Genomic DNA, 143,253 nt, shown 5'->3' with positions numbered 1-143,253 from the left:
AGTTCATTCTAACACTGCTATAAAGAAATACCCAAGACTGGGTAATTTATAAAAGAAAGAGGTTTAATTGACTCACAGTTCTGACTGGCTGTGGAGGCCTCTGGAAACTTACAATAATGGCGGAAGGCGAAGGAGAAGCAAGTACCTTCTTCTCATGGTGCAGGAAAGAGAACAAGAGCAAAGTGGGAAGAGCCCATTAGAAAACCATCAGATCTCTTAAGAACTTACTCACCATAACAAGAACAGCAGGGGGGAACTGCCCCCATGATCCAATCACCTCCCACCAGGTGTCTCCCTCAACACGTGGGGATTACAAATTGAGATGAGATTTGGGTGGAGACACAGAGTCAAACCATCTCAAGCGTCAAGCCCAGAAATTCTACTGCAGGCACTGGATGTCTTGATTCTTTGCCCAATAATTGATTGGAAAACACAAAATCAAATTTCCTTCTTTTCCATGGTCTAACCAAAATCTTGGTATGACCCAAACTACAGAACTAGTGTTTCTTGAGACTCATACTATTAGAATGCCCTAATAGGCTATCTAATTTTACTTTACAGTGAGGGCAGGAACCTGAGAATGATACATCTATCTGGTTGGAATACCTCTTGTAATAGGAAGCTCACTCCGAAGTGTCAGCCCGTTCCACTGTGGAGTTCTTCCACGTGCCAGAAAGCTCTTCTTCATCATGGGCTGAAATCTGCTTCCTGGGAACATTTACCCAGTTGATTTGGCACCACACACCACATGAAGTGAGTCCTGATTCCTCTTCCTTATGAAAGCTGTTAAACTGTCTAAAGACGGCCATTCTGTCCCTTTGAGTCACTTCATCTGACACAGAGCTCCAGTTTCTCTACCTGTTCATTCCCAGGCAAAGCTTCCAGCACTCAGCACTTCACTGGCTAGGCTTTCATGTTTGCAAAGGCGCTGACGCATCTCATCTTTCTATGTCCATGAAAGAAAATAGACAGTTCAGAGCGGACCTGCAGTTACAAAGAGGAACGAGGCCTGTTAGCGGTGGATATGATTGTACGGCCAGGACAGGCAGCCAGGACCTGGAAGAAAAGCAAACAAAATGAGTTTTTCAAAAAGTTAGATGACAGTGGAACAATGCAGAGATCAAAAACAGTGCAACAGGTAACTAGGAAAGCAGAAAACAGAAATAGTGTAATTTTAGAACATTAACAGGGGTAACATGACATTAGTGACATTTCACAGGGGATATTGGTCAGTGCCTGCAGCAAAATGTTTGAATGCCTTTTAATTGCAAAATTAATGCTTGCATAAGTTTTCTTTGTTAAAAAATGAAAACAATTCAGTTAAGTCTAAAATGTCCCTAGTCCCTACTGTCCTTCCTTCCCTACCCAATTCGAGAAGTGTGTGTGTACGTGCAAGTGCATGGGTGAGCATTTGTGTGTGTGTATGTGTGTGTGTGTGTATATATATGTGTGTGCATATATATACACATATATATGTGTCTATATACATGATGTACACATATGGTAAGGAATATGTGTGTATACATAGATTTATGTATGTATATGTACAAGTATATATCTCTCTATATGTATACACATGTATACAGGTGTATAGACACGTATATACACGTGTATATATACACCTATATACATATATACATATATGTGTAGATATGCATATATGTGTACATAAATATATGTATGTATACATATCTACATATACATATCTCTATATATGTATGTATACATACACAGACATATATAAAGAGACAGACAGAGAAAGAAAGAGAGAGAATAGAGAGAGATTTATTGTAAGGAATTGGTAAGTAATATGTGTGTATACATAAATTTGTGTATGTATACATACATGTATATATCTATATATATTTGTGTGTGTGTGTGTGTATATATAGAGAGAGAGAGAAAGAGAGAGAAGGACAGAAAGAGAGAGAAGAGAGAGAGATTTATCGTAAGGAATTGGGTCACACAATTGTGGAAGCTGGCAAGTCCAAAATATGCAGACAGGGTAGCTCCCCCCATCAGTGTGGAGACCCAGGGAAGAAGTGATGTTGCACCTTGAGTCCAAAGAAAGCCTGAAGGCATAATTCCTCATTCCTTGGGGGAGGTCAACCTTATTTCTTTTAAGGCCTTCAGCTAATTAAGTGAGGCCCACCCCAGTATGGAAAATAACCTGTTTTACTCAAAGTACACTGATCTAAATGTTAGTCTCAACTAAATAATGCCTTTACAGCAACATGTAAGATAGTATTCAGCCATGGCCTAGCCATGTGATATTTAAAATTAACTGTTGCAATATGGAATGCATATAAACATTCCTATATAATTAACATATGCTATATTTCATGTGCATTATTTAAATGTTATTATAGCATAGAACCTGCTTTTATCACTCTACATTATGATTAGAGTTATTTCTTTAATAGGAAATAAAGGAATACCTCATTCTTTCTCAATGTTATGCTTAGAGGTATTTCCTTAAGAATAAATAAAGGAATACTTCATTCTTTCTCGCTTTCTACATAGTATTCTGTTCTATGGCTATATCCTGATTTATATACCCATTACTCCAAAAATTGGCATTATATTATTCCCAGCTGGTGAGCTGCTTGATCATGAATTCAAGCACACTTCTTGAATTCTTTTAAAATAACAGTCAATATTCTGTTCCTGGGCAGGTGTGATGGCTCATGCCTGTAATCCCAGCACTTTGGGAGGCCAAGGTGTAAGGATCACTTTAGGCCAGGGGTTTGAGACTGGACTAGGCAACGTGGTGAAATCCTGTTTCTACAAAAAATACAAAAATTAGCTGGGCGTGGTGGCATGAACCTGTAGTCCCTGATACTGGGAGGCTGAGGTTGGAGGATTGCTTGAGCTCAGGAGGTCAAGGCTGCAGTGAGCCATGTTCACTGCACTGCACTCCAGTCTGGACACTGGAGTGAGACCTTGAAAAAAAAAAAGGAAAGAAGGAAGGAAGGAAGGAGGAAGGAAGGAAGGAAAGAAGGAAGGAAGGAAGGAAGGAAGGAAGGAAGGAAGGAAGGAAGGAAGGAAGGAAGGAAGGAAGGAAGGAAGGAAAGGAAAGGAAAGGAAGGGAGGGAGGGAGGGAGGAAGGAAGAAGGAAGGAAGGAAGGGAGGAAGGAGAGAGAGAAAGAGAAAGAAAAGGAAGGAAGAAAGAAAGAAAGAAGAAAGAAAGACAGACAGACAGAAAGAAAGACAGAAAGAAAGAAAAAGAAAGATTGATTGATTTTGTCTCAGGAAGAGGGCTGGCCTGATGTAGGCCAGTAAACTGACACAGGCCAAAGTGTGCATGTTACAAAGAAGAAGATTGGGAGGGTGTCAGGACTTTCAAAAATCCTGGAGCAGATTCTGGACGCCCACCTGTTGCCAGTGATGTGGCAGATCCCAGCATATCAGGAGCACAGGAGAGATGATCTTCTTCTGGCTCTGAGAGTCCATAATGCTTTGAGGAAGATTTAGCAACAGGTACGTTCTCACATTTATTCAATCTTTAACACCCCTACTGCCTAGGTATTCTTAACTGCATATCACGAATGAAGGACCCAAGGCCAGAGAACTAAAGGCTATGCCTGGCCTAATACCTTTTCCACTACAGTGCTCCCTGATGGTGGACTTTCATATCAACAAAGCACAAGTAGTATAAGCAGTAGCAGTAATAGAAGTAAAAATGATGGCAATAGGCCGGGCGCGGTGGCTCACACTTGTAATCCCAGCACTTTGGGAGGCCAAGACGGGCAGATCACAAGGTCAGGAGATCGAGACCATCCTGGCTAACAAGGTGAAACACCATCTCTAGTAAAAGTACAAAAATTATCCAGGCGTGGTGGCGGGTGCCTGTAGTTCCAGCTATTTGGGAGACTGAGGCAGGAGAATGGCATGAACCTGGGAGGCGGAGCTTGCAGCGAGTGGAGACTGCACCACTGCACTTCAGCCTGGGCAACAGAGCAAGACTCCATCTCAAAAAAAAAAAAAAAAGATGACAATAATGCCATGCAATAAAATGCTTATTATATGCCCAGCTGGGTTCTCAGTGATTTGCGTATAGCAACTCAATGAATTTCTGCAACAGCCTCATCAAGTAAGTACTATTATTAATTCCATCTTGCAGATTAAGAAACTAAGTGTGGCTGAGAATATAGATGGCGGGCATTTCCTTCAGATCTTACAACTTATAAGGACTCTGGATAATTTACAATAGCTAGTACCTGTGTCTCTTTTCCTGGGGGCCTTTACTGATGCCAGGAGGGTTGCTCTACCAGGCAAAGAGAAGTATTACTATTCCCTGTGAATAACCTCAGGCAGTGTCCAATGTGAGTTAGATATATTTCCAACTTCCTTGCCTCTTGGGAGAGAAAGCTTTTTTTTTCTTTTTTTCTTGAGATGGAGTTTCACTCTTGCTGCCCAGGCTGGAGTGCAATGACACGATCTCAGTTCATGGAAACCTCTGCCTCCTGGGTTCAAGGGATTCTCCTGCATCAGCCTCCCGAGTAGCTGGGATTACAGGCATGCGCCACCATGCCCGGCTAATTTTGTGTTTTTAGTAGAGACGGGGTTTCTCCATGTTGGTCAGCTAGGTCTCGAACTCCCGACCTCAGATGTTCTCCCCGTCGTGGCCTCCTGAAGTGCTGGGATTACGGGCATCAGCCACCGCACCAGGCCTGGGAGAGAAAGCATTTAAGTGAACTTGCATTATCCATTCTCACACTGCTATAAAAACATTACTGAGTCTGGGTAATTTGTAAAGAAAAGAGGTTTAATTGGCTCAAGGTTCCCAACTGAAGACATTAAGGCTTACAGGCTTCTGCTTCTGGAGAGGCCTCAGAAAATTTACAATCATGGCAGAAGGTGAAGGGGAAGGAGGGATATCTTCACATGGCCAGCAGGAGGGAAAGAGAGTGAAGGGGGAGGTGCTACACACTTTCAAACAACCAGATCTCGTGAGAACTCTATCACGAGAACAGCAAGGAGAAAAGTCTGCCCCCATGATTCAATCACCTCCCTCCAGGTCCTTCCTCCCACACCAGAGGTACAGTTAGACATGAGATTTGGGTGGGGACACAGAGAATTCTATATCAGAATTTCTCCACCATTACCCAGCACTCCCTGGTAGGCTCCACAGTGGTAAGTGGCTTTATTAGTATACTTTCCTTCTCTGCCCAGTCTTCTACTGGTGTTTCCTGTATTTTTCTGTGCTAAAATACTTGTCTCCGAGTCTACTTCTGGGAGAACTCAACAGAAGACATTAAGGCATAGAGAAGCTAAATAAATTGTGCAAGTCACCCTGATGTAAATGGAGACACCTCATAACTTTGAGTTACATTGTAACTTTACTTACAATGCTGCCTTCTACTCAACCCCAGCCTGAGACTACCCTCAGGGTACTTTGTCTAAGGGGACATTTATCCTCTGGCTGAACATAAAGCAGTAAGACAATGTTAGGCCTTGCTGTCTGTTTCTATGCTCACCTCAGGCTGGGCCTGTGGGAATTCTCTACCGAAGGATGTTTGCAAAGCTGCTTCTGTTCAGTCCTGAACATCAGTATAGAGGCATGAGGGGAATATGGGAAAACACAAAATTCTGCACGACAGGAAATCATGTTAGAAAACTGTGAAAATCATGTATCCTTTTGAGGCATAATGGTTTTAATTTTCTTAGGCCCTGATCTTGCTGGCAACAATTTAGAAGTGCGTAAGCATTCATGAATCAGAGTGGGGCACGTCTGCATATTTAATTTCATGTCACTGGGTGGAAACTTTCCTTTTGATCTTAGCATTTAAGGGGATTTACACTTTAACAATTACATTTTTTTTTCCTCCTCAAAAGTCAGTGTGAGTTATTGAATAGTGTCAGCATACTTGGGGGTAGGGGAAGGATGCTGAGAAAGCCAAGAGGATTTCGCTTCTGTCTTGGATGTAGTGTCACACTGTCTACATGCTCCTATTCTTGAGAAAGGGGGAAGCTGTGAGGGTCTCACCAAGCAGGCCCCTTACCCACTCTGGAAGAGGTTGGGCCAGTAAACACCAGGACTTAGATAGAAGACAGGCTGCAGTTTCTTTACCTTGTTCAACAGTGAGCCCTGATGATCCTCCAAGCCTTTGCGTAGACAGATTAATGCTACATTCGGAATGAGTATCAGTGGTTGTCAGAGACAAATGGAAGATTCTCTACCCTCAATAGAATTTGAATTGCTTTTCCTTCCTTTTCTAAACCTTCTCTTTTCTCCTTTCCTTCACCTCCACGTCTTCCATCTTCTCCCCCTATTATCAGAAAGGGGTCTCGATCCAGACCCCCGGAGAGAATTATTGGATCTCACATGAGAAAGAATTCAGGGTGAGTCCACAGAGTAAAGGGAAAGCAAGTTTATTAAGAAAGTAAAGGAATAGGCCGGGTGCGGTGGCTCACGCCTGTAATTCCAAGACTTTGGGAGGCCGAGGCGGGTGGATCACAAGGTCAGGAGATTAAGACCAGCTTGGATAACACGGTGAGACCCTGTTTCTACTAAAAATACGAAAAAATAGCCAGGCATGGTGGCGGGCGCCTGTAGTCCCAGCTACTCGGGAGGCTGAGGCAGGAGAATAGTGTGAACCCAGGAGCCAGAGCTTGCAGTGAGCTGAGATGGTGCCACTGCACTCCAGACTGGGCAAAGGAGCAATACTCCGTAAAAAAAAAAAACAAACCTGAAGGAATAAAAGAATGGCTGCTCCACAGACAGAGCAGGACATTCCCAAAAGCAAAAGGAAGAACGCGCCCACCTTAGTTACAATGTTTGCTCAAATATAAGATAAAAATGTCAAAAACTCACGGGGTGGTGTGCTCTACTACAAGGTGCTGGGATAAAGGTTTCTCGTCTTTCTGTAACTACTGTTTTCTGCAAGATCTGTATTACTATATTTAAAGCAAAACTCATTCTGTTCTTATTATTATTATTATTTTGAGACAGGGTCTTGCTCTGTCACGCAGGCTGGAGTGCAGTGGTGTGATCAAACTCACTACAGCCTCAACCTCTTGGGCTCAAGCGATCCTCCCATCTCAGCCTCCCAAGTAGTTAGGACTACAAGGTGCACCATCATGCCAGACTAATTTTTTTATTTTTCACAGGGACAGGGTTTCCTAGGCTGGTCTCAAACTACCGGGCTCAAGCAATCCGCCCACCTCTGTCTCCCAAAGTGCTGGGATTGCAGGCCAAGCTGCAAAACTTATTCTTAAACAAATCATGCTTTTGATATCAAGACATCAGGCCATTTCCTGGGTCTGTTAAATCCTCAGTCTGTTTAGCAAACAATATTAACCTGTTCCCTTAACCATAAACATCCTGTGACTAAGAATGCCTAGCCTGCTGGGAATGCAGTCTAGCAGCTCTCAGCCTCATTTTACCCAGCCCCTGTTCAAAATGGAGTCACTCTTGGTTCGAACGCCTGACACTCCACCCCACTTACTTATTTTCTTCCTTCCTCTTTCCCACACATAATGTATTTCAGTGATTTTTCTGAGCCATCCATTAGGGATACATATGTAAAAGACTTGTCAGGAACTCGTAAGGTCCGGATGGCGGAAATGTCTAACCCTTTCCATGAGGAATCATTTGTGTCCAGAAGTATATACCACTGATTCAAGGATTGTTACTATCCATGTTCCTTCCTCATAAGAACTGACCAGACCTGAGCAGTTATTCAGCTCTGTATTCACTCAGACAGGTACTCTTCTATTGAACATTATTTAACACAGTTTTAATGCCAATGTCATAAGGCTGTAAGGCCAGGATATTTGGGTTTTCTCCTGACCCCGCTGTGTACAAATTTTTTGCCTTCACTATGCCTCAGTTTTCTATCTGTAAAATGGGCATGATCAACCCTCAGTGAGTTAAACTGATGATTAAAACAGATAATAGGGTAGGTTCGGTGGCTCACGCCTATAATCCCAGCATTTTGGGAGGCCGAGGCAGGTGGATCATCTGAGGTCAGGAGTTCCAGACCAGCCTGGCCAACATGGCAAAGCCCCATCTCTACTGAATACATAAAAATTAACTGGACGTGGTGGCATATGCCTATGATCCCAGCTACTCGAGAGGCAGAGGCAGGAGAATCGCTTGAACCCAGGAGGTGGAGGTTGTGACAAGCCAAGATCATTCCACTGCATTCCAGCCTGGGAGGCAGAGTGAGATCCATCTCAAAATAGTAATAATAATAATAATAAAACAGATAATAATTTGAAGTACATGGTTTAGTTCCTGGACATAACAAGCCACTCCCACACTTAGTGACTTAAAGCAAGGTTTGCAGGCTTTTTTTGTGAAGAGACAGAGAGTCAATATTTTAAGCTTTGCAGGCCATATGGTGTTCATTGCAACTATTTAGATCTGTTATCATATGAAAGCAACTATAGATAATACATAAAGGAAGGAGTGAGGCTCTGTTCCAACAAAATAATATTGACAAAAACAGGAGACAGGCCAGATGTGGTCCACAGGCCATAGTTTGCCAACTCTTGACTTAAAACAACAACTATTTATTTGCCTTTTGTTGGTTTATAATTTGGATGAGGCTCAGCTAGGCTGGCTTACGTGTCTGAAGTCAGCTGCTGGGCCAGTTGGGCTGGTTGATCTTGGATGACCTCAAGCTGGAAGGACATGGCTCTGCTCCATGTGGGCTTTCATCCTCCAGTAAGCTAGTTGGGGCTTGCTCAAATGGAGACTGCTCAGGGTTCCAGGAAACTGTAGAAATATGCAAGGTTTCAGGGCTGGGTGTGGTGGCTCATGCCTGTAATCCCAGCACTTTGGGAGGCCGAGGCGGGTGGATCACCTGAGGTCAGGAGTTTGAGACCAGCCTGGCCAACACGGTGAAATCCCGTCTCTACTAAAAATATTGAAAACTAGCCAGGCATGGTGGCGGGCGCCTGTAATCTCAGCTACTCAGGAGGCTGAGGAAGGAGAATTTCTTGAACCTGGGAGGCAGGGGTTGCAGTGAACTGAGATAGCACCACCACACTCCAGCCTGGGCAACAAGAGCTTAATTCCATCTAGAAATACAAAAGAAAAGAAAAGAAAAGAAAAGAAAAGAAAAGAAAAGAGAAAAAAAAAGAAAAGTAAAGAAAAGAAATATGCAAGGATTCTTGAGGTCTAGGCATAATGTCTGTCACATGCTCTTGGTCAGACTAAGCCACAAGGCCATCCTAGATGCCATGGTTGGGGAAACTGACTCCATTACTTGGGGAAAATGCTGCAGATTCATACTGCAAAGGAAAATGCATAAAGGGAGGGAAATTAGCACAACTGTGTTTGCAAACCACTTACACATTAGCGCATAAGAAGTGCTCCCTAAATGTTAACTAGCAGCCTGGACCTACTCTGTAGCTTGTAGAAATAGAAGAGATGATAAAGCTATAAAATCTAAGGTTTGAGATGCTTACAGTCCAAAATGTGAAATAAGCTTTGTCCACAAATAACTATAACAAAGAATAAAAATAAGAAATTCTTAATTTCTGAATTCTTCAGTTTGGAATTCAGAGCTTAAGAAATATTAGCAACTACGATGTAGGAGATAAAAAGTTCTGATAAGTTTGCTGAGAGTGGTGGCCTCCAGCTTCATCCATGTCCCTGCAAGGGACATGAACTCAGAAAACCAAACACCGCATGTTCTCACTCGTAAGTGAGAGTTGAACAATGAGAACACATGGACACAGAGAGAGGAACATCACCCATGGGGCCTGTTGGGGCGTGGCAGGCAAGGGGAGGGAGAGCATTAGAACGAATACCTAACGCATGCGGGGCTTAAAACCTAGATGATGGGTTGATAGGAGCAGCAATCCACCATGACACATGTATACCTATGTAACAAACCTGCATGTTCCACACAGGTATCCCAGAACTTAGAGTAAAATAAATTTTAAAAAAGTTCTGGGCCGAGTGCAGTGGCTCATGACTGTAACCCAGCACTTTGGGAGGCCGAGGCGGGCAGATCACAAGGTCATGAGATCAAGATCATCCTGGCCAAAATGATGAAACCTTGTCTCTACTAAAAAAAATAAATTAAAAAAAAAAATCAGCCAGGCGTGGTGGTGGGTGCCTGTAATCCCAGATACTTGGGAAGCTGAGGCAGGAGAATCACTTGAACCCAGGAGGCAGAGACTGCAGTGAGCTGAGATTGCACCACTGCACTCCAGCCTGGCGACAGAATGAGACTCCACCTCAAAAAAAAAAAAAAAAAAAAAAAAAGAAGTTCTGTTAAGTTTATGGGCCACATAGGGACTATGTCTCAAAACTCTTCATGACAAAATAGACTTATATAGTATTCTAGGCCCCAGATGCCTCCATGGATAGTGATATAGCCCTCAATCTCATGATGGCAGACTCCCCACCAGGGTCGCCTTCCACAGTCACCCCTGTTTTATTTCATTTGGCTGTTATACTAAAGTAACATAGACTGGGTGGCTTACAAGCAAGGGAAATTTATTTCTTACAGTGTTGGAAGCTTGAAGTCCAAGATCAAGGTGTCTGGCCTCTCTTCTGATTTATCAAAAGAAATCAAGAATTTTTTTTTGGCATAAGATATCTGTTAATGTAAGTGGTAAGGGTGAGATCTGGTGGTGCTGAGATCTTTGAGGCTGGTGGTGCCACTGGAGATAGGGTAGACTAGGGAAGGAGTTAAGTTTGGGGAAAGAAATCAAGAATTTACTTTTGGCATAAGATACCTGTTAATGTAAGTGGTAAGGTGAGATCTGGTGTCTAGTGAGAGCCAATTCCTGATTTATATTAATAGAAAACTGTATTTTTGCTATGTACTCACATGGCAGAAGGAATGAGAGGATACTTTGCATTAATTTGTGTGGGTACATAATAGGTATATATATTTATGGGGTACATGAGATGTTTTGATGCAGGCATGCAGTGTGTAATAATTACATCATGGAGTGCGGGGTATTCATCCCCTCAAGCATTTTTCTTTTTTATTACTTTTTGAGATAGAGTCTCGCTCTTGTCACCCAGGCAACCTCCACCTCCTGGGTTCAAGTGATTCTCCTGCCTCAGCCTCCTTGGTAGCTGGGATTACAGGCAAGTACCATCACACCTGGCTAATTTTTGTATTTTTAGTAGAGACGGGGTTTCACCATGTTGGCCAGGTTGGTCTCAAACTCCTGACCTCAAGTGATCTGCCCACTTCGGCCTCTCAAAGTTCTGGAATTACAGGCATGAACCACTGCACCTGGCCCCTCAAGCATTTTTGATGAGGGCACTTATCCCACTCACTACAGCTCCGCCTTCATGACCTAATCACTTCCCAAAGGCCCTGCCTCCAAATACTATCCCCTTAGGGATTCAGTTTCTACCTATGAATTTTGCGGAGGCATAAACATAAGTCTTTGGCACCTCCCCATATCTGGAGGAGAGCCCCAGCATTCTCCCTGCCATTAATTTTCTTATCTCTACTACAGCAGAAGGAAGCAAGGGTGTCCAAGGGAGAAAATACTGTTATGGGTTCTTAGTTTCTGTTTCTTGTGGGGTCACTAAAACCCCTTCCTTATCCCTCTTTTCCACTTATCACTAGAGACAGAAACTAAAAATCATGACTTCAGGCTACCAAAAGCCTAAAACAAAACAGAACAACAACAACAACAAAATAATGTGAGTTAGACAAGCTTGGCAAGGAAGCCGTAAGGTGAGAACCATGAAAATGGAAGTGATCACCTGCAACTCAACAGCATTTCAGATGGAGAGGCATTTCAAAGACCTCAAGGTGAACGCACGCTTGGCTTGTCCCAGGAACAATTAAGATATGAGTGCAGCTGGATCGGAGTGAGAGAGTAGGACAGCAGTGACAGACACAGTTAGAGAATAGATGGGACCAGATCATGCAATGAGGGGTTAGACTATGGGAAGACAGACGTAAAAGCAGGAAGATCAATTAAAAGAGGTGATAGGCCAGGTGCGGTGGCTCATACCTGTAACCTCAGCACTTTAGAAGGCTGAGGCAGGCGGATCACGAGGTCAAGAGATCAAGACCATCCCGGCCAACATGGTGAAACCCTGTCTCTTCTAAAAAAGCTGGGCGTGGTGGCACACGCCTATAGTCCCAGCTACTCGGGAAGCTGAGGCAGGAGAATCACTTGAACCTGGGAGGCGGAGGTTGCAGTGAGCCGAGATAGTGCCACTGCACTCCAGTCTGGTGACAGAGTGAGACTCTGTCTCAAAAAAAAAAAAAAAAAAAGAGATGCTGATGGCTTGGTCTAGGATGGTTGAGATGGGATGGGGAGACATTGTTGGATTCTGGATACATTTCACATGTAATAATAGGTAGGATTTGCTCACGCCTTTGTTCTACAGAGTGAGAGAGAAGAATTTAGAACATCTCCAAGGTTGGTCTGAGCAACTTTAAGGCTGGAGGTGCCATTGAAGATAAGTTAGACTAGGGCAGGAGTTAAGTTTGGGGAAAGAAATCAAGAATTTATTTTTGGAATAAGATACCTGTTAATGGGCTGGGTGCAGTGGCTCACGCCTGTAATACCAGCACTTTGGGAGGCCGAGGCAGGCAGGTCACGAAGTCAGGAGTTCGAAACCAGTCTGGCCAACATAGTGAAACCCGATCTCTATTAAAAATACAAAAATGGTATTTGGAATATCAGTAGGTAGTATAGTGTAGTGGTTGAGATCATGGACTTTTGGCCTTAACTGCTGGGGTTCAAATTCTAGCTTTACCACCTATTAGCTGTGAGACCATGGGCACATTCATTAACCCTTATGTGCCCCAGTTTCCTCTTCTGTAAAAGGGGGACAAAACTACACCTCCTCGGGAGGATTAATAAGTAGATTGCTTGGAAAATTGCCTGATGATCACACTTCTGGAGCTATTTGACAGCGAAGACCCTCGGGAATGGGACTACTTTAAAACAGTCTTAACATAGAATTTATGGCAAGTTTCTCAGTCTTAGAGCATTTATCTGAAAACAGATTAACAATATTTTCCTAAGGTTTGTTTATGAAACAGAACACTTCAATGGTGTAGCTGAACTGCTGGAAATACTAGAAAGTATTATCAATGGCTTTGCTTTACCTCTTAAGGCAGAACACAGTTTCCGGTGAAAGTATTGGTCCCCTTACACACTGTCAGGAGCTTCTCACTCTGCCATGCACAGCTGGCATATTGTATAGTGCAGTTTCTGGAGAAAGATCCTTCACTCACAGAACCAGTTATCAGGGGGTTAATGAAGTTTTGGTCTAAAACATGTAGTCAGAAAGGGTCATGTTCCTTAGGGAACTGGAAGAAATACTGGATGTGATTGAACCTTCACAATGTGTTAAAATCCAAGAACCTTTGTTCAAACAAATCACCAAGTGTGGATCCAGCCCTCATTTTCAGGTGGCAGGAAGAGCACTCTAGTATTGGAATAATGAATTCATCATGAGTTTGATAGAAGAAAACTCTAACGTCATCCTTCGCATCATGTTTTCCAGGCTTTACAGGATTTTGAAAGAACGTTAGAATCCGGCTATTGTGGCGTTGGTGTACAATGTGTTGAAGGCATTTATAGAAATGAACAGCACTTGGCCGGGCGCGGTGGCTCAAGCCTGTAATTCCAGCACTTTGGGAGGCCGAGACGGGCGGATCACGAGGTCAGGAGATCGAGACCATCCTGGTTAACACGGTGAAACCCCGTCTCTACTAAAAAATACAAAAAACTAGCCGGGCGAGGTGGCGGGCGCCTGTAGTCCCAGCTACTCGGGAGGCTGAGGCCGGAGAATGGCGTGAACCCGGGAGGCGGAGCTTGCAGTGAGCTGAGATCCGGCCACTGCACTCCAGCCTGGGTGACAGAGCGAGACTCCGTCTCAAAAAAAAAAAAAAAAAAAAAAAAGAAATGAACAGCACCGTGTTTGACGAGCTGACAGCCACATACAAGTCAGATCGTCAGCGTGAGAAAAAGAAAGAAAAGGAGCTGAAGAATTGTGGAAAAAATTGGAAGATCTGGAGTTAAAGAGAGGTCTTAGATGTGACGGAATAATTCCAACTTAACAAAAACAATGACAGTAACATTGCTAATTGGTGGAGTCACACATTTATGTAGCAGAAGATGGAGCAACAGTTTTCTGTATTGTGCAACTTTACAGTAGATTTTGCATTTGTTTCATTATTACAACAGCACTGTATATACCTGTCTCTAAGTAAAGGAAAAAAAATAAGGACTTCAATCCACAGTTTGGACAGCAGATGGACTTCTCAAAACTTTGCAAACATAATCACTGTTCTAACCCTCTTAAAAAAATCGGGCTTCAAAGATTTGTTAATGAAATTGCTATGTTAAAATTCCATTATTGGGAGTTCTTTATCACTCGCAGAGAGTATGATACAATTTTCAAATGTGAACAATCTTAAATTTAGCTTGTCTTTCTGCTAAGCTGTTAAATGTATTTATAGTAAAGGAAGAAAAAAAGACTGTCATTTCCTTATAAGTTTGTGTAACATCCTCCTCTGGATAACTTGACTGTAATTTGACATCTTTTTCTTTTGCACATCTTCCTGAGTTGAATGTCCACGTGGAATGGGGTCATGAATTATAAAGGTCCCTGATAAAAGTTCTGTTTACTGGGGTGAACATCTTTCCAGTAACCAGGTAGTCCTGGTACTCCTTTAGTTTTAAAATTAGGAGTTAAAAGAGAAGAGGTGATAAACATAGTAGGGAAGGGAATTTTGAATTCATGCATCAGTTTATGGTGAATCCAAATCAATGGCTTGAATCCTTTGAAAACAGGCACTGGGACATCACAGATTTCAGTACCTACCAGTATTAGCTGCATGTATCATTGAACACATATACCAGAGATGTTCTAGGGTAGGTAAACTGCTAATAAAACTTGTGTACAGTATGTACTTACCTAATGCAGTTGCATTATTGCATACTGAAAGATATATGTTTGAGTTATTTCCAGGATGCATTTGCTTGTTATGGACATGGCAGCAGTGAGCTGGTAATCCTAAACCATCACTTCCAGCAGTATTCATGGTATAGAGCTGATTCTGTGTTCATGCGTTGAAATACAATATAAATATGGGCTTGTATATTTTCTTCCTTACATTTAAATATAAAGTAGAATGTGAAGTTTTATTGTTTTCAAGAAAAAGGAAAAAAAGCTGCTGACTTTCTCTCCCATAAAGTTTTTCAGGATTATCAGGTCACAGTGTGTACGTGAGAGTCAGCTATTTATGGATATTGTTATCTCAGTAACTTTGTAAAATAAAAAAAACAAAAACAAAAACAAAACTGGCACCGTTAATTCCTTAAAAAAAAAAACCAGCAGTAAAAAAAAAGTCATATGCAACACTAGACACAACATGGTTTAATGGAATTAATAGATTTTTTTTTAAAAAAGAAAATTGATGGGGATTCACTGTAAGGTTGGCAGAGGCTGCCAAAGACAAAACAACTGACTTTAAAAATGCTGGAACAAAGTGATAAAAAATAAATTTGTAACGAATCTTCTTCTTTTTAGTCCTTGTCATTTTAGCCCTTTAGGTTCAACTCCGCGTTATATCTATTTTTGATGGTGTAAACTTTTGTTTGCTGTTAATTCATCTTTTTCGGTAGAAGACATTAAAATCACAGATTTATGAAGAATCTCTGCCCATTGGGAGGAAATGCAGTCATTTGAAATGAGAAAGGCCGGGATCCTTTTTTGCTCCTTACCCTGTCTTCGAGAGTAAAGGTGAACACTTACAGCTCTCCTCCCTGATATCAATTTTGTATGTTGATCATTCCAAACTGAGAAGAATAAAGCCAAATTTTAGACATATTTAAAGAATCAATTAAAGCTATATGTCTAAAATTCATAGGGCAACTTCTGTGAAGGAACATTGTCTTTTTCTTTTTTAATGGAAAGTGACAATGCAACATTAGTCATGTTGTGTGCGGTGACACAGAGTAACTGAGGTAATCTGACTGTTGCACTATGTGACATATTTCAGGACTTACTTGCTGCATTTGCAGCAGCCCTCTCTCTCTGCCCATTCCCACAATTCTGCTGTTGCTGCAACTTGAGTTAATTGTGACAAATGCATCTTTGTGTTATATTTTGTTTGCTTCATAATTTCCAGAACTATATATAAACATAAGTTTTAAAATAGCAAATACTGTAGTTAGCGAGTGATGATCACTCCAACTTTATCCTTACCATATGGGTTTCAGGGATAGGATTAAGAGTGTCTTTGGAAGAGAAAAATACACACAACCCTGTGGTTTAGAAGGATGCTGAGGCCTTAGGCTGTGGGCCTAGAACAATTATGTGAGTGAATTCTCCCATCTCATGCTTTGAATCAAGCATGCATTTCTTTTTCTCATTGTGCAAGTATCCTCAGTTGTTTTCCTTCAGTGTTGAGTTTTTGTCCTTTTGAATTTTATTATATGTTGCTCTCCCTAACATTTGACTGCTTTTTATAAGAGAAAAGAAAAAATAAAAAAATAAGAAATAAATAATACCCTCGATGCCACTGGACACTCACAAGCAGGGTTATGCTCCTTCGTCTTGGGCTTGTTTGCCCAAATGAAAGGGTTTAATTTATTTTGTACCTCCTATGCGTGGGATAGTCCAGGGTGCAGAGCCAGGACTTGCTTGTAATTGCACCTGCTATACTTAAATGTATAGGCTTAGGCTCAATCACACTATGCAAAGAAACAACAAAAAAAGTATATTTAGAGCTTTAAAAGCTTTTTTATTTTTTGTGGGGATGAGGGTGGGATGGGAAAGGGATGTATGGATGTTACTGGCATTTTTAAGTGTTTAGAGTTTTGGGAGGTTTGGGGTGTTTTTTTTTCCCTCGTTTTCCTTTTTTCCTTTTAATTGGATGCACTGACCTGCCCAGGAAATGAAGAGATTCTCTTTTGATGCTATTACCAATGTTATCATAAGGTGACAGTCACCTGTAACAAAACGGTGGCACCAGACATGATCACTGATGTTTTATTTGCACATCAATATTTTTATTTTCGTATTCTGGCTCAGCTGCTTCTCTGAGTGGAGTTAAGAAATGAGCCACAAAGGATTTTTGTAGTAGGTATATTGGCATTGCATTTTATATTCCTCTATATTTAATTTTGAAAATCTAAAAGAAGAATTGTGCATCTTGAGAGAAAGTTGAGCAAATTGTGATCTAGCGGAATGTGAATTTGTGCTGCTTCTTGTGCACGATAGCAGCAATAGTATCTCTCTTGGAAATAAACATCCCATATTATGATGTCTACGAATATAGATTTCCTTTTCTTCCTTCCCTCCCTCCTTTCTTCCCCCACCTTTCTCTTTTTCTCTCTCTCTCTGAGCTTCTCTTTTCCTCCGTCCCTCTTCCCTTCCTCTTTCTTTACTGTTTTTGAACTCACTTATTGTAAATAAATTGTAATCCAAACCTCATGAATCAATGATGAACTTTCTTTTTTTTTTTTTTTTTTTTTTGAGACGGAGTCTCGCTCTGTCACCCAGGCTGGAGTGCAGTGGCCGGATCTCGGCTCACTGCAAGCTCCGCCTCCCGGGTTCACGCCATTCTCCTGCCTCAGCCTCCCGAGTAGCTGGGACTACAGGCACCCGCCATCTCGCCTGGCTAGTTTTTTTGTATTTTTTAGTAGAGACGGGGTTTCACCATGTTCGCCAGGATGGTCTCGATCTCCTGACCTCGTGATCCGCCCGTCTCGGCCTCCCAAAGTGCTGGAATTACAGGCTTGAGCCACCGCGCCCGGCCTGAACTTTCAAATATATATATTACCAATGCATTTTCTGGTTGTTGTCTGATTTTTTACTGAAGTATAATGAGAATGACATGTCTGTTGCTATTGGTTTGAGGACTTCACTTTAGCTTCATAAATCTTTTGGTATTTTAGTATTTCATTGTTTTAGCAGGAAAGGGCAGCGAAAGTTCATTTTCTGTGTTAGTAATGCTGTGGTTCATGATCGGTTTTAAATTTAGCTGTGCGTGTGTGTGTGTGTGTGTGTGTGTGTGTGTTTAAACAGCATCTCTTTGTGAGTAGAGGTAAAAATGAAACATTTATTTATTTATTTATTTATTTTTGAGACAGAGTCTCGCTCTGTTGCCCAGGCTGTAGTGCAGTGATGTGATCTCAGCTCACTGCAAGCTCTGCCTCCCAGGTTAAAAGTGAAACAGTTTTGACATGAAAAATTGCATATGAAAATTATAGACCTGTTCAACCAGACAGTGAAGACTTCTGATCCACATCAAACTTAAGATGTCACAAAACTATCTTCCACCTCTGGCTAAAACATACTACGTCCTTTTCAAACACAACAAAATGCAAGCTGAGTCTTAAACACTTGGAATTTAAAATGTTCTTCTTTGGAAATGATTTGCTTTCTTCAAGGTGGTAACAGAAACAAAAATGAAGGTGCTCCCCAAAAAGAAATGTAACCTTCCCCTTTCACGGATGTGTGAGAAGTTCTGTACTGTGGGTACATCATAATAAAGAAGCAGTGAAGAGTCAAAAAAAAAAAAATACAAGAATTAGCCGGATGTGGTGGTGCGCACCTGTAGTCCCAGATACTTGGGAGGCTGAGGCAGGAGAATTGCCTGAATCTGGAAGGTGGAGGATGCAGTGAGCCGAGATCACACCACTGTACTCCAGCCTGCATGACAGAGTGAGACTTTGCCTCAAAAATAAATAAATAAATAAAATAAAATAAAGCTACCTGTTAATATAAGTGGTAACATTAAGTACTTGCAGTTTTGGGGAGAGGTTGGGTATTAATTTAGAATCCATCAATGAATATATATGACATTGAAAGCCTTAGGGTGTATGAAATCTCCTGTGTGGAAGTGAATATAAAAGAGAGAAGGCAGGTGGGGACTGAGCCCTGGGCACTATGGTGTTGAAAAATCTGAAGAGGCCAGGCAAGGTGGCTCACGCCTGTAATCCTAGCACTTTGGGAGGCTGAGGTGGGTGTATCACTTGGGTTCAGGAGTTTGAGACCATCCTGGACAAGATGGGAAACCCCATTTCTTTTTTTTTTTTTTTTTTTGAGACGGAGTCTCGCTCTGTCGCCCAGGCTGGAGTGCAGTGGCGCGATCTCGGCTCACTGCAAGCTCCGCCTCCCGGGTTCCCGCCATTCTCCTGCCTCAGCCTCCCGAGTAGCTGGGACTACAGGCGCCCACAACCGCGCCCGGCTAATTTTTTGTATTTTTAGTAGAGACGGGGTTTCACCGTGGTCTCGATCTCCTGACCTTGTGATCCGCCCGCCTCGGCCTCCCAAAGTGCTGGGATTACAGGCGTGAGCCACCGCGCCCGGCCCGGGAAACCCCATTTCTACAAAAAATACAAAAATTGGCCTGGTGTGGTGGTGCACGTCTGTAGTCCCAGCTACTTGGGAGGCTTGAGCCTAGGAGGTCGAGGCTGCAGTAAGCCAAGATTGTGCCATGTCACTCTAACTTGGACAACAGAGCAAGCCTCTATCTCAAAAAAAAAAAAAAAAAAAAAAAATCAGGAAGACTACAAGAATGTAACAAAAAGTCTAAGAAGGAGTAGCCTCCGAATTAGGTAGGAGGGGTAGAACTGAGAAAGTGGTATTCTGGAATCCAAGGGAAGAAAGTTAAGAAGGAGAGAGGGATCAGCTGCATCAAGCATTGTTAAGTAAGATGGGAACTGAGACTTCTATTACATTTAGCAACGTGAAGCCACTGTCGACCTTAACAATAGAAGTTTCGGTTCAGTTGTGGAGAAGAAAGTCCACATGGTGGGTCCAAGAGAGAATAATATGGAGACTAATTGGAGGTACACAAAAAGTTACTGAGGATTTTGCTCTGAAGGAAAAGCAGAGAAATTAATTGGCAGCTAAATAAATACGTGAGATCAAGTGAGGAGTTTCCCCAAAGAGGAGATATTGCAGGATGTTTGCATGTTTAGGAGAAAAAAACAAAAGGGCAATTGCAAAAGCACGGTTCTTATCTTGTAGGCAAGAAGGGATAAGACAAATGCACAGGAAGATTGGCCGTGGGTTGGAGCAGAGATCCACCACCATTGTAATAAGGGAGAATGTGGGTGGACATAAAGATAATGTGTACACTTGCGTACGCATAGTAGTAATGCGTAGTAGGAAGATGATGTGGTCCTTTTCAGTTTGTTTCTTATTTCCCAATGAAATGTGAGGTTAGGTTAGTACAGTGGTTCTCAAAGCGTGGTCCTCAGACCAGCAGTATCAGCATCACCTGAGAATTTGTTAGAAATACGAATTCCTGGGCCCCACTGCAGGTCTACCCAACCACAACCACAACCTGGAAAGAGGTTCCAGAATCTGCATTTGAATGAGCCTTCCAAGGCCAGGTGCAGTGGCTCATGCCTGTAATCCCAGCATTTTGGGAGGCCGGGGCAGGAGGATCACCTGAGGACAGGAGTTCAAGACCAGCCTAGCCAAGATTGTGAAACTCCAGGTCTACTAAAAATACAAAATTAGCCAGGTGTGGTGACGAGTGCATATAATCCCAGCTCCCCAGAGGCTGAGACAGGAGAATCGTTTGAACCTGGGAGGCAGAGGTTGACGTGAGCTGATATCCCACCACTGCACTCTAGCCTGGGGAAGACAGAGCAGAGCTCCATCTCAAAAAAAGAAAAAGAAAAAAGAAAAAAAAAAAGAATGAGCCTTCCAAGTGATGATGATGTGTGCTCAAGCTAGAGAACCACTGGATTAGTGTGAAGAGGAAGAAAGTGGGGTGAATCAGAGGTTTGAGAAAATACAAGATGAAATTGTTTCTCCAGATCATGGAGGAGTGGGTTGACTAGGGAATTGTTATGGGATTGCTAAGCAGGGTGGAGGACTCACTTTTGTGGTCATTAATTTTAAAAATGAGACCAACTAGCAAGATTGGTTTTGTTTACTCTTTCTATATTCAGCTTTTCAGGGTCAAGAGTGGAGTATGCAGAGCTGGATTTTCATCAGGCTTGGTGTTTTACTGGACAATTGTGACAAAGGAAAGGAGAAAAAATGGTGGAATACTTGGGCCTAAAAGTTGAGAGTGCATGCAAAAGAGTGTCTCTGGAGATGAGCTAGAGAACACAAGGAGGGTGGTCTGTGTGTGAGGATCAATGGATTGGATGTCTGGGTGGAGTAGAAGGACTCTTAGAGGGTTGGTTTTAGAAAGAATGGGTCAAAAAGGTGGGATGTGGTGGTCAGACCCAGATTTTGGAGAATTACAGTGAGTGACAATGGCATCTTGGCTATCCCTGAGGCTGCAAGTTGCATAGGTGGGTCAAAAGCAACCATCAGAGATGAGAAAACCAAGGAACTGTAAGGTCAAATGATTAGAAGGATCATTTGCATAGTTGCAGAAACAACCAAAAAACGCAATGGGACTATTGGTGGAGAGGAAGGTGTCAATCCAGAAACTAAACTCTTCCAAGAGCGAAGAAGAAGGGAAGCCTGCAGAGCTGTAGATGGACGGAGTCTCGCTCTGTCGCCCAGGCTGGAGTGCAGTGGCGCGATCTCGGCTCACTGCAAGCTCTACCTCCCGGGTTCACGCCATTCTCCCGCCTCAGCCTCCGAGTAGCTGGGACTACAGGCGCCCGCCACCACGCCCGGCTAGTTTTTTGTATTTTTAGTAGAGACGGGGTTTCACCATGTTAGCCAGGATGGTCTCGATCTCCTGACCTCGTGATCCACCCGCCTCGGCCTCCCAAAGTGCTGGGATTACAGGCTTGAGCCACCGCGCCCGGCCAACAGTGTGGTCTTATAGAATAAGCTCCCCAAAAGATGGAGACTTTATGGAGAGGCTGAAAGGAGTAACCTAGAAGCAGTGATCATGATTGGGTACAGCTGGGCACGGTGGCACACGCCTGTAATCCTAGCACTTTGAAAGGCCAAAGTGGGCATATCATTTGAGGTCAAGAGTTCGAGACGAGCCTGGCCAACATGGTGAAATGACGTCTCTACTAAAAGTACAAAAATTAGCTGGGCATGGTGGCATGTGCCTATAATCCCAGCTATCCAGGAGGCTGAGGCAGGAGAATCACTGGGACCTGGGAGGCAGAGGCTGCAGTGAGCTGAGATCGCACCACTGCATTCCAGCCTGGGTGACAGCAAGACTCCGTCTCAAAATAATAATAATAATAATAATTTGGTAGGATGTTGGGTGGGGAGAAAGCATTGTTGTTTGATAGGGTTGCACAGGCATCTCTCAGGCGACGGTTTAAATTTAGTAAGACCAAGAGGCTAAGAAAAACATTGGCAGACAGCTTTAACACGAAGGGGTTTTGGCTGATGCCACATTGTTTCAGAGAAAACAGTGGAAGGATTTGGAAGGTCAGGGGAATGTAGGGGTTTGCATCACATAAAGAGATGAGAGACCGGGTGTGGTGGCTCATGCCTGTAATCCCAGCACTTTGGGAGGCTGAGGTGGGTGGATCACAAGGTCAGGAGATTGAGGCCATCCTTGTTAACATGGTGAAACCCTGTCTCTGCTAAAGATACAAAAAATTAGCCAGGCTTGGTGGCACGTGCCTATAATCCCAGCTACTTGGGAGGCCGAGGCAGGAGAATTGCTTGAACCCAGAAGGCATAGGTTGCAGTGAGCTGAGATTACTCCATAGCACTCCAGGCTGCGCAAGAGAGTGAGATTCCGTCTAAAAAAAAAAAAAAAAAAAGATGAGAGTCCACTGCTGATATTGTCATGCATATCTTTGGTTCTCCTAGTGGCAAAAGTAAACAGAGAAGAAAGACATGATAACATGGACTCTGATGATATTGGTATCTTAGGAATAAAGAATTGATTCTAATATAGCCTCCTTCTTGAGATTAGTTGTATTGCCACATTGTGGGGTTAAGACCACAGTAAGGGCATAGGAGTATGGGCATGGTGGCTTATGCCTGCAACCTCAGCATTTTGGGAGACTGAGGCAGGAGGATCCCTTGATTTCAGGAGTTTGAGACCAGCCTGGCCAACATGGTAAAACCGTGTCTCTAATAAAAGTACAAAAATTAGCCAGGTGTGGTGGTACACTTCTGTAATCCCAGCTACTCGGGAGGCTGAGGAACGAGAATTGCTTGAACCCAGGAGGTGGAGGTTGCAGTGAGCCAAGATCCAAGACTCTGCAGCACTGAAAACCAGCAGCCCCTCCTCTCTTCTGCATCTCGGGGCAGATTCAGGGGTGCCCTAGTCTAAACAGTTCCCCCTGTGCATTTCCTCTGTAGCACTTTCCATAGTGTGTCCTTAAATTTTCAGCTAATTGTTTTCTCTTCTGTCTCTTCCATAGCAAAGTCAACTCCAAGACAACAGGAACCATATTTACTCTTTAATCATTGTATGGTCACTAAATATTTGCTGAACAAGTGAACAAAAAACCTGGTGGTGGGGAAATTAGACTAACTCTTAATGTCACCAGGAGGTGCAGGTAAGTTGAAGGAATAGAATGGACCTAAGAAAAGGGCTGGGTGGTGGCTTATGCCTGTAATTCCAGCACATTGAGAGGCTGAGGTGGGTGGATGATGAGGTCAGGAGATGGAGACCATCCTGACTAACATGGTGAAACCCCTTCTCTACTAAAAAATACAAAAAATCAGCCAGGTGTGGTGGTGGGCACCTGTAGTCCCAACTACTCAGGAGGCTGAGGCAGGAGAATGGCATGAACCCGGGAGGAGGAGCTTGCAGTGAACAGAGATCGCACCACTGCACTGCAGCCTGGGCGACAGAGCAGGATTCCATCTAAAAAAAGAAAAGAATGGACCTAAGAATAATTTGCTAATCATTACACTGGTATAGTCACAGGACTATCTGCCTCCTAGGGAAGGAGCTCTCACTTTGCCACAGTTTTAAACCAGAGCTGTGTGTTCAGGCTGCTGGTCATGTGATTTCCTGCATCAAGCCAAAAGTTGGGTAAGATGAATCATCAAAGGCCTTGACAGTTCTAGAATTCAATGAAATGAAAGCATTCGCATATTACTTGTGAGTGGTGTCATATCTTTATTCTTCATGAAAAAAGTCCAATGAAATACTCATTCCCTGGTGTTACTCACAAGAGCTTGAATTCAATCATTCACCCACCACACATCCATTCATCCATCCTCCTTCATCCATCCATCCACCACTCATCCATTTATCTATCCTCCTTCATTCATTCATACTCTTTTATCCATCTATCTCTCCATTCATCTGTCCATCTATCCATCCATTAAACTATCCATCCATTGATTCATCTATTCATCCATCCATCCATTCATCCATCCAACCATCATCAAACAACATTAATATGTCACTCCTCAAAGCCATGTCCTATGGAACAACAGATAAAACATATGTGGTCTTTGAAGAATTTGCATATCCATGGGGGAGAAATACATGCTAATAGAAATAATAACAATAATATCCAATACCTATATAGTACTTTCTATATGACAGGCACTGTTCTAAGAGTTCTACAAATATTAATTTGTCTGTCTCCAGAAGAATCCTAAGAGGTAGGTACTATTATTGTTGTCAATTCATATGTGAGAAAAGTGTGCTTAGAATTTGCACTCAATTTAGAATTTGGGATGCTATAAAAACAGCCCTGGTTTAGCCTACGCCATGTGGATGTGAAACAAATGCTTTTAAGAATGAACTTGCTGCTGTGGTGGAGGTGGCTGTTTTGAGTGACAATATCCTTTCCAGCCATCATTGTAGAGAGGAAAGAATATTGTTCTAAAATTCAAGAATCTGGATGTTAGTCTTGTTCTGCGGTTAGCTGTGTGGCTTTGAACAACTTGCTTTGCTCTTCTGGGCCTCCCTTTCCTCCTCTGTACATCTCTGTACATCCTCCTCCTAGATCTGTGTGTGAGGAAGGGCAAGGGTAGTAATGACTAGATTCAGCAGAATCCCCGCATACAGTTGTATAAGGTGCGCACTGCACAATCCCAGGGGCCGCCACGTACATAGGCTAAATGTGAATGGAGCCACCTGGAATTGTTCTACATGGTGACCTGTCTCTCATGTGCCTTCTGCCTCTAATGATTTTGCAATTCACTGATGGTTTTCTTTTATCCAGATATGAAACACTATTCTTTGTTTGAAGGATGGAACCACATTTACCTCCCCAATATTTTCTAGCCTATCTGGTTTTGAGTACAACTTAATTGCACCCGGAACTGTCCATGTAAAAATCAATCTTCTCCAAACTCCTCTAGCATCTCCATTTGCTTTCAGCATTTCCCTAGAGAACCCTCCCTGCTGTGTTGATGTCTGTGCATAGGCAGGCAAATCTGAAATTCTGTGTCTTCACAGATGGATAATTTCAAGACAGGTCCAAAGTACATTGCAGAGGAAAGGGGAAGAAATCTACAAGGAAGCCATGTAAGCAGCCTTAAGCAAGAGAAAAGTAGGTGATTCTGATAATGCTACAAGTTCCAGGAACCCAAAAAGAATCAGAATGATTAAAAGTATATATTTAATCAAATTAAGTTTTTCCTATTATAAAAGTCTGATATGCTCATTTTAAAAATAAAAGTTTTAACATAGTGTATTTTACCTCCTTTTGACTTTTCTATTCTTCTTTAATTTTTTTTTTTTTTTTTTTTTGAGATGGAGTCTCACTCTGTTGCCCAGGCTGGAGTGCAGTGGCACAATCTTGGCTCACTGCAACCTCCACCTCCTGGGTTCAAGCAATTCTCCTGCCTCAGCCTCCTGAGTAGCTGGGACTGCAGGTGCCCGCCACCACGTCCAGCTAATTTTTGTATTTTTAGTACAGACATTCACCATTTTGGCCAGGCTGGTCTTGAACTCCTGACCTTGTGATCCTCCCACCTTGGCCTCCCAAAGTGCTGGGATTACAGGCGTGAGCCACCATGTGCAGCATTTGTTTTTTTTATTTTATTTATTTATTTTTTTGAGACAAAGTCTTACTCTGTTGCCCAGGCTGGAGTGCAGTGGCCTGATCTCTGCTCACTGCAACCTCCACCCCCCGGGTTCAAGCTATTCTCTTGCCTCAGCCTCTGGAGTAGCTGGGATTACAGGTGCCTGCCACTGTACCTGGCAAATTTTTGTATTTTGAGTAGAGACAGGGTTTCACCATCTTGGCCAGGCTGGTCTGGAACTCCTGACCTCGTGATCCACCCGCCTCAGCCTCCCAAAGTGCTGGCATTACAGGCTTGAGCCACTACGCCCAGCCTCTTCCTTTAATTTTACGTTTTTGTTGTTGTTGTTGTTGTTGCTGTTGTTTTTGAGATGGAGTTTTGCTCTTGTTGCCTAGGCTGGAGTGCAATGGCACAATCTCGGCTCACTGCAATAACCTCCGCCTCCCAGGTTCAAGCGATTCTCCTGTCTCAGCCTCCCAAGTAGGTGGGATTACAGGCACCTGCCACCATGCCCCAGCTAATTTTTGTATTTTTAGTAGAGACAGGGTTTCAACATTTTGGCCAAGGTAGTCTTGAACTCTTGACCTCAGGTGATTCACCTGCCTCAGCCTCCCAAAGTACTGGGATTACAGGAGTGAGCCACCGTGCCCCAGCCTAATTTTACATTTTATACCCTTTGTATTTTGCTTTATTTGAATCTGTTTAATGTAAGTATAATCATGCTGTAGGTAAATTTCACGAATATTTTAGCGTTTTAAGCTTACGGCTATTTTACAAACAATTTATCTCATACTATCACAACCACTTTTTAAACATAATGTTTAGTTAAGTTTTTTTTGGCCAGGTGCGGTGGCTTATACCTGTAATCCCAGAACTTTGGGAGGTCAACGTGGGCGGATCGCAAGGTCAGGAGATCCAGATCAGCCTGGCTAATATGGTGAAACCCCGTCTCTATTGAAAATACAAAACATTAGCCGGGCGTGGAGGCGGGTGCCTGTAGTCCCAGCTACTGGGGAGACTGAGGCAGGAGAATCACTTCAACCCGGGAGGCGGAGGTTGCAGTGAGCCAAGATGGCGCTATTGCACTCCAGCCTGGGCACAGAACAAGACTCCCTCTCAAAAAAAAGAAAAAAATAAAAGTTTTGTTTTTTGGTTTTTGGGAATTTTTTAGATTTCACTACGTAAAATGTATGTGTATATATATATTTTACAAAGTGTAACACTGGAGCCTAAAACCACTCTCTTTTGTAGAATACATATTGGCATCGAAACAGTTTAAAACAATGAAATGGCTATCTACGAAAGGCTAATTTTGATTGTTGTATTCCCCCCATACTTCATGTGTCTTCACACATAAAGAAAATTTTCAAACATTTTATATTCAGTAATTTTTTAAAAAGTGCACTGTTTTCTACTGCCATGGTCTTTACAAAGGACTTGACTTAAAATTTCAAATAAAAAAGAATTAAGGTTCTAAGATAACTCTGTGTCTTTCAAGGGCATCTTTATACAGAACAATTTGGACCAGCATGCAGGCAACTTCTTTTGTTGCTACATACCTGTATTAGGAAAATTACACCCATTTTACAGAAAAATCCCCAAACTTATACTGCAATAAGCTCAAAACAATGTGAAAAAGACCAGTGTGAATGGCACACTAAAATCGCTTTTTTTTTTTTTTTTTTTTGAGACGGAATCTCGCTCTGTCACCCAGGCAGGAGTGCAATGGCTTGATCTCGGCTCACTGCAAGCTCCGCCTCCCGAGTTCACACCATTCTCCTGCCTCAGCCTCCTGAGTAGCTGGGACTACAGGCACCCACCACCACACCTGGCTAATTTTTTGTATTTTTGGTAGAGATGGGGTTTCACCGTGTTAGTCAGGATGGTCTCGATCTCCTGACCTCATGATCTGCCTGCCTCGGCCTCCCAAAGTGCTGGGATTACAAGTGTGAGCCACCATGCCCAGCCAAAATCACTTCTTTATAAACTAACTGGAATTCCTGATCTTAGTAGGCATAGGGAAATCCAGTCCTTAGGGTTTTGCTTTCTGGAAGAACACCTTTAAGTTATTTTTTAAAACTTTAGCATCAGGCTGCTGAAGTGCTTGACAAAACTCTTGAATTATTTCTGGAGCTACTCGCAAGGAGGGCAGGTATTCTTGTTGAAGATACTGAACACATTCTGGGCCCCATTTTAGATGAATTGTTTTCAGTGTCGCTGCACACTCAGATAAAGACAATACTGTTTGTGCATCTGCCAGGTCAAAGGTTTATTTTAAAGGTGCTAGGAAACATGTGGGGACAATGTGCTTATAAACAAAATCAACAAATCCCACTGGTCCATCTTTATCTCTCCAGAGTTCTACCAACTTTGAGTGGATGATAAAACATGTTTTCTGTGCAATTGGATCTGCATATTCAAGTGCTCCTTGGATAACAGTAACCAGCACTCTTTCTACATTTTCTGCACCTTGATTTGCTATAGCTTCGCTCATCCCACTGCCTGTGACTGTTCGCAGGAAAGCAAAGTAACTCCTTCGCAACATCTGCTTCTCTAAAGCAGCAGACTAGTCATTTTCTTCCGCTGGCCAGAGAAGCACTTCAAACATTGCATGAAGCAGGGGCATAAATATCTGTGGTGAAAACGGGGATACCTGTGTCTTCAATTTGGCCGTAATCTGGGTGGTAAGAGGAATGAACTCCTGGAGGTCTTTTGCTTCACAATCTTTGAGCATATGTTCTGAAGCAGATGGGATGAACGGAAGAACTTCTTCCTCCAGGCAAATAATCATTCAATGCTTCATGGATTTTAATGCTCTGTTCTTTGGTCCATACACATTTGGGATCAGTAAGTCTTCCTTGAGAATTGATCTGTTTACCGTATATAATAATGATATGTCTCTCTTTGTAGTAATTTCCTTTGCTATGAGTCTACTTTAACAGAGAGTACTATAGCCACCCTTGATTTTCTTTTATTATTTCCTGTATATTTTCCATCCTTTTACTTTTGACCTACCTATGTCTGGATTTGATGTGAGTTTCTTGTAAACATCGTATAGTTGTGTCACAATGTTTTTATCTACCCTACCAATGTCTACATTTTGTTGATGTTATGTTAAGGCCACTTTCAGTGAAAGTAATTATTGACTCATTAGTGCTTAAATATATCTTGTTTTCCTGATTGTTCCCTCTGTTTTTCTTTTCTTGTCTTACTTTCCTGAGGACCACTTGAATGTTTTTTTAAATATCCCATCTCAGTTAATTTATAATGTTTTTGACTGTATTTCTTTGTATAGTGTTTTTGTTTGTTTGTTTTGATGGAGTCTCATTCTGTTGCCAGGCTGGAGTGTAGTGGTGCAAGCTCAGCTTACTGCAACCTCTGACTCCCTGGTTCGAGCAATTCTCCTGCCTCAGCCTCCTGAGTAGCTGGGATTATAGGCACACACCACCACGTCTAGCTAATTTTTGTATTTACAGTAGAGATGGGGTTTCACCATGTTGGCGAGGATGGTCTCCATCTCCTGACCTCATGTTCCACTCACTTTGGCCTCCCAAAGTGCTGGGATATGTGAGCCACGGCACTTAGCTGTGTATAGTATTTTAAGTGGTTGCTATGGAAATTAAAATATATATAATGTGACTTATCATGGTCTAAGGGTACCAGAATTTCACTAATTTAAGTGAAGGATGAAAATCTTACTTTCAGTTGGGTCCCTTTACCTTCTCTACCTTTTAACATGTCAGTCCTGAGTATCAGATGGTTTCATGATTTTTGTTGCAGTCATCAAATATAATTTACAAAGCTCATGAGGAAAACAATAGTCTATTGCATATACCCAGATTTGCTCTTTCCATTGTTCTTTTTTCCATCCTGATGTTCTAAGATTTCTTCTTTTACCATTTTCTTTAGTATGAAGAACTTCTTTTAGCCAGTTCTTTAAGTCAGGGACTATTTTAAAAAGTTTTCTTTACTATGAGAATGTTATTTCTCCTTCCTTGCCAAAGAATACTTTTGCGGGATATAGAATTTTTGACTGTTACTTCTATTCTTTCAGCACTCAAAAAATATTCTGCCACTTTTTTCTGGCCTCCAGGGGTTCTGATGTGAAATTCAGTTATTATAGTTGGTATTCCCTTATAGGTAATGTGTTGTTTCTATCAGGCTTTTTTCAAGATATTTTGTCTTTAGTTTGCAGAAGATTATTTATGATGTGTCTTGGCATGATTTTTTTTTTGTGTGTATTTATGCTGTTTGGGGCTTTCTCAGTTCCATGAATCTATAAGTTTTTTCTTTGTGCCAGATTTTGAAAGTTTTTATTCATTGTTTTTGCAAATGGTTCTTTAGTCTTACTGTGTTTTCCCTCTCTTTCTAAGACTCTGATGGTATGAATAACAAATCTTGTGTTAGTGTTCCATAGGTCTCTGAGGCCCTGGCTCTTTTCATTTTTTTCAGTCTGTTTTCTGTATATTGTTCAAACTGAACAAATTTCATTCGCTTATCCTTAAACCCAAATGATTCTATGCTTTGTCCAACTTTCTATGGTTTATCAACTCCTCTATTTTTTTTTTTTTTTTTTTTTTTTTGAGACGGAGTCTCGCTCTGCCGCCCAGGCTGGAGTGCAGTGGCCGGATCTCAGCTCACTGCAGGCTCTGCCTCCCGGGTTCATGCAATTCTCCTGCCTCAGCCTCCCCAGTAGCTGGGACTACAGGCGCCCGCCACCTCGCCCGGCTAGTTTTTTGTATTTTTTAGTAGAGACGGGGTTTCACCGTGTCAGCCAGGATGGTCTCGATCTCCTGACCTCGAGATCCGCCCGCCTCGGCCTCCCAAAGTGCTGGGATTACAGGCTTGAGCCACCGCGCCCGGCCTCAACTCCTCTATTGAGCCCACTGAGCAAATTATTTTCTGTTGTATTTTTAAGTTCTATAATTTCCGTTTGATTCTGATACGGTTTGACTGTGTCCCCACTTAAATCTCATCTTGAATTGTAGCTCCCATAATCCCCATGTGTCATGGGAGGGACCCAGTGGGAAGAAATTGAATCATGGGGGCAGGTTTTTCCCATGCTGTTCTTGTGACAGTAAATAAGTCTCATGAGATCTCATGGTTTTATAAAGGGCAGTTCCCCTGCACACTCTCTCTCGCCTGCTGCCATGTAGGACGTGCCTTTCTCCTCCTTGCCTTCCAACATGATTGTGAGGCCCCCCCAAGCCATGCGGAACTGTGAGTCCATTAAACCTCTTTCCTTTATAAATTACCCAGTCTCAGGTATTTCTTCATAGTAGTATGAAAATGAACTAATACATATTCCTTTTCATAACTTCCATTTCTTTGCTGAGAATTTATATTTCTTCATTTGTTTCAAGAAAATTTGTCACTGGTAACTGAACATTTTTTATGACAACAGCTATAGAATCCTTATCAGATAATTGAAACAGTGGATTCACATCACTATTGTTATCAGTTGACTGTATTTTCTCATTCAGGTTGCATTTTTTCTAATAGTTCTTAATGCAATGAGTGATTTTCTATAATATCCCAGCCAGTTTGTCTGTTATACTGGAAGACTCTGGGGTCTAGCTTTAATCTTTCATTTTAGCAGGATACCACCTTATTGAGGTTTAGACATGGGTCCTGGCCTACTTTTGTGGGCTGTGGTTCCAATGACAGTTTGAGTTTTAGAGCTTTTGTGGTATTATTTTATTCTTTTTGCTTTATCTGGTGCTGCTGAGATCCCTCTTGTTCTTGCCAGTGTTGCCTGAGGGGATGAAAAGGGCTTCCTCAGGATGGACTACTCAGTGTCTCTTGGTAGAAGAGTCTCAGGCCTTGGGCATGAAGAAGCTTCCCTGGCTGAGTACTGCACTGGTGGCATGTCCCCTTCTCATGAGGGTCCAGGAATGCTTCCTGGACCAGAGACACTTCTTGTGGTTAGATTCCTCCTTCTGTTTCCCCACAGTTCCCCAACGTCTCTAAGTGGTGAAGGATAGTCTCACGTCCAGGAGGCAAAAGAGCTTTCTGAGCTGGGTTGTTTATTATGAAGGGTCTCTTCTTCCAGTGCCACTTCTCTGTCCCAATATCTCTCAATGGGGAGGGGGAGTCTCTAGCCCAAGGCAAAAGTCAGTTATTTCCTTGGCCATTTATTAGCAGGTCACTTGATCAGCCCCCCTGCAGTCATGCCATCCTCACCTGGTGTGGCCCGTAGGACTTCAGTTCAATCCCAGGAAAGAATCAGTCTACCCAGGCTGCCATCTGATGTTTGGTTGGAGGTTGAGAAATACAGGTCTAAGTTGCCTTGTACTGGGTTGGGGGACATAAGACACCCTGCTACTGTGATTTACCTTCAGTGCTGGGATACTAAATCAGTTTGCTTTCCTCTTTCCACCTTTTAGAGTTTTTCTTTGGTTGCCTCTTACATTGTTTTCAGAGTTTACAGTTGTACTTAATGGGGAGGAACAGAAAGCTATGAATATGTCATTTGTCCAGACCAGAAATCCTAAAGCATATATATATATATATATATATATATATATATATATATATATATAATATATATATTATATATATTTATATATTTAATATATAAATATATATATTTTTTAATGGCATCATCATAGCTCATTATATGGCTTTAGAATGGGTTTGTGGTACAAATATAGAGAAACTTTTTTTCCCAATATTTTATTGTTAAAAAATCTCTATAAAACAATTTTTTTTCCTGGCCGGGCGCGGTGGCTCAAGCCTGTAATCCCAGCACTTTGGGAGGCCGAGACGGGCGGATCACGAGGTCAGGAGTTCGAGACCATCCTGGCTAACACGGTGAAACCCCGTCTCTACTAAAAAATACAAAAAACTAGCCGGGTGAGGTGGCGGGCGCCTGTAGTCCCGGCTACTCGGGAGGCTGAGGCAGGAGAATGGCGTAAAAACCCGGGAGGCAGAGCTTGCAGTGAGCTGAGATCCGGCCACTGCACTCCAGCCTGGGCGACACAGCGAGACTCCGTCTCAAAAAAAAAAAAAACAAAAACAAAAACAATTTTTTCCAAATTTTGGGTTCTATATTATAGGATGTATGACCAGAACAGAAACAGTGTTCAAAGAGCACAAACATTCTTAAAGTATCTTTAATAGTGCATCTTGATAGTGTGATGATTTCCTACAGCTGTGTCACAAACCACCATACACTTTGTGGCATACAACAGCAGTGATTCTGTTTCATAATCTCCCATGTTGCTGGGCTCAGCTGGGCAGTTTTCACTCAGGGTCTCTCATGGAGTTGTAGTCAAACCATAGCTGAGGCTTCCTTACTCCCATGCCTGATGGGTGATGCTAGTTGTGGTCTGAGCCATGCTTTGGTCAGATCACTGATGAGTTTTTTCTATGTGGCCTGAGATCCAGGATGGTGGCTGGGTTCTGAGAACAAAGATTCCAAATGATTCCAAGCTGATGCTGTATTGTCTTTTATGATTTAGTTCTGAATGTCATGCATCACTTCTGCAATATTTTATTTTTGAGAAGTGATTCATTAAGATCAGCTCATGTTCCGGACCTGATGGCTAGAAACGTCAACGAATTTGGATACCTGTCTTAAGACCACTACATATGAAAAGGAAAAGAGGGATGAATGTCTGGCCAGATATGAGAAACCCATGTCAGCTGGAGCTATTATAAGTTGTCAGTGGCCAACTCTGTATACAAGATAAGAAAAGGAATGATACATCTCATCTACTGCAGGAGAGGGCTTGGCAGGGGAGCTGTGGGAGTAACTCTCTGCCATTTGTACATGACATTCAGGAATTATAAAATCTCTTGACATGAAAAAGTGGCTTATTTCAACCAAATGCAGAATTCTGCATTTCTTTTTAAATAGGCAGACTATGTTTCTCCAGAAATTTGAGGGTATGAGAAAGAAAATATATGGCTACAGTATGTTTTTCTGCACACCAGTGCTTTCACTAGCTATAAAACCGTATTATATTTCTTAAAGAAATCGGCCGGGCGCGGTGGCTCACGCCTGTAATCCCAGCACTTTGGGAGGCCGAGGCGGGCGGATCACAAGGTCAGGAGATCGAGACCACGGTGAAACCCCGTCTCTACTAAAAATACAAAAAATTAGCCGGGCGCGGTGGCGGGCGCCTGTAGTCCCAGCTACTCAGGAGGCTGAGGCAGGAGAATGGGGTAAACCCAGGAGGCGGAGCTTGCAGTGAGCCGAGATCGCGCCACTGCACTCCAGCCTGGGCGACAGAGCGAGACTCCGTCTCAAAAAAAAAAAAAAAAAAAAAAGAAATCAGTGACAGGGTATTGAATGTAACACTCTGAACAGAACATTTCCAGTGTTATGTAACATTATAAGAGTACAACAGGGACATTGTGAGATTGAGACTAAGATGGCCTAAGTGTTAGAATATTTTACCCCTTCAGTGACTCATGAGAATGTTTTTAGGTGGCAGGAAGCAGGCATGACAGTGTGTGCTAACAGTTTTCCCATATGTAAAAACTCAGGCCGGGTGTGGTGGCTCATGCCTGTAATCCCAGCACTTTGGGAGGCTGCCGACTCTAGACATACAGGCCATTCTGACAGAGCTCCTTCTCTGACTGACAGCCAGGTGTGAGACTGCAAGCCCCTTTCTGCAGCTCAGTAACAAGCGAGTCAGATGCCTGGTTCCCTATGGTGTTCCAACCCCCGAGCCACACAGAATACCCCCAGATGGCTTTCTTCTAGCCCCCTCTTTTGCCCTGAGGCTCCCATAGGGAGCGGAGATATGGCATACTAACAAGTCTCTCCAGAGAAATCCTCCATACCCTTCTTAATCCATTCCTATATAAGCAGCCTGTCACAGGACCAGTGCTGGCTGAAGTGGTTTGGCATCTCTTAGCATGTCCTGAGCATGGTCTGGGCCCTTAATTAAGGATGTTTGTGTCTTTGACACATTTCATGCTGTCTTGGCCTTTGTGATCTCTGCCAAAACTCTGAGCACACAATAGCATCTATTTAAGCAAAATTGTTATTTAACACTTCATTTTACTGGCATTTTTTTTTTTTTTTTTTTTTTTTTGAGACAAAGTCTCACTCTTGTCACCCAGGCTGGAGTGCAATGGCGCAGTCTCAGCTTACTGCAACCTCCACCTCCCGGGTTCAAGCGATTTTCCTGCCTCAGCCTCCTGAATAGCTGGGATTACAGGCGCCCGCAACCATACCTGGCTAATTTTTGTACTTTTAGTAGAGACAAAGTTTTGCCATGTTGGCCAGGCTGGTCTTGAACTCCTGACCTCAGGTGATCCGCCTGCCTCAACCTCCCAAAGTGCTGGGATTACAGGCATGAGCCACCATGCCTGGCCTTTACTGTCAATATTAACTAGGAAACTAGAGAAAGATTAAATGTCAGGATGTTAATAAAACCTTACTACCTCTTTCAAGCCTCAGACATATCATTTCATACTATGATCTTTTTGTTTCTTTTTTTGTTTGTTTTTTGAGATGGAGTCTCACTCTGTCGCCCAGGCTGGAGAACAGTGGTGCAATCTGGCCTCCCTGCAAGCTCCTCCTCCAGGGTTCACGCCATTCTTCTGTCTCAGCCTCGTGAGTAGCTGGGACTACAGGCGCCCGCCACCATGCCCAACTAATTTTCTTTTGTATTTTTAGTGGAGACGGGGTTTCACCATGTTAGCCAGGATGGTCTCAATCTCCTGACCTTGTGATCCACCCGTCTCGGCCTCCCAAAGTGCTGGGATTACAGGCGTGAGCCACCACGCCTGGCCTGTTTCTTGGTTTTTGAGATGGAGTCTCGCCCTGTCGCCTAGGCCGAGTGCAGTGGCGCTATCTCGGCTCACTGCAATCGCTGTCTCTGTGGCTCAAGTGATTCTTGTGCCTCAGTCTCCTAAGTAGCCGGGACTACAGGCATGTGCCACCAAGCCTGGCTAATTTTTGTGTTTTTAGTAGATACAGGGTTTCACCATATCAGCCAAACTGATCTCAAACTCCTGACCTCAAGTGATTCAACCACCTTAGCCTCTCAAAGTGTTGGGATTACAGGTATGAGCCACCATGCTCAGCCTGTGCAATGATCTTAAACATCCAAGGAAGTGTGAGCTCATTGCAGAACTCATCTGCCTCCTGAGATCTAGCACTGCAAATGACCAAGAACTGATAGATTCTGCAGCTTTCGTTTGTAGCTAGGACACAGGTAAGGTCTCTGCCACACACGTCAGAGCTGAATCACAATTGCGGTTCCTTTCATTATAAATATTTAAACATGGACATAGAGTGTAGAATGATAGAAAATGGAGACTGAGAAGGGTGAGAGGGTGAGAGGGAGGGCAGATAATGTATACGATGTATGTTATTTGAGTGATGGATACCCAAAAAGCTCTGACCTTACTATGCAATCTATGCATGTAACAAAATCACATTTGTACCCCATGAATCTGTACAAATAAAAAAATTAATAAAAAGTTAAAAAAAAAACCCCACAAATATTAAATAAATTACTTTTACAAGTGTGTATCAAGGACTCTGCTTTCCAGCCAAATGAATTCCAGCTGGGGAAAACTGACATTGACTGTCCCATGGAAATAACTGGAATTTCAAATAACTCCTGGCAGCTCTCTACTAGGATATTATTTTGTAAATGCCTTTAATAAGGAAACTTTCAGAGGCTGCAACCTAGAAACTCAGCCTAGCGTTGGCAACAGGCAGGCACTTAATCAAGTTGTAAAATGCATTCTAATGTAAAAGGAGAAGAATCGGTGGACAGCTGGCAGGGACTCAGTGCCCTGGCCAGGCTCTGGAAGGCCCTGCTGGGCATCTTTAACAGGTTGCAGCCAAGAAACAAAAAATGGGCCAGCGGTTCCTAGGAGAAGTGCTTGGGTAAACAGAATTCTGGTCCTACCCACCTCTTCGTGACATCTTTTCAGCAGATGCAGTTTCAAATGGAGTGATTGATTCTACCTTTTCGTCCCCACTCCACCCACTTCAGGCAGAGCCAGCCAACTAGTTTAGACATTTCTATTAAATTAGGAGCCAGGAAATGAGAAAAATCCTGTCTCACAAGGGAGCTCTTCTCAGGTCACATGGCTGCTTGGCAGAAATGCAGAGAAAGCCAGGCGCGTTGGCTCACGCCTGTAATCTCAGCACTTTGGCAGGCCCAGGCGGGTGGATGGCCTGAGGTCAGGAGTTCGAGAGCAGCCTGGCCAACATGGTGAAACCCTGACTCTACTGAAAACACAAAAAATTAGCTGGAAGTGGTGGTGCGTGCCAGTAATCCCAGCTACTCGGGAGGCTGAGGCAAGAGAATCACTGCAACCTGGGAGGCAGAAATTGCAGTGAGCCAAAATCATGCCACTGTACTCCAGTCTGAGTGACAGAACAAGACTGTCGAAAGAAAGAAAGAAAAGAAAAGGAAGGAAAGAAGGAAGGAAGGAAGGAAGGAAGGAAGGAAGGAAGGAAGGAAGGGAGGGAGGGAGGGAGGGAGGGAGGGAGGGAGGGAGGGAGGGAGGGAGGGAGGGAGGGAGGGAGAATGTTTCATTTGGGGGGCAGGGGACCCAATGACTGACCACTTTTGTAATTTCTCTGTTCCTTCTACCACCTCATAGTCTCTGTCCCCCTTTGCAACGTTTCTATTCCTGCACAGCCATTCTATGCAGTCTGTGAACACTGCAACTTTAGAATCATTCACAGGGGCTGGGCATGGTGGCTCACACCTATGATCTCAGTACTTTGGAAGGCTGAGCTGGGTAGATTACCTGAGGTCAGGAGTTCAAGACCACTTTGGCCAACATTGCAAAACTCCATCTCTACCAAAAAATCCAAAAATTAGCTGGGTATGGTGGCGTGTGCCTGTAATCCCAGCTACTTAGGAGGCTGAGGCAGGAGAATCACTTGAACCCCGGAGGCAGAGGTTACAGTGAGATGTAGCGCCACTGCACTCCAGCCTGGGTATCAGTGATACTCCGTCTCAAAAAAAAAAAAAAGAATCATTTATAGGACCATTAAAGCAAAGAATCTTAGAATCACAGAATGTGACATGCTTGATGTTGTGGAATTGAATTGAGCAGAAAGAAGATATGCTGTTCATTAGCTGCGTGAGTAGGAAAACTGCCTAGCCTCTCAAAGCCCTGGTTTCCTTGTCTGTGAAATGGGAACAATGACCAGAATGATCAAACTGGAGAACATAGCCACAGCATCATATACTATAGTGCTTAGAATATGGTAGGAATTCGACAACCCCAAGCCCCTTTATTTTTTATTTCTATTTTATTTATTTATTTATTTACAGACAGGATCTTGCTTGTTGCCCAGGCTGGGGTGCAGTGGCATGATCATAACTCACTGCAGCCTCCAATCCCTGGGGTCAAGTGATCCTCCTGCTTCAGCCTCCTGAGTAGCTGGGATACAGGTGCACACCACCAGGCCTAGCTATTTTTAAAAAATTTTTGTAGCGATGAGGTCTTGCTATGTGCCCAGGCTGGTCTTGAACTCCTGGGCTCAAGTGATCTTCCAACCTTAGCCCCCCAGAGCACTGGGGTTACAGGTATGAGCCACTATGCCAGGCCCCACATTCCTTTAAGCTATATTTTCACAAACTTGAAATCCTGGAATATTAAAGATTAAAAAACTAGTCACTTGCTAGTTCAATTTCCTATACCATTTATTAATGTCCTCTAAACAATATGTAAGCTGCCTGTGTTCCTTTTAAATATAGTATTTAAATCTGAACTTTTCTGGCCCATGGACAATAAGGCAGGTCTCTACACAACTAAACATCAGAATAAAAAACCTTTGTTGAGCCAGTCAAAACCAATGAGTCAAAGCTGAGTTCCCTGTTTGATATTTGTGCAATTGTTTTTAGAACTAAAGTGAAGAAGTTTGCATTTATATCTACTACATTCCATATCATCAGGCTTGGCCCATGAGCTCAGGCTGGAGGGACACTATTTCATTCCCCTTTATACCCTTCCACATTCAGAGTAGGGGAAGAATCTCAGGGAATTGCATTGCAACCCGCTGACCGGCCACATTTGCTGAAGAAAGTTGCTTTATGTGGCCCGTCTCTTGTTTCTTGGCTGCAACCTGTTAAATGTGCCCAGCAGGGCCTTCCAGAGCACAGCCAGGGCACAGCGTACCTGTCAGCTGTCCACCTATTCTTCTCCTTTTGCATTAGAATGCATTTTACAACTTGATGAAGTGTCTGCCTGTTGCCAACCCTAGGTTGTGTTTCTAGGTTGCAGCCTCTGAATGTCTCCTTATTATTTTTATTTTTTTGAGGTGGAGTCTCACTCTATTGCCCAGGCTAAAGTGCAGTGGTGCATCTTGGCTCACTGCAACCTCCAACTCCCGGGTTCAAGTGATTCTCCTGCCTCAGCCTCCCAAGTAGCTGGGATTACAGACATGCACCACCATGCCCAGCTAATTTTTCTGTATTTTAGTATAGATAGGGTTTCACCATGTTGGCCAAGATGGTCTTGATCTCCTGACCTCGTGATGCGCCCGCCTCGGCTTTCCAAAATGCTGGAATTATAGGTATGAGCCACCGCACCCAGCCAAATTTTTGTATTTTTAGTAGAGACAGGGTTTCACTATGTTGGCCAGGCTGGTCTTGAACTCCTGACCTCAGGTAAGCCACCTGCCTCGGCCTCTCAAAGTGCTTGGACTACAGATATGAGCCACTGCACCTGGCCAGCACTGACAATCTTTTTTTTTTTTTGAGACAGAGTCCCGCTCTGTCGCCCAGGCTAGAGTGCAGTGACACGATCTCATCTCAGCTCACTGTAGCCTCTGCTTCCCAGGTTCAAGAAATTCTCCTGCTTCAGCCTCCCAAGTAGCTGGCACTACAGACGTGCTCCATCATACTTGGCTAATTTTTTTTGTATTTTTAGTAGAGATGGGGTTTCACCATGTTGGCCAGGCTGGTCTTGATCTCCTGACCTCGTGATCCACCCGCCTCGGCCTCCCAAAGTGCTGGCATTACAGGCATGAGCCATTGCGCCCAGCCAGCACTGACAATCTTCATGAATATGTCCTCTGATTCTCCATTGGGACTGGCAGGTATAGGAAATTGGGCTCTAATGTGAAGAAGTTAATACCTAAGAATTTAGGAAAAATGTTTTAACTTGTTCAATAGAGCTTATCCGAGCTCTGAATTGGGGTCTAGGACCTAGGTCCAGCTATTCTTAGTCATGTTGTTTTTGTTTTTTTCTTCTTTTTTTTCTTTTCTTTTTTTTGGCTTTGCCCCTCAAGTGAGGACATCTCCTTCTGAAACTCACCATTGAAGCAGCGTTGTTGTCTGGAGTAAATACCTGCAGTTTGTCGTCTTGCACCAAGAAATTTAGGACGTGGACACACACGAGGAGTTTAGGAGCAGAGGTTTTATAGGAAGAGGAGGCCGGGCATGGTGGCTCATGCCTGTAATCCTAGCACTTTGGGAGACCAAGGCAGGCGGATCACAAGGTCAGGAGATCAAGACCATCCTGGCTAACATGGTGAAACCCCATCTCTACTAAAAATACAAAAAAATTAGCCAGGTGTGGTAGCGGGTGCCTGTAATCCCAGCTACTCAGGAGGCTGAGGCAGGAGAATTGCTTGAACCTCAGAGGTGGAGGTTGCAGTGAGCCCAGATCGCACCACTGCACTCCAGCTGGGTGACAGTGAGACTCCATCTCAAAAAAAAAAAAAAAAAAAAAAAAGATTTTGATGCTGCTTTTCATTAAAAAGGAAAACCTTATCAAGGACTCCTGTACCCTTATTATCTGCCTAAGTAATTTCTTCTTAACTTCTATATCACCATGATGAGTGATTAGGGCATTGGACAAAATTAGAGCATTCTTAGACCCTAAACACACTATCACTATCACATTATCCTGGTATTGGCTGGGTGCAGTGGCTCATGTCAGTAATCCCAGCACTTTGGGAGGCCAAGGTGGGTGGATCACTTGAGGTCAGGAGTTCGGGACCATGCCAGCCCAAACCAACATGGTGAAACCCATCTCTACCAAAAAATACAAAAATTAGCCAGGCATGGTGGCACATGCCTGAAATCCCAGCTACTCAGGAAGCTGAGGCACAAGAATTACTTGAACCCAGGAAAGGGAGGTTGCAGTGAGCCGAGATCACGCCACTGCACTCCAGCCTGCGTGACAGAGTGAGACTCTGTCTCCAAAAAAAAAATGATCTTGGTATTTCAACTCGTTAAGAATGGTCAAAGTCTTTACCAATGGTTGAACAAGGTAGTGTAAGTTTAGTTCCTATAGAATATAGCCAAAGAATGACCCTTTTCCCCTTATAATTATGGAAACTTTGTTTTGGAAGAGACTTTTCCAGAAACTGACCTTTACCTCCCTTGAGTAATATTCTGTTCAGGTGATCATTCACCATCTACTTGGATATGGCTAATTGTAGAAAGCTCACTATTTCGTAGAAATTCCCATAACATCTCACTAATAGCTAAATTCTACTTTAAATAGAAAAAGGGTCCATATTCCCATAATTAGGAGTGTTAGATAATGCCTTCGCTGCACAGAGTCACTTTGCATTTGAACTACTCCCTGCTGTGTAGTAGATGACTTTATTGTGCATAACAGATGCTCAGTAAATATGTGTTTAATCTATAAATTCAGTAGTGTTGAGTATTGCCCAGAAGTCATGGTGAGTAAGATTTATATAATGGGCCAGTCATGTCAGGAGTTTTGAAAGATGTATTAAGTCAACATAAGCAAACTCTTTTTTCTTTTAGTTTTCTGAATGTTAAAAAAAAAAAAACCCTTCCTCCTAGGCATTACAAAATATGCTGGAACAAAGTAAGATTAATAAATGTCCCTTGATGTTGAGGATCCTAAATTCTCAAGGAAAGAGAAGTGATATATACACAGTTAGTTATTTTGACAACATAACTGAGTTATACAGAGCAATGTACCAAGTGTATACACCGCAGGAGAGTGGGAAGCAGAGAAAATTTCAATACCTATGCATAGAACTGACTCAGAACACAGAGGACGAGGACGTTGATATCAACTCAATGTTCCAATAACTATAGCCACGTGTGCTCACTTTACTATCACTCTGTTTCTGTCCTCAACCATTGGTCTAAGTTGGCTCAATGGTTAAAACCATGGAGCACCCTGATCGCCAACTCCTTGTTCTCCTTGGTGTGGGTAGATACAGTGCCCAGGGCTATGGTCAGGAAACCTCAACCTTGTACATTCTGGCCATTAGCAAACATGGGACACCTCCAGTGTTTCAAGCATGAAGCCACAGGGAGAGGTGGGGGGCAAAGGGATGTCATCAACAAAGTCCTTGTCCTCAGAGGACAGAGTCTGGTCCTGAAAACTCACATAGAATTAAACATGTCAGACACAGAGTAATAAAACCAAAGCAGAGACATAATGCCTAAATTTATGTTTTCCCAACTGTCAGTTTAATTATATGAAAAGTATATAGTCGACACTATTTATTACCTCACCTATAGCCAATCCTCACTTTTTTTCCTAATGAAATCTCCATGTTGAGTGCAGGTAGTAGGATCTCATCCTTTGATCTCAAGAAGGAATGTCGCTCATCCACAATGTGGTATGAATCATAATTTGTCTATGCCAGTCATGGTGTGGTAGAGACACAAGCTGCAACCAAACTCTTCTACACATCTATTGCTATAGTTGTAGCAGACCTGTGTCCAGCTTGGGACTGCATTTTCCAGCCCTGTTTCACTAGGCTGACCTGCTGGTGGAACTGGAAACAAAGTAATATGTGCAATTTCTGCCTCATTTACTGAAAAGGAAATTCGGGGGTTTAAACTTCCATACTTTCCATCTTCCCACTGGCAGGAAAGGTGACACTCAGAGTAACTTTTGAGGCCATCAGCCTGAATTCCGGAGCTACTACATGGAGTAAAGCTTCCTGTTACCCTGAAATGCATGCCTGGAAACTTCTACTTTATTTATTTATTTATTTATTTATTTATTTATTTATTTATTTGTTTGTTTATTTGTTTATTTTTGAGATGGAGTTTCGCTCTTGTTGCCCAGGCTGGAGTGCACTGGTGCGATCTCAGCTCACTGCAACCTCTGCCTCCCAGATTCAAGCAATTGTCCTGCCTCAGTCTCCCAAGTAGCTGGGATTACAGGTGTCTATCATCATGTCTGGCTAATTTTTTGTATTTTTAGTAGAGACGGGGTTTCACCATGTTGGCCAGGCTGGTCTCAAACTCCTGACCTCAGGTTATCTACCCACTTCGGCCTCCCAAAGTGTTGAGATTACAGGCGTGAGCCACCACACCAGGCTGAAATCACCTGAGGTCAGGAGTTTTAGACCAGTCTGGCCAACATGGTGAAACCCCGTCTCTACTAAAAATACAAAAAATTAGCTGAGCGTGGTGGCAGGCACCTGTAATCCCAGCAACTCAGGAGGCTGAGGCAGGAGAATTGCTTGAACCCAGGAGGTGGAGGTTGCAGTGAGCCAAGATCACTCCATTGCACTCCAGCCTAAGCAACAAGAGTGAAACTCCATCTCAAAGAAGAAGAGGAAGAGGAATAGGAGGAGGAGGAGGAGGAGGAGGAGGAGGAAGAAGAAGAAGAAGAAGAAGAAGAAGAAGAAGAAGAAGAAGAAGAAGAAGAAGAAGAAGAAGAAGAAGAAGAAGAAGAAGAAATTTATATGTATTTAATAATGAAACTTTTAGATTATTTAGGTTACTTTATGTTGGAGTCCTTTTGATAGCAGCTTGACACAACCAACAAGTATATATAGAACTTCTCTTTGCTAGTGATATGATTTAGCTCTGTGTCTCCACCCAAATCTCATCTTGAATTGTAATCCCCATGTGTAGAAGGGGGGATCTGGTGGGAGGTGATTGGATCATGGAGGTGGTTTCCCCCATCCTATTCTTGTGACAGTGAGTGAGTTCTCACAAGATCTGATAGTTTAAAAGTGGCACTTCCCCTTTCACTCTCTCTTTCTCCTGCCGCCATGTAAGATGTGCGTTGTTTCCCCTTCACTTTCCACCATGACTGTAAGTGTCCTGAGGCCTCCCCAGCCAGGCAGAACTGTGAGTCAATTAAAACTCTTTCCTTTGTAAATTACCCAGTCTCAGGTAGTTCTTTAGAGCAATACGAAGATGGACTAATACAGCTAGATTCTAACTTTCTAACTTTCCCTTGTCACATGGACATGTGACACGAATCTACCAAATGAAGTCAAAAAGGAAAACTTGAAAATGTTTCCTTCTCTGCCTTTCAAGGAAAAGGTGTGTAAAAGGAACCTGCTGAAGAAAATTCAGTTTTGCTTTAGATACTTTCTTTCAGTTTAAGATTCCTGTGTGTGATGTTGATGACTGGAGCTGCAGCAACTGTCTTGTGACTGTGAGGAAAAACCAAGAGAAAGCAGAGAAGTCCTGGTTGTTCCGGAGGCTAAGGCAGGAGGATTGCTTGCAATGCACTGTAGCCTGGGCAGTAGAGCAAGACCAAGGAAGGAAGGAAGGAAGGGAAGGAAGGAAAGGAACAGAAGAAAGGGAGGAGGGGAGGAGGGAAGGAGAGAGGGAGTGAGAGAAGGAGAGAGGGAGGGAGGGAGGGAAAGAGAAAGAGAGAGAGAGGGAGGGAGGGAGAGAGGGAGGGAGGAAGGAAGGAAGGAAGGAAGGAAGGAAGGAAGGAAGGAAGGAAGGAAGGAAAGAAGGAAGGAAGGAAAGAAGGAAGGAAGGAAAGAAGGAAGGAAGGAAGGAACAGAGATGGGGAGGGAGGGAGGAAAGGAAGGAAGAAAGGAAGGATTAAGAAGGAAGAAAGGCCAGCACCCTGATGCCACTGAGCTGATGAACCCACCCTGGAAGAATCTACCTACAACTTTTTGGTATGTGAAAAGTGTAATGGCTTTCTTGCTTTGGCTACCATTAGTTTGATTTCACGTTACATGTAGCCAAAAGCATTATTAAATGATTCCAAAGTCTTAGATGTAAACATAAAATTTCTTTCTGGTCAGATGTGGTGGCTCACGCCTGTAATCCCAGCACTTTGGAAGGCCAAGGCGGGCGGATCACCTGAGGTCAGGAGATTGAGGCCAGTCTGGCCAACATGGTGAAACCCCGTCTCTAGTAAAAATACAAACATTCACTGGGCATGGTGATGGGTGCCTGTAGTCTCAGCTACTCGGGAGGCTGAGGCAGGAGATTTCCTTGAGCCTGGGAGGCAGAGGTGGCAGTCAGCCAAAATCATGCCACTGTACTCCAGCCTGGGTGACAGAGCAAGACTCCATCTTAAAAAAAAAAAAAAATCTTTTTATGTTATCTATTATATTATCTGTTATACAAAATTACATGGAAAAAGTCAAATTTGCTGTACATATAAATAAGAAATGTACATGGTCCCTTTCATCATTCACATCTACAGAGGACAGGAGGCACCATTACACTCCTTTTTTGGAAAATCTCAGCTTGTTCACTTGTTAGTTTTGTAGACTAGATTGACTAAGTCATTATTTCCAGAAATACAGAATTTCTAATATAGTAGCAGTATATAAGAAAATGTAGGTTGAGTGCAGTGACTCATGCCTATAAACCCTACACTTTGGAACCCCAGGGCAGAAGAATTACCTGAGGTCGGAAATTTGAGGCCAGCCTGGGTAACATAATGAGACCCCTCATCTCTACACAAAAAAAAAAAAAAAAAAAGCCATGCATGTGTGGCAGACCTCTAGTCCCAGCTACTTGGGAAGGTGAGGCAGGAGGATTGCTTGAGCCCAGGAGTTCAAGGCTCCAGTGAGCTACCATCACACTACTGCTCTCCTGCCTGAGGGACAGAGTAAGACCCTTGTTGCAAAGAAGGGAAGAAAGAGAAAAAGAGAAAGAGGAAGAGAGAGAGAGCCAGAAGGACAGAGGGAGAAAGAAACAGGGGAAGGAAGGGGGGAAGGAAGGGAGGGAGGAAGGAAGGAAGGAAGGAAGGAAGGAAGGAAGGAAGGAAGGAAGGAAGGAAGGAGAGGAGGAAGAGGAAGAGGAAGAAGAAGGGGAGAGGGAGGGGGAGGCGGGAGGGGGATGGGAGGGGAAGGAGAGGAAGGGGAGAAGGAGGAAGAGGGGGAAGAGAAGAGAAGGGAAGGGAAAGGAAGAGAAGGGAAGAGAGAAAGAAGAAAGAAAGAAAATGTAATTGAGTATAACACTGCCCTGAAACATCCGGATTACAAAGCACATTCTATGTAGAACGTGTGTATTTTGCATTACATGTGTGGTTGTCTAGCTCACCTGCAATGATATATGAATTTCCATGTCAGTGACTGCTCATGGAGAATTCAAATGCCTCCTGCCCCCACCGCACTGCTGAAGCAGCAGTCACAGCATAAAACTTCTGACAGATAACAGACCTTCCTTAAAGAGCACTAGGCAAGTTTGGCCGGGTGCAGTGGCTCACGCCTGTAATCCCAGCACTTTAGAGGCCAAGGCAGGCGGATCACCCGAGGTCCAGAGTTTGAGACCAGCCTGGCCAACATGGCGAACCAAAAATACAAAAATTAGCTGGACTGGGATCCACACCTGTAATCCCAGCTACTCAGGAGGCTGAGGCAGGAGAATCATTTCAACACAAGAGGTGGAGGTTGCAGTGAGCCAAGATTGCACCACTGCACTCCAGCCTGGGTGACAGAGTGACCAAAAAAAAAAAAAAAAAAAAAAAGTGATATAGTGATATGCATCAAGGCAAGCAGTAATAGCTTTCCCGTTACTTAGAATCTCTAGGGGCCAGGCACAGTGGCTCATGCATGTAATCCTAGCACTTTGGGAGGCTGAGGTAGGCAGATCACTTAAGGTCAGAAGTTCGAGACCAGCCTGGCCAACATAGTGAAAACCTGTCTCTACTATAAAACAAACAAACAAAAATTTAGCTAAGCTTGGTGGCTTGTGCCTACAGTGTTTTTAGGATTTTTAGGATCAAAAAGTGTTATGGGCTAGGCGCAGTGGCTCATGCCTGTAATCCCAGCACTTTGGGAGGCCAAGATAGGCAGATCACTTGAGGTCAGGAGTTCAAGACCAGCCTAGCCAACGTGGCAAAATCCTGTCGCTACAAAAAATTCAAAAAATAGCCAGGCGTGGTGGTGTGCACCTGTAATCCCAGCTACTCAGGAGGCTAATACAGGAGGAATGCTTGAGCTCAGGAGTTGGAGGCTGCAGTGAGCTATCATCGTACCACTGCACTCCAGCCTGAATGACAGAGCATCAAAAAAAAAGAGTATCTTATATTGGTGATATTGCCCTCTGTACGCCTTTGTTTCACCATGATTTGAAAGTATTCGTTAGTCCTCTAAGAGCTAGTTTTTCTTAGTGCTATTTAATAGTATGGATTTTTTCATTTACTGGAGTGCAGAAAAGGGATTTACTTTTTTTCCTAAATAAAAAATGCCTCTCTCCATGAATCAAGTGCATTCTTGCTACTTGACAACAGTTTCAGGTGCAAGCCTTCCATCAAGGATTCGCAATAAATTTTGTGACAGGCATAATCATCCGCCCTTGCCAGGAAAGTCCTGAGTAACCCTTTGGAGGAAGCAGCCACTGGTGTTGGAAGTGCTGCCCTTCTGTAGGGTCAGGCGGAGAGAGGTGCCTGCATCAGGCTGCCTGGCACTGACTGGCAGAAGCTGAAATTCTCAGTAAGTGACATCTTGATGTGCTGGAAAGCAGGTTAGCCGTGAGAACACAGGAACCAACAGTGGGGGATTCAGGAGGGCCTTAGAAGACAGCCTTCAGGACTGGGCAAAGTGGCTCATGTCTGTAATCCTAGCACTGTGGGAGGCCGAGGTGGGTGGATCAACTGAGGTCAAGAGTTCGAGCGCAGCCTGGCCAACATGGTGAAACCTTGTCTCTACTGAAAATACAAAAAAAATTAGGGGGACGTGGTGGCAGGTGCCTGTGATCCCAGCTACTTAGGAGGCTGAGGCATGAGAATTGCTTGAACCCAGGAGGTGGGGAGGTTGCAGTGAGCTGAGATAATGCCATTGCATTCCAGCCTGGGCAACAGAGCAAAAACTTCATCTGAAAAAAAAAAAAAAAAAAAAGAAGAAGAAGAGGGAGGAAACAATGAAAGACAACCGAGGCTGGGTTCCAGCCCCAAGGTTCAGCTGTGATGACAATTTCTTGATGCCAGGTTTGCTGGGGCACCTGATAGGGGTAGAGTAAGAAGGTGAAACCTAGGACCAGAATGAGGAGGTGGTGAGCCAGGTCAGATTTAGGAGATCAGCAGGGAACAGCAAAAGATGTTGCAGGAGGGTGAACACTTAATATTTTTATTTTATTTTATTTTATTTTATTTTATTTTATTTTATTTTATTTTATTTTATTTTATTTTTTGAGACAGGGCCTTCCTCTGTCGCCCAGGCTGGTGCACAGTGGTACAAGTGCTACCTGGGAGGCTGAGTGAGGCTGGAGGATGGTTTGAGCCCAGGAGTTCCAGGCTGCATGGCTCACTGCTGGCTCACTACAGCCTGGAATTCCTGGGCTCAAGCCATCCTCCAGCCTCACCCTCCCACGTAACTGTGAATACAGGCATGCACCACCACACCCAGCTAGTATTTTTATTTTTTGTAGACCTGGGGATCTTACTATGTTGCCCCAGCTGGTCTTAAACTCCTGGCCTCAGGCAATCCTCCTGCCTAGGCCTCCCGAAGTGTTGGGATTACAGGTGTGAGCCACTGTGCCCAGCTGAATATTTAATTAAAAAGCCCAAGTCTTAATATACATTGGTAAGGCAGGAATGGGTGGACATTAAATGGCCCAGTTAGAGGCAAGAACAGGATCCAATGGTGGGACATACTGAGGCCTAAATCAAAGTGTGAACGCAGGCATAGGATGACACTATACTAAACAATCAGGTCGACAGGAGAAGGTTATGGAAAGACAGTCTGGCGCAGGAATGCTTGCTCAGCTCAGAACCCAGGCAGCGATCCTCAGCACGTGCTGGGTTGGTCATATCTTCCCTTTATACCTGAGCCAGCCTGCAGAACCATGAGTTCGATTATTATTATTATTATTATTTTTGTAGTGAGTCTTCCTCTGTCTCTCAGACTGGAATGCACTCTCAGTTCACTGCAACGTCTGCCTCAGCTGCTAGTTTATTCCTTTTTTCCTGGATCCTCCAAGTCTTCCTCTGGTGTTGTGTCCCTAGCCTTTGCTATGTAACAAGCCACCCAAACATTAGTGCTTTAAAACAATTACACTTCTATGCATTGGGTGCAAGTTTACTTTACTGATTTTTCCTGGGCTCTTTCATCTGGCTATAATTATTTTTTCTTTTTTAAAATTGTGCTAAAATAAAATATAAAATTTACCATCTAATAGGATTTGGATGTGTGTCTCCTCCAATTTCATGGTGAAATGTGATCTCCATTGTTGGAAGTGAGGTCTGGCAGGAGGTGTTTGGGTCATGTGGGTGGATCCTTTGTGAATGACTTGGTGCCCTCCGCATGGTGATGAGAGAGTTCTCATTCTGTTAGTTCACACAAGAGCTGGGTGTTTCAAGGAGCTGGCACCTCCTTCTCTCTCTCTCTTTCTCTCTCTCTTCCTCCCTCTCTCTCCGTCTCTCTCCATGTGATGTGCCTGCCTGTTCTCTTTTCACCTTCTACCATGAGTAAGTTTCCTGAGGCCTCACCAGAAGCCTAGCAGATGCTAGTGTCATGCATGTAAAATCTGCATGTACAACCTGTAGAACCTTGAGCCAAATAAACCTCTTTTTTTTTTTTTTTTTTTTTTTTTTTGAAGACAAGACCTGGCTCTATCACCCATGCTAGAGTGCTGCAGTGGTGTGATTATAGCTCACTGCAGCCTCAAACTCCCAGGTTCAAGCCATCCTCCCACCTCAGCCTCCCAGGTAGCTGGGACTATAGGCATGCACCATCACACTTGGCTAATATTTGTCTTTTTTGAAAAGACAGGGTTTCACCATGTTGCCAGGCTGGTCTCAAACTCATGAGCTCAAGCAATCCTCCAGCCCCAGTCTCCCAAAGCACTGGGATTACAGGTGTGAGCCTCTTTTCTTTGTAAGTTACCAGCCTCAGGTATTCCTTTACAGCATGGCAAAACAGACTAACTCACCCGTTCTTAAGTGTACATTTTGGTAGCATTAAATACACTTATAATGTACAACCTTTATTACCGCCCACTTCCATAATTCTTTTCATCTTTAGAAACTTAAATTTTATATACATTAAACAAGAATTCCCCATTTTCCTGTCTTCCCTGTCCCTGGAAATTGCCAATCAACTCTCTGTCTATATGATTGCGACTACTCTAAGTACCTCATATAAATGGAATTATACAGTATTTGCCTTTTAGGGGCTGGCTTATTTCACTTAGCATGATGTCCTTAAGTTTCATCCAGGTTATATATAGCATGTGTCAGAATTTTCCTTATTTTTAAAGCTGAATGGTATTTCATTGTGTTAAATGAACATTGTGTTTATTCATTCATGTGCAATGGACACTTGGGTTGTTTCCGTGTATTAGCCATTGTAAATAATTCCACTCTGAATGTGGCTGCACAAGGATCTCTGAGTCCCTGCTTTCAATTTTTTTGGGTATATAACCAGAAGTAGAATTGCTGCATCATATGGTGATTTTTTTTCTTTTTTTTTTTTTTTTTTGATGGAGTCTCTCTCTGTGTCCCAGGTTGGAGTGCAGTGGCATGATCTCAGCTCACTGCAACCTCCGTCTCCCAGGTTCAAGCAATTCTCCTGCCTCAGCCTCCCGAGTAGCTGGGATCACAGGCACCTGCCATTACGCCCAGCTAATTTTTGTATTTTTTAGTAGAGACAGGGTTTCACCATGTTGGCCAGGCTGGTCTTGAACTCCTGACCTCAGGTGATCCGCCCGCCTCAGCCTCTCAAAATGCTGGGATTACAGGCATGAGCCACTGTGCCTGGCCAATTGTACTTCTAATGTTTCGAGGAACCACCACACTGTTTTCCACAATGGCTGTACTGTGTTACATTCCTACCAATATTCACAAGGGCTTCAATATCTCACATGACTGTAATTTATGGGCATATCAATTGCACAAGAAGGTCCAAGCTGGCCTTACTCAAAGGTCCAACAGTTAGTGCTGGCCATTAGCTGGGCACCTACAGTTCCTCAATGGTGCCTGTGTCAATCCTGGTATTCCAAGCAGATGCTAAGTCTGGATTTATTTGAGAAAACTCTAACAAGAGTGTAAGTAATTTATTAGGGAAAGTTCTGCAAGAGAAAATGGGAAGGGAGCCAGCAAAGTCCAGGAGAGTCATCAGACCTCAGTGCATGTCTAGCACCAGTGGAGAAGGGAAAGATGGGAACACAGTGCAGGGCAAGACTTCACACGAGGTTCTGCAGAAGCTTCTGCAAAGCTAATGGGGAGCCCATGACAGGAGTGGTGCATTTCCCAGGAGTGGGCTTGCCTGAGAATCCTGCCATGCTCAATCACTGCCTGGGAGCAGTCAGGAAAGCTTGGCTTCCATGGAAACACGGTGATTGGTAGATTTCTGAGCACAGCAGCTGGGTCAACTCATCCCCTGTGCTCCAACATCTGAGGAAGATAAGTGGGAAAAGGATTGGTATAAAGAACTGCACCTGCTTTGTAACTTCATCCCATTCACAAGAAGGCAGAACAGCTTCTCTTTACATGGAAATTATTGCAGTGTATTGCAGTAGGCCTCTGGCAGGGCCTACTTCAATAGTGATACTTCTTCCCTGGACCTCTGCTGCAGCCTCCAGCACCACTCAAGGTCTCTATTCAAATGCCATCCTCTGCATAGGTTCTTCCCTGATGACCCATTTAAAATCTGAAACACCTCTACCCCAGTCACATTTCTTGCCCTACTTCCCTGCCTTATTTCCTTCTATGGCGGGTGTTGCCTTCTATATATTATGATTCATGTTTGGCTCCTTCACTAGAATATCAGTTCTACAACTGCAGGGTTTGTCGGTTTTATTCAGTGTTATATCCTTAGCATTTACAAGTGGGATGGCCAAAGAATGTGCTCAGTGAAACAGACTTTTACTGAATAAAGAATAGTGGCTCATTCTGTAATCCTAGCACTTTGAGAGACCAAAGCGTGAGGATCACTGGAGGCCAGAAGTTTGAGACCAGCCTGGGCAGCATGGCAAGACGCTGTCTCTACAAAAATTTTTTTTTTTAAATCTAAGCATGATGACAAATACCTGCTTGAGCCCAAGAGTTCCAGGCTGCAATGAACTATGATCACACCAGTGCACTCCAGCTTGGGTGACAAAGTGAGACTTCATCACTAAAAAAGAAAAAACAAAAAAAGAATGAAAAAAGTCTTTGACCTATTATGCATTGTCTTGCAGACTCTATTCATCTATGTATCATCTATCTATCCATCCATCCATCCATCCATCCATCCATTTATCCATCTACGTATCTGTATATCATCTATCCATTCATCCATCCATTTATCCATTCATCCATCCAACTATCCATCAAGCTACCTATTCATTCATCGATTTATTCATTCATCCATCTATCCATCCATCCATCCATCCATTTATCTATCCATCCATTTATCCATCCATTTATCCATCGATCTAGCCATCCATCCATCCATTTATATATAATCTTATACAATTTATATAAAATTTAATCCATTTATATATAATCTTATATAATTTTTCTCTACTTTGTTGTTATCCTTCAGTTACTAAGAGCTAGAACACTCACATAATGTGTATGGGGTCACTCAATTGTGAGTGCTGGACCTTGGATGGGAACCCACGCCTGTCTCCAAATCTACTATATTTCCCAGTAACATGCATGGCCTCATTACAGAGATACAGACAGAGAAAATGAGGAAGGAAGTGAGGGAGGAGGAAGGAAGTGACAACATCCACATATACCTAAACCCTGCTAAATTCAAGTAGAGTATTCCAAGTCCCGTAACTAGAAAACCATCTTGACTGTTTATATTGTTTTGTTTATCCACTGAAATGTCCAACACTTTAGCATAGCTTCAACAAAGTGCTTTTAACGATATGCCTCCATTATAAGGGCAGAGGGAGAATCTTCATGAATTTGAGTGATTTCTGCTTTGGAATCACACATCCGCATCTGGGTGGCTTCTCTGAGCTATAAATAGATGAAAGAACTGCAAGATTCTGCACTTGCTAGTCCACCTGAGGAGAAAGCTTCCCAGCAAATTGAAGCTCTTTAGAATCCTTCTTGAGAAAATGCAGGCAATGGGTTCTCCCAAACATGGAGTCCTGTAGCCCAGGTCTTACCTGAATCAGGTAAGAGGCGGGGAGGAAGGAGTGATCTCCCCGTGCACCCTCGCAGCCCGCTTCAGGACTGGAACTAGCGCTCCTTGGTGGGTGTGGCTCGTGTGCCTGGGCCACACCAGTCCTGGGGGGCAGGATGAGGGAGTGGTGGGTCCAGGTGGGGCTGTTGGCTGTGCCCCTGCTTGCTGTGTACCTGCACATCCCACCCCCTCAGCTCTCCCCTGCCCTTCACTCATGGAAGTCTTCAGGTAAGTTTTTCACTTACAAGGGACTGTGTATCTTCTACCAAGACTCTGTGGGTGTGGTTGGAAGTCCAGAGATAGTTGTGCTTTTACACGGTTTTCCAACATCCAGCTACGATTGGTACAAGATTTGGGAAGGTCTGACCTTGAGGTTTCATCGGGTGATTGCCCTTGATTTCTTAGGCTTTGGCTTCAGTGACAAACCGAGACCACATCACTATTCCATATTTGAGCAGGCCAGCATCGTGGAAGCACTTTTGCGGCATCTGGGGCTCCAGAACCGCAGGATCAACCTTCTTTCTCATGACTATGGAGGTACGGTTGCTCAGGAGCTTCTCTACAGGTACAAGCAGAATCGATCTGGTCGGCTTACCATAAAGAGTCTCTGTCTGTCAAATGGAGGTATCTTTCCTGAGACTCACCGTCCACTCCTTCTCCAAAAGCTACTCAAAGACGGAGGTGTGCTGTCACCCATCCTCACACAACTGATGAACTTCTTCGTGTTCTCTCGAGGTCTCACCCCAGTCTTTGGGCCGTATACTCGGCCCTCTGAGAGTGAGCTGTGGGACATGTGGGCAGGGATCCGCAACAATGACGGGAACTTAGTCATTGACAGTCTCTTACAGTACATCAATCAGCGGAAGAAGTTCAGAAGGCACTGGGTGGGAGCTCTTGCCTCTGTAACTATCCCCATTCATTTTATCTATGGGCCATTGGATCCTGTAAATTCCTATCCAGAGTTTTTGGAGCTGTACAGGAAAATGCTAATGTGGTCCACAGTGTCGATTCTGGATGACCACATTAGCCACTATCCACAGCTAGAGGATCCCATGGGCTTCTTGAATGCATATATGGGCTTCATCAACTCCTTCTGAGCTGGAAAGAGTAGCTTCCCTGTATTACCTCCCCTACTCCCTTATCTGTTGTGTATTCCACTTAGGAAGAAATGCCCAAGAGAGGTCCTGGCCATCAAACATTATTCTCTCACAAAGTCCACTACTCAAATTGGTGAACAGTGTATTGGAAGAAGCCAGCAGGAGCTCTGACTAAGGTTGACATAATAGTCCACCTCCCATTACTTTGACATCTGATCAAATGTATCTTGGCTTTGTTTTTGTGTTATTAGGAAATTCTGATGAGCATTACTATTCACTGATGCAGAAAGACGTTCTTTTGCATAAAATACTTTTTAACACTTTGGATTTCTCTGAAATATTTAGAAGTGCTCATTTCTGGCCCAGCACCAACAGGAATTCTATAGTAAGGAGGAGTCTCCTTGAGTGACTTTATGGGCACATGCCTTTTAAAAGTTCTTTAAGCAACACAGAGCTGAGTCCTCTTTGTCATACCTTTGGATTTAGTTTCATCAGCTGTTTTTAGTTATAAACATTTTGTTAAAATAGATATTGGTTTAAATAATATAGTATTCTAGGTATTTGATTTAAGACTATGATTTACCTATACATTATATATATTTTATAAAGACAGTAAACCAGCATACCCTTACTCTGCTAGAGTAGCGAAGCTAATTAAACATGTTTGATTTCTGAATAAATTGAACTAAATCCAAACTACTTCCTAAAATCACAGGACATTAAGGACCAATAGCATCTGTGCCAGATATTTACTGTTATTAGCTGGGAAGACCAATTCTAACAGCAAATAACAGTCTGAGACTCCTCATACCTCAGAGCTTAGAAGCATGTTTCTCTTGAGCTACTATAGAGGGGAAGGGATTGTTGTGTAGTCCAAGTCACCATGCTGAATGTACACTGATTCCTTTATGATGACTGCTTAACTCCCCATTGCCTGTCCCAGAGAGGCTTTCCAATGGAGCTCAGTAATTCCTATACTTTACAGACAGGAAAGTTCCAGAAACTTTAAGAACAAACTCTGAAAGACCTATGAGCAAATGGTGCTGAACGCTTTTTTTTTTAAGCCATATTTCATTGTCTTAGTCAAAGCAGGATTAAGTGATTATTTAAAATTCATTTTTTATTTTTATTTTTATTATTATTTTTTATTTTTTATTATTATTTTTATTATTTTTTTTTTGGAGACGGAGTCTCACTCTGTTGCCCAGGCTGGAATGCAGTGGCCGGATCTCAGCTCACTGCAAGCTCTGCCTTCCGGGTTTACGCCATTCTCCTGCCTCAGCTTCCCGAGTAGCTGGGACTACAGGCACCCGCCACCTCGCCCGGCTAATTTTTTGTATTTTTTTAGTAGAGACGGGGTTTCACCGTGTTCACCAGGATGGTCTCGATCTCCTGACCTCGTGATCCGCCCGTCTCAGCCTCCCAAAGTGCTGGGATTACAGGCTTGAGCCACCGTGCCCGGCCTTAAAATTCATTTTTTTAAAATTAGCAACTTGAAGTATAACAGCTTTGAAACTGGAATAAGTGTTTATTTTCTATTAATAAAAATGAATTGTGACCAAAAAAAAGAGAACATACATGATTAATGAGCCATGTAGAACATATGCCAGAATCCACATGCTTTCTAAGTGCGTTCTGCATAGAAGCAGGGATTGTTGGTATCCAAGATATAAGGGCCTCTGTACACAGGATTCCTCTTCTTGTTCCAGAAAAGGGAGGAGATGAAAAATGCATCTAAGGCTAAAGAGGCCTGGAAAACAGAGGTTGCTTTGAGAGAAGTATGATGTAACTGTGAAAGGAAAATAAATCTGGGGGCCCCAAATCATTAAGCTAAAGGGAAAAGTCAAGCTGGAAACTGCTTAGGGCAAACCTGCCTCCCATTCTGTCCAAAGTCAGTCCTCTGCTCACTGAGATAGAAGCATATCTGATTGCCTCATTTGAAACAAAGGCTCATCAGGAACTCAAAAAAAACCAACCATTTGTCTCTTACCTACCTATGACCCGAGTCGCCTGGTTTTTGCCTCCAGCCATCCCACCTTTCTGGACTGAACTAATGTACATCTTACACATATTGATTGATGCCTCATGTCTCCCTAAAATGTGTGAAATCAAGCTGTACCCTGACCACCTTGGGCACATGTCGTCGGGACCTCCTGAGGCTGGGTCACGGGTGTGCACTCTCAACACTGGCAAAATCAACTTTCTCAATTAACTAAGACCTGTCTCACATTTTCAGGTTCACGTAACCTTCCTGCAAAAGAATTTGAATGCCTCTAGTTTGACAGTTTTCATGTTTAGCAGCATAACTAACACTTCTGTTAGCACTATGAACAAGGAACTCCTTATTGAAAATAGAAAGCTAACTGAGGTTCTGAAGGGCTTGTTTAGTTTACAGACAAAAGCAAATACCCCATCAACACAAGATTGACAGCACCTGAAGGCCCACTGTGTACTGCTTTGAAATCCACCTCATCTCTGAGTGATAAAGCACACTCTGAAGAGACTGCAAGACCAGCTTTTCCGTAAGTGGACTGTGGGTTATTTATAGTCACTCTGCACATGTGCTAATGAGCCATGGCCGCCTGGCAGACATAATTTAACTTTCTATGGTTCTTTGTTTTCTCATCTGTAAAATTACAAGGTCGGACAAGTTTAATTCTAAGAACTGTTGAACTGACCGGGCATGGTGGCTCATGCCTGTAATCCCAGCACTTTGGGAGGCTGCAGATCACGAGGTCAGGAGTTCGAGACCAACCTGACCAACATGGTGAAACCCCGTGTCTATTAAAAATACAAAAATTAGCCGGGCGTGCTGGCATGTGCCTGCAATCCCAGCTACTCGGGAGGCTGAGGCAGGAGAATCATTTGAACTCGGGAGACAGAGGTTGCAGTGAGCCGAGATTGTACCATCGCACTCCAGCCTGTGTGACAGAGCTAGACGCTGTCTCAAAAAATAAATAGATATATAAATAAAAACTAAGAACCGTTGAACTAAAACATTCCCTGCTCTCAGGATACTGTGGTTAAAATAGTAAGTTATTCTGACTTCTTCGTAACCCTGACTGTCCTTCTTCCCTATTGATTCTCAACAGAGATTTTCTGCCTGCTCTAACTTACCCAAAACATTAGCGCAGCTGATGATCTGACACGCTGAACAATGACTAAACAGTGACTGAGAAAAGGCCACTTGCTAAATGTATGTAGGTAAGTGTTCTAACCTCTCTAGGTCTCAATGCTGGTGTATGGAAGACATACTTGATAGCAATAACTTAAGCCTGAAAATAATGCTATGGTCTAAGGAAATGTGTGTTCAAAGTTCCAAGCTAAGGAATCCAGAAGTGGCCAACCTGAAGATTCACTCCTTATCTGTGAAGGACTTCAGAAGCCCTGGCCCATCCCCTTGAAATGTAGGCTCTACAGGGGCTCAAGGCCCTTTGTTTTGGGTTACATACAGGTTGCTAGGTGGGGGTTGCCAAGTGAAAAAACGTTATAACCTGCATACATTTTTGTAAAAGGTAGGGAGTCTCCTGTCCAGCCTGCCACTCCTGGACTGCACCATTTGTAAGTCCTCAATAAACCCTTTTGTCACAGGACTCTTTGGGTGCCGCTTCGCCAGCTGGAAACCTCTGTGGCTGGCAGCACCTCTGCCTGAGCTTTGCTTATGACCGCTGGGTTGGCTCTGCCCACTCAGCCCAGCAGGCTGTGCTGAGCTGGCTGTGCTCGGCTCTCACTACCGGCCCAGATCCCACACTCGCTGTGAGTGAGCCAGGTGCAGAGTGGCGAGGGGTGTGTGAGCGAGTAAGCATGGGGCACAGCCATGGCGTAGTCAAGTGCACCGCCTGCTAAGGTGGGGTGGGCAGCTCCAGGCACCAGGCATAAGCTCTGTACAAGGCTGTGGCTGGACCAGATGTGCCTCAAGTGGCTTCCGCCTTGGGTGCTGGCATCTGGATAAGGGGAATATGTTGGTGCCTGAAAATTCAGAGACACCACCAACCACAGAGGCCTAAGTGCATGTTACACCATGTCACAGCTCTGGATCAGGGAGTCCCAAGACCTGGGCCCCCAGAAGGTTTACCGCTCTTCCCTTGTAGTCCAGCAAATGAGTGTGTCACCACCCACTTCTTGGCTGGCCAGCCAGGAACTTGCTACAGCCCTTTTCGCTCCTGCCATTTAGCAAGCTCTGGGTTCTTGTCCCATGACCAAGAATAAGGTTATGTGGACAACCGGAGAGAGCAAGGTGGAGAAGAGTTTTATGGAGCAACATAACAGCTCTCAACATGAGAGGGGAACCTGAAGTGTAGCCCCTTCCCCAAGGCAGGTAGTCCCAGTGTGTGGCTGAGTCTGGGGTTTTATGGGCTCAGAATGGGGGAGTGCGTGCTGATTGATTCTTGGGTGGGCCTGGAAAAAGCATCATTTGATTGTCTAAAAAGGCATAGAGGAAGTTCTCACTCTAGCCCTGGGCTGTAATAGCTATGTTTTCAGGCTTTGAGCTGTCTTTGGTTTGAAGGTCAGACTTCACCAGGGACCTGCCTCTGGCTGCCTAGGAATTTGTCTTCCTCCTGCCACTGACATTATGTCACCTTCACTGGCTCCGGGTCTTCTCTTTGGCTTCTGGGACATGGTGCCATCTCTACTGGAGTCAACAAGGGTCCGGCGCAATAGCTGGAAATTTGCAGAAGAAAAGAAAAGTTGCTCAAGGATGGGTGATGAAACAAATAACAAGGATGAAGCTAACAAATAGCATTCTATTTCTCAAGATTATAACAGCCCAAGATTATTGAAAGGAAATCACATTTGGAGCTGTCTCTCTGGGCTAGTTTGCTGGCAGATCTGCATGGTGGACCACACTCTCACCTGTCTTTTGTGTCCTTCAGCATGATGAACTCTGCTGTACGCGTCCTGGTACTGGATCCGCTATTACCAACAAGCTAATTGAGTTTGCTGGCCTTGAAAATGCATCCCTGTAGGTAATGTGATGATGTAATGCTGTGTTCCTGCCCTCTGGATTTCCTCCTGCCATTACGGAGGCCTTATTTATAAGAATGGAAACAAAATCAAAACCAAAAAAAACAGGATCACCTTTTGATGTGACTTAAACAAGGCTGGAACAGAGCCTGAGGCTTAGCCTTCCACATGCCCCTGAGATGCCAGGACTCAAGTGAAGCAGGAAAATCCCAGAAAGCAGGTGGGGGTCCATGAGAGTCTGGTGGACACAGGTCTGAGGAGGACAGGAACATAGGTGCAGGGAGGATGCCTGGAAGAAGGGTGAGCAAATGGCAAATGCTGGATGCACAAGCACCACTTATGAACAGAAGGAGGATGGAGCTAGGTCAAATAATCCAGCAGACACTGAGATGAGTTTGGAGGGAAGGCAGGACCCCTCTGAAGTCTAAGGAAAAAGAGCATGACAGACTGCCCAGGACAGGTGGTATGCCCAACACAGGACAAGCTGGAGACAGACGGGGAAGTCCATCTGGGCTGTGCAAGGGAAAGCTAGAAACTATCACAGCTGGTCAGCTACTGGAAATTCAGTGAGCCCCTCTGTGCCAGAGGTGGGGCTGTGGAAAGCCAGGCAAGCCACCTGCCCTCATGGAACTAACCTTCTAGTGCTGTAAATCAACCGATAGGGCAAGAAGACAGACACACAGACCAGTGGAATAGAATCAAGTCCAGAAATAAACCCTTGTATATGTAGTCAAATGACTTAGAACCAAAAGCATTCAGTGCTGAAAGGACTCTTTTTTTTTTTTTTTTTTTTTTTACTTTTTTGAGATGGAGTCTCACTCTGTCACCTCGGCTGAAGTGCAATGGCACGATCTGGACTCACTGCAACCTCCGCCTCCTGAGTTCAAGTGATTCTCCTGCCTCTACCTCCCAAGTAGCTGGGGTTACAGGTGCCCACCACAATGCCCAGCTGTTTTTTGTATTTTTGGTAGAGACAGGGTTTCACAATGTTGGCCGCTGGTCTTGAGCTCCTGACCTCAGGTGATCTGCCTGGCTTGGCCTCCTAAAGTACTGGGATTACATGTCTGAGCCACTGGACCAGTCCTTGAGCTATACAACTTTCTGAAAGCTGCTCAATTGTAAATTTAGGTGCTCAATTGCTATAAACTTAGGTCCCTTAATCAGTCTGCTTTTTTTTTTTTTTTTTTTTTTTTTGAGACAGGGTTTTACTCTGTCACACAGGCTGAAGTATAATGGTGCAATCATGGCTTACCACAGCCTGAAACTTCGGGGCTCCAAGGATTCTCCTGCCTTAGCCTCCTGAGTAGCTGTGGCTACAGGTGTGCACCACCACACCTGGCTATTTTTTTTTTTAAATCTTTTGTAGAGATGGGGTTTTGCTATGTTGCCCAGGCTGGTCTCAAACTGCTGGCCTCAAGTGATCCTCCCAATTTGGCCTCCCAAAGTGCTGGGATTACTGGTATGAGCCACTGCACCTTGCTACTAAGGCTGCTTGAAGCGGAACAGAGACAATGAAATAAAGTGGTTATTACCTGGCAGACACAGTGCGTCCGAGAAGATATTTGTGTTACTTCAGTCTCTTTTGTCAAAAAGCTTTCTGATAAAAGTCAAAATGAATTATGAATTTTCATCATGAATCCTCTCCTTCTTTCTCCCGGTGCAGTGAACAGAGCCTCTAAAGTTGCCCTTGGGGTATCTCTTATCATACAGTTTTGCTCTTCAACATTCCCACCATAATTAACTACTTTTTGTGTTGCCTTTCATTTAGAGCTACGCCCAGTGCAATGACTGCCTCCTAGCAAATACTTCATGTCCTCAGCAGCACAATGAAGTTAGAAAAAAATGCAAAAATACTTCCTGAGTGAGTAAATGACTATGTTTTTTGTAATGCAATGCACACACAGACACACACCACTTCCAATGAAGGGAATCATTAAAATATTTTTAACCCCTTTCACATCAATATTGTCCATGTTAACTGAATCACTACTTGGCAAAATGAATATATATATATATCACTAAATTGGACTGTGAGAGCTGAGCATAAACACGTTGCAGAAGAAAAGTCCTGGTTTGTGATGACAGGTGAAAGGAAATAGTGCTTGCCTCCTAATGGAAGAGAAATTTCCCAGGAAGGGAAAGAATAAAAGCAACCTGAAACAAAAACAACATGAATCAATTTCATTCTGAAAGGAACACAGTGAAACAATGTTGCTAAATGAGACACAATTTCCGACAAAGATCTTCTCTGTTCTCCAAGAACTTTTATTGTGCTGTGCTTACCAAGAAGTATGTGTTTTCTTCCCAAAAAGAGACAATGTACTTTATTTTATGCGTGGTACCTCTCTTTGTCTCTTCTCCCCACTTGCTGCAATTTAAGCTGTCTATTGTAGTGCTCTATCTCTAATCAGCCCTAAATATCTGAAAAGTCCTGAGTTTGCAAGAATTTAAAAAAAAAAAAATAGGGCCTCAGGTTTGACAGCAATAGATCCTACTGTCCCCTCGGGATGACATTCCCGCACTGTGAAGACCACAGATCCTCCAGTACCAAACAGTAGCTCCTGGTTGCCTCATGTCTTTGTGTAGAGGTCACAATACCTGCAAGGGAAAGAGCATTGCTGGGAGAGCCTGGGCTACTTTTACGAAACACAGCAGGGGCAGCTTCATGTTAGAGGCAACGTTTGGGTGAGAGGGAAGGTAGAGATACAGTCCTTGAACTCAAGGACGTCACAATGGAAAGCAAACTTTACGATGCAAAAATGACCCTTTACACTTAACCCCAAATTGCTATAAGCGACTTTCTTTATTTTTGGAGACAGGGTCTCACTGTGTTGCCCAGGCTGAAGTGTGGGCAATGGCGTGATCATAGCTCACTGAAGCCTCAAACTCCTGGGCTCAAGTGATCCTCCTGCCTCAGCCTCTGAGCAGCTGGTACGTAGGTGTGTGCCACCAGGCCCAGATAATTTTGTAAATATTTATTTTTCGTAGAGATGTTTCCCAGGCTGGTCTGGAACTCCTGGCCTCAAGTGATCCTCTCTTCTCGGCCTCTTGAAGTGCTGGGATTACAGGCGTGAGCCACCGTGCCCAACTGCTATTCAGCTACTTTCAAGCACTGTGCCCTTGCCTCCTTAAACCTCGGTTTCCTCATCTCTAAAACGGGATAACAGTAACATCAGCTGCAAAGGATTGCTGTAGGGAGCAAATCATATCATACACGCAAGGCTAGTATCACTGTGGTAAGAGCTGGAGAAATACCACTTCTTGTTGTTATTATTTGTATAGTGAGCTTTTTATACCTTAGCATTCCTTGGTGTAGTGAGTGATTAATACCGTCTTATTTTTAATGAATGAACAATTAGAACCCAATTAAGCAAAGAGAATTGCATTACTTTTCTGATTAAAAGCCTGATACCAAAGGATGAAATTTGAACTCTGTCGCGTGGCTTTCCATCTGGCGCCACGCTCACCCACTGGCCTCTTCCCTGTCAGTACAAGCTCTGCTGAGCCACCTGAAATTACACACACTCACTGAACATTCACCGCATTTGAACTTGACTTGTGCCTATGGGTCCGAACATAGCATGTGCTCAGTCCTTTCCTCTATGACCAACAAATGGCAGATGGGAGTGGGTCGGAGAATTCCTATGTGATCTTCAATGCCCAACCCAGATGCCCCTTTCCCTGTGAAGCCATCCCTTGGCGCCCTCCTCTGGGTTCACACCATATTTGATGCCAGTGCTTCTCAAATTGTGGTCCCTGGACCAGAAGCAGCAGCATCATCTGGGCACATATTAGGCCAGTATCACTCTAATAGAGGCTGGAGAAATACCACTTGTTGTTGTTGTTATTATTATAGTGAGCTTTTTGTACCTTAACATGTGTTAGAAATGCAAATTACTTGGCTCCATCGTGGACCCACTGAACCAGAAACTCTGGGGCTGGGACTCAGCAACCTGCGCTTTAAGGAGCCTTTCCCATGATTCTGATGCACACTCACATTAGAGAACCATAGCTCGATGCAAACTTCCACTTTACCATACCTCCTGCACTTTCAAAATCACGTGCTTAAACATATGACTCTGTCCTACAAGAGTTAGCTTTTAGCCAACTTCTTTTACTTTCCTGCGTCCTAATTTTCCTCATCTTTTAAAAGTAGGAATGATCATTTTACTTTACAGGAATGCTTAAAATTAGCATTAATATATATAAACTGTGATCTATAATATCTCAAACAGTAGTGTCCTCCAGATCCCTCCACCCTCACCTCTCAACTGTTTATTCATGATTGCCTAGTGTAATGGTCTGCGTATAAAACTGCCCATTGCTTTGCCAAAGAGACCCACCCAAGAGGTATAATTCCAGGTGGAGAGTCTGCTAGGCTTTGGGATCTATCGCAAACATCAACAAAAATGACTGCACTATTACAAATGAGTGAACCATGAGTAAACTCTTCAGCATGAGGTAGAGATGGCAGGAAAGGGAAGAAAGATTTATGGCTAGCTCCTAGAGAGGATGAATCAGGCCAGGGTCAAGAAAGGATAAGTTAGAGGGATGGATATAGAACTTTGCAATCAACTTACTGTGATCGTGCCTTTGGGGTGGCTGTGTTGTATGTGAGTTTTCTCTCCATTGCTAAATGAGTATGCATAAAGATCCCAGAAATTGGACCATTTTGCCCATGAGCCTGGTTCTATACACATGGAAGGGCCTGCATGATGGATAACTGAAGGAGGCGTGGTGGCCACAGTGACGTCACCTATGTGGCTCACGTACCAGATAAAAATGTGTCACAGGCTCCATGCAGCTTTCCTGGCTGGAAGAGTTCTACAGATTTGGTGAACACATACTAAATGTTTTAGGAGTCAGGCAGGGCTTGCAGTCATCAGGGAAGACTTCCCAGAAGTGAGCCATGGGTTTAAAGAGATCTGGGGTTCAGATTGGCAGACAGCGTTCAATGAATATTTCAGCCAAGGGAATAGCTGAGCACCCCCCACTAAGTGCTCTCATAAAACACCATTTGTTTATCTCATAGCACTTTTCACAATTTGTAATTATTGTTCATTTATTTAGGGTTGGTTTCATCCTTCTCCTATACATGCTAGTTGGGCAAGGGCCACATCCAACCTTTTTTTTTTTAAATTATTTTATCCTGAGCATCTTAGAACTGGACGTAGTATGGGGTAGGTTCTCAATATATGTTTTTAATGTTCATCTCAATGGACACTGTTTAAATGAATGAATGAGTCAGGCCAGCTGACCAGGTAAGGCAGTGCCTAGTTCCAGAAGGCTCTGACATCTTTGCTGGAAAATCTGCTCTTAATATCATAGTCAGTAGACAATTGTGAGCTCCTGGAAAACAAAAATTATTGGCCGGGCATAGTGGCTCATGCCTATAATCCCAGCACTTTGGGAGGCTGAGGCAGGTGGATCACTCGAGGTCAGGAGTTCAAGACCAGCCTGTCCAACAGGGTGAAACCTTGTCTCTACTGAAAAATACAAAAATTAGCCAGGAATGGTGGTGGGCGCCTGGAATCCCAGCTATTCGGTAGGCTGAGGCAGCAGAATCGCTTGAACCCAGGAGGGAGAGGTTGCAGTGAGCTGGGGTTGTGCCACTGCACTCTAGCCTGGGCAACAGAGTAAGACAATGTCTCAAACAAACAAACAAACAAACCAAGATTTCCCAATAATTATTAATTCAGTGAATTTATTCAGTAGTAGACTGTGCCAGACACCATATAAAGTTTAATCAGAGAGCACCCCTACATTAAAGGAGACCAGACTCTGAATGTGGGCAGGGATTGGCTGTGTACATGAGCAGCAATAACACAGAACAGGAAGGATGCCTGCTGCATGGGAGAGGTAGGAGTTCAGTGTGGAGAGATGGAAGGACAGAGAGCTTCAAGTCTGTCTAGAGACAGCTTGTTGATGTGGAGCTGGGGAGACCGGGAGAGAGACCGGGAGAGAGCAGGTGGTTGAGTTTGGCTACATCCTCTTTGCCTCCCGCACAATGTTTAGCATACTGCATTGCACACTGCTGGCATTTAATGACAGTAATGTCTGTTGCATTATTACTTACTTCCTTGATCAAGGACGTGACAGAAGGCAACTGCGAATATTTTAAATGCAACTTTATCCAAACGGGAACTTGTTTTTTTTCACTAACCAAATTAACATTCAATTTAAAACAGGTCCTAAAGGTTCATCCATCAAAGGGGGATAGAAAGGATGATTTGTGTGTGTGTGGAGTATTGAGTCGTTTATCATTGCCTGAGAATTTGTAAGAGTTATGCAAGTAGGCAAAGACGGCCCATGTATGGCTCACATTCTGTCAAGGGCTTCATCCTAAAAGCAGCCTTTGGACAGTTTTAAAACTGGGGCATTTGGTCAGAACCTGCATTTTAGGAAGATCACCTGTATGGTTTTCTTTGTTTTGTTTTTGAGATGGAGTCTCACTCTGCCACCCAGACTGGAGTACAATGGCACAATCTTGGCTCACTGCAACCTCCACCTCCCAAGTTCAAGCGTTTCTTCTGCCTCAGCCTCCTGAGTAGCTGGGATTATAGGTGTGCGCCAACATGCCTGGCCAATTTTTTGTATTTTTAGTAGAGACAGTGTTTCACCATATTGGCCAGGCTGGTCCTAAACACGTGACCTCGTGATCCACCCGCCTCAGCCTCCCAAAGTGCTGGGATCACAAGCATGAGCCACCATGCCCGGCCTCACTTGCAAGGTTTTTGAGGGATGGGTTGGTGGTAGGAATGGCTAGTCTTCCTCCCTGCTCCAATAGTAACTACACTTCTCCCCTCTCTCATTGCAAGCCTCTCATGGAATAGGATTGTAATTATTGGCTCATGTGTCCTTCCTCCCACCAGAGAGAAGGGCAAGTTTTTGAGGTCATGGAGTGGGGCCTTATTCTTAGCAATCTCTCAGTATTGTATTAGCTAGCAAATTGTCAGGAGGGAAAACAAATGACAAACAATTTCAGTAATTCTGGCAATAAATGAGGCTAGCCTGAACTAAGGTAACATTTGTAAAACATGGAGGGCAGGCACAGTGGCTTACGCCTGTAATCCCAGCACTTTGGGAGGCCATGGTGGGAGGCTCACAAGGTCAGGAGATCGAGACCATCCTGGCCAACATTGTGAATCCTTGTCTCCACTAAAACTACAAAAATTAGCTGGGCATGGTGGCACGTGCCTGTAATCCCAGCTACTCGGGAGGCTGAGGCAGGAGAATTGGTTGAACCAGGGAGTCAAAAGTTGCAGTGAGCTGAGATCATGCCACAGCACTCCAGCCTGGCGACAGAACAAGACTCTGTCTCAAAAAAAAGAATGGAATGTGGGCATCAGATGTCTGCTACGCTTTAGCTGGAAGATATACAGGACTTTGTCACAGATGGTGGGGGTGAAGGAGGAGGAGTCAGGGATTTAAATGACTTAGGTAGAGAATGATGGGTGGCTCTTTGGGACAGGGCACAGAGGAGGAGAAACACATTTAGAGAAGCATAGCACAGGTTCAGTTTGGGACATGTTGTATTTAACAAACCAATGGATCTTTGAAGCAGAGATGTCTAAAATGGGTTGGATTTGCATGTATAAGGTTCAGAAACAAAGTTGAGCTAAGGAATTCGATGACTCCAAAAATCAATAGAGTGATAAAGACAGAGAAAGACATGAAGTCAGTCATCTGCTGTACAATATTTGGTATTGTCTAATTTTTGCCAACTGGGCCATTATAAGACAGCATCTCAATGCTGTTCTACTTTTCATTTATGTATTTATCTATATTCTTTTTTGCCTACCAGAGCTCCTTCTTCCGCGAATTGCCTTGAAATATCTTTGGCCTATTTTTCTACTTTTTTTCTGTCCTTTTGTCATTGGAGGATTTCTTTGTATACTCTAGAAATTATTCCCTTGACTGTTTTAGGCACTGGGAATATCTTCCCATACTCTGCGGTCTATTTAATTTGTATTTGCAGTTTCTAGCTTATGCCAGGGGAAGTAATGCATTAACTGAGCCCCAGAAATACAGTGGAAGAAGCACATTTCAGAGTAAGGTAAGGTTGGAGAGTAGACATATTGATTGAAGAGTGTAGGAATTTGACAGGCAAAGCCAAATATGTACCAACTGATGGGAATGGCATGTTTTTACAGGCTGTAATGTGGTTTGGATGTGTGTTCCCACCCAAATCTCATGTTCAATTGTAATTCCCCGTGTTGGATGTGGGGCATGGTAGGAGGTGATTGAGTCATGGGGGTGGATTTCTCATGAATGGTTTAACACTAAACTTGGTGCTGTTCTCATGATCATGAGTTATTTCGAGATCTGGTGGTTTAAAAGTGTGTAGCACCGCCCCCACCCTCCTCCCCCGTTCTTGCTCCTTCTCCAGCCATGTGAAGTGGCTGCGTCCCCCTTTGCTTCCCGCCATTATTGAAAGCTCCCTCAAACCTTCCCAAAAGCAGATTCCTCCATGCTTCCTATACCTCCTGCAGAACCAGGAGCTCTTCTTTATAAATTACCCAGTCTCAGGTATTTCTTTATAGCAAAGCGAGAATGGCCTAACACAGGGCACAGTTACAGAAAAGCCCAGGTGTGGGGGTGTGATAGGGTGGAGAGCCGCAGGAAGAGTGAGCACGAATGAGATGTTCATGTTGACAGAAAGCCGGGGAGAGGGATAGGGGGAGCTTGAACCACAGTCTATAAAGAGCAGCAGATGTCAGTCTAAACATCTGGGGGTGGTGGAAGTTAAGCAGAGGAGAGACCTGGCCAGAGATTTCCTTTAGTAAGCTTAGCCTGGAAGTGGCACAGAAGGCGCTCAGAACAGGGGAGACTAGAATTGGGATGCCAATTTAGGGAACCTGGCAACAGGGTAGGGTGGTGAGTTTTATGTGTCAACCTGGTTAGGCTGTGGTACCCACTTATGGAATCAAACACTAATCTAAGTGTTTCTGTGAAGGTGTCTTGTGGATGTGATTAACAGCTCCAATCCGTTGACTACTTCTTATTTTTGAGACGGAGTCTTGCTCTGTTGCCCAGGCTGGAGTGCAGTGGCATGATCTCGGCTCACTGCAACCTCCGCCTCCCAGGTTCAAGCGATTCTCCTGCCCCAGGTGATCCGCCCGCCTTGGTCTCCCAAAGTGCTGGGGTTACAGGTGTGAGCCACCACACCTGAACAATCCATAGACTTTAAAGTAGCTTTAAGTGAAGGGGACTTAAGTAAAGTCTGTGAAATGGGTGGATTCCTCTTCCCACCCATGGATTCTTCTTTCAGTTGAAGGCCTGAAGAGTAAAACTGAGGGCCAGGTGCAGTAGCTCACACCTATAATCCCAGCACTTTGGGAGGCCAAAGCAGGCAGATCACCAGAGGTCAGGAGTTCAAGACCAGCCTGGCCAACATGGCGAAACACCATCTCTACTAAAAATACAAAAGTTAGCTGGGCGTGGTGGCGGGCACCTGTAATCCCAGCTACTCAGGAGGCTGAGACAAAAGAATCACTTGAACCAGGGAGGCAGAGGTTGCAGTAAGCTGAGATCGTGTCATTGTACTCCAGCTCAGGCAACAAGAGTGAAACTCCATCTCTGAGGTTTTCTGGAGAAGAACAAACTCTACCTCAAGACTGTGACAGACTAATTCTGCCCCAGTTTCCAGCCTGCCCTGATACATTTTGGACTTACCAGTCCCTACAATCATATAAGCCAATTTCTTCAACTCTCTTTCTCTCTCTCTCATAACACTCATCCCTAGGGGAGAGAGAAAAGATAAATAAATCCTATCAATTCTCTTTCTCTGGAGAACTGACTGACACAGGAGGTAGGTTATTGGCCTTTGAAGCTTTCTGTTGTTGCACGCCATCAACTGAAAATTAAATTTTAAAAGACACACACAATTCAATATATGTATATTTTTATTTAGAAATTATTTACATGTACCCAAGTACTAATATGTTGTATATATTACAAAACAGGAAAATAGAAGAATTTTAAAGAATGAACTACGGGTCGTGCATGGTGGCTCACGCCTGTAACCCCAACACTTTGGGAGGCTGAGGCGGGGTGGTCTCAAACTCCTGACCTCTTGATCTGCCTGCCTTGACCTCCCAAAGTGCTGGGATTATAGGCATGAACCACCATGCCCGGCCTCACCTGCATAGTTTTTGAGGGATGGGTTGGTGGTAGAATTGGCTAGTCTTCCTCCATGATCCCATAGTAACTATGCTTCTCCCCTCTCTCATTGCAAGCCTCTCATGGGATACGATTGTAATTATTTGCTCATGTGTTCTTCCCTCCCACCAGAGAGAAGGGTAAGTTTTTTGAGGTCATGGAGTGGGCCTTATACTTAGAAATCTCTCAGTAGTATATTAGCTAGCAAAATTGTCAGGAGGCAAAACAAATGACAATTTCAGTGATTCAGGCAAGAAATGAGGCTGACCTGAGGCAAGGTAACATTTATGAAAAATGGAAGCCAGGCACAGTGGCTCACTCCTGTAATCCCAGCACTTGGGGAGACCATGGCGGGAGGATCACGAGGTCAGGAGATCGAGACCATCCTGGCCAACATGGTGAAACCCTGTGTCTACTAAAACTACAAAAATTAGCTGGGCGTGGTGGCATGTGCCTGTAATCCCAGCTACTCGGGAGGCTGAGGCAGGAGAACTGCTTGAACCAGAGAGTCGAAGGTTGCAGTGAGCCGAGACTGAGCCACAGCACTCCACATGGTGACACAGCGAGACTCTGTCTCAAAAAAAAAAAAAAAAAAAAGGAATGGAACGTGGGGAACAGTTGTCTCAAAATATACGGGACTTTGACACAGACAGTGGGGTGATAAAGGAGAAGGAGGAGTCAGGGATTTGAATGACTTAGGTAGAGAATGATGGGTGGCTCTTTGGGACAGAGCACAGAGGAGGAGAAACGCGTTTAGAGAAGCTGAGGCAGGAGGATCACTTGAGTCCAGGAGATTGAGACTGCAGTGAGCTATAGTTGTGCCACTGCACTCCAGCCTGGGCAACAGAGCAAGACACAGTCTCAAAAAAAAAAAAAAAAAAAAGAATTATCAAGATACTCAATTGTGGATACCATCTCAGGCCAGTCAGGATGGAATTATTAAAAAGAAACAACAGATGCTGGTGAGGCTGTGGAGAAATAGCAATGCTTTTACACTGTTGATGGGAAGGTAAATTAGTTCAACTATTGTGGAAGATAGTGTGGCGATTCCTCAAAGACCTAGAACCAGAAATACCATTTGATCCAGCAATCCCATTACTGGGTATATTCCCAAAGAAACAGAAATCATTCTATTATAAAGATACATGCACACGTATGTTCATTGCAGCACTCTTCACAATAGCAAAGACATGGAATCAACCTAAATGCCCATCAATGATAGACTGGATAAAGAAAATGTGGTACATATGCACCACGGAATACTACACAGCCATAAAAAGGAATGAGATCATGTCCTTTGCAGAGATATGGATGGAGCTAAGCCATTATCCTCAGCAAGGAACAGAAAACCAAACACCGCATTTCTCACTTTTATGTAGGAGCTGAACAATGAGAACACATGGACACAGGGAGGGGAACATCACACACTGGGGCCTGTTGGAGGGGCAGGGGAGGGAGAGCACCAGATAGACAGCTAATGCATGCGGGGCTTAATACCTATGGTTCCATAGGTGCAGCAAACCACCATGGCACATATTTAACCTGCATGTTCTGCACATGTATCCCAGAACGTAAAATAAAATTAAATTAAAACAAAAAAAGAAAAAAAAAGATGCTCAGTTGTGGAATGACCTTGTTCTTAATAACACGCAATCCAGAGCAAAGCCTTGCTTCCTTGTGCTATTTTCCAAAGCATACAACACCAGCATGAATCCTAAATACAAATGCATCCTTACTGAGGTGCCCTAGGGTTTTCCATGATCTGTGTGCTCTTCTTGCATCACATCACTTTGTTCAGCTGTCAGTGTGTTCCTGGTGGTCTTGGAGGGGCAGGGCCAGCTTCATGTGTGTGGACCTGTGCAATCCACAGAGTCCTGGGCTTAGAAGCATTAATCCCTTGACCAGATTAATGCTTGGCTGCTGCCATATTGAATTCTTTTAAATATTTTAGAGACAAGGTCTCTTTCTCTGTTCCCCAGGCTAAACTGCAGTGGCGTGATCACAGCTCACTGCAGACTCAAGCTCCTGAGCTCAAGCGATCCTCCTGCCTCAGCCTCCTGAGTAGTTGGGACTACAGGTGCGGCCACCATGCCCAGTTAATTAAAATAATTTTTTTTTTAGAGGTGGGGGTCTTGCTATGTTGCCCAGGCTGGTCTTGAACTCCTGGGTTGAGGCCACCATGCCCGGCTTGAAATTCTTAATAATTTTTGTACAGGGGGCTCCCTGTGTTGGTTTTTCACTGGGCCCCAGAAGTTCCACAGGGAGTTCTGCTGAAGGGCAGGGCCAGTGGGTAACGTCAGGGTCATCGTGGAAGAGGATGTGAGAAGTGGGTGAATTCCGGACTTTTTGGCTAGGATCCGTAAGACTGGCTGATATTTGGGATTTGGGTGGGAGAAAGCAGGGAAGAGAGAGGAATCACTCCTGCATGTGGGCTGGGACTTGCGCAATGAGCGCCCTTTATCCAGATGGGAAATATCGGGTAAACAAGTCAAGCAGATTTTAGAGTGGGCAGGTGGGGTCAAGAATCTGTTTGGTGAAAATAAGCTTCCTACCAAATATTATAAAATAAGGATAGGATATTACATTTTAAAAAAATTGCAGACCAGCCAGGAGCGGTGGCTCATGCCTGTAATCCCAATACTTTGGGAAACCAAGGTGGGAGGATCCTTTGAGGCTAGGAGTTTGAGACCAGCCTGGGCAACAGCAAGATCCCATCTCTACAAAAAATTTTTAAACAGTAGCCAAGCATAGTGGTGCGCACCTGTAGTCCCAGCTGCCTGGAAGGCTGAAGCTGGGGAGGACTGCTTGAGACCAGGAGGTAGAGGTTGAAGTGAGCTATGATTGTGCCACTACACTCCAGCCTGGGTGACAGAGTAAGGCCCTCTACCAAAAAAAAAAAAAAAAAAAATTGGGCCAGGCACAGTGATTCACGCCTGTAATCCTAATACTTTGGGAGGCCAAAGCGGGCAGATCACCTGAGGTCAGCAGTTTGAAACCTGCCTGGCCAACATGGTGAAACCCCGTCTCTACTAAAAATAAAAAAACATTAGCCAGGTGTGGTGGCGGGCACCTGTAATCCCAGCTCCCTGGGATTATGACGCAGGAGAATTGCTTGAACCTGGGAGGTGGAGGTTGCAGTGAGCTGAGATCATGCCACTGCACCCCAGCCTCCAGACAGGGCAAGACTCCATCTCATAGCAAAACAAAACAAAACAACCACAAAAAGATAACCCAATATTGTACCATAGTTTTGCAAGATGCTACCACTGCAGGGGAAGCAGGGAAGACAGTTCAAGAGCTCTCTGTAGTACTTCTTACAACCACATGTGAATCTACAATCATCTGAAAATGAAAAGTTTAATTAAAAAAAAACTGGAAAATTGGTGACCCAGAAAATCAGGATGTGAATGGAGCAATAAGGTGGCTCAGGGCAAGCGTTGCTCATTTTTATTCCTCAGTTTTCAAATCTGCAAGGAGTTTGGGGGCAGCGCGCAGAGGCGGACACAGTTGGAAACAGTGAAGGGACTGTTTGTGGTGTCTTGGGGGACGGTGGCAGCAGCTCTGGCACCTGAGCATCTGTCCTTCCTGGTGGTCTGGTGGTGAGGGCTGATGGGGTGGACAGCAGCTCATCTCTTGGAGGCCCTGCCAAGTAAAGGGGTGAACTTGGCTCTAGAGGACAATGTCCTTGGGTCTGAGGACATTGACTTCAGCGCTCACCTCCTCTAGTAATTTCAGGTTACTTTGGCAGTGGGACAGACACAGGGGCACGAAACCATGGGTAGGAGAGGAGGTCAGCGTAAGCCCGGTTGGTGTTCACTTTCAAGCTTTCCTTCACTACAGTCAGGCGCCCAGCGGGGGAGAAGAGCATCTCATCATAAGATATTTGCAGATGTATTCACGGAACTTCCCACATATCTGGATGAGGATATACGACTTGCCCCCTGGAGGAAAGAGTTAAATGAATCGCTAAAGCACAAAATGTTCCTGTAAAATTGCTTCCATATTTTATTAGATGCAGATGAGCATGAATTATTGTGACGCTAACAGGGGAGTTTGAAAATTTTGTTCTTACCTTTTTCCATCAACAACCCCCCCTCACCTAGATGGTTATGGAAGGACTGGTTGAGGGATGCTGGTTTGGGGTTGGACCATTGAGTAAAGAGCTCATTCGCTTATTAATTCATCCCATCAGATGTTTATGGGGCACCTATCGTATGTCAGGGAATGCAAGTGCAATTACAGCTTGCAGGTGTCATTCTTGTTGATCAACCTTCCAACGACACCACCAAGGTCCTTCTGAGATGCGCCATTTTTGTTTTGCGGTTATGCTGGGGATGGCTTTTGGGGGAGGAAGCTTCCTTTTGAGCCTCTCAGAGTGCCACTGTCTTATCTATGCCATAGAAAAGAAGGCGCATTTCACCTACCCCTCCAAGGTCAGAAATGCAAATTAACATTAATTCCACTTTCCCACAATCTCCCCGTTTGCATCAAGGTGTGAAACTCCATGGGGGGAAAATAGACACAGTTGTGCAAAACTGTTTTTCCAGCTGAACAGATCTGATTAGTTTCTTACACTCTGTGTGGCTCTGCCAATTTATTTTTTCTATTTATTTATGGGACAGAGTCTTACTCTGACACCCAGGCTAAAGAGCAGTGGCACGATCTCGGCTCACTGAAACCACTGTCCCCAAATTCAAGCGATTCTCCTGCCTCAGCCTCCTGAGTAGCTGGGATTACAGGCAAGAGCTACCACACTTGGCTAAGTTTTGTATTTTTAGTAGAGACAGGGGTTACCATGTTGGCCAGGCTGGTCTCGAACTCCTGACCTCAGGAGATCCACCTGCCTCGGTCTCCCAAAGTGCTGGGATTACAGGTGTGAGCCACCATTCCCGGCCACTAGTTTTTCTTTTTTAAAAAAATTTTTGGCCAGATGCGGTGGCTCACACCTGTAATCCCAGCATTTTGGGAGACCAAGGTAGGAGGACTGCTTGAGGCCAGGAGTTTGAGACTAGCCTGGGCAATATAGTGACAGCCCACCTCTACAACAAATAAAAAATTAGCCAGGTATGGTGGTACGTGCCTGTAATCCCAGTTAGCTGGGAGGCCAAGGCAGGAGGGTCACTTGAGCCTGGAGTTCAAGACCAGCTTAGGCAACATAGTAAGACCCCATCCCTGCAAAAATTACAAAAATTAGCCAGGTGTGATGGCACGAGCCTGTAGTCCAAGGTATTCAGGAAGCTGAGGTGAGAGGATCACTTGAGCCCAGGAGGTTGATAGCACCGCTGCCCTTCAACTTGGGAAACTGAGCAAGACTGTCTCAAAAAAATTTTTTTTTTTTTTTTTTTTTTTGAGACGGAGTCTCGCTCTGCCACCCAGGCTGGAGTGCAGTGGCCGGATCTCAGCTCACTGCAAGCTCCGCCTCCCGGGTTCACGCCATTCTCCTGCCTCAGCCTCCCGAGTAGCTGGGACTACAGGCGCCCGCCACCTCGCCCGGCTAGTTTTTTGTATTTTTTAGTAGAGACGGGGTTTCACCGTGTCAGCCAGGATGGTCTCGATCTCCTGACCTCGTGATCCGCCCGTCTCAGCCTCCCAAAGTGCTGGGATTACAGGCTTGAGCCACCGCGCCCGGCCTAAAAATTTTTTTATTTATTTATTTTTGAGATGGAGTCTCCCTCTGTTACCCAGACTGGAGTGCACTAGCACAATCTTGGCTCACTGCAACCTCCATCTCCCAGCAATTCTCCTGCCTCAGCCCCTACAGTAGCTGAAATTGCAGGCGCATGCCACCGTGCCCAGCTAAGTTTTTAGTAGAGACAGGGTTTCGCCATGTTGGCCAGGCCGATCTCGAACTCCTGACCCCAGGTGATCCACCTGCCTCAGTCTCCCAAAGTGTTAGGATTACAGGCATGAGCCACTGTGCCCTGGCAAAAATTTACTTATTTATTTTTATTTTTTGAAATGGAGTCTCGCTCTGTCCCCCAGGCTGGAGTGCAGTGGCACTATCTCGGCTCACTGCAAGCTCCGCCTCCCAGGTTCACACCATTCTCCTGCCTCAGCCTCCCAAGTAACTGGGACTATAGGCACCTGCCAAACCTGGCTAATTTTTTGTATTTTTAGTAGAGTGTTTCACCGTGTTAGCCAGGATAGTCTCGATCTCCTGACCTCGTGATCTGACCGCCTCGGCCTCCCAAAGTGCTGGGATTACAGGCGTGAGATACCGTGCCCAGCCGCAAAAATTTATTTTTAAGTTTTTCCATTTCAATAGCTTGAAGGGTACAAGTGGTTTTTGGAGACATGGAAGAATTCTATCGTGGTGAAGTCTAGGATTTTACAGCATCTGTCACCTGAGTAGCGTACTTTGTATCCAATAAGTAGTTTTTCATCCGTCACCACCTAACATCATCCTCCTTCTGAATCTCCAATGTCCCCACTCTGTATGTCTCTGCGTACCCATAGCTTAACCCCCACTTATTGGTGAGAATGTGCAGCATTTGGTTTTCTGTTCCTGAGTTACTTCACTAAGGACAATGGCCTCCAGTTTCATCCAAGTTGCTGCAAAAGACATCATACTTTCTGTTTTGGAGACAGGATCTTTCTCTGTCACCCAGGCTGGAGTGCAGCAGTACATGATTCACTGCAGCCTTGGCCTCCCAGGTTCAAGCAATCCTCCCACCTCAGCCTCCCAAGTAGTCCCAAGACTACAGGTGTGCAACACCACACCCGGCTAATTTTTAAATTTTTCGTAGAGATGGGGGTCTCATTATGTTGCCCAGGCTGGTGTTGAATTCCTGGCCTCAAGCAATCCTCCTGTCTTGGCCTCCCAAAGTGCTGGGACTTCAGACATGAACCACCTCACCCTGCCTCTATTTCATTCATTCATTCATGCATTCATTTATAGATGAAATCTTGTTCTGTCACCCAGGCTAGAATGCAGTGGCATGATCTTGGCTCACTACAACCTCTGTCTCCTGGGTTCAAGTGATCCTCCCACCTCAGCCTCCCTAGTAGCTGGGACTACAGGCATGTGCCACCACGCCTGGCTAATTTTTGTAATTTTAGTAGAGATGGGGTTTCACCATGTTCATCAGGCTGGTCTCAAACTCCTGGCCTCAAGTGATCCACCTGCCTTAGCCTCCCAAAGTGCTGGGATTACAGGTGTGAGCCACCACACCCGGCCTCATTTTTTTTTTTTTTTTTTTTTTTTTTTTAGGCTGAGTAGTATTCCATAATATATACATACTACATTTTTCTTTATCCACTCATCTGTTGATGGGCTCTGCCAGTTTGATCCCAGCTGGACATCTGAGGGGCCTGGCTGCCCCTTAGCACCCCATCCCAGGGTAGGGGCACTGGGGATGAGAAAATGCATATGTTGTATTTCTCAGCTCTCCTTTAGAGATTGGGTATAGCAGAAAGGCTTGTAGGATCACTGGAAGCTGGAGTGATTGGAGTCTTTCACAGGCCCTGTCTGTCCCCACAGAGGAGGGAGTGAGGGTTGTAAAGAGCTTGTCTCTGCTGGCTTTGGCCTGAGCTGCTGGTAGGAGCAATGGCAGCTGGTCCCATGGCCTGTGGGTGCTGGCTCAGTTGAGGGGTGGGGGGTAGGCCCTAAATGCACCTAGGAGGGCTTCCAGGGTTGTCAGGAGCACAACAAATTGATATCTAGAGACTGCGGAATCTTTTTTTTTTTTTTTTTAAACAATCAGACGGAGCCTCTCTCGGTCGCACAGGCTGGAGGGCAGTGGCACGATCTCAGCTCACTGCAACCTCCACCTCCGAGGTTCAGGCGATTCTCCTGCCTCAGACTTCCGAGCAGCTGAGACTACAGGCGTGTGACCATGACTGGCTAATTTTTGTGGGTTTTTTAAAAATTTTATTTATTTTTTTGGAGACAGTTTCACTCTTATTGCCCAGGCTGGAGGGCAGTGGCATGATCTTGGCTCACTGCAAACTCCACCTCTCAGGTTCAAGTGATTCTCCTGCCTCAGCCTCCTGAGTAGCTGGGATTACAGGCATCTGCCACCATGCCCAGCTAATTTTTTGCATTTTTAGTAGAGATGAGATTTCACCATGTTGGCCAGGCTCATACTGCTAACCTCAGGTGACCCACCTGCTTTGGCCTCCAGAAGTGCTGGGATTATAGGCATAAGCCACCACACGCGGCCGTGGAAGCTGTGGAATCTGCCACGAGGAGAATTCCTGAGGAAAACCAGAGGCCACATTGATGGCCCTTCACCTGCGTGGCCACATGGGATTCTCACAGCAGCCCAAAGTAGGGCCTTGAGCAAGGGAGTTCTCCTGGCCCCCAATTTAGGGGCAGAGAAACAACTCAGCAAGACCCAGAACTTACCTCTGATTACCCAGTGAGTTGTGGAGATTGGATTTCCACTTGTCATACTGCCTTTACATCTTGGCTTTTCAGCGAGAAGCTGTGCATTCAGCCCCTTGCAAAGGCAGAAAAGTGTTGCCGAAAAATGTACCAGGGACCAGGCACAGTGGCTCACGCCTGTAATCCCAGCACTTTGGGAGCCTGAGGCGGTTGAATCACCTGAGGTCGGGAGTTCAAGACCAGTCTGGCCAACATGGTGAAACCCGTCTCTGTAAAGACAAAAAATTAGCCAGGCTTGGTGGCAGGTGCCTGTAATCCCAGCTACTCAGGAGGCTGAGGCAGGAGAATCACTTGAACCTGGCAGGCGGAGGTTGCAGTGAGCTGAGACTGGGTCATTGCACTCCAGCCCTGGAGACAAGAGAGACTCCATCTCAAAAAAAAAAAAAAAAAAAAAAAAGATAACTATACCACAGTGGCTCATGCCTATAATTCCAGCACTTTGGGAGGCTGAGATAGGAGGATTGCTTGAGGCCAGGAGTTTAACACCAGCTTGGGAAATATACTGAGACCCTGTCTTGTAAAAAGAAAAAAAAAAATTAGCTAGGTGGTGGTGTGCACCTGTAGTCTCAGCTACTCAGGAGGCCAAGGAAGGAGGATCTCCTGAGCTCAGCAGTTTGAGGCTGCAGTGAACTGTGATCACTATCATGCCAGTACACTCCAGCCTGGGCAACAGAGGCCCCTGTGTAGAAAAGGGCACCCTTTGCTGCATCTCTCTCTCTCTCTTTTTTTTTTTTTAAGATATGCAGTCTCGTTGTGTTGGCCAGGTTGGTCTCGAACTCTTGGTCTCCAGCAGTCCTCTCACCTCAGCCTCCCAAAGTGCTAGTGTTGCAGGCATAAGTCACCATGACTGGCCTGCATCTCTTTTTGTGTTAAATGGTGGAGAATGACCCAGAAAATCTACAAGTTTCTTCTTCTGCAGTCTGAGGGCTGCAGTTTATGATCAAGCCAGGCAGGCACACAGGCTATCTGCCCTTCATTCCAAATTGTGGGTGCCTGGATTGCTCAGAAATTTGGAAAACACGCTGGGAACAGTGGCTCACACCTGTAATCCCAGCACTTTGGGAGGCTGAGGCGGGCGGATCACAAGGTCAGGAGTTTGAGATCAGCCTGGCCAACATGGTGAAACCCCGTCTCTACTAAAAACACAAAAATTAGCCAGATGTGGTGGCGTGCACCTGTAATCCCAGCTAGTCAGGAGGTTGAGGCAGGAGAATCACTTGAACCCGGGAGGCGGAGGTTGCATTGAGCCGAGATAGTGCCACTGCACTCCAGCCTGGGCAAATGAAAACTTCACCTCAAAAAAAAAAAAAAAAATTGGAAAACAGAATTGGCTAGAAACTGGAATTCACACTAATTACCCCCAGGATGCAGAGGGCTCAGGGAATCAGTGGGCAGGGGGAGTACTGGGTGTCTGGTTCTCATTAGTTGAGAGATCATCAGGAGCACCCCCCTGGTTGAAACTTTCAGATTTATACTAAAAAAAATACCCAGAATGTCCATGGAGTAGAATAAAGGTGGCTGCGTCGTGGCTGGACGAAATGAGGATCTTTCTGGGGCAGGGTTTTACACGTGACTTCTCAACAGAAGACCCGTGCTAGAGTCTGGCTCTGACATCTCTCTGCCGTGGGACTTCAGGCAAGTCCCTGTTGTGAAGCTACAATGTTTTCCCTCTGTAATGGCGGGAGTGAGTGGCATTTGCTTTATGGACCATTCAGGGACATGTAAAGCTCACATTAAATGAGATGATCTGTCTTCTCACTTTGATTCTCACATCACTGTGCAAGCACACATTACCATTACCAACCAGGTGGAAGGGTGTCCGAGAATACAGGAACAAATGTCTTCTAAAATCCAGGTTAGGCCAGGTGCGGTGGCTCACATCTGTAATTCCAGCATTTTGGGAGGCTGAGGCAGGTGGATCACCTGAAATCCGGAGTTTGAGACCAGCCTGGCTAACATAGTAAAACCCTGTCTCTACTAAAAATAGAATATCAGCCAAGCGTGGTAGCACACTCCTATAATCCCAGCTGCTCGGGAGGCTGAGACAGGAGAATTGCTTGAACCTGGAAGGTAGAGGCTGCAGTGAGCTGAGATGGCACCATTGCACTCCAGCCTAGGCAACAGAGCTAGACTCCGTCTCAAAAAAAAAAGGAAAAGAAAAACAAAACCTAAAAATAAAATCCAGTTCAGGCTTAGGAAGTCTCTTATTTTCTCTTTATATGTCTCTTTCTTTCTTCTTTTTTTTGACAGGGTCTTGGTCTGTCCCCCATGCTGGAGTGCAGTGGTGCAATCACAGCTCACTGCAGCCTCGACCTCTAGGGCTCAAGAGATCCTCCCGCCTCAGCCTCCTGAATAGCTGGAACCACAGGAACATGCTACCATGCCTGACTAATTTAAATTTTTTTTTTTTTAGAGACAAGGTCTCCCCCTAATGTTGCCCAGGCTGGTCTTGAACTCCTGGCCTCAAGCCATCCTCCCACCATGACTTCCTAAAGATCTGGGATTACAGGTGTGAGCCACTATGCCTGGCCTGCTCTCCTCTTTTCATCTGTGAGTTGGAGGCACAGTCTTTGGTAGCTCAGCTCCCTGGGAGAGGGAATGAAACACTGAGCATGCCTGGGGCCTGGGTTAGGGCAGAATTCTTGGTGGATGTGGGAGGAAGGGGGTGAAGTGAGGAATCTGGGCAGCTGTCAAGATGAGGAATTCAAAGTGTCAAAGGATAGAGAAAGATCTACAAGAAGCACTAACATGTAATCTTTTTTTTTTTTCTTTTGAGATGGAGTTTTGCTCTTATTGCCCAGGCTGGAGTGTAATGGCGTGATCTTGGCTCACTGCAACCTCCGCCTCCCACTTTCAAGGGATTCTCCTGTCTCAGCCTCCTGAGTAGCTGGGATTACAGGCGCCCACCACTACACCCAGCTAATTTTTGGTATTTTTAGTAGAGACAGGGTTTCACCATGTTGGCCAGGCTGGTCTCGAACTTCTGACCTCAGGTGATCTATCTGGCTCGGCCTCCCAAAGTGCTGGGATTACAGGCGTGAGCACCCAGCCTAACGTGTAATCTTAATTGAGAGCCATAAGCATTCATTCATCAGGTAACATTTGGTTTTTATTTAACGAGTATATTTCTTTGAAGGTGATGCCTCATTGGAACTGGGTCCCATGGGATTAATTTGGGTTATATTTAGGGATTCATCATCAGAATTTTGGAACTCAGCTGTTGTGTTCAGTTGAATCACTTATTAACATAACCACCCAAAGCTAGGTGCAGTGGCTCATACCTATAATCTCAGCACTTTGGGAGGCCAAGGCAGGAGGATCATTTGAGCCCAGGAGTTAGAGACCAGCCTGAGCAACATAGTGAGAACCCATCTCTACCAAAAAAAAAAAAAAAAAAAAAAAATTAGCCAGTCCGGGTGTGGTGGCTTGCATCTGTAGTCCCAGTTATGCAGGAGGCTGAGAGGGGAGGATGGCTTGAGTCTGGGAAGTTGAGGCTGCAGTAAGCCATGATCACACCACTGCACTCCAGCCTGGGTAAAGAGCAAGACCCCAACTCAATAAAATAAAATAATCATGCAAGATCTGAGCTGTTGTATAATTAAAAATTTGTTCTAGAATGGGCCAGGCACAGTGGCTCATATCTGTAATTCCAGCACTTTGGGAGGCCAAGGCAGGCGGATCATGAGGCCAGGAGATCAAGGAGATCAAGACCATCCCAGCTAACATGGTGAAACCCCATCTCTACTAAAAATACAAAAAAATTAGCTGGGCATGGTGGCGGGCACCTGTAGTCCCAGCTACTCTATGTCCTCCAAATAGAGAGAGAGAGAGAGAGAGAGAGAAAATGAGAATAAAAACTGGAATAGTTGGAGAAATCTATGTGGAAAAGGCAATCCTAAATCACGTATTAAAAATAAGGGCCAAGCGCGGTGGCGGCTAACACCTGTAATCCCGGCACATTGGAAGGATGAGGCGGGCAGATCATGAGTTCAGGAGATCGAGACCATCATGGCTAACACGGTGAAACCCCATCTCTACTAAAAATACAAAAAATTAGCCAGGCATGATGGCACACGCCTGTAGTCTCGCTACTCAGGAGGCTGCTGAGATAGGTGAATCGCTTGAACCCAGGAGGTGGAGGTTGCAGTGAGCCGAGATCACGCCACTGAACTCCAGCCTGGGCAACAGAGCAAGACTCTGCCCCCCGCCAAAAAAAGATTTCCATTTCTAGCCATGAAAGTAAAACAGGGATCAGAGTTCCACTCCAACCTTAAATGCCTAGAACATCAGATAAACGGAAGAATCAAGGGTTTTCAGATACTGAACAATAGACAACACAGGACATTGATCCCTGAAAGAAGACCAGCAAATTATGTGAGCTGTAGGAGTGCCCCAACTCACCACCTTCTGAGAGGTGCCATGGCTAATCCCAATGGACAGGGAGCACAGCAAAGCCAGGTGGCCTTGCAGAATCGAGGGGACAGAGTGTGGTTCTAAGGCAGGAGGCTGGAGTTGGCATGGATGCTTCCTGGAGATAAGGAGGCCAAGCCAGAGACAGAGAGAGTGATTCATAGACCAGCCTGAACACGGCAAAACCGTCTCTACTAAAAATTAGCTGGGCATGGTGGTGCACACCTGTAATTCCTACTACTCAGGAGGCTGAGGCAGGAGAACTGCTTGAACCCTGAGGGGAGTGGAGGTTGCAGTGAGCTGAGATCGCGTCACTGCACTCCAGCCTGAGTGACAGAAGGAATGAGTCTCTGCCTGAATCTTTGAACACTGCTTTGTGCATGTGTATAAAGAAACTACTCAAACTGGGGGGTGGGGAGTGGGCATCCCTATCCTTCCCAACCTGGTTCACTGTTCTAATGGTAGGGGTGGAGGATCATTCTAGGTAAACATTGAAGTGGTGATCAAAGTCTTCCGTAAAGTGTTCCCCTTCAGTGATATCCAACTGTCCCCCTACTCACTGGCAAATCTGTATTTACCTGGAACACCAACCCCAGATCTTTTTTTCTTTTCAGGCAGCATCTCCCTCTGTCACCCAGGCTGGAATGCAGTGGCATGATCAGAGATCACTGCAGCCTTGACCTCCTGGGTTCAAGTGATCCTCTTACCTCAGCCTCCTGAGTAACTGGGACCACAGGCATGCCTCGCCATGTCCAGCTCATTTAAAAAAATTACTTTTTGTAGAGATGGGGTCACCCTATATTGAGAAAGCAAGTCAGGGTCTTGCTCTCTCACCCAAGCTGGAATACAATTGTGCAAATATAGCTCACTGCAGCCTCCAGCTCCTGAGCTCAAGCAATTCTCCTGCCTCAGCCTTTCAAGTAGCTAAGACGACAGGTGTGCACACTATGCCTGGCTTATTTTGTTTTCCTGTGTGTGTATGTAGAGATGGGGTCTTGTTATGTTGCCCAGGTTGATCTCAAACTCCTGGCCTCAAGAAATCCTCTCACCTAGGCCTCCCAAAGTGCTGGGATCACAGGCATGAGGCACCACACCCAGTCTGAGCCCAAATCTTCCTATGTCTATACTGCTTTCCCTACAAATGCAAGAACCTAAAAATACATTCAGCCCAAAGCTATATCCTGACCACAAATACATAAAAACCACCATAAACACAACTATGGCCTTCTCCATTCAGTATTGGGGACTGAAATATTTGTTGTTGTTGTACACATAATATTTTATTCGTTCCTAATAATGATGCTGTGAATGCAGGATGGTAAATGTTGCCTACTTTAAGAAACCCAGTACCCAGAGACATTATTAACTTTCCAAATTCGCACAGCAAGATAATGGGAGTAGTGGAACCAGAATTCCACTTCTCTTAAGTAGTACTTAAGTTGATTCTTCCCATGAAATCTAAAATAAACTTGTAGGCTGGGTGCAGTGGCTCACACCTGTAATCCCAGCACTTTGGGAGGCCAAGGTGGGTGGATCACTTGAGGTCAGGAATTTGAGACTAGCCTGGCCAACATGGTGAAACCCCGTCTCTACTAAAAATACAAAAATTAGCCAGGTGTAGTGGTGCACTCCCAGCTACTATTATTTAGCACGTGCTGTGTCAGACATCGCAGAGTACCTGGGAAGCAACAATAAATAGAACTCTTTCTCTCTCCTGAGCCCACAGTCCAGTCAAATAGAGGCAAAGAAATAATGACAGTGCCTGGCGAGAACGCTGGGAGAGCCAGATTCGGGCTGCAACAGGGGCAGAGCACGGGGAAGCCTCCCTCAGCCTGGAGCAGGCGGGGTAAACCTCCCCACAGCGGGACAGCTGTGGGGAGACTCGGCCAGTGAACAGAAATCTTTTCAGTCATGCATCGTGTGACTCACGCTCGTATTCCCAGTACTTTGAGAGTCCGAGGTGAGAATCACTAAGGCCAGGAGCTCAAGATCAGCTTGAGAGCGAGACTCCATCTCTACAAAAAAAAAAAAAAATTTTTTTGAGACGGAGTCTCGCCCTGTCACCCAGGCTGGAGTGCAATCGTGCAATTTCGGCTAACTGCAACCTCTGTCCGGCTAATTTTTTGTATCTTTAGTAGAGACAGGCTTTCACCATGTTAGCCAGGCCAGTCTCGAACTCCTGACATCGTGATCTGCCCACCTCAGCCTCCCAAAGTGCTAGGACTACAGGTGTGAATCATGGCGCCTGGCCCCCAAAATTTTAAAAATAGGCTGCCCATGGTGGTTCATGTCTGTTGTCCCAGCTACTCAGGAGGCTGAGGTGGGGGAATCACTTCAGCCCAGGGGTTTAAGGCCGCAGTGAGCTATGATGACACCACTGCACTCCAGCCTGGACAACAGAATAAGATCCTGTCAAAAACCAAAAAAAAAAAAGGCTAGCACAGTGGATCACACCTCTAACCTCAGCACTTTGGGAGGCCAAGGCAGGAAGATCAATTGAGTCCAGGAATTCGAGACCAGCCTGGGCAACATAGTAAGAACCTATCTCCAAAAACATAAACAAAAAGAAAAGGATATTTTAGTTGGTGATTATTGTGTGGAAAAGAAAGAGAGATCAGACTGTTACCGTGTCTATGTAGAAAGAAGTAGACATAAGAGACTCCATTTTGTTCTGTATTTGAGATGCTGTTAATCAGTGACCCTACCGCCAACCTTGTCCTTGCAAGAGACACGTGCTGTGGTGACTCAAGGTTTAAAGGATTTTGGGCTGTGCAGGGTGTGCTTTGTTAAACAAGTGCCTGAAGGCAGCTTGCTGGTTAAAAGTCATCACCATTCTCTTAATCTCAAGTACCCAGGGACACGTACACTGCCAAAGTTCGCAGGGACCTCTGCCTAGGAAAGCTAGGTATTGTCCAAGGTTTCTCCCCATGTGATAGTCTGAAATATGGCCTCATGGGAAGGGAAAGACCTAATCGTCCCCCAGCCTGACACCCGTGAAGGGTCTGTGCTGAGGAGGACTAGTATAAGAGGAAAGAAGGCCTCTGGCAGTTGAGATAGAGAAAAGCATCCGTCTCCAGCCCGACCCTGGGCAATGGAACATCTTGGTGTAAAACCCGATTGTATGTTCTGTTTACTGAGAAAGGAGAAAACCGCCTTAGGGTGAAAGGTGGGACTTGCTAGCCAATGCTGCTCTTTATCCACTAAAAAGGTTTATGGAGATGTTTGCATATGCCTATCAAGGCACAGCACTTTTCCTTAAACTTATGTCAGAGATCTTTATTCATATGTCTTACTGTTGACCTTCTCCCTATGATGATCCTATTATCCTGCCACTTCCCTTTTTCTAAGATGGTAAAGATAATTATCAATAAATACTAAGGGAACTCAGAGACCGGTGCCAGCGTGGGTCCTCTGTATGCTGAGCGCCGGTCCCCTGGGCCCACTTTTTCTTTCTCTATACTTTGTCTCTGTGTCTCATTTCTTTTCTCAAGTCTCTCATTCCACCTAATAAGAAACGCCCACAGGTGTGGAGGGGCAGGCCACCCCTTCAATTATGGTGCCAACATGGGCATTCCAGGCAGAAGAAACAGCTTAAGCAAGAGCAGGAGAGCGAGGGCAGTGGAAACAGATCAGTGGCTGGGAGTGAGGAGAGAAGAGGATGAAAATCCAGGAGAGAGCAGAGGACACTGAGTGTCCTGACCAGGGATTACGGCTTTGTCCTGTGGGCCTGGGGGAGCCAATCACAGGACTCCCAAATTTTAATCTGTGGCCGGGCACAGTGGCTCACACCTGTAATCCCAGTGCTTTGTGAGGGTGAGACAGGAGGAACACTTGAGCCCAGGAATCAAGATCAGCTTGGGCAACACAGCAAGACCCCATCTCTATGAAAGTAAAAAAATTAGCCAGGCATGTTGGCATGTGCCTATGATCCCCGCTACTCAGGAGGCTGAGGTGGCAGCATCGCTTGGGCCCAGGAAGTTTAGGTTGCAGTAGCAGTGATCACACCACCACACTCCAGCCTGGGTGACAGAGAGAGACCCGGTCTCAAAAGCAAACAAATACAAATTTGGATTTTTTAGAAAGACCACTTGGGCATGGGTGATAGGAGGCTGTCTGGAAACAAGGCTGGTAAGGAGGCCACTTCTGAGGACCAAGCGAGTGGGACAGAGGCCTGGCTGCTGGCAGGAAGGGAATATGGACGGGACAGAGGGAGGTGAGCCCAAAGCTGAAGTGAGGGGAACAGTGCAGTGGGCGCAGGGCAGGCCGGGGGAGGCGAGTGACATCTCTGTCCCGAGATAACACATAAGCAGAAAGTTCAATAGCACTTACCTAATGAAACCCTGCAATCATTTCCGCTCTGTACTTGCTCTGAATAATGGGTTTCTGAAACATCTTTCACCACTTCTCAAACTGGGTGGCCAGCTGCAGCTGAATCAACTCCAGGTGCCTGTAGTCATGATACCAAGAGTAGCAGCTGTTCACACAGATCACATCCACATACGGAGCCTAGGACCAGAGCAGGAGAGCCCGTTCAGCACCCAGAAGACTGCATGATTCAGAACTCACATGCTTTGGGGGCTCTTCTGGCAGGAAGGTAAGAAGAGGATGTAATCGAGGCACTCAGGGAGGCTGAAGCAGGAGGATGGCTTGAGGCCAGGAGTTTGAGACCAGCCTGAGCAACACATCAAGACCTCAGCTCTAAAAGTATAGTAGTAAGACAATTAATAGGGCACAGTAGCTCATGCCTGTAATCCCAGCACACTGGGAGGCCAAGGTGGGAGGATCGCTTCAGCACGGAAGTTTGAGACCAGCCTGGGCAACATCGCATGACCCCATTTCTACAAAACATACAAACAAAAAAACTAGAAGAGGAAGAGCTGCCTCTCGGGACTGAGAACATCCAAGTTTGCCAATTTAGATCCTGAAATTACCCTGCCCCACAGGCAGGAAACGGTCACAAAGTAGCTCAAAGGAGGCAGGCCTGTGACTCTGCACTGACGTGCGCAGCTGAAAAGGACTGTGAGAGGCAGAGCAGCTGCCAACGCGCAGTCCTCAGCCAAAGCCGAGGGCCCCCGCCACTGGAGCTGACTCCTCTCCAGGCAGCAGTCCCATCACTGGAACTTGCCCTGGACTTACCTTGCCCTGGAGAAGCGCTCCCACCTGAGGGGCCGATGCAGTCATTCTCACAGAAAATCTTTTTCTGTTTTGTTTTGGATACAGAGTCTCACTCTGTTGCCCAGGCTAGAATGTAGTGTCATCATCTCGGCTCACTGCAACCTCTGCCTCCCACGATCAAGTGCTTCTCATGCCTCAGCCTCCCAGGTAGCTGGGATTACAGGTGCGTGCCACCACATCCAGCTAATTTTTTGTATTTTTTGTAGAAACAAGGTTTCACCAGTTGGCTGGTCTGGTCTCTAACTCCTGACCTCAAGTGATCCACCCGCCTTGGCCTCCCAAAATGTTGGGATTGCAGGTGTAAGCCACTATGCCCGGCCATCACAGAGAATCTTTTTTTCTTTTTTTTGAGACAGACTCTTGCTCTGTCGCCCAGGCTGGAGTGCAGTGGCCGGATCTCAGCTCACTGCAAGCTCCGCCTCCTGGGTTTACGCCATTCTCCTGCCTCAGCCTCTTGAGTAGCTGGGACTACAGGCGCCCGCTGCCTTGCCCGGTTAGTTTTTTGTATTTTTTAGTAGAGATGGGGTTTCATCGTGTTATCCAGGATGGTCTCGATCTCCTGACTTGGTGATCTGCCCATCTCAGCCTCCCAAAGTGCTGGGATTACAGGCTTGAGCCACTGCGCCCGGCCCATCACAGAGAATCTTGAGGCAGCTTTCATAAGGCGGCACTGTGGGCTGCAGAGGGCCTGAAAGAGTCCCACCTAGGAGCAGGGCAGAGATGACCAAGTAGGACCACCATCAGCTTCAGCAAACTGGTGCTCAGGGCTGAGCAGCAGATGCTTCTGTGTCCAACTGGCTAGTTTCTAATGCGTCCTGAACACACTACTTTCTAGTAAGAATGCTGGCTGGGTGCGGTGGCTCATGCCTGTAATCCCAGCACTTTAGAAGGCCAAGGTGGGTGGATCACCTGAGGTCAGGAGTTCGAGACAAGCCTGGCCAACATGGCAAAATCCTGTCTCTACTAAAAAATATAAAAATTAGGCAGGCGTGGTATCGTGTGCCTGTAATCCCAGCTACACTGGAGGCCGAGGCAGGAGAATTGCTTGAACTCGGGCAGAGGAAGTTGCAGTAAGCCAAGATTGCACCATTGCACTACAGCCTGGGCAACAGAGCAAGACTCCATCTCCAAGAAAAAAAAAAAAAAAAAAAGAATGCTAATGTCAGCCAGGCATGGCAGCTTGTGTCTGTAATCCCACCACTTTGGGAGGCCAAGGCTGGAGGATCACTTGAGCTCAAGAGTTTGAGACCAGCCTGGGCAATATAGTGCAATCCCATCTCTGCAAAAAGATCTAAAATTAGCCCAGCACACCTGAAGTCCCAGTTACTCGGGAGGATGAGGCGGGAGGATGAGGCAGGAGGATCTCTTGGGCCCAGTAATTCAAGGCTACAGTGAGCTGTGATTGCACCACTGCACTCCAGCCAGGGCAACAGAGTAAGACCTTGCCTCTACAGAAGAAAAAGAAAAATGCAGGCTCCAACTTTGGAGTTACTGAATCAGGATCTCAGAATGCAGAGATCTGCCATTTCGAAAAAAATTCCCCTAGAGATTCTGAACATCCAGGTGTGGGCCAGATGAACTCTAAGCCCCCTCAAACCTTTGACATTCTATGACTCTATTAAATCAAAGTGCAAAAAACGCTGAGTCCAAACTGAGCAAACAAATCCCATCTCCCTATGCCCAGCCTCCCTGAATTCAGAAAGCCACCTGCCTGGCGAGTAAGCAGGGAGAGAATTCTCATTAACCCAAAGACCATCTATGAAAAAAGACTGGCTGCAGCTGAGTGCGGTGGCCGACACCTGTAACCCCAGCCCTTTGGGAGGTTGAGGCAGGAGGATCGCTTGAGCCCAGGAGTTCGAGACCAGTCTGGGCAACATGGCAAGACCTTGTCTCTATCTTTTCAAGTAAAAAAACAAAATAAAAAATCCCTGGCTGGCAGCTCATGGTCCTTTCCAGCTGTTCCCATGAGCAGACTTCAGGACAAGCCCAGGCAAAGGTGGGGAAAAATGGGGTAGGGACCCCCAGGCTCACCCCTTTGTCCCCTGCATAGTTGGAGTTGGTCACAAAGGTCACAGGCCGGGAGGGGTCCAAGGCTTTGGCGTGAGCAATCACCATCCTGTCCACAGAAGGCAGAAGACACAGGTTCCGTCAGTCCAGGAAGGGCTCGAACACCCTCCCATCCTCCCCCATCAGAACACAACACGGGGCCAGGCACGATGGCTCACACCTTTAATCTCAGCAGTTCGGGAGGCCAAGGCGGGTAGATCACTTGAGGTTGGGAGTTCAAGATCAGTCTGGCCAACATGGCAAAACCCTGTCTCTACTACAAATACAAAAATTAGCCAGGCATGGTGGCACATATCTGTTTAACACCAGCTACTTGGGAGGCTGAGGCATAAGAATTGCTTGAACCCAGGAGGTGAAGGTTGCTGTGAGCCAGGATCACACTGCAGTCCCGCCTGATCCATAGAGCCGGGTCCATAGAGCCCTGTCTCAAAACAAACAAAAGAAAACACACACACACACACACACACACACACACACAAAGCATAAAGCCACTGCTTTCTTCCCTAACTTGAGATGTATTTTACATAAGGGCACATGATCCTCTAGTCCTAGACCGAGCTCTCTAACATCACTCTTTCTCCCCCCGCCTCCGAATCCTATCCCCCCAGAGGAGAGCCACCCTTCCAGGCACACAGAGCTGAGGTCAGTGGGCTGGACACTGCCAAAAATGAGGTTGACTCCCTGAAACAGCTCTTGAACACAGGAGTGGATGGGTGCAGATTTGGGTGGGATATTTATTAATGCATCAAGCAAACAGGGAGTGCAGACTCTCAGATGGGAAGTTTCAAAGCCTTGTGACAGCCTGGCTGAACCTCTCCAGGCTGGGCGGCTCCCTCCAATTCCTGCCCCAGCAAACAGACATCTCCTCTGGCCACCTCCCAAAGAAGCCTGTCTGTCAGGCACCTGCTCCTGGAAGCCTGTGCTCTTCACCTTCGCAACAAAGGTCCTGTCCACCCAGTCCTGCTGAGCACACCCCTGTGCCCCAGAGCTCTGAACTGTTCTTTGTCCAGGCTGGGACGACTTCTCAGAGCCTTCTGCCTACTGCAGACTTGGCTCAGCCCAAAGCACTCCATGAAATCGGGGTGTAGTGTCTGCCTCAAGGAGCATTTCCAAAACCTCTACTGCCTCTGCTGCAAGTGAAAAATCTACCTCTGAATGCTGAGTTAGAACTGCATGATTGTAAGGAATAAAGGGGGCCCGGGCATGGTGGCACACACCTGTAGTCCCAGCACTTTGGGAGGCTGAGGCAGGTGGATCACTTAAGGCCAGGAGTTCAACGCCAGTCTGGCTAACATGGTGAAACCCCGCCTCTACTAAAAATACAAAAATTAGCCGGGCACAGTGCCTCATGCCTGTAATCCTAGCACTTTGGGAGGCCAAGGCAGGTGGATAACCTGAGGTCAGGAGTCCAAGACCAGCCTTGCCAACATGGTGAAACACAGTCTCTACTAAAAAATGCTAAAGTTAGCTGGGCATGTTGGCATTAGTGTTGTGGTGCGATCTCGGCTCACTACAACCTCTGCCTCCTGGGTTCAAGCGATTCTCCTGCCTCAGCCTTCTGTGTAGCTGGGATTAGAGGCATGCATGAGCCACTGCACCTGGCCTGTGCAACAGAGCAAGACCCTGTCTCAAAAAAGAAAACACACACATACACAAACAGAAAACAAAACAGAATAGCATCATTTCCTTATCATTAGCTTGAAGGAAGTGAATTGCCTGTAAAAGTTTCCATTTTCAAAAAAAGCATTAAAATACAGTGTAATCCCCGCACTTTGGGAGGCTGAAAAGGATTGCCTGAGCCCAGGAGGTGCAGCCTCCACCTCCTGGACTCAAGCGATCCTCCCACCTCAGCCCTACAAGCAGCAGGGACTACAAGCGCGTGCCACCATGCCCAGCTAATTTTGTGTATTTTTGTAGGGACAGGGTTTCACCATGTTGCCCAAGCTAGTCTGGAACCCCTGAGCTCAAGCGATCCACCGCCACGGCCTCCCAAAGTATGGGATTACGGGCGTGAGCCACTGGGCCCGGCCCCATTACTTCCTTCAGTCTGAGCATGAGCGCTGGAAGAAAAGCTCTCACTTGCATGTAAGGTTTTAGAGACAGAGTATCCCTCTGTCACACAGGCTGGAGTGCAACGGGGCAATCTCATCTGAGTGTAACCTCAACCTCCCGTGCTTGATCTTTTATATAATCTCGGCTCAGTGTAATCTCAACCTGCCGGGCTCGATCACACACACACAGACACACAGACACACACAGACACACAGACAGACACACACACACACACACACACACACGTTTAGACAAAGTCTCGGTCTGTCGCCCAGGCTGGAGTGCAGTGGTGCCATCTCGGCACACTTCAACCTCCGCCTCCCGGGTTCAAACAATTCTCTGCCTCAGCCTCCGGAGTAACTGCGATTACAGGCGCCCGCCACCACGCCCGGCTAATTTTTGTACTTTTAGTAGAGACGGGGTTTCATCATGCTGGCCAGGCTGGTCTTGAACTCCTGACCTCGTGATCCACCCGCCTCGACTTCCCAAAGTGTTGGGATTACAGGCGTGGGCCACCGCGCCCGACCGATCGCTTATATTTTTAAAAAGATGTTTTCTTCGTTTTCTAGCCCCTTTTACACCGCTACAAAGTTTCAAAGGCTTAATGCGATTACAACGGCCCCTGAGAGGTCGAGCTCGGCGATGCAGCTCCCTAATGCGGGGCAACCTCAGAGGGGGCCTACCCTGCCCAGGATGAGCCGCGCCAGGTGGCGGGGGACGCTCCCGGGGGTCCTCGGGCCCTGGCTGGGGGAGGTGTTGTGGGATGCACGTACCCGGGATCAGGTGAGGCGAGTGCACGGCGGAGGCTGCAGCTGCCGCTGGCCATTGAGGAGCTTCTCCGCAACGGGCCCGCCAGGAGCCGGCCGGTTGGGGCGCAGCGCCTGCTCGTGAGCGTCTGGTCCTTGCTACGCCCGGCCCTGCAGGCGGGGAAGTCGTAAAGCTCCTCCCGGTAGCTTATGGGCGGCGGCAGCCAGGCCGAAGCTTGCAGACACAAAAAGGCCAGCTCAGCTGCCGGTTGTACGTCACAAGCGCGCGCCTTCGGTGACGTCACAAGGATGGGCCTTGGGGCGACGTCACAGGCTGGGGTGTTCGGCGGTGTCACGGAGTTGGTAGTGTCAGTAGCTGAGCAGTTTTCTCCTGAGAGTGGAGCCTGGTAACCGCGACCTCCCCTCCAGGTCCTGTGTGTTGCTGGCTGGAGAAGGGTAGTTGACAAACTCTGACCCAGCGCAGTGTTTATGTCGGTCAAAAACACAAAAATATGTCCAGGCGCGACCAAGGCGGGAGGATCCCTTCAGGCCACGAGCAGTCTAGCAACATGGCGCGACCCTGTCTCAGTAGTCCTACCTCAGCCCCCCAGCTACTTGAACCCCAAGGTTCAAGGCTCCAATGAGCTATGGTCCCACCACAGCATTCCAGCCTGCGAGACTGAGGTAAACCCTGTCTAAAAACGTAAAAAAAAAAACCTAAGTGTGCAACAGGGAGGGACTGCCAAATAAAACTGCCATCCCAGTACTTTCGGAGGCCGAGGCGGGAGGATGGATGGCTTGGGCTCAGGAGTTCTAGACCAGGCTGGGCAACATGAAGAAACCTCGTCTCTACAAAAGATACAAAAATTGGCCGGGGGCGGTGCTCACGTGGCCTAATTTTTGTAATTTTTGTAGAGATGGGGGTCTCGCTGTGTTGCCCAGGCCAGTTTCGAGCTCCTGGGTTCAAGCGGTCTTCTCACCTTGGCCATCAGAGTCGTCAGGATTACAGGCGTGAGGGACTGTGCCCCGCCTGGGTTAGGCTGTTTAATAACAAGAAAGTGCTTGGCCAGGCTCGGTGGCTCAAGCCTGTAATCCCAGCACTTTGGGAGGCCGAGGTGGGTGGATCACCTGAGGTCAAGAGTTTGAGACCAACCTGGCCATGGTGAAACTCAGTCTCTACAAAAAGTACAAAAATTAGCCGGGTGTGGTGGCACATGCCTGTAGTCCCAGCTACTCCTTGAACCCAGAAGGTGGAGGACAGTGAGCCGAGATTGCACCACTGCACCCCAGCCTAGGCAACACAGCGAGACTCCAAAGTATGACACCAGCCTGGGCAATGTAGTGAAACCCTGTCTCTACAAAACAAAAAACCCAGGTGTAACTGTGTCCACCTGTGGCCCAGGCTACTTAGGAGGCTGAGGCAGGAGGACCACTTGAGGCCTGGAATGAAAGCATGTCTCTAGATAGTTAACTAGCTAGCTAGCTATGTATGTAGTTTTCAATTTTTTCCCCTAGATTTGAACATGTTTTTCTAAAGTAGCATTCAACACATCAGCATTTTACAGTGTTATTAGTTGTTAATATGATTCTGTTTTTCTGAAATACAGTATCCTTCACAAGCAGTTTTGTCTTTCAAAGTACATAGATAGGTCCTCGAGTGAATTTGTCTGATGTTGGTGACCTTGGTACCATTTTCTCCAGTTGACTGGAATAGTCAGTCAATAATTTCAGGTTACTGTTGGCCTGAGAAGAAGAGCCCAAAGGCAACAAGCAAATGTGCTGGTGTCCAGTCACCTTCTAGAAACATTTTCACTTTCCTGTAAGGTTTCCCTTGATGAACATAGAAGTAGTGTATGTAGAACTGACCCAGTGCTGCTGTGGCAACTTCGTATATTAGGCCAAATTTACATTTCTTACCTTTGTGAGAGGCACCCTGGTAGGCTAGTGGAGTTACACACGAAGTCTGATCTCAGCTGCACTGTCCGGAGATACAACATGGTCCAATCAAATAACATTCTCTGAGCCTGTTTCTTAAGCTGTAAAATAAGAATAACAATTATACCTGTCTAAAAAGACAGCTTATTGTATTTGAGTGGTCTTTTATTTTCTACGAAGCTGTGTTTAACACGGTAATTATTTTTATTTCTGTACCACATTTGTGTTTTGTTTTGCTTTTCTTTTTGTTTTGAAATGGGGTCTGTTTTTGTTTTTTTTTGAGATGGAGTTTTGCTGTTGTCTCCCAGGCTGGAGTGCAGTGGCAAGATCTCCGCTCACTGCAACCTCCACCTCCCAGGGTCAAGCGATTCTCCTGCCTCAGCCTCCTGAGAAGCTGGGATTACAGGTGCCCACCACCACACCCAGCTAAATTTTTATATATATATATATATTCTTAGCAGAGATGGGGTTACATCATGTTGCCCAGGCTTGTCTCAAACTACTGATGTCAAGTGATCCACCGGCCTCTGCTTCCCAAAGTGCTGGGATTATAGGCGTGAGCCACCACACCTGGCTTGTTTTTAAATAAGGGTTTCTTGGCCAGGTGCGGTGGCTCACGCTTGTAATCCCAGCACTTTGGGAGGCCAAGGTGGGTGGATCACCTGAGGTCGGGAGTTGAAGACCAGCCTGACCAACGTGGAGAAACCCTGTCTCTACTAAAACTACAAAATTAGCCGGGCATGGTGGTGCATGCCTGCTATCCCAGCTACTCGGGAAGCTGAGACAGGAGAATTGCTTGAACCCAGGAAGTGGAGGTTGCAGTGAGCCGAGATCGCACCGTTGCACTCCAGCCTGGGCAACAAGAGCAAAAGTCCCGTCTCAAAATTAAAAAAAAAAGATTTTTTAAAATGATATTTTCAGTATTTTATAGATATGTGAGCAGCAATCTTAATAGGACGTTACCTGACACTTTGCGGGACTAGACGATGACAGAGGCAGCTGATTTGATCCAGATGTCTAATTTATTTTTTTTCTCTCTTTTTTTTTTTTTTTTTTGAGACAGTCTTGCTCTGTCACCCAGGCTGGAGTGCAGTGGCACGATTTTGGCTCACTGCTACCTCCATCTCCCAGGTTCAACCGATTTTTCTCCCTCAGGATCCCGAGTAGCTGGGATTACAGGCACATGCCACCAGGCCAGGCTAATTTTTGTATTTTTGATAGAGACAGCAGTTCACCATGTTGGCCAGTCTGGTCTCAAACTCCTGACCTCAGGTAATCTACCTGCCTCAGCCTCCCAAAGTGTTGGGATTACAGGCATGAGCCACTGTGCCTGGCCCAGATGTCTCTAATTTTAACAAGAGATGTATTGCAGGATCATAGCAGATTGAGTTGCTGGTGTATCCAGAAGGAAGTAAGCATGGAACTCAGGATAGCTGTCCTGAGTAGTGTGTGTGTGCTGTGCTTGAATATCTCACTGCTCATTTATACACAGGCTTTCTTGTGACCGAGTCAACAGTATCTGTTTCATAAATAATGTAGCTTGCTTGCTTTCTTGCTTGCTTTCTCTCTTTCTTTCTTTTTTTTTTTTGAGACAGGGTTTTACTCTGTTACCCAGGCTGAAGCGTAGTGGTGCGATCACAGCTCACCGCAACTTCAGCCTCCCAGGTTCAAGCAATTCTCCTGCCTCAGCCTCCCAAGTAGCTGGGATTACATGTGCCACCACTCTTGGCTAATTTTTGTTCTCTTTTTTTTTTTTTTGAGACGGAGTTTCACTCTTGTTGCCCAGGCTGGAGTGCAATGGTGCGATCTTGACTCACCGCAACCTTTGCCTTTCGGGTTCAAGCGATTCTCCTGCCTCAGGCTCCCAAGTATCTGGGTTTACAGGCATGCGTCACCATGCCCAGGTAATGTATTTTTTAGTAGAGACAAGGTTTCTCTATGTTGGTCAGGCTGGTCTCAAACTCCTGACCTCAGGTGGTGTATCTGCCTTGGCCTCTCAAAGTGCCGGCATCACAGGTGTGAGCCACCGCTCCTGGCCTAATTTTTGTATTTTTGGTAGAGATGGGGTTTCACCATGTTGGCAAGGCTGGTCTCGAATTCCTGACCTCAAGTAATCAGCCTGCCTCGGCCTCCCAAAGTGTTGGAATTATAGGCGTGAACCACCATGCCTGGCCAGCCCTATTTCTTTAAGCCTCCACATTTTGCACTTGTTAAAAGTATTTGAACATAAATTACCCAGCTTCCCTTGTTTATGTGTGCTTGAATTTTGTACAATCTTAAATATTTTTTTCCAATCTAAGCTTTATTTTACCCCGTTTCTTCTATATTTGTGTAACTTTAGGTGGCTGTCTTCATTGGAAGTTTTTTCTCAAAAGCCTTAAAATAGATTATTGTTCTTGGCAGCAAGTTGAAAGCTATTTGAGGAGAAGAGGAGACTTATGATGATTCAAATGAAGCAAACTAAAAAGTAATGAAGCAAGACAGAAGAAAAAGCAGTATTCACTTGTGCACATCCCAAAAGAATAACATTTCAAATATAACTAGAAAAAAGTATGCTGAAGTTCGCAATACAGAAATAATTATTAATACTCAAAATAGCTTTAAAGCCCTGCTCAGATTTTGAATGTTGGGAATTGACCCGGAGGTGGCTGTAACCTAAGAAAGTTCCTTCAGTAATGAGCATTTGTTCTTTTTCAAGATGATGATGATTCTCCACCTTCTAAGAGACCAAAGACCATTGAGACACCACAGCCACCAGTCCCGTAACCTGCCAATGCTGGGCAACAGAGAGTGAGGGAGTTCAACTCTGGTAAGTTCTCAGTGAAATCCACTACCTTTTCCTTCATCTTCTGGACTCTCAGTGTGACTGATGAAAGTTACAACATTCTCTGCAGGGGGAAGTGTTTTAGCATGTATTACTACATTTTAATCACATCTTTGTAAAGCCAGGAGCATTTTGAAAGTCACATTACAGACATTGTTTAAACATAGTTTGTATTTGCCAAAACATAGGACACTGTGTCATCTCATATTAATTAGTTAGTTGGCTCAAAATTAGTGCTAATGACTTAGTAATTCAATGATTTCTCTTAGCTTTAAAACACTTTTTATTTCAGAACTATTTCACCTCTTGGTTTTCATTTTTTCTATGTGTCACTGCCTGCCAGCTGCTAATTTATTAACTCCCAGTGAATCATGTGTCCTGTGAAGGGACTGAATGAGATGTTAGTGGCAAATTATGTTGATGATTTGTATTTTGAATAGTTTGAATAAATAGAACATTAAGCTTGTATACATTTTGAAAATAGTATTTTAATATTCTACTGTCATAGTCATAATGATTGGATATATATTGAATTTATATGTACTTTAGGATATATTTTGAATTTGCATGTATATCTGTTAAGTTTTTTTTTTTTCTCCACGAAAATTAGACTCTGATTTATTGAGGCATCTGTTTGATGCCATGTTAGGTGGCCCAGGCTCTGTGTAGGGGGTGAGGTTAAAGCAAGAAGAAGGGTGGTGAGAGGCAGGGGTGCCAGGTTTAGGTTGGAATACCTGGGGGTACTCTGAGGCTCCCAAAGTTTCCTTGGTCCTGGCCGGCTGTGCTGCTGGCCTGGGTATCTGATGAGCCTGCAAGGGTGACTCCCAAGAGGTGAGTGATCCAGGTAGGGCAGGGACTTTCGAGTCATGCTGTTTGTTGGCTTTGAATCCAGACTCATACAGTTGGTAGCTGTGAACTCTCCATGCCTCAGGGACCTGCAGAACTGAGCTCTGTCTGAGCCAGGTTCCATCCAGGCACTGCAGATCCATCCAGAGGGAAACCGCCCCAAGTTGCTCACTATTCAGTGCCTTCTCAAGCAGACCCTTGTCTCCTTCTAGGCCCTCACAATCCAGTGGAGGAGACGAAACTCATCTGCCTCTGTTCCTCTGGGCGCACCTCATGCCGGTGCATCTGTGGACCTGGGCCATGCTCCTGGGCTTCCGAAGTTGGAGAAAGCTGCCAGGCTCAGGTGGGTACCTCAGAGCAGCTGCTGCCCTCTGGACACAGTGACAAAAGAACCCTGTGGGTCTGGAGCCCTGGTCTGGGGCATTGGGCATTGGGCATTGGGCAAGGCTCTTGCACTTCTCTGAGCCCATTTCCCCATCTGGATAGTGTGCTGATTCTATCTCCCTGTGGGCACTGAGGGCTCAGTGTTAGAGAGTCAGCATCTGGGGTTTGGGCTGTAATTCCCCTTCAGCCCCGTAGCTGGGGGGAGCCAGGGACTTTATCGGGATTAACCTAGGTGTCATTCTAGCTTTCTGCCCCTGGCTTGGGTTCAGCATATGAAGTAGTCTAGGCGGCAGGTGGTCCTGGTGGGGGTTGGGGCTTTTCCCCATTCTGAGGTCACACCCAGAGCCAGAAATGTTGGTGCCTGCTCTGGGCAAAGGTGGCAGCCTGTGCGACAAGAGCGAAATTCCGTCTCAAAAAAAAAAAAAAAAAAAAAAAAACCTTCCACCATTTCAAGGGGCTCACATCTCCCTAAGGGCCCGGTAATTGGCCTCATCTGGCCTGCACTTGGCCCCCAGGGTGCAGGTAACACCCCACCTTACCTGGCTTCTTTCTGCCAGGGCCAATCTTCAGACCTCAGGACTTTCCAGCCTATCCCACCTCCCTCTCTGGCCAGCCTTGAGCCCTTGTGGGTCCAGCACATTTTCCAGGCTGTCTCCTGGTTGTCCTTCTGCCTCAAGGTCTGGATCATGCTGCTCCCCGTCCCATTCACCAAGACCCACAAGGACCACTCCACACCCAGCTCAGCCCCATCCCCTTGGATAGTCCTTTCTCTTTCCTCAGGTGGCCAGGTGCATATCTTGGTGTGAGGACCTTCACTGCACCTGGGAATGCCTACTGGTCACCTCGGTGACAGAGACCAAGGCATTTACTTGATATGACTACCCTGGTTCACTGTCTACATGGCCAGGGAAGAAGTCAGTAATAGGCTTTTGACTTGCTGAAAGGATCAGTTCTCCTGGCCCCATGGTCTAGGGATGGAGGATGCTGCAGGAGATGCACCCCTCACTTCCCAGCTGAGGACTGTGGGTCATCTCAGGGCAATTTCACAGTCCCCACGTGCCCCACCCCCTCAGCTCTGCAAATACCAAGCAGTGCAGCCTGCCTAGGGGACAGTGGGCTCAGGGGTGCCCAGGTAGTCCCCAGAATGCCCTTGGCAGGCCCCTCACCTAGGTGCTCCCACAGCTCTGTAGCAAGAGTTCTAACCTTTTCTGACTGTGGAGCCTGCTGAGAATAAGCTGTGGACTGTTTTCCAGAAAGGCATGTACATGCTCTCCATGCAAAACCTTGCATTGTGGCCAAGCGTAGTGGCTCACGCCCGTGATCCCAGAACTTTGGGAGGCCGAGCCGGTCGGATCACCTGAGGTCAGGAGTTCGAGACCAGCATGCCCAACATGGTGAAACCCCATCTCTACTAAAAATGCAAAAAATTAGGCGTGGTGGCAGCCACCTTACTGGTGGCCTTACACCTTACAGCCTACTCTGGAAGCTAAGGCAGGAGATTCACTTGAACCCGGGAGGCAGAGGTTGCAGTGAGGTGAGATTGTACCACTGCACTCCAGCCTTGGTGACAAGAGCGAAACTCCATCTCCAAAAAAAAAACCTTGCATCCTTTCAGGGGGCTCACACTTCCCTAAGGGCCCGGTAGTTGAACCCCTTGGACCTGAGGATGAGAAACCTTGCTTCAGTTCTTCCCTGGGTGATCAGCCCAGGATAAAGAAGGAGAAGCCAAAAAGGAGGACCCATGAGAAGGGCCCCCTCCAGGAGTTTGAGGCCCACTCCCTCCTCCCCTGCCTGTCCTCTGTCCAGGTCTCCTCCCTGCTGTGCCCCTCCTGGGGCCATAACCATTTGGAGCTGTGTTTTTCTACAGGCTTCTGGGCACAAAGTGGGCAGGCTCACCTGGAGGGGATCAGAGTAACATGGCAGGAAATGAGGGGGAAAGCTGCCCTGGAACCGCGCCTCTCTTCCCCCTCATGTCACTGGGGTGCACTCCTCCCTCACCTCACTCAGGCAGTGACATGGGTTCCATGTGAGTGCTGTCCTGCTTCCTCTGCTGCCTCTTTTTTTCCTTAGGGCTATCATAAAACTTTCTCTTTCCCAGCTCTGCCAATCTGGTGGGACATTGGGCTTCCCTCTCACAGGGTCCTGGGGATAGGCCCATCCTGTATCATACCTGCAGAGAGACCCTGTTTTTCTCCAGGGCCTGGGGAGCAGCCAGGTTCCATGAGTGAAACGCAGATCTGAACCATACCAAGCTGGGGTTGGGGTCCACACTCTCCTCTACTGAGAAGGAGCTAGGGATTCCAGCTAGATGAGAGGGAGAGTGGGCAGAGCCAGACCAGACCAGGACTGATCCCCTGGAAAAAGCCTGCCTTGGTGAGTGCTGGGTGCGGTGGCTCACTCCTGTAATTCCAGCAGTTTGGGAGGCTGAGACAGGTGGATCACTTGAGGTAAGGCGTTCAAGTCTAGCCTGGGCAACATGGCAAAACCCCCTCTCTACTAAAAATACAAAAATTAGCTAGGCGTACTATGTTCCTGTAATCCCAGCTACTCAAGAGGCTGAGGCAGGAGAATTGCTTAAACTGGGGAGGCAGAGGTCGAAGTGAGCTGAAATTGTGCCACTGCACTCCAGTCTGGGAGACAGAGTGAAACTGTGTCTCAAACAAAAACAAAAACAAAAAACACCATAATATGGCTTTGGCAGAGAGCCTGGCCCGGCAGTGCCTTCCCTTGGGTTTCTCCTGGGTAGTCCTCTGCCAGGAGGAGGCGCTTCGTTTTGCCTGTCCATGGCCCACAGCAATGGAATGTCTGCTTCCGAGGGTTGGGTGGGGGACTCCTGGCAGAACTGGAAACTTCTTCAGGTGGGTTTTTTGTTTTGTTTTGTTTTGTTTTTGTTTTCGAGATGGAGCCTTGGTCTGTCACCCAGGCTGGAGTGCAGTGGTGCAATCTCAGCTCATTGCAGCCTCCACCCCCCCACCCCGGGTGCAAACAATTCTCATGTCTCAGCCTCCTGAGTAGCTGAGATTACAGGTATGTGCCACCATTCCCGGCTAATTTTTGTATTTTTTGTAGAGACAGCATTTCACCACGTTGGCCAGGCTGGTCTCGAACTCCTGACCTCAAGTGATCTGCCCTCCTCAGCCTCCCAAAGTGTTGGGATTACAGACATGAGCCACTGAGCCCAGCCCCTTCAGATGGGTTTTGAGGCTACACTACAATACTAGTTTCCCGTGACTGCTGCAGCAAATTACCACACAGTGACTTAAAACAACACGAATGTATTCCCTTACAGTTCTGAAGACCAGAATTCTAAAGTAAGTTCCACTGAAGCAAGGTGGGAGCAGGGTTGTTGCCTTCCGAGGCTCTGCGGGAGATTCTGTCTCCTGGCCCTGGAGGCGGCCTGCACTTCTCAGCTTGTGCTGCACGTCCTGAATGACTGGAGTTTCCTGCTTCCATCACTACACCTCCCACCCTCTCCATCACCTTCTCTGCTCTTATAAGGATCCGGGTGAGTACATTAACCCCGCCAGTACAAGCCAGCCAAAGACCCTTAACTTCATTATATCTGCAAAGCCCCTTTTGCCATACAAGGTCATGTTCACCAGTTCCCGGGATTAGGATATGGGCATCTTGGGGGCATCAGCCTGCTACAGCTAGGCTGCAAAACTGTTACACCTTCCTGGTGTTTCAAAGATTGAGAGAAAAAGGGTTGGCATTTTTTGCTTAGGGGTCCCTCTTAAACTTGTACCTTTAAGGTCTGGGGTCCCTTTTAACCTTGTTTTTGTTTTTGTTTTTTCTTTTTTGAGGTGGAGTGTTACTCTGTCGTCCAGGCTGGCAGTGGCATGGTCTCGGCTCACTGCAACGTCTGCTTCCTGGGATCAAGTGATTCTCCTGCCTCAGCCTCCTGAGTAGATGGGACTATAGGCGCCTACCACCATGCCTGGCTGTTTTGTATTTTTGGTAGAGATGGGTGGGGGTGGGGAGGGGGGTTTTGGCTATGTTACCCTGAGCTCAAAGCCATCTGCCTGCCTCTGCTGCCGAAGTGCTAGGATTACAGGCTTGCACCACCACACCCGGCTGCTGTAAAGACTTATTTCCACACAGTTGAGACATGTTTTAGGAAGTTTGCTAAAAGAGCCCTGGAGACCTCCTCTTTGTGGCCTCCCTGTTACCGTGTTTAATTTGATTGAACTTTTCTGCCCTCCTGCTTTTCAACTTCTCTAATAGTCTCTCATTAAACCAATTCTAAGAACCACCAAAAAAGGGAAAAAATTTTTTGAAAGCAGTAAAATGATGTGGACTGTTAGAATGTAAAATATATGAAATAAGTTCTTACATGTTAGTGCTGCTCTGACATAGGGACATATTATTGAGAATCAGCTTTTGCTCAGTTTTCAGAGAAATGGAATAATCATATTGCTGATCTACATAAGCAAGTTGAAGAATTGTCTGAAAGAAAATATGGTATGTCTAAACTGGAAAATTCCTGTAATCCTGTGTTCATGAGCATTTACACAGTGGAGTTACTCTTCATCATGGGGGTACCGTGGACAGGCCCAGGGCTGCTGGTGAGTCATGCCTCCTTACACGTTTCTCCTTGTCAGGTGCTTTGTAGTGTCTAAATATTGGAAACATTCTCTGTTTCTAAATTGCTGCAAAGCTAAGGAAAAGTTGTGTTTCTTTAATTATTAGCATTTCTTTTAAACTTTCAGCATGGAGATTGGGAATTTATTTACATATTTATTGCAAAGCCTTTCATCTTAGGGATTTCATTGAATTATTATTATTATTATTATTATTATTATTATTATTATTATTATTATTTTTTGAGACAGAGCCTCACTCTGTCGCCCAGGCTGGAGTGCAGTGGTGTGATCTCTGCTCACTGCAACCTCTGCCTCCCGGGTTCAAGCAGTTCTCTGCCTCAGCCTCCTGAGCAACTGGGATTACAGGCGCCAGCCACCACGCCTGGCTGATTTTTGTATTTTTAATAGAGATGGTATCATGATCTTGGCCAGGCTGGTCTTGAACTCCTGACCTCCTGATCCACCTGCCTCAGCCTCCCAAAGTGCTGGGATTACAGGTGTGAGCCACCGTGCGTGGCAAAATGTTATTTTTTAAAATGAATTGTTTCTCTTAGTCTGCTTCATTAAATTTGGTATTCATCCAGGTGTGGTGGCTCACACCTGTAATCCCAGCATTTTGGGAGGTCGAGACAGGCAGATACTTGAGATCGGGAGTTCAAGACCAGCCTGACCAACATGGAGAAACCCCATCTCTACTAAAAATACAAAATTATATGGGCGTGGTGGCACATGTCTGTAATCCCAGGTACTCGGGAGGCTGAGGCAGGAGGATCGCTTTAACCTGTGAGGCAGAGGTTGTGGTGAGCTGAGATAGCATCATTGCACTCTAGCTTGGGCTAAAGGAGCAAAACTCCATCTCCAAATAAATAAATAAATAAATAAAAATTCAGTACTTACCAAGGTGCCCCTATTGTCTCTACTTTTATCTTGCTGCATCACTGAGTTGACATTAGATTTCAAATTCGTCATTGCACTTATACTATTCTATTCTGAAGCCACCTTTGTATAATGATGAAAGAAATTAGCAATTTGTTATTATCCTCTGTCTGTTGGTATATATCAAGTGCTTACCTAAAAAGAGCAATAACCAAAGTGCTTACCTAAAAAGAGCAATAACCAGTGGAAAACATCATGTGTTTTACTGTTTTTATTTGGATGACTACTTGTAACCTACTAGCAAACTATAAAATTGTATGAGATGCAGAATTTTAACTGAATTGCTTTAAGTGAACGTTTAAACATGATAAATCATATTGATGGTATTTATGTTAATATACTTAAAGTGAACATTTTTTCTTCATCATGAATAATATAACCTACTCCTCAATGAAAATCTAGAATTAAATTTGCTAGTGAATTCAGTAACATTTCCATAATATTTTTAGTTATGTGCTTAAGGTTCTCTTAGTGTTTCTCCCACTTTTTAATAGCTTATGCCTTTTTTGCCTTTGGTTTTTTTTGGTTCATTTTAAAGTAAAAATCTCACAACATGTGATACCTGGAAGCAGTGTAACGGTCTCACCTGGTGGTAAGACTGTAGGCTCTGGGGGCACAGGCTGGCCACGTCTCTTCTCCTGTCTGAGCTTTAGTGTCCTCTTTTGTGGTCATGAGAACTGAAGATCTATCCTGAAGATTTGATAAGACACTAAAGTGCTTCATATAATACCAGGCATATACATGCACAGTAAATGCTTCTTCCTTACATTTTTATTGATTGATTGATTGAGACAGAATCTTGCTGTTTCACCCAGGCTGGAATGCTGTGGTGTGATTGTTGTTTCTGCAACATCTGCCTCCTGGGTTCAGGCAATTCTCCTGTCTCAGCCTCCTGAGTAGCTGGGCTTACAGGTGCCTGCCACCATGCATGGTTAATGTTTGTATTTTTAGTAGAGACAGGATTTCACCATGTTGGCCAGGCTGGCCTCGAACTCCTGACCTCGTGATCTGCCTGCCTCAGCCTTCCAAAGTGCTGGGATTAAAGGCATCAGCCGCCGTGTCCAGCCTGTCTTTTCTTATCAAAACCACCCTTGGTGATGAAATGTTAAATAAGTACTAGTGGATATTATTTTGCTTAATGTTGCCTAGTGAATATTAAGTATTCTTACCTTTCAGAAATGAACTTATGAATTCAACAGGTGAAGATTTACAACTTGATTAAACAGCTTCAGGAGGTAGGTCTTCAATCTTAAGTCAGATTAGAAGATTATGTGAAATAATTATTTAAGGTTTAACATTGAATTCTTTTAATGGTACCCTCCACATGAAATAATATGCCTCTGAGTATTAATTATGTGCCAGGACAAGAGAATTCGTGTTGTCAAAATTCTCATACTCTCTAGAACAGTGAACTCATTTTCTTTTTGTTAACCCATTACAAATACATGTAAATATTGCATTTACAGGTAGACAGAACTGGAAGAACAGTATTTGTCCTACTTTTGAGATGCAAGATTTATCTGGCGTAATGCATTGAACAGATTATTATTGAAGTCTACACCGGTCAACTGAACAAGCATTCGTCAAATGTCCATGATACATAGGACAGAAGGTTTTCTTTTAGGGTGTGGAGCCATGCATATTATCTTTTAATTAGATTTAGTTGATATGTTTTTAAAGAAATAGAAGTATAATTGATTTTCTTGTTTTGGCTCTGGAGTGGGGACGAAACAGAATGGAATGACACTGTTTAGATTTACTAAAATGGAAGGCTAACCAGTGAGATCATATCCCGTCTCCCTGGACCTTTGGCTTTTACAGGTTGAGCTATAAGAACAATTAGAAAAATGGATATCATTTAAACACAGTATGTAGAAAAGAATAATTTCTACATATTGTGAATAATTGCACCTGCTAGCAGTTCTTTTTTTTTTTTTTTTTTTAGATGGAGTTTTGTTTTGTTGCCCTTGCAGTGCAGTAGTGTGATCTCAGCTCATGGCAAGTTCTACCTTCTGGGTTTAAGCAATTCTACCTGCCTCAGCCTCCCAAGTAGCTGGGATTACAGGCACCTGCCACATGCCTTCCTAAGTTTTGTAATTGTAGTAGAGTTGAGGTTTCACCGTGTTGACCAGGCTGGTCTTGAACTCCTGACCTCATGTGATTTATTCACATTGGCCTCACAAAGCGCTGGGATTATAGGCATGAGCCACTGGGCTTGGCCATAATTTTTTTAATAATGTTGTTTTATTTTAGGAAAGTAAATACAATGAGTAGGACTTAGCTCCAGTTTTCTCTTACTGTTTTTTGTTTGTCTGTTTTGTTTTGTTTTGAGATAGAGTTTAGCTCTTGTTGCCTGGGCTGGCGTGCAATTCCGTGATCTTGGCTCACTGCAGCCTCTGCCTCAAGCGATTCTCCTTCTTCAGCCTCCTGAGTAGCTGGGATTACAGGCGCCCTCCCCAATGTCTGGCTACTTTTTGTATTTTTACTAGAGATGGGTTTTCACTGTTGGCCAGGCTGGTCTCGAACTCCTGATCTCAGGTGATTCACCCACGTTGGCCTCTCAAACTGCTGGGATTACGGGTGTGAGTCACTACAACCGGCTTTAATGGGATATTTCACTACAGACTTTGATAAACAGAATATTAGCATTTTTGCTGTTGTTTTTATTTCAGTCATTATTTAAGGTTTAACATTGAATTCTTTTAATGGTACCCTCCACATGAAATAATATGCCTCTAAGCATTAATTATGTGCCAGGACAAGAGAATTCATGTTGTCAAAGTTATCATACTCTCTAGAACAATGAACTCATTTTCTTTTTATTAACCCATTACGAATACATGTAAATATTGCATTTACGGGTAGACAGAACTGGAAGAACAGTATTTGTCCTACTTTTGAGATGCAAGATTTATGTGGCGTAATGCATTGAACAGAGTATTGTTCAATGTTTTGAACAATAATATTTTTATTTTATTGCTATTTTTCTTTAGATTCAATTATATTAACAGAAGTAAAGATAAAAGTATAAAAGTTAAAGACCAATACAAATTTAATAGTTATTCTATTCTACATATTGTGTTTAAATGATATCCCTTTTTCTTTTTGTCGTTATAACTCAAGCTGTAAAAGCAAAGGTCCAGTGATGATCCCATATCCTTTTTTTCCAGTGTCATGTTGAAGATCTTTATGTAGAAGGCCGTTCCAAAGGAACTCTTTTTGTGTGGTGGGGGATGGGGTTTTCATTCTTCTTGCTCAGGCTGGAGTGCAATGGCGTGATCCTGGCTCACTGCAACCTCTGCCTCTTGGGTTCGTGTGATTCTCCTACCTCAGCCTCCCGAGTAGGTGGGATTACAGGCGCCCACCATCATGCCAGCCTGATTTTTGTAATTTTAGTAGAGGCGGGGTTTCAGCATGTTGGCCAGGGTGGTCTTGAACTCCTGACCTCAGATGATCCTCGTGCGTCAGCCTCCCAAAGTGCTGGGATTACAGATGTGAACCACCATGCCCTGCCAGAAATTTTTTTTAAGAAGACTGTCTACTAATGGAATTCCTGGCCTGGAGAGGATGTTGCTGTCAAAGGAATGGATTCATTTTTTTATTAAAAGGTAAGACTCTTGGATTCTTATTGGACTCTCCTCTCTGTTCTGAGTAATAAACTTTTTTATTGTTGACAAATATTTATTCACCACCAGGGTTATATTTAATTAAGTCTGAGTTATTTTATGGTTTTTTTTTTTTTTTTGAGATGGAGTTTTGCTGTCTTTGCCCAGGCTGGAATGCAGTGGTGCGATCTCGATTCCATGCAATGTCTGCCTCCTGGGTTCAAGCGATTCTCCTGCCTCAGCCTACCGAGGAGCTGGGATTACAGGCATGTGCCACTATGCCTGTCTAATTTTGTATTTTTAGTAGAGTTGGGGTTTGTCTATGTTTGTCAGACTGGTCTTGAACTCCCGACCTCGGGTGATCTCAGCCTCCCAAAGTGCTGGGATTACAGGCTTGAGCCACTGCATCTGGCCTATTTTAGGTATTTTTATCTTCTACTTTTTAATTTATCTGGGTCCAACATTGAGTAAGTCATGCCGGTGTTAGCTTTTAAAATGTGAAGACTGCCCTCACCTGATTGGCACGCAATTGACATTTTCTTTCACAGTTTTCTGCTACTTTTGCTAAAGAAAATAGTATCCATGTCTTGTTTTTAAGCCTGAGATTTTAAAGCCTATGTGGGAATAAATGATTTTTATAGATGTGTAGAGAAAGATAGTCTTGAATGCAATGTGATATTAAAGGATCCCATTTAAGATTATTGTAATATGTTTCAAAGACCTGTGGGTTGCAAAGTTACCAGTTTACTTGTGAGGACACATCCTCCACGAAGTACCTGATGAGACCATTTGCAATTATTATTTTGTTTGGTTACTGTATAGAAACCTCAAAAGAAGATTTAGTTGTGCTCAAGCATCCCGATTGTCTTTTCTTTTCTTAATTAATTAATTAATTATTTTTTTCCCTCCTGAGATGGAGACTTGATCTTTCACTTAGGCTTAGAGTTCAGTGGCATGATGTTGGCTCCCTGCAATCTCTGCCTCCTGGGTTCAGGCAATTCTCCTGCCTCAGCCTCCTGAGTATCTAGGATTACAGGCATCTGCCACCACACTTGGCAAATTTTTGTATTTTTAGTAGAGACGGGGTTTGACCATGTTGGTCAGGCTGGTCTCGAACTCCTGACCTCAAGATCTGCCTACCTCGGCCTCCCAAAGTGCTGGGATTACAGGTGTGAGCCACTGTGCCCAGTCTGTCTTTTCTTTTCACACCCACCCTTGGTGATGAAATGTTAAATATGTACTAGTGGATATTACTTTGCTGAATATTGCCTAGTGAATTATTCTTATCTTTCAGAGATGAACTTATGAATTCAACAGGTGAAGATTTACAACTTGATAAATCAGCTTTGTGAGGTAGATCTTCAGTCTTTAGTCAGGTTAGAAGATTATGTGAAGTAACGTTTAACATTAATTTCTTTTAATGGTAGCTTTCACATGAAATAATATGCCTCTAAGTATTAATTATGTGCCAGGACAGGAGAATTCATGTTTTCAAAATTCTCATACTCTCTAGAACAAACTCATTTTCTTTTTATTAACCCATTTTTAAATACGTGTAAATACTACATTTTGGGTAGACAAAACTGAAAAAACAATATTTGTCCTACTTTTGAGATGCAAGATTAATGTGGCGTAATGCATCGAACAGGTTATTATTGAAGTCTACACCAGTCAACTGAACAAGCATTCATCAAATGTCCATGATACTCAGGACATAAGAAGTTTTTATTACTAGTATGGAGCCGTGCATATTATCTTTTAATTAGATGATTTAGTTAGATATGTTTTTAAAGAAATAGAAATATAATTGATTTTCTTGTTTTGGCTCTGGAGTGGAGTGGGGACAAAACAGAATGGAATCACACTGTTTGCAATTATTAAAATGGAAGGATTGCAGCAAGATCATATCCCTAGTCTCCCCATAGCAAATGTCATGTGCTAGCTGTTTTGTGTGTGTGTGTGTGTGTGGTTTTTTTTTTTTTTAAGATGGAGTTTTGTTCTGTCGCCCATGCTAGAGTGCAGTGGTGTGATCTCAGCTCATGGCAAGCTCACCTCCTGAGTCCAAGCAATTCTCCCTGCCTTAGTCTCCTGAGTAGCTGGGATTACAGGCCCCTGCCACCACGCCTGCCTAATTTTTGTATTTGTAGTAGCGTTGGGGTTTCACCATGTTGACCAGGCTGGCCTCGAACTCCTGACCTCAGGAGATTCACCCGTCTCAGCCTCCCAAAGTTCTGGGATTATGGGTGTGAGTCACTGCACTTGGATTTAATGGGATATTTCACTGCAGACTTTGATAAACAGAATATTAGCATTTATGGTGTTCTTTTTATTTTACTCATACTATTTTTCTTTTTTTTTTTTTTTTTTTTTTGAGACGGAGTCTCACTCTGTCGCCCAGGCTGGAGTGCAGTGGCCGGATCTCGGCTCACTGCAAGCTCCGCCTCCCGGGTTCACGCCATTCTCCTGCCTCAGCCTCCGGAGTAGCTGGGACTACAGGCGCCCGCCACCTCGCCCGGCTAGTTTTTTGTATCTTTTAGTAGAGACGGGGTTTCATCGTGTTAGCCAGGATGGTCTCGATCTCCTGACCTCGTGATCCGCCCGTCTCGGCCTCCCAAAGTGCTGGGATTACAGGCTTGAGCCACCGCTCCCGGCCTACTCATACTATTTTTCTTTGGACTCAATTACAATAACATAATTAAAGATCAAAGTATAAAAGTTAAAGACCAATACAGATTTAATAATTATTCTTTTCTACATATTGTGTTTAAATGACATCCTTTTTTCTTTTTGTTCTTACAGCTCCAACTGTAAAAGCCAACGGTCCGGGGATGATCCCATACTGTTTTTTCCAGTCTCATGTTGAAGATTTTTATGTAGAAGTTCTTCCCAAAGGAATTTTTTTTTTTTTGAGACAGAGTTTTCACTCTTGTCACCCAGGCTGGAGTGCAATGACGCGACCTTGGCTCACTGTAACCTCTGCCTCCTGGGTTCAAGTGATTCTTCTGCCTTAGCCTCCCGAGTTGCTGGGATTACAGGTGCCCAGCACCATGCCAGGCTAATTTTTGTATTTTTAGTGGAGATGGGGTTTCGCCATGTTGGCCAGGCTGGTCTTGAACTCCTGACTTCAGGTAATCTTCCTGCCTCAGCCTCCCAAAGTGCTGGGATTAGAGGTGTGAACCCATGCCCGGCCAGAAATGTTTTTTTAAGAAGGCTGTCTACTAGTGGAGTTCCTGGCCTGAGAGGATATTACTTTCCAAGGAAAGGATTTCTTTCATTATTTAAGGGTAAGATTCCTGGATTCTTACTGGACTCTTAATCTCTGTTCTGAGTAATCCATCTTTTTTATTGTTGACCAGTAGTCATTCACCACTAGGGTTGTATTTAATGAAATCTGAGTTATTTTATGGCTTTTTTTTTTCTTTTGAGACCGAGTTTTGCTCTCATTACCCTGGCTTGAGGGCAATGGTATGATCTCAGGTCATCACATTCTCTGCCTTCTGGGTTCAAGGTGTTCTCCTGCCCGGCCTCCTGAGTAGCTGGGTTTACAGGCATGCGCCACCATGCCCAGCTAAGTTTTTGTATTTTTAGTAGAGCTGGTGTTTCACCAGGTTGACCAGGCTGGTCTCGAACTCCTGACCTTGGGTGATCCACCCGCCTCATCCTCCCAAAGTGCTAGGATTACGGCACTTTAATCCTAGCACCGTGCCCGGCCTGGGCCTGCTTCTTTCATTCTCTTTTTCTTTTTTTTTTCATTAGCAGTTTAAAATTGGTGACTTATTCAGACACAAGCAAAAGAATATTAGCCCAGCTTTGGAAATAGGTGTGAGCCCATGTATGATTTTCCTAGTTTCTCCTCCCCCTTCGCTTTTTGCTCTCTTGTTAGTATGTTAATTGTTTTCTCTCTCTCAATCTTTTTTCCCCATTTCTTTGGCAGACATTTTTACTTGTCTTGGAAGAGTAGGCGAAGAGCTGTTTTTAGGACTCTTTGAAAGGGTACAGTATGGATGACAGTCTTGGCTAATGGCAACCAGATCCAGGGAGCCGGGGTCAGTGTGAGCTGGAATCAGTTCAAATTAGCAAAGCACTGGTACTCAGTGGCAGGAATACAAGTGACCGCAAATTGTTTAACACATCTGGAAAGGGATACTGACATCATCCTCAGAATCTGTGGGGAATACACATAGCCTGTAAGAAACATTCCTCTTTGACCCTAAAAAGATTCTTTGAAGAATAATACCCTTAGCAATTTTCTAGCCAGCTTGCCTGCTTATTTATCTTTGAGGATAACATGCCTCATGGAGCTCCACAGGCCCCAGAGGATTCTGCATTTGAAAGTGCTGAAGCTGAGAGACTGGGTCTTGGTGGACCCCAAGAGGTCTGCTTTTCCTCTACTCATTGTTCCTTTTTTTTCCCAGCAACTGGCATTGCTGTTTAAATGGGTTGTTCTTTGCCGTTTAATTTGTTTGTTAGTGGTGTGTCAGGATTTGGGTTTTCTGGATAGTTTCCCAGCTGGTGACTTGAGTGGTGGTTAGGGAGGAGCTGTTTTAGGGCTGTTCTGGAGCTATTGAGTTAGGTGTATGGATACTCACAGCTCGTCTGTTGAGGAGATTGCTGTTCTCATTGTGCTGCCTTTGGTGGTGCTGTGTGTGGCCCTTTAGATGTGGGTGGAGGTGAGTTGGGGCAGTTAATGAGATCTTTTTTAGGTGCTTTTGATAAAGTAGCCTGCACTACAGGATTCACTGTGACTTTTTTCCTTAACTTGTGCATATTTCTCTCCTAGCCTTTGCTGTCTTTCTCATGCCTTTGATTTTCCCAGCTCCTCGTGGTTGAAATTACATAAGTCCTCTGCTGTGGTTTAAGTGTGTCCCCCAAAGTTTATGTGCTGGAAACTCAATCCTCAATGCAACAGTTGGGATGTGGGGCCTAATAAGAGAGCCTTCATGAATGAGTTAATGTTGTTATTATGGTAATAGATAAGTAATCACAGAGTGGTCTTATTATAAAAGAGAGTTCAGCCCCTTTTGCCCTCTTGCTGTCTTGCACTCTCTTGTCCTTCTGCCTTCTGTCGTGGGATGATGCAGCAAGAAGATCCCTACTAGATGCAGGCCCCTCAACCTTGGATTTCATAGCATCCAGAACTACAAGAAATAGTTTCTTCCTTTCACCTTTTCCTTTCCTTTCCTTTCTGTTCCATTTGGTTCTGTTCCATTCCATTCCTTTCCGTTCCCTTCGCTTCCCTTCCCTTCCCTTCCCTGTTTTTCCGTTCTCTTCCCTTCCCCTCCCTTCCTCTCTCTCCGCCTCCCACCTTCCTTCCCTTCCTCCTTCCCTCTTTCCCTCTTTCCCTTCCTTCTCTTCCTTCCCTTCCCTTCCTTCCCTTCCTTCCCTTCCTCCCCTTCCTCCCCTTCCTCCTTCCCACCTTCCCTTTTTCCCTCCTTCCCTCCCTTCCCTTCCCTTCCCTTCCCTTCCCTTCCCTTCCCTTCCTCCCTTCCTTCCTTCCTTCCTTTTTTCCTTCTCGTAAATTATGCAGTCTGTGGCATTCTTTTATAGCAGCATGAAATGGACAAAGACCAACTCCATTTTCAAGAGCAAGCCCTTTTGTAGTTTCTGAGCCAATTATGACTACAAAGGAAGTTCTGTAGGTAGCCTCAGATCCACCACCTAGGAAGCATGCTACCAAGCAGTCCTAGCATCTAGGATTCGATCAAGTGCTGGGCAACATGATACCTCTGCAATTTAGCACCTCCCTATATACCTCCAGTTAGCTCAGCCCATCAGGGCTAAAACTACCCCTCATATCCTAGTGTCTCTTGTAGGCAGAAGCCTTGCCTAAACCCTAAGCTGCTTGGCTCACATTCTGTCTTGTGCTTTTTTTGTAGGGGGTTCAAACATACACAAAAGAAATAGGATGAACCTCCACGTACCCAACCCTCCGATTAAGCATTTACCTCCATTTTTCCAGATTTGTTTCATCTACTTTAATCTCCCTAAAAATTTATGTTTGTAAGGGAAAAACTGAATAAATAGCTCCACACTACCTCTCATTTTAAGTCACTTTTCAGAGTAGTAAGTTAGTGACCTAGTAACCTTCCCTTTAGTGACCAATAGCTTTTTTTTCTGAATATCATCATGAACTCATAGATTATTGTTTGCATTTGATGTATTTCAGGCCATTGCTGTCTTTATTGTTTTGGATGCTTACATTGTCTCATCGAGGTTAATAATTATCTCTTCAAGTTGACTCTCCTGTCTTTTTGATGTGATGCTGTTGGACTTTGATGACTTCCTTGCTTTCTGGCAAAAAAGATGTTCCAGGATCAATATACTGTACCATACATGGAGTCAGCCATTTCTCTAGGGGGCCTTAATTCCTGTTATTAGAGAACACCGTTTGGGGTCTTGGACTGAATGACTTTTCTGAACCTCCTCTTCTGAGACTACAGCCTGCGTCCCTGCATATAACCCATTTGGAGCTCTTGCTGGGCACCAGCAGATCTCCTGAAACTGCTATATAGTTCTGCCTCACTCTTACAAAACTCTCTCATCTCTTGAGAGTTTTGTGCTCTGTCCCCAGATATAGTCTTTCTGGTTCTGAAGCTTTTGTTTCAGTCCCCCTGAATTCCACCAGCCCTATGCATGCCATACCTTGGATTGCTAACCCAACCCCAGTGGAGCCTCTTTGGTTAGAATAGTTGCCACACCCCGTGCCTAGTACTCTAGTAAACAAGGTTCTACCTGGGCTTAGGTTAACTTTTGCTCCTTTGGGCCCTGTGTTCTACCAGCATTTCATTTATCTGAAACTCCCCCCTCACCTCCAGACCTTAATTGTTCTTTAATGGTTTACTGCTGCTTCCTGGGTTCTCAAGAACCCAGTTCAGGAGTTTCTGTTTTAGTTTGAGATCTTACAGGCCTGTCTCATCAGGTTGGTGTCAGTCCAGCTAGGATTAGGCAGAATTGGGTGGGGGTTGTAGTGCATTTTTGGCCCAGCATGTACCTGTCTGACTAATTATCTGTCTTTTCTTTCCTGTTGCAATTCATGGGCCTTAGCATCTTCTAAATGGTGTTTAGTAGGTCATCCTGTTGATTTCCTGCTAGGGAGTAGCATACTCTGGCTCTGTACCATTGGCCAAGGGACTTAAGGATAGATGACAGGCTGCAGTTTTGTTAAATGGAACAATATGAAGAGATGGCATTTTGGCAGCAGGGCCTATTTGAATGGTTGGTCCTTTGTCCCTGTGTTGATATAGGCAGATCCTTGACGGGAATTTGGAATGATCCCAAATATTGTAGATCACTGGTACATCAAGTTATCCTCAAGGCTGTATTTCTAACAGTCTTGAATGATATTTTGTGAATTTTTGGAGATTCTCTGTGTAGGGTTTAATCGTTTAGTTTTTTTAGTCGTGCCTGTTTAGTTTCTTTGCAAAGAAATAAGAAATCTGAAAGAGATGGCAGGCATTAGGGAAAAAAGCCAGGAGCCTTGTTCCCCCACCCTCTACTTAGGTTCTGGAACTGTACTCATAGGTGAGTAGTGAGGAGCTGGGCCCAAGCACATTAATCCTAGATGTAGCTCTGCTTTGCGCTCGCTCTAGTACTTGTATCAAATTCACTTCAAGTCACCCAGAGTAATATGTAGAGGAGTCATTCAGGAGCATGCTTATACTTCATTATATCAAATGGGAGATCCTGTAATTTATAGCCTATTATTTCTGGAGTCTGGAGATGGCTCTGCATAAGCTTTGCTGAAGCAGATTTTATTACATTAGAAGAGAACCTAGCTGGCTGCATCCTACACTGGAAGCTTTTAGATGCTAATAAGGAGGTCACAGAACGTAAAGGTCACAGAATGACTCTGGAATCCATTCCCTGCCAAGAAAGAATAATGACGCTCTAGGTTGGCCTCTTTTCATTTCCCTTTGATTTTGAGTAATAAATTATCTCCTCACTTCCCAGCTGAACAGTTTGGGAGTCTCTATTCCCTAGAAAGACTCTGGTCACATGCCCATCAGATTAAATTAGGTGACAACTCTTTGACCTTAATGAATGTTGAAGGATTTCAAAGGGCTAATGGAAATTCTTCTAGAAGTAATTGCAACCTCCGCCTTCTGGGTTCAAGCGATTTTCCTGCCTCAGCCTCTGAAGTAGCTGGGATTACAGGCATCCACCACCATGCCCAGCTAATTTTTGTAGTTTTAGTAGAGGCAGGGTTTCACCATGTTGGCCAGGTTTGACCTCAGATGATCCATCCGCCTCGGCCTCCCAAAGTGCTGAGATTACAGGCGTGAGCCACCGCGCCTGGTTAAACTCCAGTTTTTCGTGTTCCCTGCATAGGTCAAGGTCTTAGGGAGTGATTCATTCCAGCAGAACTCCCTGGATTTTAAGGCAGGTGTTCCATTTATTAATTGACAAAGGAGGCATATTTCTCCCCTGGTAACCTAAAGATTTAGGTTGTTTTCCCAGGGACTCTGTTTTCACTGTGAGGGTTCTTGGAAACTAAGCAGAGGATGAGGAAAAGGCTGTGAATAAGCTTGCTGGTCTCTCCCTGTCCTATAAAAGAGCATACTTCTTCTGTAACCAGAAGACCCTTTTGATTAGTCAAGGCTGGACAGACTGAGATGAGGGTGTGTGTGTGTGTGTTGAGACAGGGTCTCACTCTGTCACCCAGGCTGGAGTTCTGTGGTGAGATCAGAGCTCACTGCAGCTTCTACTTCCTGGGCTCAAGCAATCCTCCTATTTCAGCCTCCAGAGTAGCATGGCGTGTAGGAATGTGTTACCACACCCAGCTCATTTCGTAATTTTTTGTAGAGATGAGGTTTCACTGTGTTGCCCAGGCTGGTCTTGAACTCCTGGCCTCATGGGATCCTCCTGCCTTTGTCTCCCAGTGGCTGGCATTATAGGTATGAGCCACCTCACCTGACCTGCAATTATTTTTCAACAATATACTTTCTCTTTTACAGAGCCACTTAAGCTAAAGATTCCCTTGAGAACAAGTACTGTCCTGTGGTTTCATGGCCTTTCTTCCATTTGTGGTTCTTGCCAAGTGGTATTTCAGTGACCTCTTATCAAGATGGATAAACCCAAGTTTCCCAGTGCTGGAATAGAGAAAATGGATGGACAAGTAAGTCCCACTCAGCACCCATAGCCCAGGCATGGGGACCTCAACACACCTGAGCCCCAGACGTCACCTTTCATTGTGAGTAGCTCTGAGATGACACTTCTGGTTGGTAAATGCCTACTGGCAATAGTTTATGTAACAGCAAGTGAAGGAATAAATAGTCACCAAAACGTTTTCTGTCCCCAACTCCAGCATTAATTGGATTAGATAGTTATTTTATGAAAAATTTTCCTATGCCGCAGTCCTGACCATATCTTCAAGTGAACAGAAAAATTCTATTAAAAAGTGAACCTTCTGTCTCACTCTGTTGCCCAGACTGGACTGCAGTAGTGCAATTATGGCTCACTGCAGCCTCAACCTCCTGGGTTCAAGCAGTCCTCCTGCCTCAACCTCACAGGTAGCTGGGACTACAGGTGCTTGTCACCACACCTCACTAATTTTCCCATTTTTTAAATATTTGGATTCCACAGGACTGACTTCAAAAACTTGAGTAGGCATGGATTTTGGTATACACAGAAATGGGGTAGCTGGAACTAATTCCCCCATATACCAAGGGACAAATTGTATCTGTTTTTACAATTATAGTGTAGGATACATTATGTTCCATGACTGTGGTAATTTTTAATGACAATTTTTAATTGAGTGAAATTACCATAAAAATAATAATTTGCTGAGCTGTTACTAGGTGCCTATAAGTACCACAGATTTTTTAAATTCCCCATATCTCTTCCTTATTTCACTTAACCACTCTATCTTAAATTATGCATGCTTGCTTCAGTGGCACATGTACTTAAGTTGGAACAATAGGCCTCTGTGAAAGAATGACATGCAAATTTGTGAAGCATTCCATATTTTTTTAAAAATGAGGAAAAAATTACTCCCAGATTTTCACTGTGTTTGTGCATATCACCTTTCGTTTAGGTTGAATTATATCCAAAGATGATATTTCCGGAAGTGAGATTACTGTGAGTGACAGGGTATGAGCATTCTTATTACCCTTGATGTAAATTGCCAAGCTTTCAGGCATGGTGGCTGTCAGCCTATAATTCCAGCACTTTGGGAGGGTGAAGTGGGAGGATTGCTTGAGGCCAGGAGTTGGAGGAGGCAGTATAATGAGTAACTGTCTGTATTATTTTAAAAAAATGTCCAAGCTTTATCCTGGAAGGTTTATATACAATTTAAACACCACTGATAGTACAAGAAAATGGCCATTTCACTGCACTTTCACTGGCACAGGTATTATAATTTAACAAGTTACTTTCTGTGTGATAAATAAAAGACTTCATATTACTTTGTCACCTTTTTTTTTTTTTTTTTTTTTGAGACACAGTCTCGCTCTGTCACCCAGGCTCTAGTGTAGTGGTATGATCTTGGTTCACTGCAACCTCTGCCTCCCAGGTTCAAGCAATTCTGCCTCAGCCTCCTGAGTAGCTGAGATTACAGGCACACACCACCATGCTTGGCTAATTTTTGTATTTTTAGTAGAGATGGGGTTTCACCGTATTGATCAGGCTGGTCGCAAACTCCTGACCTCGTGATCTACCCGCCTCGACCTCCCAAAGTGCTGGATTACAGGCGTGAGCCACGTACCCGGCCTATTTGTCACACGTTTTATCTTTCCTTGTGTTAGCTTCTTAGCTTTATTTCTTTATTGTCCTTTTTTTCTTTCTTTCTTTTTTTGAGATGAAGTCTCGCTCTGTCTCCCAGGCTTGAGTGTAGTGGCACAGTCTCAACTCACTGCAGTCTTGACCTCCTGATCTCAGGTGATCCTTCCACCTCAGTACTTGGGTTTATGGGCACATGCCACTATGCCTGGCCAGTTTTTTTTTAATTTTTAGTAGAGACGAGGTCTTGCTTTGTTTCTTAGGCTGGTCTGGGACTCCTGGCCTCAAGCGATCCCCCCACCACCCCCTCCCAAAATACTAGTATTATAAGCGTGAGCCACCATGCCTGAGCTGTCCATGTCTTTTCCATTTATTTATGGAATTAATTTGTCTTTTACTAATGCAATGATCTGTTTAATCTTTTATTAAATTATAAAAATAGTAAATACTTTTAAATAAATAAGTGAAAAATTTCCTTCAGTCTTTAGACCCATAATCTTATCTCAGGAAATAATTGCTATTGAGAAAATGGGCCATATCCTTCAAGACACATACATGGTGATTGAACATCACTTCACATTTTCATATTTTGTGGACATTTGTGCCAATACCTATTGATCTATCTTAATCCTTTTCATGGTTGCATAATATTTTGTTATATAGATGTATCACAGTTTACTCATCAGCTGCTGTAGGCATTTAGGCTCCTTCTAATATTTGCTTTGAGTTCTTTATATAATTAAAAATTAACCCCCTCAGCCAGGTGTGAGGTCACACCTCTGTGGTGTTACAGGCAGGTCACACCTGTAATCCCAGCACTTTGGAAGGTTGAGGTGGGAGAACTGCCTGAGTGTGGGAGATCACCACCAGCCTGGTCACCATAGCGACACTTTGTCTCTACTAAAAATTAAAAAAATATTGAGCTACACATTGCACTGTACACCTATAGTCCCAGCTACTGGGGAGGCTAAGACTGGAGGATCACTTGAGCCTAGAATGTTGAGGCTGCAGTAAGCTATGATCACACCACTGCACTTTAGCTTTGGTAAGAGCAAGACTGTTTCTTAAATAAAATAAAAATTAGATGGGAATATTGCTCGAGCCCTGGAGGTTGAGGCTTCAGTTAACTGTGATTGCACCACTGCAGTCCAGCCTAGGCGATAGAGCAAGACCCTTTTTCTAAAAATAAAATAAAAAGTAACCTTCTGTTATATTTCCCAGTAACACTTTCCCTCCTGTGTTTCTGCTGGAAGCCCTTGCATTTTGTTTGTTTTTCACATACCATTTAAAACTTTTAAGTACTGATGTATGTCTGTGTCATCCCTCTTTTTTCTTTTCTTTTCTTTTTTTTTTTTTTTTTTTTTTAAAGAATGTGTTTTTGTCACTCCAGCTGGATCTACCATGAAAGACTTCTGAATCCAGGAAGAGAGACTGACTGGGCAACATGTTATTCAGGTACAAAAAGACTTGGACTATAACTCAAAAATGATCAAATAATAGTGCGTGCATCAAGTGCAATGGGAAGCTCTTCTGGAGGGTGAGAGAAGCTTCCAGTTAAGGTGACATTGAAGCCAGGTCCTGAAAGATGAGGAAGAGTTGTATGAGAGTGGGGAGGGAAGAGGGACGTGGAGGGATGAGGAATGGGCTGGGATGGGATGGAGTGAGCAGCCCAGGCAGGGAAACCAGCACTGTACAGACCTGGACAATGAAGATGGCACATTTTGTTCAGGGAATGGTGAATTAAGTGTGGCAGGAATGCTTTGTAGAGACAGTAATTTGCTTGTATGGAATTTTGCCCGAGACCTCATTACAGTTTCTAAATTTTTGTGTTATCATGCATCACTGTCCTTGTCAAACAGTGTGATGATCACAATAACATCAAGCATAGTATTTCATTAATTCTCACAAAAACAGGTAGGTGCCACAGTTATCCCCATTTTATGCATGAAATGATGAAGACTTGGGGTTAATGAGCGATTTGCCCAAGCTCACATGGATATTAAGACTGAGTCAAATGTTAGGTCTGGTCAGACTTTAATGCTTGCCTTGTTCATGAGCACCATGCATTGTCTCTCCTATGCAGTTAAGCAGGTAGACAGGTGAGAGAATAACTCATGTTTTTCTCTACTCAAACACTTCTAACCAAATGTATGTGTGGAGTTTCTACACCGGTTCTCCAACTCTCTGGATACCAACTGCGTATTCCACAATTCCATTCCAACACTACCTGGGGTTAGTGCAGACCTCACAGGTTAGGGGCTCAGTCCCACAAGACCACCCTTACTTCAGATGCCAATTGCAAGTCCTAGGTTGTCACCTGTATTTCGACCAACCAGTTAGAAATCAGGGTTTCCCATGACTCTCTTCTTCAGTTTAGTTATTTGCTAGAACAACTCACAGAACTTAGAAAAACAGGTTTTTCCTTTTCTTTCTTTTTTTTTTTTTTTAAAAAAAAGACAGGGCCTTGCTCTGTTGTCCAGGCTGGCGTGCAGTGGTGCAATCATAGCTCATTGAAGCCTCAACCTCCAGGGCTCAAGTGATTCTCCTGTCTCAGCCTCTCAAGTAGCTGGAATTACAGGGTTCCCACCACCACATCTGGCTAATTTCTTTTATTTTTTGTATAGATGGGGTCTTGTTATGTTGCCCAAGCTGGTCTCAAATTCCTAGACTCAAGTGATTTCCCCCCACCTCTGCCTCCCAAAGTGCTAGGATTACAGGCATGAGCCACCTCATCTGGCCAGCTTATTTTCTGTTACTGGCTCAATGTAAAGGCTCCATCTCAGGAACAGCCAGTGAAAGAGGTGCACAGGGCAAGGTAAGTGGGGAGGGGCACAGAGCTTCCATGCCCTCTGTTGAGCACACTACCCTCCCAGCACCTCCTTGTGTTCAGCGACACAGAAGTTCTCCAAACCCTGTTGTTTGGGTTTTTATGGAGGCATGATTGATTGACCATTGGTAGCTAAGTCAATCTCCAGTCCCTTTTGCCTCCTGGAGTTCGGCAGGTGAGGCTGAAAGTTCCAAGCCTCAAGAAATGTGGTTGGGACTGGGTGCAGTGGCTCATGCTGTAATCCTAGCACTTTGGGAGGCCGAGGCGTGCAGATCACTTGAGGTCAGGATTTTGAAACCAGCCTGACCAACATGGTGAAAACCCATCTCTACTAAAAATACAAAAATTAGCTGGGCATTGTGGCACATCCCTATAATTCCAGCTACTCAGGAGGCCGAGGTAGGAAAATTGCTTGAATCTGGGAGGCGGAGGTTGCAGTGAGCTGAGATTGTGCCATTGCACTCCAGCCTGGACTACAAGAGCCAAACTCCGTTCAAAAAAAAAATGCGGTTGGTTCCTCTGGCAGCCAGCCCTCCTCCTGAAGCAGTCTGGGAGCTTGCAGCCACTCTGTCAGCTCAACAGCATCCCACATGCATTCTTACCATGCTGCAGATCTGAAAGACCTCAGAGGCCCTTGTGTCAGGAAACTGGGACTAAGACTGAATATTAAAACAGAAAATGCTCCTATTACCTCCGTCACTAAGGACTTTATAAGAGCTTTAGAAGTTCTATGCCAGGAACCAGGGGCAGAGATCAAATGTGTATTTCTTTTCTTATATTTGAGACAGAGTCTCGCTCTGCCACTGAGGCTGGAGTACAGTGATGTGATCGTAGCTCACTGCAGCTTTGACTTCCTAGGCTAAAGCGATCCTCCACCTTAGCCTGTCCAGTAGCTGGAACTACAGGCGTGCATCACCATGTCCAGCTGATTTTAATTTTAATTTTATAAAGGTGGGGTCTTCCTATGTTCCCCAGGCTGGTCTTGAACTCTTGGCCTCAAGCGTTCCTTTCTCTTTGGCCTCCCAAAGTGTTGGGATTACAGATGGGAGCCCCCATGCCCACCAATCAAGGATCTTTATAAGAGAAAGGAGGAGGTAGGAGAGTCAGAATTAGAGAAGGAGATGTGGTGATGGAAGAAGAGGTCAGAGAGGGAGATTTGAAGATGCTGCACTTCTGGCCTTGAATATGGAGTCAGGGGCCATCTTCAAGATGAGTCAAGGAATGGGGGTGGCTTCTAGAAGCTGGAAAAGGCAAGGGAGCACATTCTCTCTAGAGCCTTCAGAAGGAATGCAGCCCTTCTGACACCTGACTTTAGCCTTAATAGACCTAGTTGGGCTTCTGGACCCCAGAACTGTAAGGTGGTAGATTTGTGGTGTTTCAAGCCACTAAATATAGGGTAGTTTGTTGTAGCAGTAAGAAAAAGTGAACATGAAGCTGGGGCTTTATGTTACAGTTGCTCATGCCTGTAATCCCAGCACTTTGGGAGGCTGAAGTAGGAGGATCGCTTGAGCCCAGGAGCTTAAGACCAGCCTGGACAACATAATGAGACCTCATGTCTAAAAAAGTTTTTTTTAAAAAAGGCTGAGCGCGGTGGCTCACATTTGTGATCCCAGCACTTTTAGGAGGCTGAGGGGGTTGGATCATGAGGTCAGAAGTTCAAGACCAGTCTGGCCAAGATGGTGAAACCCCATCTCTACTAAAAATACAAAAATTAGCCAGGTGTGGTGCCTGTAATCCCAGCTACTCGGGAAGCTGAGGCAGAGAATCACTTGAACCTGAAAGGCAGACTTTGCAGCGAGCCGAGATCGCGTTGTTACACTTCAGCCTGGATGACTGAGACTCTGTCTCAAAAAAAAAAAAAAAATAGCCAGACATTGTGGCATGCAGCTGTAGTCTCAATTCCTAGGGAGGCTGAGGCGGGAGGATTGTTTAAGCCTGGGAGGTTGAGGTTGCTGTGAGCTATGATTGCACCACTGTACTCCAGCCTGGGCAATAGAGCAAGACCTTGTTTCAAAAAGAAAGAAAGAAATGAGCATGATGGGAATGGGGACAAATGGCAATGTTGAGTAGAGTGGTCACGGTTGGCCTCATAAGTGAATATTGAGCAAAAGTTTGAGGCAGATGATGCAGCTGGCCAAGGTGCTGAGGGAAGAGCTCTGTAGGCTGAGTCAACAGGATAAAGGCATTAGGAGGAAACTCCCTGGTGTGTCTGAGGCTCTGGAAGGAGGCCAGTGGAGCAAAGAGAGAGAGGGAGCAAAGTTGGCAAGGAGGCCAGGAAGTTGCTGGGCTGGGATCGGTACAGATCGTGTAAGCCCTGGGACGCTATTCCTGGGGCTTTGGCTTTTACTCTGACTAAAATGGGAACCACCGAGGGGTTCTGAGCAGAGAGGCGACATGATCTGTCTCCTGATTTAAAGCACGCCCTGGCCGCCAAGTTGAGAAAGACTCTGGGAAGATTTGTGTAGAAGCATGGGGGCCAAACTGTGGCAACATCCCAGTGAGAGATGATAGTGGTCCTGACCTGGTGCACAATGGTAGTGAGAGATGGTCAGAGTCTGGATACATGTTGAAGTCAGTCAATAGGATTTCCTGACAGACTGGATGTGAGCTGTGAGAGAAGGCAGGGGTCAAGGTTGAGTTTGATTCTAATTGAATTATTAAGTAATTTAAAAAAAAAAACCCTACTGCCTTTCCCAATCCTACGAAGTAAAGGATGCTAGATAAAAAAAATCCTGTCAGGCCAGGGGCAGTGGCTCACACGTATAGTTCCAACAGTTTGAGAGGCAGAGATGGGAGTATGTTTTAAGGCCATGAGTTTGAGAGCAGCCTGGGCATCATAGTAAGACCTCCTCTCTACAAAAATAAAAGAAAGAAATTTAATAAAATAAAATAAATATAGCGGGGCATGGTGGTGTATACCTACTCAGGAGGCTGAGGTGGGCAGATCTCTTGAGGCTAGGAGTTTGAGGCCAGCTTGGGCCACATATTAAGACTTCTCTCTCTAAAAAAATTAATAATAATTTTAAAAAGCCTGACATGGTGGTACTTGCCTGTATTTCCAGGTATTGGGGCAGCTGAAGCAGGAGCATCTCTTGAGCCCAGTTGGTCAAGGCTGCGGTGAGCTATGATTATACCACTGCACTCCATCCTGGGTGACACAGTGGGACCCTGTCTCAAAATACAAATACAAATGAAATGAAATCCCAAGTCAGACCAGTCCCTTCTAGGCTATGTAGGCCTTGCAACCACATAGCTGCATGATCGGGTTTGTGTGGCTGTGGATGAGGAGACCCCTGCCCAACTGTTGTTGGCTTTATAATCAGTTTATTTTTCAGTATAGTAATCAAATATATTTCATCATACTTGATGGTCTCAGATATGTGTGGGTTTTGGAATTCCCCTTGGAACAGGTTGTAACATCTTATTTGTTCCATCATTCCATAATTTTAAAAATCTGATCATTGTTTAATAAGATCGGAATTGATATTAGACTACCTAGTCAGTTTTGATTATTGAGAAAATGAAATTGTATTGTTTGTACTTTATCCAAGATTGGTGTCATATTGGGTAAATCTAATCAATACTTGAACAAATGCAAAATTAGAGCTTTATCATGAAAAACTATGTCATTCTTGAAGAAGATGCCATTTCTTTTTTTCTTTTTTTTTTTTTGTTTAAGATAGAGTCTTGCTCCTGTCGCCCAGGCTGGAGTGCAGTGGTGCAATTTTAGCTCACTGTAACCCTTGCCTTCTGGGTTGAAGCAGTTCTCCTGCCTCAGCCTCCCGAGTAGCTGGGATTATGGGTGTCCACCACCATACCCAGCTAATTTTTGTATTTTTAGTAGAGACACGGTTTCACCATGTTGGCCAGGCTCATCTTGGACTCCTGACCTCAGGTGATCTGCCTGCCTCAGCCTCCCAAAGTGCAGGGATTACAGACGTGAGCCACCAGGCCCAGCCTCCATTTCTTTTTCGTAGTCTTTAATAAATAGCTGGTATTGTTGCAGACTTGCTATTTAGGCACTTAGGAATTTTTCACTAGAAGGCATGTAAAGAAAGACCATGGGCATTTGTAATGAATTTAGCATTCATTCTTTGCATGACTGTCCCCAGAGCTGTAACTTTACTAATGAATTGTTTCCAAACCACTTAGCTAGCAACCGAGCCTAACCAGCCACTCACCCTGGTTATTCAGTGCTCTTTTGTTCTTGTCTGTTTCTCCTCCAACTTGGCTGCACTCACAAAGTGATACAAACTTGCATTTGTTTTCCTTCCTTTTTAGAGACAGGGTCTTGCTCTGTTGCTCAGGCTGCAGTACAATGACATGGTCATGGTTCACTGTAGCCTCAAACTCCTGGACTCAAGCAGTTCTCCCACTTCAGTCTCCGAAATAGCTGGGACTCCAGGCATGTGCCACCATGCCCAGCTAATTTTTTCATTTTTTATCATAGAGATGGGATCTTGCCAGGTTGCTCACACTAGGCTCAAAACTCCTGACCTCAAGTGATCCTCCTGACTAAGCCTCCCAAAGTGCTGGGATTACAGGCAGGCATGACTACCTGTGCTATTATTTTAAATAATAGCTTTATTAAAATATTATTCACATGCCATTCACTTTATTTATTGAAATCTGCAATTCAGTAGGTTTTAGAATACTCAGAGAGCTGTGCATCGATCACCACAGTCACTTTTAGAATCTTTTATTACCCTATAGAGAAATCCATACCCCTTAGCCACTACCTCCTACTCCCCCCACCTGCCTTGGCCCCCAGCCTTAGGCAACCATTGATTCATTTTTTTGTCGCTATAGATTTGCCTAATCTGGACAAATAGAATTCTACAATATGTGATCTTTTGTGGCTTTTTTTCCCTCTTAGCACAATGTTTTCAAAGTTCCTTTATGTCATAGTGTGTATCAACATTTCATCGTCCTATTGCTGAGTAATACTCCGTGGTAGAGACACGCTGCATTTTGTTTATCTGTTCATCAGTTGGTGGACATTTGGGTTGTCTTCATGTTTTGGCCATTATGAATAATGCTGCTCTGAAGATTGTTGTACAATATATATTTGTGTGGATATGTATTTTTATTTCTCTGGGATATATGCCCAGGAGTGAAGTTGTTGCATTATATGATGACTGTACATTTTGAGAAACTGCCAGACTGTTTTCTTAAGTGGCTACACCAGTTGGGTGTGATGGCTCACACCTGTAATCCCAGCTACTCAGGAGGCTCCGATGGGAGGAATTGAGCCCATGAATTCAAGATCAGCCTGGGCAAGATAGTGAAACCCTGTCTTGATTAAAAAAAAAAAAAAAAAACAAAAAAACAAAACCAATTGAAATGACAGGAAAAGAAATACCCAAAGTGTTTACACGCTTTTATGTTCCCACCAGTAATGTATGTGGGTTCCAATTCCTCCACATCTTCACTGACATTATTTTTTTTTTAGATAGGGGCTTCTCTGTCTCTTAGGCTGCAGCCCAATGACACCATCACAGTTCACTGCAGCCTTGACCTCCCAGGCACAAGTGATTCTCTCATCTCAATGCCTGGCTAACTTTTATTTTTTTTTGGAGTGATCGGATTTTACCGTGTCACCCAGGCTGGTCTCATACTCCTGGCCTTGAGTGATCTACCCACCTCAGCCTCCCAAAGTTCTGGAATTACAGGCTGAGCCACCATGCCTGGCCTTCACCAACATTTGTCATTATGTTTTGTTTTTTCTTTTATACCTTAAAGCAGTATAAGAACAAGTGTCTTCAATTACAGGAAACAATATAATCCCAGGGCATTGGGAGGCTAAGACAGGAAGATGTGTTGATGCCAGGAGTTTGTTTTCTGTTTTTTTTTTCAGACAGAGTCTCACTCTGTGGCCCAGAGTGGAGTGCAGTGGTGCGATCTTGGCCCACTGCAACCTCCGCCTCCCAGGTTCAAGTGATTCTCCTGACTCAGCCTCCCAAGTAGCTGAGACTACAGGTACACGCCACTACTGCCCGGCTAATTTCGTATTTTCAGTAGAGTCGGAGTTTCACCATGTTGGCCAGGCTGGTCTCGAACTCCTGACTTCAGGTGATTTGCCTGCCTCAGCCTCCCAAAGTGCTGGGATTACAAGCATGAGCCCCCATGCCCAGCCTGATGCCAGGAGTTTTAGACCAGCCTGGGCAACCTAGCAAGACCTTGTCTCTACAGAATATTTAAAAATTAGCCAAATGTGGTGGTGCCTGCCTATAGTCTCTCTCTCTCTCTCTTTTTTTTTTTTTTTTTTTTTTTCTTTAACTTTTTGAGACATGGTCTGGCTCTGTCTGAAACTCCTGGGATCAAGTGATCAGTCCTCCCACCTCATCCTACCAAGTAATAGGGACCACAGGTGCATGCCACCGAGGTCTTGCTATGTTGCACAGGCTGGTCTTGAGCTCCTGGCCTCAAACAATCCTCTCACCTTGGCCTCCCACAGTACAAGGATTACAGGTATGAGCCACCATGCCTGGCCCCTACCCTGCCTGTTGAGAACCAAAAGAAGGATCCAAATTCTCCTTAGCTCAACTCGAGCCATTTCCTGATTGCATCATCAGCAAGGAGCTGGTTATTGGGCTGTCCAGACCTCCCAAGTGGCACAGAAATGAGGTGAGGGAGTTTTCCTGCTCCTCCACTCTGTGAGGAGTTGGAAGATGATGTTTACTCGTTTGCAGAGAGAGATGCCTTGTAGGCACCTTAGGATGGAGGGGACCCTGATTCCAATGTCATTTTTTTCTTTAGAAACAGGACCTTGCCTTGTCACTCAGGATGGAGTTCAGTGGTCCAATCACGGCTCACTGTAGCCTCAAACTCAAGCAATCCTGCCACATCAGCCTTCCCAGTAGCTGGGACCACAGGTGAGCACCATGACACTCTGTGAATCTTGTTGTGATTTTTTTTGTAGAGATGGGGCCTCAAGTGTGTTGCCAGAGCTGACCTTGAACTCCTGCACTCAAGGGATTTTCCTGCCTTGGCCTCCCAAAGTATTGGTATTACAGGCATGAGCCATTGTGCCCACTATCTCTGGTTCTTAACCTTCTGCCTCCCTCTTCCACTTTTAAAGAATGCTTGTAATTACATGGACTCTTCTAGATATTCCAGGATAATCTTGTTTTAAGGTCAGCTGATTTTCAACATTAATTTTATCTGCACTCTTAATTCCCCCTTCCTATGTAATTGTGCTGTGTAACATAGGACATGAACAATTGGTGGGGGTGGGGGTTATTACTTTGGCTACCACAGTAACTGTTTTGTGCTAGGTACTGAGCTAAGCACTGGTGAATTAAGCATGAATAACACACTCTCCCTAATCTCCATCCATTCATGGGAGGAGCACCTCACCTGCCATGCTCCTGAGAATCTGGGGAGTCAAGGAAGTCTTCCGTGAGGAGGTGATGCCAAAGCGGACAAGTGACAGAGGAGCTGAAGCTAGCCAGGAAGAGAGTAGAGGTTTAAGGGGAAGCGTATTATAAGCAGAGGGCATCACCCACTTCAGAGAGTCCCAGAGGAGAAAGATGAGGCTCAGCTGGACTCCATAGTAGGTGAAATGGAGAGGGGCAAGCAGTGAGGCTGCCTTGCAAGGCAGGGCAGAGCAGGGGCTGTTAAGGAGTCTGGACTTAATCCCGGAGGCAAGGAGAAGTGATGTAAATGGGGGAGTAACGTGATGAGATTCACGGATTAGAGACATGGTTCAGGCTGCTATAGCGAAGGCACCAGGAGGAGCAGATGGCTCAGTGGGTGTGCAGGAGACCTCTCACTGAGTTTAGGAAGAGGTTTTTAAAATAGAAGAAGTTTGAGTAATTTAAATGATGGTGGGAAGGAGCTAAAAGTGGGGGATAGGTTAAAGATACAGGAAAGTGGGAGGAAGAACTGACAAGTGAGGTTCCTGAGAGGGCAGGAGAAGAGGAGATTCCCATAGGGGGATTAATACTTTCTTTTCTTTTTCTAAGACAGGGTCTTACTCTGTCACCTAGGCTGGAGTTCAGTGGCATGATCTTGGCTCACTGTAGTGTAGACTTCCCAGGCTCAAGGGATCCTCCCACCCCAGACTCCCAAGTAGCTGGAACTACAGGTGTACACCACCACCACACCTGGCTAATATTGTTCTTTTTTTTGGGTAGACACAGCGTCTCACTATGTTGCTCTGACTGGTCTCCAACTCCTGGCCTCAAGCGATCCTGCTGTCTAGGCTTCCGAAATTGCTGGGATTACAGGCATGAGCCATAATGCCTGACCTCTGCTAGTTCTGTATTCTCTAGAGATGTCTTTACTTCGTGCTAGTGTGTCCCTCATTATGCTGATCCTCTGTTAAAATTAATACCTTTTTTTCTTTTGAGATGGAGTTTCACTCTTGTTGCCCAGGCTGGAGTGCAATGGCGCTATCTCGACTCACCGCAATCTCCGCCTGCCGGGTTCAGGTGATTCTCCTGCCTCAGCCTCCTGAGTAACTGGGATGACAGCCATGTGCCACCATGCCCAGCTAATTTTGTATTTTTGGTAGAGACTGGGTTTCTCCACGTTGGTCAGGCTGGTCTTGAACTCCTGACCTCAGGTGATCTGCCTGCCTTGGCCTCCCAAAGTGCTGGGATTACAGGCATGAGCCATTTCGCCTGGCCAAAATCAATACTTTTATATTAAATTGACATATATGTATTTTTTTCTTTTTGATACCGGGTCTCACGCTGTCACCCAGGCTGGAGTGCAGTGGCACAACCTCTGCTCATCGCAGCCTCCACCTGCCAAGCTCAAGCAATTCTCCTGCCTCAGCCTCCCACGTTGCTGGGATTACAGGTAAGTCCCACCACGTAGCTAATTTTTGTGTTTTTTGTAGAGATGGGATTTCACCATATTTCCCAGACTGGTCTCAAACTCCTGAGCTCAAGGCAATCCACCCACCTTGGCCTTCCAAAGTACTGAGATTACAGGTGTGATCCACCTTGCTCATTCCAGTTTAAACTTTTGAGTTGTTTGTGTCTCCTGATTGGACTCCTACAAATACAGAATTGATGCTAGGAAGGGTACCAGGAGATAGACCCACACAGATAGGATTTGGGAATAGGTTTGGTTATCCAAGGAGCAGCGCTGAACTCCTTCCTAATGGGATATAGGATGCTGGTGATTTCCAGGAAGTGACCTCACAATGACTCAAGCTACCACTTACTATTGATTGTGGTGAAATGCCAGGTGAAGCGTATGCCCTGTGAGCTTAGGGGTGCTACAGTTGACCACTGCCACAGTAAAGATGACTCTGAAGAATGGCATGGGATGGATCCTTTCGAATGCACTTGAGCAGCGGTCTCCAACCAAAGGGCCATAGAACCGGAGGTGAGCAGCAGGCGAGTGAGGGGAAACTTCATCTGTATTTCTAGCCCCTCCTATCGCTTGTATGACCACCTGAGCTCCGTGTCCTGTCAGATGAGCAGCAGCATTCGATTCTCATAGAAGCACGAACCCTGTTGTGAAGCATGCATGCGAGGGATCTAGGTTGTGCACTCCTTATGAGAATCTAATGCCTGATGTTCTGTCACTGTCTCCCATCACCCTAGATGGACAGTGTCGTTGCAGGAAAACAAGCTTAGAGATCCCACTGAGTCTACATTATAGTGAGTTGTAGAATTATTTCATTATATATTACAATGTAGTAATAATAGAAATAAAGTGCACAGTATATGTAATGCATTTGAATCATCCTGAAATTATTCCCTCCACTCCCAGTCTGTGGAAAAATTGTCTTCCACACATTCACTCTGTTTTTTGGTAGAGACAGGGTCTTAATATATTGCTCAGGCTGATCTCAAATTCCTGGCCTCAAGTAATATACCTCTCGGCCTCCCAAAGTGCTGAGATTACAGGCGTAAGCCACCACCCTCAACCAAGACTTATTCCTTAAACCAAATAAAAATTAAGTGAGATGACTTGAGACCCGGTGGTCGAGGCTGCAGCGAGCCCTAATTGCACCACTGCACTCCAGCCTAGGTGACAGAAAATAAAAAATAAAATAAAAATAATGTCTCAAAAAATAAAATAAAATACAAATTACCCTTTTATGACATTCCCAGTAACTTTCCCTCCTAAATGTTCCCCACAAGTCTTTGAATTCTGTTTAATTTTCACACGCATACCATTTAAGACGTTTAAAACTTCCGTCTATCTGTGTCATCCCTTTATTTCAAAAGAATGTCTTTTTGTCACGTCCAGCTGGATCTACCATGAAAGACTTCTGAATCCAGGAAGAGAGACTGACTGGGCAACATGTTATTCAGGTACAAAAATACTTGCACTGTAACTCAAAAATGATCAAATAATAGTGCATGCATCAAGTGCAGTGGGAAGCTCTTCTGGACAGTGAGAGAAGCTTCCAATTAAGGTGACCCTTGAAGCCAAGTCCTGAAAGATGAGGAAGAGTTGTATGAGAGTGGGGAGGGAAGGGGGAGGTGGAGGGATGAAGAATGGGCTGGGATGGGATGAAGTGAGCTGCTCAGGCAGGAAGACCAGCACTGTACAGACCTGGACAATGAAGATGTCACATTTTGTTCAGGAAATGATAAATTAAGTGTGGCAGGAATGCTTTGTAGAGACAGTAGTCTGCTTGTATGGAATTTTGCCTGAGAGACCTGACTACAGTTTCTAATTTTTTGATGTTATCATCCATCACAGTCCTTGTCAGATAGTTTGGAATAGGTATAATGATCACAATAACACCAAGCATAGTATTTCAGTAATTCTCACAGAATCACAGGTAGGGGCCACAGTTATCCCCATTTTATGAATGAAGTGATCAAGACGTAGGAATAATGAGTGATTTGCTCAAGCTCACCTGGATATTAAGACTGAGTCAAATGTTGGGTCTGGTCTGACTTTAATGCTTGCTTTGTTCATGAGCACCACATATTGCCTCTCCTATGCAGTTAAGCAGGTAGACAGGTGACAGAAAAGCCCGTGTTTGTCTCTACTCACACACTTCCGACTGAGCGTATGTATGGAGTTTCTACACCAAATTCTCCAGTGCTCTGGATATTAACTGGCTATCCCATGATTTTATTCTGATACTACCTGGACTTAGCACAGACTCCACAAATTAGGGGCTCAGTCCCACGAGACTGTCCTCACTTCAGATGCCAGTGGCAAGTCCTAGGTTGTCACCTGTACTTTTGACCAAACTGTTACAAATCAGGGGTTCCCATAACTCTCTTCTTGGGTTTAATAATTTGCTAGAACAGTTTACAGAACTCAGAGAAACAGTTTATTTTCTTTTTTTCTGAGAGAGACGGTCTTATTTTGTTGCCCAGGCTGGTGTGCTATATTTCTTTTCTTTTTTTTTTGAGACAGAATCTCCCTGTGTCATCCAGGCTGGGGTGCGATGATGTATCATAGCTTATTATAGCTTTGACCTCCTGAGATCAAGCGATTCTCCCACCTCAGCCTCCGAAGTAGCTGGGACTACACATGCATGTCACCCATGCCTAGCTCATTTTTGTAGTCGGTGTTTCACCATGTTGGCCAGATGGGGTCTTGTTGTGTTGCCCAGGCTGGCCACAAATTCCTGGGCTCAAGTGATCCTCCCACCTCATCCTTGTAGAGATGGGATTTAGTTTATGTCACCCAGGCTGATGTCAAACTCCTGGACTAAATCGATTGTCTCACCTCAGCTTATCAAGTAGCTGGGACTACAGGCACACACCACCATGTCGGGCTAATATTTATTTTTATTTTTTTCTAGAGGTGGGTCTCACTATATTGTTCATGCTAGTTTCAAACTTCGGGCCTCAAGTGTTCCTCCTGCCTTGACCTCCCAAAGTGTTGGGATTATGGGTGGTAGCCACCATGCCCAGCAATCGCAGGGTCTTTATGAAAGAAAGAGGGTAGGAGATTCAGAAGTGGAGCAGGAGATGTGGTGATGGAAGCAGAGGTAAGAGAGGGAGATTTGAAGATGCTTCACTTCTGGATTTGACGATGGAGTTGGGGCCATGATCCAAGGAATGGGAGTGGCTTCTAGAAGGTGAAAAAGCCAAGGGAGCACTTCAGAGTCTCCAGAAGGAATGCAGCCCTGCTGACACCTTGACTTTAGCCTTAATAGACCTAGTTTATGTTTCTGGCCCCCAGAACTATAAGATGGTACATTTGTGGTGTTTTAAGCCACTGAATGTAGAAAACTGCAAACTATATTGCAGCAGCAAGAAGAAATGAACATGAAGCCAGGCATGATGGCTCATGCCAGTAATCCCAGCACTTTAGGAATTTAGGCAGGAGGATTACTTGAGGCCAGGAGTTCAAGACCAGCCTGGGCAACATAGTAAGACCCTGTCTCTACAAAAAATGAAAAAATTGGCCAGGCATGGTGGCTCACGCCTGTAATTCCAGCACTTTGGGAGACCGAAGTGGGCAGATCACCTGAGGTCAGGAGTTCGAGAGCAGCCTGGCCACATTGCGAAACCCTGTCTCTACTAAAAATACACAAATTAGCTGGGCATGGTGGCACGCACCTGTAATCCCAGCTACTTGGGAGGCTGAGGCAGGAGAATCACGTGAATCTGGGAGGTGGAGGTGGCAGTGAGCTGGGATTCCACCATTGCACTCCAGCCTGGGCAAGAAGAGTGAAACTCTGTCTCAAAATAAAATAAAATAAAATAAAATAAAATAAAATACTAAAAAAATTAGCCAGGCATGATGGCATGAACCTGTAGTCTCAGCTACTCGGGAGGCTGAGGTGGGAGGATTGCTTGAGCCTGGAAATTTGAGGTTGCAGTGAGCTGTGATTGTGTCAGTGCACTCCAACCTTGGTGACAGTGAGATCTTGAAAAAAAGAAGGCAGAAAGTAAAGAAGAAATGAGCATGGTGGGCATGGGGACAGATGGCAATGTTAAATATTACGGTCAGGGGTGGCCTTCTAAATGAAAATTGAGCAAAGACTTGGAGGGGAAGGAGCTGGCCAAGGTGCTGAGGGAAGAGGATTGTAGGCAGAAACAACAGAATAAAGTGTCCGAGGTGTGTCTGAGGCTCTGGAAGGAGGCCAGTGGAGCAGAAGGAGAGAGGGAGAGAATTAGGGGACGGGGCCAGGGAGTTGCTGGGTGGGGATCAGTACAGATCACGTAAGCCCTGGGAGGTTATTGCTGGGGCTTTGGCTTTGACTCTGACTCAGATGGGAACTGCAGGAGGGTTCTAAGCAGAGAGGCGACATGATCTGTCTCCCAGTTTAAAAGCATTCTCTGGCTGCTGAGTTGAGAAAGACTGTGGGAAGATTTGGGTAGAAGCATGGGGGCCAAGTTATGGCAACATCCAGGTGGGAGATGATTTTGGTCCTGACCAGGGTCATGGTGGTGTAGAGAGATGGTCAGAGGGGAGAAGTAGGGGAGGAGGCCAGGGAGTTGCTGGGTGGGGATCTTTAGTGTGTGTTGAAGACAGTCAACAGGATTTCCTGACAGACTGGATGTGAGAGAAGGCAGAGGTCAAGGTTGAGTTTGATTCTTACTGAATTATTAAGTAATTGAAAAAAACACTACTGCCTTTCCCAATCCTAGCAAGTACGGGATACTAGATTAAAGAAATCTCTTCAAGTTCATTGCAGTGGCTCATGTCTGTAGTCCCAGCTGTTTGGGAAGCAGAGATGGGAGTATCTTTTAAGGGCAGGAGTTCAAGACCAGCCTGGGCAACACAGCAAGATCTGCTCTTTACAAAAATATTTTTCAAAATTAAATAAATGTAGCTAGGCATGGTGATGTGTACTTGTAGTTTCAGCTACTCAGGAGGCTGAGGTGGGCAGATCTCTTGAGGTCAGGAGTTTGAGGCCAGCTTGGGCAACATAACAAGACCCTCACTCTACAACAAAATTAAAAAAATAGCCAGGCATGGTGGCACTCAACTGTAGTACCAGCTGCTGGGGAGCTGAGGCAGGGAGATGGCTTGAAGCCAGGAGGTTGAGGCTGCAGTGAGCTGTAAGTGCACAGCTGCACTCTAGTCTGGGTGACAGAGCAGAACCTGTATCACAGTACAAATAAAAAAATGAAATCTCAAGTCAGAGCCTTTCAGCTCTACAACCCTTGCAAACCCTGAGCCATGCAGTAGGGTTTGCATCGCTGGGAATGAGGAGACCCGTGCCCAGTGTTGTTGCCTGACTAATCAGTGTTTTAAGCATTTATTAATCAGGGTGGGCGCGGTGGCTCACGCCTGTAATCCCAGCACTTCAGGAGACCCTGGTGGGTGCATCACCTGAGGTCAGGAGTTCAAGACCAGCCTTGCCAACATGGCTAAACCCTGTCTCTACTGACAAAATACAATAATTAGCCAGGCATGGTAGTGGGTGCCTGTAATCCCAGCTACTTGGGAGGCTGAGGTAGGAGAATCGCTTGAGCCTGGGAGGCGGAGGTTGCAGTGAGCTGAGATTACGCCACTTCACTCCAGCCTGGGCGAAAGAGCGAGTATTATATCAACATGTAATGGTTTTATTATTAATATGTAATGAATGTTAAATATTTTAAGAATCTTGTATTGTATCAACATGTAATGGCTTTATATGTGAATATTTTTAAAATTCTGTCTTATTTTCTAGTTTTAATATACTTATTTATATAAAGAAATAGTCTTAGAGGTCTTTAATAAAGTTAAAAAATGTAAAGACATCCTAGACCCCAAAAGATTGGGAACTTCTAGTTTAGAAATATTCAGAATAAGCCATGTACAACTTGCTACTTGAACTATTTTTTTTCTTTGTTTTTTATTTTAGGAGATGAGGTCTCACCCTGTCGCCCAGGCTGGAGTACAGTAGTACTATCACAACTCACTGCAGTCTTGAGCTCCTGGGCTAAGGATCCTCCTGCCTGAGCCTCCTGAGTAGCTGGGACTATAGGTATACATGACGACACTTGGCTAATTTTTAAATTGTTTTGTGGACATGGGGTCTCACTTTGTTGGCCTGGCTGGTGTCAAACTTCTGGCCTTAAGTAACCCTTTCACCCCCGCCTCCCATCCTAGAGGTATGAGCTGCCACAACGAGCACTTGTTCAATTTTCTAAACAAATAAAACATTTCTAAAGTAAGGCTGTAGGATGATGGCAGGAAGATAAAAATAGAAAAACAGAAGAATAAGTTCAGATGACTTACACATATTCTTTTGACAGCAAGAAGAACTTTTAGTATATATATTCCTTGCAAACGAACATAAGGCAAATAAACAGTGTTGTATAGGAACGTCAACACACACTACAATATTCCCACTTTGCTGACATGAGTTATGGAAATTTTGTGGTTTACTTGAGTATCGCTATCAGTATTTTGCTTCTCTGATCATTTTTATGAACTTCCTCATCTGTTAACTTCTCTCCAAGGTATGTCATATCGTGACATACTGCTGCTGCACAAACATGGCCAGTGTCTTCCTCTTAAACATGTTGAATGCTTTCTTAATTTCTTTTACCCTCTGTCTCTGTGTTTTGCATTTTTCTTACCTTTATTGTCAGAAACTCGAGAAAGTCAGTCATACTAATTTATCGCCATTTGCTTTATTAATTTATACTTTTCTTATACGGAATTTTGCCCAACAGGCCTCATTACAATTTCTAACCTGTTTTGTTTTATTTTGTTTTTTTCTGAGGCAGAGTCTCGTTCTGTTGTCCAGTCTGGAGTGTAGTAGTGCTATCACAGTTGACTGCAGCCTCAACCTCCCAGGCTCAAGCAATCCTCCCGTCTCAGCCTCCCACGTGGCTGAGACTATAGGTGCTTGCCACTATGCCCAACTAATATTTGGAATTTTCCTATACGTGGGTTCCAGAGGGATGACGGCGAAACGTGAGTAAGCATGGATTTTGGTATATGCAGAGATGGGGGGCTGGAACTAATTCTGTCTGTATACCGAGGGACGACTGTATATGTTTTTACAATTATGCTGTAGGACACATAGTATTACATAGCCTTGAAAATAATAATTTTTAACTGAGTGGAGTAATGATAATATTGATAAAAGTAGCAGCTGGCCAGGTGTGGTGGCTTAACACCAGTAATCACAACACTTTGGGAGGCTGAGGCAGGAGGATAGCTTGAGGCCAAGAGTTTGAGACAGGCCTTGGAAACAAAGGGAGTCACCATCCCTACAGAAAAATACATGAATTAACCTAGTGTGGTGGCATGTTCCTGTAGTCCCAGCTACTTGGGAGGCTGAGGTGGGAGGATCGCTTGAGCCCAGGGAGGCTGAGACTGCAGTGAGTCATGATCAGGCCTCTGCACTCCAGCCTGGGTGACAGAGTGAGATACTGTCTCAAAACAACAAAAAAGTAGCAGCTAACATCAACTGAGCTTTTACCAGTTGCCTGTTAATACCATGGTTTAATTTCTTATAACTGTTTCTTATTTCACTTAACCACTCTGTCTTCCGTTACTCCCAGATTTTCACTGTGTTTGTACAGATGACCTTTGTTTAGATTGAATTGTCTCCCCAAGGTATTTGCAGAAGTAAGATTACTGTGAGTCATGGTGAATGGACATTCTCATTACCCTTGATGTAAATTGACAAGGTTTTGGGTGCCTCCCAGCTATAATCTCAGCACTTTGGGAGGCTAAGACAGGAGGATTGCTTGATGCCAAGAGTTGGAGGAGGCAGTTTGGCAGTATGGTGAGACCCTGTCTCTATTATTTTAAAAAATTGTCAAGCTTTACCCTGGAAGGCTTATATACAATTTAAACACCCCTCATAGTATAAGAAAGTGCCCATTTCACTGCATCTTTGCCAGCACAGGGTATTAAAATTTAATGTCATTTTTTGTTTTTTTAAATTGGTAAAAGACCTCATATTACTTTACTTGTCACATTTCTACATCTTTCCTTAGCTTATTAGCTCTATTTCTTTTCTGTCTGTAAATGGTTGTTGTTGTTTTGTTCTTTGAGACAGGGTCTTGCTCTGTCACCCAGGCTTGACTGTAGTGGCATAATCATGACTCACTGCAGCCTTGATCTCCCAGGATCAAACTTCAGCTTCCTGAGTAGCTGAGACTACAAGTGTGCACCACCACTCCCAGCTAATTTTTTTCTTTTTTTGAATAGAGACAGGGTCTCACTGTGTTGTCCAGACCGGTCTCTAGCTCCTGGCCTTAAGCAGTCCTCCTGTGTTAGCTTCTCAAATTGCTGGAATTTTGGGTATGAGCCACCATGCCTGGCGTGGGCTAGTCCTGATTTCTCTAGAGTTCTCTTTACTTTGTGCTAGCCAGTCTCTCATTATGCTGTTCCCCCGTTACAATGAATAATTCTCTGGATTAAATTTTACCATTTTAAACTTTTGAGTGGTTTATGTCTCCTGATTGGACTCTGACTAATATGCTCGGAAGGGTCCCAGGAGAGAAACTCACACAGATGGGATTTGGGCATAGGTTTGATTTTCCAAGGGACAGTGCTGAGTTCCTTGCCAATGGGAAATGGGATGCTGGTGATTTCCGGTAAGTGACCTCACAGTGACTCAAGCTACCACTTACTGTTGATTGTGATGAAATGCCAACTGAGGCACATGCCTTGGGAGCTAAGTGGTTGCTGCAGTTGACCGCTATGAAGACTGGTGTGGGAAGGGTCCTTTTGGATGCACTTGAGCGGGGGTCCCCAACCCCTGAGCCATGGAGCTGTAAGGAGCCACACAACAGGAGGTGAGTGGTAGTGAGTGAGGGAAGCTTCATCTGTATTTACAGCCACTCCCCTTTGCTCACATTCCCGCCTGAGCTCCACCTTCTCTCAGGTCAGCAGCAGCATTAGATTCTCATAGGAGCACGCACCCTGTTGTGAACCGTGCATGTGAGGCATCTAGGTTTTGCTGTCCCTATGAGAATCTAATGCCTAATGATCTGTCACTTTCTCCCGTCACGCTCAGATGGGACCATCTAGTCGCAGGAAAACAAGCTTAACATGCCCACTGATTCTACATGATGGTGAGTTCTATAATTACTTTCCTATATATCACAATTTAATAATGGAAATAAAGTACCTAATAAATGTAACATACTTGAATCTTTTGGCCCAGGTCTTGCCTCCCGGCAGCCTCTGCAGCCTCTCCAGGCCCCAAACTTTCTCCAGTCGGCCTCTACAGACCAAGCTCATGACTCACAGTGGTCTATTTAGGCCCGTACCCTACCTCACAGCGGTCTCCGCGGATAAAGCTACTGCCTCACAACAGCCTCCACAGGCCCAGCTCCATCGTTACCACGGCCTCTTTAGAGCCAGCTCCTGCCTCCCAGTCTTCTCTCCAGGCCCAGAACTTTCTCAAGTCGACCTCACCAGACCTAGCTCCTGCCTCTCATTGCCCTCCCAAGGGCCAGCTTTTGCCTCACGGCCACCTTCCGAGACCCAGCTCCTGTTTTACAGTGGCCTCATGAGGCCCATCTTCTGACTCCCGGCAGCCTGTACAGGCCCAGCTCCTGCCTTACAATGGCCTCTTTAGTCCCAGCTCCTGCCTCTTTGCAGGAGGCCCAAATGTCCTCAACTCCAGGCCACAAAATCCAGGCCCAAAATGTCCACAAGTCGGCCTCTGAAGGCCCCGCTCCTGCCTTTCGTTGGCCTCTCCAGGCCCAGCTGCTGTCCCCAGGTGACCTCTACAGGCTGCGCTTTTACTTCTGGCTGTGCCTGGAGGCCCAACTCCTGCCTCAAAACAACCTCTTTTGGCTCAGCTCCTGCCCAGTTCCTGGTGGCCTTTGAAGGCCCAAAAGTGCCTCAAGTCAAGCTTTCCAGGCCCACTCTCTGCCTCCCAATGGCCTGGACAGGCCCAGCTCCTACATAACAATGGCCTCTCCAGGCCCAGCTTTTGCCTCACAGACATGTTCTCCAAACAAGCTCCTACCTGCCTCCCGGCCAGCTCGATGGGCCCAGATCCTGCCTCACAGTCACCTCGTTAGGCCCAGCTCATGCCTCACTGTGGCCTGTTCAGGCCCAGGTCCTGCCCCCCGACAGGCTGTCCATGCCCAAAACTTCCTCAAGTCAGCCTCTCCAGTCACAGCTCCTGCCCAACATTGGCCTCTTTAGGCAGGACTCATGCCTTGATGGCCTCTCCAGGCCTCTCCAGGCCCAGCTCCTGCATCCTGGCAGCTTCTCTAGACCAAGAACTTTCTCAGGTCTGCCATTCCAGGCCCAACTCCTGCCTCCCGTCAGCCTCCATAGGCTCAACCTCTGCCTCGCAGGAGACTTTCCTGGCCACCTAGGCCAAGCTCCTGCCTTTCAGCAGCCTCTACAGGCCCAGCTCCTGCCTCTCAATGACCTCTCTAGAGCAAGCTCATGCCTCACAGCGGCCATTCTGGCTCGACTTTTGCCTGTCGGCAGCATCTCCAGGCCAAGAACTTCCTCAAGTGGGCCTCTTCAGGCTCAGCTCTTCCTCCTGACTGCATCTCCAGGCCCGTCTCCTACGTCACAACAACCTCTTTCAGCTCAGCTCTTGCCCAGCTCCTGGCAGCCTTTATAGGCCCAAAGCTTTCTCACATCAGGTTCTCTAGCACAACCTGCCTCCCAGCAGCTTAAATAGGTCCAGCTCCTGCGTGACCATGGCCTCTCCAGGCTCAGCTCTTGCTTAACGGGGTCCGTCCTTGGCCAAGTTCCTGCCTGCCTCCCAGCAGGCTCGAAAGGCCCAGCTCCTGCCCCCGACAGTCTCTCCAGACCAAAATCTTCCTCAAGTCAGCCTCTCCAGGCTGGTCTCTTGCCTCACACTGGCCTCTCCAGGCCCAGCTCCTGCATCTTGGCAGCCTCTCCAGGCCCAGCTCTTGCCTCGTGGCAGCTGCCCCAGGCCAAGTTTCTGACTGCCTGCCAGCAGCCTCAACAGGCACAGCTCCTCCCTCACACTGGCCTGTTTAGGTCCAACTCCTGACTGTCAGGCCCTATCCAGGCCCAGTGCCTGCCTTCTGACTGACTCTTGAAGCCCAAAACTTCCTCAAATCAGCCTTTTTAGGCCCACCTTCTGTCTACTGTCGGACTCTACAGGCCAGCCTCTGCCTCACAGTGGACCCTGCAGACCCAGATCACGTCTTACTGTGGCATTCTCAGGTGAAGATCCTGCCCTTTGGCAGCTTCTACAGGGCCATCTCCTGCCTTGCAATGGCCTCTTTAGGCCAAGCTCATGCCCCATGGTGACTTTTCCAGGCACAGATTTTGCTTTTTGCAGCCTGTCCAGGCCCAGAATATCCTGAACTTGGCATCTCTGGGACGAGCTCATTCTCCCGGCTGCACCTACAGGCCCATTTGCTGCCTCAAAACAACTTCCTTTGGCCCAACTCCTGCCGAGCTGCTGGCAGCCTCTGTAGGCCACAGACTTCTTAATGTAAAGCTTTCCAGGCCCACCTTCGGCCTCCCGGCAGCCTCAGCAATCAAACTATTCCCTCATGGCAGCTACAAAAAGCCAAGTTTCTCCCTGCCTCACGGAATCCTCCAAAAACAGCATTTGCCTCACGGCAGCCGCCTCAGGCCACAAATCTGCCTGTCTCCCAGCAGTCTTGACAAGTCCAGCTGATGCCTCACAATGGCCCCTTTAGGCCCAGCTCATGCCAAAAGGTGGACTCTCCAGGCATAGCTCTTGCCTCCTGGCAGCCTCTGCAGGCCCCAATTCTCTAAAAGTTGCCCTCTCCCAACCCAGCTCCTACCTCACGAGGTCAGCCTACAGAGGCCCAAACTCTACCACACAGTGGCCCTTCCAGGCCCACCTGATCATGGCCTCCTCAGGTGAAACTCCTGCCTCACAATGGCCTCTGTAGGCCAAGCTCACATCTCCCGGTGGCCTTTCCTAGCTTAACTTTTGCTTTTTGACGCATACTCCAGGCCCAAAACTTCCTCCATTCAGCCTGTCCAGGCCAAGGTCTTCCTCCCAAAGGCCTCTGCAGTCCCAAATCGTCCTGAAGTCAGCCTCTGCAGGCCCAGGTCCTGCCTCCCAGTGCTGTGTAGGTCAAGCTAATGCCTCACAGCAGACTTTCCAGGCCAAGTGTTTGCTTTTGTGCATCGTCTCCATGCCCTTAAATTACTCCAGTCGGTCTTTCCAGGCCCAGCTCTTCCTCCCAGCAGCCAAATTGTCCTCAATTTGCCCTCTCCAGGACCAACTCCTGTCTTCTGGTGGCTTCTGCAGGCTAAAATTGACCTCACGTCAGCCTCTCTAGGCCCGGCTCTTGCCTCTAAGTAGACTCTCCCAGGTGCACAACTGCCTGAAGTTAGCCTCTCCAGGCCCAACTCCTGCCTCCCAGTGGACTCTTCAGGACCAGCTCATTCTACATAATGGATTTTACAGGCCCAGTTTTTCCCTGTTGATGGCTTCCCAAGGCCCAGAACGTCCTCAAATCGGACTCTCCAGACCCATCTGCTGCCACACGGTGGTCTCTCCTGGCCCAGATCTTCTTCCCGGCTGTGTTTATACGCTCAATCCAACCAGACAACAACCTCTGTGGATGTCCCTTTTGCCACGCTCCTGACGGCCTATATAGGCCCAAAACTTCCTCAACGCAAGCTCACCAGGCCAAATTCCACCCACATGGGGGACTCTGCAGGCCCAAACCATCCTGAAGTTGGATCGTCCAGGTCTAGCTACTGCCTCCTGACGACCTTTGCAGGCCCAGACTCTGTCTCATGGCAAACTCGACAGGCCAAGGTCTTCCACCGGCTGCATATACAGGCCCAACTCCTGCCTCTGAAAACACAACTTTTGTCTCAGCTCCTGCATATATCCTGCCAGCGTCTTTAGGGCAGATACTGTTTCCAATCAAGCTCTTTCGGCCTCCGCAGTCCAGAGGTGCTCCTGACTTGCGGCAGTTTCGACAGGCACCACTCCTGCCTTCCAGTGGCCGCTTTAGGCCCTGCTCATTCCTCTCGGGGAATGGCCTTTCCAGGCCCACTCTTTGCCTTCTGGCGGCATCTCCAGGCCCGAAACGTCCTCAGGCCGGCCTCTCCAGGCCAAGTTGCGGCCTCCCGGCCTCCCGTCCAGGCCCAGCTCCTCCTGCTCCCGGCTGCGGTCGCAGGCCCAGCCCTGGCCTCACAACAACCTCTTTGGACTCGGCTCCGGACCAGCTCCCGCTCCGCGGCCTTTGTAGGCCCTAAACGTCCTGAAGCCGGGCCCCACGGTGGCCTCTCCGGGTCCGGCTCCTGCCTTCCGACGGCGTTTCCACGCCCCAGACTTCCTCCAGCCAGCCTCTCCAGGCCCAGCTCCTCCTCCCGGCGGCCTCTGCAGGCCCACGCTGGCCTCGATTCGGCCTCTCCAGGGCTCGCTCCTGCTCCCGGCGGCCCCTGCGGGCCCAACTCGTCGCCCAGTCAGCATCCGCCGGCCCAGATCCTGCCTCTCCGCGGCCTCTCCAGCTGCCAGGCTTCCTCAGGTCAGCCTCTCCAGGCCCAGCTCCTGCTGCCTGCCACTGGCCTCTTGAAGCCCGGACCCGCTCACGCCTCTGGGCGGTCTCCTCAGGCCCAGCACTTGATCTCCAGTGGGCCTCGCCAGGCCCAGCCTCCTGCCCCCCGAAGGCCTGCACAGGCCCAGCCTCTGCCTCCCAGCAGACTCTCCACGCCCAGCTCTCGCCTGA

The 143,253-nt window shown here is 45.2% G+C and overlaps 1 protein-coding gene, 4 long non-coding RNA genes and 3 pseudogenes across 9 annotated transcripts; 5 read left to right on the top strand and 3 right to left on the bottom strand.

Annotated features, from left to right (window-relative positions):
• Window positions 1–12,834: 12,834 nt before the first annotated feature.
• LOC139362566 (serine/threonine-protein phosphatase 2A 56 kDa regulatory subunit epsilon isoform-like) lies at window positions 12,835–14,022 on the top strand (annotated as a pseudogene).
• Window positions 14,023–27,836: 13,814 nt separating this feature from the next.
• Window positions 27,837–28,634, bottom strand: LOC139362565 (exportin-T pseudogene; annotated as a pseudogene).
• A 22,032-nt stretch (window positions 28,635–50,666) lies between these two features.
• On the bottom strand, window positions 50,667–60,605 carry LOC139362904 (uncharacterized). Its single transcript, XR_011622528.1, has 5 exons — window positions 58,976–60,605; window positions 58,702–58,783; window positions 55,700–55,871; window positions 51,931–52,016; window positions 50,667–51,295 (listed from the first exon to the last, which is right to left on the bottom strand). It is a non-coding gene; the product is annotated as an uncharacterized lncRNA (long non-coding RNA).
• LOC139362903 (mesoderm-specific transcript homolog protein pseudogene) lies at window positions 52,992–54,448 on the top strand (annotated as a pseudogene).
• Window positions 60,606–72,679: 12,074 nt separating the features above from the next.
• On the bottom strand, window positions 72,680–98,119 carry LOC139362640 (uncharacterized). The gene is made up of 5 exons (XM_071094147.1): window positions 97,959–98,119; window positions 92,111–92,626; window positions 89,250–89,334; window positions 86,373–86,549; window positions 72,680–73,188 (listed from the first exon to the last, which is right to left on the bottom strand). Exons 1-4 carry the CDS (start codon window positions 98,117–98,119, stop codon window positions 86,439–86,441), a joined length of 873 nt encoding a protein of 290 aa, XP_070950248.1. The 3' UTR covers window positions 72,680–73,188; window positions 86,373–86,438.
• A 3,907-nt stretch (window positions 98,120–102,026) lies between these two features.
• Window positions 102,027–105,959, top strand: LOC139362905 (uncharacterized). The gene is made up of 3 exons (XR_011622529.1): window positions 102,027–102,637; window positions 104,768–104,830; window positions 105,062–105,959. It is a non-coding gene; the product is annotated as an uncharacterized lncRNA (long non-coding RNA).
• An 86-nt stretch (window positions 105,960–106,045) lies between these two features.
• LOC139362902 (uncharacterized) lies at window positions 106,046–129,137 on the top strand. 4 transcript variants are annotated; one of them, XR_011622482.1, is made up of 8 exons: window positions 106,046–107,199; window positions 108,491–108,549; window positions 109,996–110,480; window positions 116,151–116,311; window positions 119,303–119,367; window positions 123,802–123,856; window positions 127,197–127,366; window positions 127,499–129,137. It is a non-coding gene; the product is annotated as an uncharacterized lncRNA (long non-coding RNA). The 4 variants fall into 4 exon arrangements; XR_011622485.1 differs by lacking the exon at window positions 123,802–123,856; XR_011622483.1 differs by lacking the exon at window positions 127,197–127,366.
• Window positions 129,138–129,273: 136 nt separating this feature from the next.
• On the top strand, window positions 129,274–142,974 carry LOC139362901 (uncharacterized). 2 transcript variants are annotated; one of them, XR_011622481.1, is made up of 6 exons: window positions 129,274–129,547; window positions 129,865–130,081; window positions 130,955–131,019; window positions 135,477–135,599; window positions 136,348–136,537; window positions 138,747–142,974. It is a non-coding gene; the product is annotated as an uncharacterized lncRNA (long non-coding RNA). The 2 variants fall into 2 exon arrangements; XR_011622480.1 differs by lacking the exon at window positions 138,747–142,974 and having other exon boundaries at window positions 129,278–129,547; window positions 136,348–136,773.
• Window positions 142,975–143,253: the final 279 nt, after the last annotated feature.

The sequence above is a fragment of the Macaca nemestrina genome, chromosome 4, assembly GCF_043159975.1.
Source record: "Macaca nemestrina isolate mMacNem1 chromosome 4, mMacNem.hap1, whole genome shotgun sequence".
NCBI classification, from domain to species: domain Eukaryota; kingdom Metazoa; phylum Chordata; class Mammalia; order Primates; family Cercopithecidae; genus Macaca; species Macaca nemestrina.
Note: the sequence above shows the minus strand (reverse complement) of the source record. Positions and strands in the feature narration are given on the sequence as shown.

Bases quoted from the DNA above. Each gene is read 5' to 3' on its own strand.
- LOC139362640 (XM_071094147.1), bottom strand. From the start codon at position 98,119: ATGCCCAATGCCCCAGACCAGGGCTCCAGACCCACAGGGTTCTTTTGT. The intron at 89,335-92,110 runs GTACGTGCATCC...TTCTGTGGACAG, and splicing joins CTCGCCTCACCTGATCCCGG to GATGGTGATTGCTCACGCCA. The intron at 86,550-89,249 runs GTGAGCCTGGGG...CTCTGGTCCTAG, and splicing joins ACTATGCAGGGGACAAAGGG to GCTCCGTATGTGGATGTGAT.